This window comes from Colias croceus, chromosome 10 (assembly GCF_905220415.1).
Source record: "Colias croceus chromosome 10, ilColCroc2.1".
NCBI lineage: Eukaryota > Metazoa > Arthropoda > Insecta > Lepidoptera > Pieridae > Colias > Colias croceus.
In genome coordinates, this window is record NC_059546.1 from 9,806,909 (window position 1) to 9,935,736 (window position 128,828).

A 128,828-nucleotide genomic window follows, 5' to 3' on the forward strand; every position below is an offset into this window, starting at 1 on the left:
AGTTAGACTTCTTCTATACGTCTTTGAAGCGGTTCGGAAAATAGTTTTTACAGAGAAGAGCCGACAGAAACTTTTACTTTTAACATATTTGCTTTTTAAATAAAAATATAGAAGACTGAAGATGTAATTAGTTTCTAAATGAATCTTTTTGCTAAAACGCCAAAAATTTTTGAATTCGTAGCGTATAAGATTATTTCATGGGCCTTATTCCCTTAAAATTTTGTTTAGTTCTACGAAAGTTTTAGCTTATTTACACCAGAAAATTCTGCTAAATTATTGGTTATAACCGTAACATTTTACAAATTACGATGTACTCCGTATTAATTAATGAAGCCGGTATTTGGTGTATGAAAATCGACATGTACGTACTTATACCTACCGAAGTAGTACGCCCTTAAATATGAATTTATAAACCAATGCACCAATTAATTCTAGCATTGCTTCTATTAATTAAAGTCGAATCGGCTTATTTTGATTATAAAGTTTTAATTAAATTAGAGTTATAGAGTCTGGTATTTATTTATTTGAAGTTTGTTATTTTTAATTGAAAGGGCATTGGCCCTTCAAACTGATTATTGAGAAAGAAATAGTTTGCGAACTCATAGCTTAAAAATATTCATACTTATTCTTAAGTATTGTATTTATTGAAAAAAAAATCTAAAATATTCCTAAGTTATTCCGACTGTTAACTTTTCTTCTTTAAATTATTTATAAAACACTAGCGGTCTGCCCCGGCTTCGCCCGTGGTACATATTTAGGTTCTCTCTACATAAGAACCATCCTTGGACTTCCACAAACATTAAAAAAAAAGAATTATCGAAATCGGTTCAGCCGTTCACGTTGTTGGTTGGACAGTTATACCTGTATTTAGATTAAGTTTTATTGTACAATTAACCACTGTTCTGCTGTTTATTATCCCTAATAAAGAAAAAAAAATACCTTAACTGCATTAGCAACTAGCACTAATTGTATACATAGTGTAATTTGTACATCTATATGTAACCCCAAAATGAAGCCTTTCAGCTTATTCGGTACCTCGTTATCACCGAAAAAACGGGCAAAGAGGTTTCTTTATGTGGATAATGAATGCAAGACTGAAAATGCAGTAACTTCCATAACGCTATAGAAGTATAGAGTAGGTAATGTATGTGTAATTCTGATATTTTGAGAAATTTTCTAAGATAATATGACTTGGTAGTGATTAAAAAGTAGAAGCAGGATTTAACACTGTGTTTTTGCAAAGTATAAGTTCATTAAATGCAACTTAATAGCAAAATGGGGAAGCATACGATCACGGGTTACGTCACGATATAATATTATATACTTGGATAAAAATTTAGTTTATTTTCTTGGACTTTTGACATCTAGTATTGCGTATTAACTTAAAACATTTTCAAATATTTTATTTTAACTTTGAACATACTTAATATGAACAATTGAAATATAAGAGATTTACATAAAACTTTTATTGTTCTAAGAACTTGTGAATAAATAATCATTTATAATAATATGTACATTTGAACTTCTGAAATGTTAGCAAATAAATACATATTTCATTATTTAAAATTTACGAGTATTATCCTATATTATTACAGTATCATAAATAAATATATTTTGAAAACAGCTAATAAGAAGGTCGCCAAACTCAATCAAACCATCAAAATAACAAAAAGGACGGCGTTGTTTGTTTAAGTGGAGTTTTTGTTGTAAACGAGCGTTTATCACTACATAGTACGTATAAAACAAAGTCGCTTTCTCTGTCCCTATGTCCCTTTGTATGCTTAAATCTTTAAAACTACGCAACGGGTGTTGATGTGGTTTTTTTAACAGATAGAGTGATTCAAGAGGAAGGTTTTAGTATATAATTTATTAGGTTTTAAACAAAGCGGGCGAAACCGCGGGCGGTAAGCTAGTTTTAAATAATTTATAATAATTTTCATTTAATATATTATGCTAGTTTTTATAGGCACGGGTTAGCCTTCACGCGAAACGGGAACGTATGAAACGCGTGTGTGTGGTGGTGAGTTTGATTCTTGGTAGAGTCGAATGAAAAATACTGTCTGGAGGGATATGAAATGCTTTATCATCTATTTAAGTCTAATGAAAATTTAAATAATTTTGAATAATGTGTTTAACTTTTTTGAACGAAAAAAATATACAGATTAAATACAGTACATAGTTTGATAGTGCGCAGATATATAGATAAGTGTATTTAGTACATATTATACCGAAGCAATATTATACTGAAAACAATCATGTTCGTGCAGTTTATAATGTTACTGGTTTTATGTCTCTAATAATATTTCAAACAAAACATTTAACAGACGGAACTTTTTAAAGAAAAAAAAAATAACTTTATGAAACTAGTGCCATACGAATGAATTAAGAATTTGGAATTATATCAAGAAAAACGCCGCGTTCAAAGCGCCCGTTTACTTTAAAAGAGTTGTCTAAGATATTGACGATGTTGTTAACGTTAGACGCTTCTATTACAAGGACAAACATTCAATAGTACAGAATAAAAATCCCGATAGATTTATTATTTATAACAAAGGATGGAAGTATATATACGTGAATTCACGTACCAACCTAAAGAAAAGTTAAATTGTTATAATATTTATGACAGCTTTGGTAGGGTAGGGTAGCTATTATTAGAATTTCGCAATGGCACTTGTATAAAAAGTATAATATTAATTTTTTTTTTAATGCCATAAAAACCAAAAAAAATATAAATTCAAGTATAATATTGGCAAAAAATTTAGAAATTAAAAAAAATGTGTGCGTGTACTCGTTAGTGTACACGAGTAAGAAGTGAAACTACTTTATGAACTTATTAAAAAAAAAAATAATTTACTATATGCAAATTTACAGAATTATACGTCGAATCATGCGTGGTAGGGATAAGAAAAAGATGGCACGTAACGGAAAAATGTCACGCGTAACGAAAAAATGTTACACCAAATTTTTTTCCAACCCCGATAAAGAAGTTTCACTTCAATACTTCGCAAAGGATTTAAAACGTGATTAATGTCTGTATTTAATCTGACATTTCAAGGGCATTACAGCAAAGGTACTTCGGACTTTAAATTCATCATAAATCTTTTATTTCTAAACCTTAATACTCGTAAAATCACAAGAAAGTAAGACGATAAAATTTTACACGCTGTAAGTATTTTTGAGACTGCTTTTCGCCGAGGTTATAAACATCTAAGCGAGGCCATGGACCAATAATTCATGTTTTGTAAACTTCATATGAGCTGCTTATAATAGAAATGGGCGTAGAACTTAGCAATAAATAACATGTTCACTACGTCCGTTGTGAGTGCCTACGTAATAGGGAATAAATCGCTGATATCTTTAGAATAAACTTATTGGTTTAAATAGACGTTCAGGTAAACGGTAGTAATCAATTTTTCAGTTTACATATTATATAATGAGTACATAATATTATCTTAACCGAAAAATCGATTCGATCACAGTTCACATGTGCATAATATTCACATAACATTCATACCTACATACATACATCAATACATGCTTACGAACTTTCGCATTTATAATATTACGTACTAGCTTACCGCCCGCGGCTTCGCCTGCTTTGTCTACAACCTAATAAATTATATACTAAGACCTTCCTCTTGGATCACTCCATCTATTAAAAAAACCGCATCAAAATCCGTTACGTAGTTTTAAAGATTCAGCATACAAAGGGACATAGCGATAGAGAAAGCGACTTTGTTTTATACTATGTTGTGATAATGAGTAGGATTTTCTATTTCACATGTTAAAATCGGTTTAGTAAATCGACTTTAAATCGACATGATTAAAAGTCAGACGACATAATATTTTGACGTTGCCAACCCACACTTTACTTAAACCCCATATAATTGGCAGTTGTCTGTAGAGATAGAACAGAAAATAAGCTCATGATGAAAAATAAATAAATAATAACGCTCGTTAAGAAGTTATGTCTATTAGAAACGTATATAAGCTCATAATTATGAATATATAAAGAAAAAATCGATAGATCAAATCTGATCCTAAATTTTTTGCAAATGTTAGTTCTATAACGAAGTAGTTTGAAAATAATAAATATCTACTGTTAACTAAAAAATATTGTTATCGATAAAGCAATTTATATAATACTAGCTTTCCACCCGCAGCTTCGCCCGCGCAGTCAAAGAAAAACCCGCATAGTTTCCGTTCCCGTGGGATTTCCGGGATAAAACCTATCCTATTTCCCGGGATAAAAAGTAGCCTATGTCCTTTCTCGGGTATCAAAATATCTCTACACCAAATTTCATTCAAATTGGTTCAGTAGTTAAGGCGTGATTGAGTAACAGACAGACAGACAGAGTTACTTTCGCATTAATAATATTAGTATGGATGTCATATTGTATAACCTAGAGCTTTTCGCGTCACGATTTTTGTAAAATTTCATACGAATAGTTCCAAATTTAGGATTGCCAATTCTCTTTGTCGGTTCCCAATAAAAATCAATCAACCGACATGCCTACCTCAATTTACGATGTTCGTAAAAATATGTTTCCTAACATGGTCTAAATATTTTATGGAGATTTTTTTCAAATATAACCTTTGGGCTTATAATGATAAAAAGGAATCTATTGTTTTTATTATATACAAGAAGATACGAATAGTGTAGATAAATAAGAAATACAAGCCCCGGATAAAGTATTATTTTTAAATTTCAAAATATAGCTTACATAGCGGTTTTATTTTTAAACAATTTAAATAAGTGAGACTCTACATCAGTTGAAAGATCCATCCTTTGAGAATATTTAATAGGAAATTTCAATCACTCGAATAATACATTAGTTTCATATAGGACTAGATTTCCGCCCGCGGCTTCGCCCGCGTTTGCAAAGGAAAACCCGCATAGTTCCCGTTCCCGTGGGATTTCCGTGATAAAAACTATCCTATGTGTTAATCCAAGTTACCCTCCATATGTGTGCTAAATTTCATTGTAATCGGTTCAGTAGTTTTTACGTGAAAGAGTAACATCCATACATCCATACATCCAAATAATATAATCCATACTTACAAACTTTCGCCTTCATAATAGTAGTAGGATGTATAATATCTGCTCACATTATGTTAGTAAATTATAGCTTCAAACCATCTTCAAACCCTACTGCTGTAATATATAATATATATATATATACAAAACTTTATAGTCGTGTGTATGTTGGTCGATTAATGTATTGGATATGGCAATTGCACTTCTCCAATCATTTTGTTTTGTAGGCATAACGTTTCGGTTAAATGGAATTCTTAGTTTAAGTACTTTAGCCTCGCTAAAGATACTCTATAACAAACATAGAACCTATTTTTAAGTCAGTAGTTAGAAGAATGATGGTCCATAATTTCACAATGTAAAACAATTAATTTTATATAGGTTTAATTATCGTCATACCCTTATCACTGTCACATCTGAATATTAAAAAGAAACGGAACGTACGGCGTCTACAATAATTATGCATGAAATTCAGTCAGGTTTTACGTAAAAAGTGGTTAAAGTGAAATATTACAATATTATTTGCTGCCGAAGTTAGGCATGGTCAAATATGTTGATCTTTAGAAAGAAACAAAATATTAATTAAGTCGCATTGTCCAAAACAGGTTCACTTTTTGTCAAAGCATAGCAAAGCATATAAAAGCAGTTTTATAATATTTAAACAAATCATAATAGTATTAGTTTATTCACAGGTATACATGGAATTTTATATAGGTCAATAACACTTTATTTCATTGAGATAATATTACTACGTATGGAGGAGACACCACGAACAAAATCTGTGCACCATTTTTTTGCTCTAACTAAGTTTTAAAAATTATTATCTAGTTATAGGTACTTACCGATGAAAGTTATTCCTTTGCACTTTTCCGTATTATTTGTGCAATATCGTAACACACACGAAGGCATATTTGATGCGTTTCACTTTAAAACAAATAAAAATGAGCGTGCAGTTACGCCATATGGCGTATGTTGAGCGGAACATAAGTGATGTAGGCGGTGTCGTCTCCATATGTATATCTCAATGCTTTATTTGCGTTTTGTATATTCAAAACGCAAAGCTTAAATTCAAATATTTATCAATTATTAAACTACGCTCATTTTGAAAGCACTTTTGAATCAAATCATATTTATTTAGAAACCTAAATACATCATGTTTAAATAATGTGCAGTATAATAGTATTATAATATAAGTTTAGATTGTAATAATACTAAAAAACGGTTCTAATGTGTATAATTGAAATATTTAATTATGAATTCATTTTAACACTGCAATAGAAAGCTTTTTGATTGACAACACAAAAGTACGACGTTTTGACAATACAAACTTGATTTTTCAACAATAACCCTTTGTATAAACTCATTTAAATGTATTTTGAAAACAACTGTAACAAATTAACACCATTCAATGAACTGAATATTGAAAAATCTTCTGACTTTTAAATTGACTCGATATTCATTTTGAATTCGTAACGAAGGAAAGCGGACCACAGAGTACAGAAGTTACTATTACCGCGATCAAAATTAGACAGTTCACTCAGTTATTACCATACCGGTTTGCAGGGAAAGAAAATCTGATGCTGTACACTTCAGTTTTCAGCAAACAGCCGTAGAGGACGGACGTCTGTTCCATTTCAAATAATCACGCAATACGATGTTTTGTAAATGAAGCGATTTTTTATTTTATTTAGTGTGTAGTGTGTGTTAAAGATGCAAGAAATGTTCACAGTTTTTATTCAACTTTTGTTTATATTTCAAGGTGAGTTTTTTGTTATTTATTCCCATTTGAATATAGTGGGTGTATCGGTAGTATTGTTTACATAAATTATTATTGATACGAATCTTTTCAATATACATTGTGTGTATTTTAATTGATGTTTACTGATAGCGAGCGCTTCGTTATGAAGCATTATAATTATTTTAAACAATTATTTACTATTAATATGTGTATAATTTATGCTTTATTTTAACGCTCTGTATTAATTTATATGATTATTACCTATCTATTATTCAATTATTTTTATATCATAGTATGAATAAGTTCAACGTAAGGGAAGTAACATTTATTTATAAATTCTTTACCTACTTTATATACTCTTTATATATTTTAGGAATAAAGTAGGTAAGTATAGTTAATAGATTACATCTATTTAAAATTATTTAGGGACTACATTTTTTTTCAAATTATTAAAGAAATCGGATTGATTATTATTAGGTATACCTATATGTAAATAATCCATACTAATATTATAAATGCGAAAGTATCTCTGTCTGTCTGTTACTCAATCACGCCTAAACTACTGAACCAATTTGCATGAAATTTGGTATGGGGATATTTTGATACCCGAGAAAGGACATAGGCTACCTTTTATTGCGAAATATGTACCACGGGCGAAGCCGGGGCGGACCGCTAGTATGTAAATAAACCTATTAATTAATGCAATGTATAAGTATTGAACTATAATATTGATAGCATTCTTAGTTAATTTTGTCCTTTTTAATATTAAAAAGTATGTGAAAGCCTGATTTTTAGAACATTTATATCTTTGCAGATATGAAATTTAATTCAATTGGAAGTACTTAACTGTGAATTTTTCACGTTACGAACAAAATAGTAAAAATATTTTTTCATATAATTTTTATTATATCAAAAGTTATTAGTGTCGGAAAGCTTATTGATATAATTACTTATTGTTGAAGAAACGTGTTAGTTTTCTTCTAGCTTTAGCCTCAAAATTGCTTGCGAGGTTTTTAGGACTAAAAGCTCAGCAGTCAGCAATTCGTTTTGATTAATGAAAAGAAACCTAAGCAAACTTAGTAATTTTGCTGGTATTCTAGATAAGATAAACCTTTTCTGAATTAAGGCCTACATGGCAAAACATTGTATTGTTTAGGAAGTGACTTGAGGAGGTATAGAGCGATAGTAAATATAGTTTAAAAAACAAAAACACATCACACATGCATGAGATAAAGTAAATTATTGTATTCTCACGAGTCCCTGATAAGTGTGTAAAGTTTGATTTAAATCTGTCCATTTAAAGTGGAACAAAATCGAGTCTTAAGGAGTCGGTTATGTACAAACATACAGGAGAAGTACATAGAGTAGCTATTTTAATAAATTTTATTTAAGAAACAATGTAGAGTCTTGTCTCTAGCTTACAACCAATAGTTGAAATATATATCTATACATATAATAAAATCGTAGGAAAGTCAAAACTGTACATTGAATATTTTTTTAAAAGAATACATAATCCATGATCTATAATCGATATAGAAGCCAAAAACATAGTTTTTAGAATTTTTGTCTGTTTGTCTGTTTGTCTGTTTATCTGTTTGTCTGTTTGTCTGTATGTTTGACCGAGCTAATCTCAGAAAGTACTGCATAGATTTACTTCAAATTTTGCATGAATATTCCTTAGAGGTCGGGTGAGGATAGTTTAAACATATTATCATGATATCACCTTCGGGGGAGGAGCTGTGAACCTTTATTTTTCTTACATATTCCGTGTACTACGACAGCGTACAATCTAAAGACTCATATTTAAATGTTGGTTTCGAGTAAGCCATGCTATTATCTAGCTTTACAAAATAAAAACAATGTCATTTACGTAATTTGGGCAGAGAAACAGTTTAATGAATTTAGTAGTATAAAGACAAATTTGAAACAGCGCCATCTATGAGATTTCGTAAAAATCAAATCAATTTACATGTTATCACTACTGAACATACTGTTGAAAATTAATAATTTAAATATAATCATGTTATTTATTTATCTCTTTAACCCATATCTTCCATTCCCTATAAGGTGCGCTTATATTTCGTGTGAATATACTACATTTTTAAAAGTGAGGGTAGGTAGATGTTTATTATTTTAAGTCAAACTAGACACCATTACAATTAATCTAACATTGATTGTGTTCATTGGTTACATTTTTAAAATCTTCGTGTTTTATAAATTTATAAAGAATAGAAAAAATTCGATCACGAGGCGGGACTCGAACCCGCATAATTTCGTGATCGAATGTTTCTATTCTTTATAAATTTATTATTTATAAATTTATATTTATAAAGCATTTGAATGTCATAAAACCAAAAATATCAAATTCAATCTTCGTGTTTTGTGAATTTTCAGCATACCTACAAAAGGTAAGTTGTTACTTTTATAGGTATTTATTTTTTATAATGATAGCAATTCATGTTTTTTATTAGTTTTATAAAGTATTTTATTACACTTTTAGAATGAAATAATAAAATGATGAATTCTTTTTGACTTTTACAAGATTTTGAGGTGCGTTGGGAACAGTAGTTTGTTGATAAAACTTTATTTGTAAGTAGCTTTTTTTATAGATTTACAATTAACTTTTGATTTTTTTATTTACAGATTCAATGTTCATAAAATTATATCGCCTTTGGAAGACTATTTCTGCTGACAATTTTACAACACCACTTGAAAATTGATGATTTGATGATGAAGATAGTGGCAGCGAGGATAAGTGGAAATTAGTTATCATCCGCTTCGTCAATTTTTGACTGAAGTTAATGTCCAACGTATGGTTCAATCATTGGAAGTATCTCGGGTAATTTTGGAGGATATTTTTCAGGAAGGAGAGAAGGGGCGGCCAACCATATATCAAACTACTACGTTTTAGTACCGAAAAAAATGTTATTGCCAAATGAAACATAAATTTTGCACTCACAACTGTACAAGTTATGATTTTTATTCTGACTTTGCTGTTATCTGATTATAATATTTATCGTTATGGCTATCGAGGTACCGACCGTACTGGGATGAGAGTACATGATTATACTCATCATCCAGGATTACTTAGAGCATTTTCACACTGAAAAAGATGTTTTCTTTGAATCGTAGTTGCTTCATTTATTTATTTTTAATCATTTTACATAATATGTTTTATATTTGTCCATTTTCATTATATTTTATAAATAAAATGGAACCAACATAACTTTGTTGTGTATCATTTCTCTATTAATAACCCTTAGGCATATTTTCCGAGGCCCCATTTAAGGTGCGGTCCTGAAATTATAAAAAGTTAATGTATACTTTTGCCTAATATAAGCTCAAGCTCATTTTTAGATAAAAAGAACTTAGTTATAAATTTATTAAAATTTAGTAGATAAAAGAAATTATGTTACGATTTTATAAGAAAACACAGTATATTTATTAGGCGGCGGCTTGGCGGCGGTGATCTCTTCCAGGCAAAAGATATTCATCAGCTCAATAAAATTGAATAGTATGTTGTTAGTTATTCTTTAAATTTACTGATTGTAATGAGCATTTCCGCATGCAAGTTGTATCGTAGTTTAGATATATCATAGTTTTGACACATTAAAGTTTCAACAAAACCCTCAAATTTTTGAGCAGAGTTGAGCAAGATAATTTAAAAAATGTGCTGTGTTAAGTATTATAGAAAAGGTTAGTTGGTAGATAATTATTATTTCTTCATCATTTACATGTTGTTAAATGTTAGTAAAAATAAACTTTGACTGTTAATACTTTTCTTCAGTATTTACCTGTATGATTATTGCTTGGTAATTAATATGTATATTTTCATGTTGTATAGCTAATTATAAACATAAGTGTGATGTGAAACTAGCTGGATTTATTTTTACACACTCACAGCCATATATTTTAAATACTAGCTTCCGCCCGCGACTCCGTCCGCGCGGAAAAATTAAGATTTAGTTTTTTTTCTACGTATTTTTCCGGGATAAAAAGTATCCTATTTTATGCCCAGGATAATAAGGTATATCTAATTATACCAAGTTTCATCGAAATCGAACCGTTAGTTTTCACGTGATGCCTTCACATACAGACAGACAGACAGACAAAAATTTTTTTAATCACATATTTGGGTTTGGTATCGATCCAGTAACACCCCCTGCTATTTATTTTTTCAATATTTTCAATGTACATAATTAACCCTTCTACAGATTTATTATGTGTATAGATTAAAATAGTGTTAATAGTAAATCATAATATTTTTTCACAATTAAAAATATTTCCTTTTTTCTTATGGTGTTGGCATCGAATTAAACCGCGCTGTCGTTTCGTTCACTAAAAGTGATGTTATGAGGACCGAATATGTAGCCGCCTCAACTTATGGAAACGAGAGTAACCTGCGTTGTCTGTTAGTTATTCTATAGTCGAATTTAACGTTACATGGAAATTGGAATCTAAATATATTATGTATACTTATATTAAATCTGTACATGAAATATATTTCCTAAATAACTATCACGGGGTGATTAGGGATCGACACTGATGCCAAAGAAGCAAACAGTAAAATTTTTGTCCGTCTGTCTGTCCGTATAACCGTTTTAGAAACAAAAACTACTCGACGGATTTAAACGAAACTTGGTACAATTATTTTTCATATTCCTGAGCAGAGCAGTAAAAGTAGAGTTAAAGCTACACAGAAATCATATTGTATGAAAGAAATATTCTCCTTATTATATAAAAAATATCTCCCAACATCATAAATGTATATCTTTTATGGTTGACTCACAATAACACGTGTAACTTCCGATAGCTTAGGAGTTCGAAGCTTTCTGATTATATTTGTCTATAACACTCTCAGTCCGTTTTAACTCAATTTTTATTTACATGCATCAGTGGCACCTAAAAAATCCTTATCTCGAAAATAAGAGTTCTCAAGAATCGTTAGAGGCTTACTATTATAGGCCGAAAACAACATATTGTGTTATGCCGAGAACCTGAAACCGCTTCACAACGAGAATTGCGGCTCACAGCTGACCGCGAACGGCATGTAGGTACTATCCCGTGAGACCGAAACCTTCACTGAGAGGGTAAAACGTCTCACAGCTGATCACGGCCGTCATATCTTAGAATCTGAAACTTTTACTCAATATGAAGACCGTTTGACAAATGATAGGGTGCATAGATAGACGGACGTCGATAGACGTCCGTCTATCTACTCGTGTTCTACTCAGGAACTCCCTGGGCGTGTTATAACGCCCAGGCCACAGTATTACAATTTTTCCTACAGCAGGGCGACGAATGTATTTTCGCATAGCAACGGAGGGGAACTCGCGGGGGGTCAAGTGACGCGGGCCACGTACCATTAACATGCTTAGTTTGTGGTACCGAGCGCGAAAGAAAGTCATCGTGTTTTTGTTTTGTTACTATGTAAACTAACGTAATTTAATACTTAGGTACATATTCTATAACGGTGCGCTCAAACTGTTAATCTACATTTAATTTAGATTATTATTTGAAATACTAAGTAATGTTAGAATTTAAATCACATTCATTCATGTTTTCCTCAGATTTTCGATTATCTCCGATTTTAAGATTTTCTTATCAGAGTTTTCAATTTTAATGTAGTTAAATTTTATAAGAGACAATTAAGAACATTCAAAAATAAAGTGTCACGTATTTTTTTTAAACGACGAATGACCTAAAACGACGTAATCGCGGACGAAGTCGCGGGCAACAGCTAGTATATATATATATATATATATATATATATATATATATATATATATATATATATAGACTCTTGTGAGTTTCGACTTGTTACAACAAAATAAAATAAAAATGGAATGAATGAATGAAAAATTCTTTATTGCACACAAAAATACAAGATTACAAAATAAGAGTGATACATTAAGTTATAATATTATGTACAGAAGGCGGTCTTATCGCTGTAAGCGATTTCGCCAGACAACCCGAAAACCATAAGGATTACATATTTTATGGTGGTGGTGCATTACATTTAGGTTACATATTATTCTTTAAAATTCAATAAAATTAATAGTAGTAAAAATTACTCTATGAATAAAAAAAAAAACAAAATTATATGACGCTTAGGACCAATACGGATAAGCGGCGATTCGGTAAATCGACGTTTGGATACTCGGAGTTTTACTGTAAAAGCGTGTTAAAAACCAAGCAATGCCACAGGAAAAACATAGTATACCGGCTCAGCTGTAGTTAAATAGCGGCAATGAATTAGGAACTGAATGCCGTACTGTCTTAATAAAAACACTTGGCCGCTCTCAGTTAAATTTATGAACTTTTTCGAGGTTCCTCGAATAACTTGAAAGTTTAAAATATTTAATTACGTTTGCGTCGTTTATTTTGCTAAGTTATTACTATTGGTTACCTGTGGTAACAAATTTAAATTTATGATCGTAATGATTCAAAAACGTATATTATGTAGTTTTATTAATTAATGGAAGTTGAATATATAAATACTTTGAACGTGAATATATTAAACAATTTAATGCCGTTTACATTATATACAGATATAGTTAAAACAAATACTTATTGATTTAATAATAATCTCTATCAATACGAACTCTATCATTTGAATTGAGTTGCAACACAACAATTCTGTATAATTTTTATAGTAAGGACCTGAGGACAGTTACGGGATATAGCTGGAGAGTTATATAGGGTACTTTTTACCGCTGTGAAATATCTCTTTCTTTTGACCATGTGGACAAAATCGCGGATACGGTCGTTAATTTTAAAACTATCGATATTTTTTATAAGAATAAAGTTTAAGTTACAACTTATACCTGCTGTTAATTGGATATTTGAAAAACACATAATAGAAGTACATTTATCTGAAGAATATGAAAGTGTCATATAGGTGCCATATTCTAGAAATAGAATGAGTCCCTAACGAATTTTTACTAAAAAAAAATAAAATCCTACGTGATATTCACTTCTAGATATTAAAGCAATGTCAGAGTCAAGGAGATTAAATTTTTACTAAAATAAATTAAGATTTTCACAGAGCTATTAGGTGACGATTTTTGAGTTATACGTCTATGTTTATTGAGTCAGTGGTTCAAATTAAATTTGAATCTTAATTCTTTTGATAATAGTGTTCATTTTACAAAAATTACCTACTTAAGAGTGTGAAGTCTGTAAAAAAAGATCTTATTAAGCTACTAAATCGATTTTCTTGAAACTTGCGTCGTTTTTTAAACATTGAAAACATACCTGTAAGTACTTAACCTCCTGGGGCCTGCGGTCATATATATATTACATAGACAATAAAAAAATATTTCAACGCCATCTTTTGCGTATATGCGGGAATAATACCTCAAATCGATGTAGTGGTATGTCATCCGCTATACTAAACGGTTTTTGGTTTTATAAGTGACAGTGATTTGAAGTATTCTCATTTCGAAGTTGACGGTGGCTGTGCGACGGCAAACACGTGGTCGGTAATCTTACATTTCTAGTGGAACCATTAGTATATTGCAGTATATCTTTGTATATCTAATTATAATAGATATTATTTCTGCAACCACAATAGTTATTTTGTAAGATAAATCTAAAACTTGTGAAAAATATGAATTTTTTCTTTTATGTCATACTGGTAAGACATTCGGTCTCAATTCTTGCCAAATTGGTATTGGTTACAAGGGCCCCATGTATTACCTATATGACATTCTTTAGTTTATGTTACAGATTTTATTATAATTTTCAAGGATTATAAGATACTGAGATCTACCAACACCTGGATGAGTCAAATATTGACCTATATGATGGACCTATGGAGTTTCTTGCCGGTTTTTCTCCATAGATACTGCTTTCCGAATCGGTGGTAAATGTTATTACTGTTATGACGATTCAAAAGTGCTTTTGAAAGAAGTCTAATTGAATAAATAAATATTTGAGATGAAGATAATCCCCCAAATGATACCGATGAAGCCGCCCAAATAACAAAAAATGATTCTTCTTCCATTCGTCCAATGAGTATGAGTCATGTCAGAATAGAATCGTCACTATGTATGTCATCTTCAGTTGTTGGCAGACCATCTCGGGGACGCACATGACGTGGACCAAGCATTAGAGGAGGCTGACCGAGAGGATGGATTAGAAATAAGACCTAGGGGTGGACGTGACAATATAAATACACCGACGCGCCGGTGCAAAATACTTGTACTGGTCGTTTCTCACCCTTAAAAATACCTATCTTTGAACCTAGGTACATAAAATAGACACAGAACAATGGATAGAATAATAAATATTTAGATTCAAGTTTAAAAATATATAATAACTAAAAAACCATGTAGTTTTTCTTCATTTTCATAAACTTATTACACTCGGAACTGGGACCCCTTGTAATATATATATGACATAGAGAAAACCCAAGTTTTCCACGAAAGATTTTTTTTTCCATTTTTTTTAATATCTATAATTGCATTAGAACAGATACAGCTAATTTTTATTAAAAAAGAAAGAAAAAAAAATCCTGGGTCTCAGGAGGTTAAATAATATATAGTAAATACGAACGCATTTACACACATATGAATTTAGATATCACATTCATAGCATTTTAATATGAATACTATACACAATTCTAAACATTGTTTTCGATTATTCAATGCTTTGGGTGGGTTTATATTATTGATATAAACTAAATTAAACTTGTTTTTACCTATTATATACCTACCTATTAAATATTTTGATGTCAAGTATTGACGACAAGCCACTCGTATCAACCACAATATTAACTTACCTTTGAACTTTTGAAATTGTCTTACTCACTAAGGAAAAGTGAAACTTCCTAAAGTTAAGATGATTTAAATGTGTTTTTAATCGATCACAATCTTATTACCTTTAAAAATGTGTGCGTGTACCTACTAGTGTACACACGTAAGAAGTGAAACTTCTTTATGACCTTATTTTTCAAAAAATAATTTACTATATGCAACTTTACAGAAATACGTCGGTCGAAGCACGCGTGGTAGGGATAAGGAAAAGATGGCGCGTAACGGAAAAATGTCACGCGTAACGAAAAAACATTACACTAAATTTTTTTCCAACCCCGATAAAGAACTTTCACTTCAAAAACAAATCCTTTTCCTTCATATGACGAGTATTACTAGTACATTAGATTTCACAACTAAACTTCCAAACTTATCACAAGTAAAAATATAATTGTTTATCATAACTGCAAGTAACACAGGTCACGGTACGTTTAAAAACATGATAAATGCGTTGTCATTTGAGCTCGTATATTTGTTTTTTTTCTGTACCAAATTGCCGTTCGGAAATTGGTTCGGGCTTAGAATTTTTTTTAGATTAATTGAAATAGAGATGAAATAAAGTGGCCGTATGGGATATGTCATAATTTTTATAGGTTTAACGGATTATTTTGAATGTTTTATAGCTTTTGGCAATTGCGATATTGCGGGGCTTAGTTTGGGAGCGTTTTTAAATCCCGGATTAATATGATGAGTGATAGCTGCTAACTTAGAAAATTTTAGTATGTTTATTGTGTTAGTAGTCGTCATGTTTTTTTACTATAAGTCCCAAACAGATACGTTATTGGATAATTATTATCGAGCGTTCTAATGGCTCTTAGTTAGGTAGAGTCTGATAGACGCCTATAATATAAGGTAGTAATGAAATCCCTGCACTCGAAAGTATGTTTGTATTATGACATATTTATGTATTCATTTATTATCAAAATGGTTTATAAATGATGTAGACGAATTATTAAAGAAGTTCACTTTACTTTCAGTTCAAAAGATAGATAGTGAATATCTTTTTCTTCGTTAAGTGTAAATAGATAGAAGATATTTAAAAAGATAAAAAACTAGTTTAGTTTTTTATACAATGAGATGTTCTAAGATGCTTTGAAATATGCTTTAACTGAAAAGTATTAGACGTTACGTACCTGTAGAAAAATTTATTCAGAGTAGGAATTAAGCGATGACGTCGCAGAAAAATTGTAAAGGTATTGGAAAGGTTTCTTTCACTGAAAACATCGTATCGAGATTTCACTGTTTTATCGAATTTCTAGAAGAGTGATATTTTACAGGCGAAACTTTTCAAATTTGCACTTAAACAAACTATATTTAAATGAGCTGAACTCTTGAGTTGAACTCAATGATTGATGGACGTTCGCTCTTTTGCTTTCTTCTGTGTACCTTATCTTATTGAATGTGTATCGAGGAAATTTGGTCGAACTACATTTTTATCGGGATCATGGCGCTAGTTCAACACAAGTTTCTATCTCCTGTTTCACTTTGTTAGGATTTTTCGGTGAAAATTTTTCAATCTTTAATCTGCTTTTTTATATTTTATTGAATTTTATTTTAGTAAAAAGGTACATTTAAATGATGGACTTTCAATTATAATTATAGCAAGAGCAGAATATTATGTTTTCAAGCAATGAAATGTTCTTTTTATCATAAAGATGAGACTATGGATGTTTTTACCGCATCTATATGCGAATTTAATATCTAAGGCATGCTCTAGATACCTTGAGCCTATATACCTGTAATTTAAAATATTCTGTTTACCTTACATTGTTCGTGTTGGTGTTATGCTGTAAGTACGATGTCATGAATAGTAATAATCACAACATAAAAGAAACACAATGAAGCAATTACGATACAGTCAATATTATTATAAAAATACATAACAAAACTAACCACTACGAACTTTTACGAAAACACAATCCCTATAACAGCTCGAGCTAATTCCCAAAATATTATATTATGTTCTCTCTGGAGCATACCTGTTCTGGACCAGTTTTAAATATTCCTTTTTGTAACTTGCGGTTTTATGTTAACGAGCTTTTTCGCTTAAAATTGGCTTGAGAACGCTGTTTGCTATTTTGTTTAGTGATCCGGAAATAGTTTATTTTCACGGAATTTGGGAATTTAATCGACGCGAATCTATAGTTCGGTTATTTGGTATGGTATTTTAAATATTGTGTATGGAGGCATGTGCTCGGCGTGTTATAATGTCTTGTGGTGGTTTCTATTTGATGAATATAGGTATTACAAGTTATTAACACCGTAGAGAAATATATAACACAAGATACATTTTTGTAAAACTTCTCAGATACTTAATTGATTGTTGAAGCGGTTTATTGACTTCATTTGAAGACAAAGTCGAAGGTGTAACGTCATCACATAAATATCTATTATTTTTTATAACATCAAAGTTACACCTTGTTGCAAAAAGCTCAAAATAAGTAAACTTAAGAAGCACTCTTTCTGGTTTGATAAAAGTACCGAATTGAGTATCTATCTCTTATCGTTTCTGGGAATGGTTAGAAAATTGTGTGTGTCTTTTGTATATATCTGGAATATTACCCTGAAGTCTTAAAGCAGTATTGTTTCCAATGTGGGAAAGTGATGGCGCTAAACGACTTATATAGCTCTATCTTTCTTTCACACTGGAAGTAATACTGATATAAGACATCATAACCTCTCTGTCCTCTGATACCAGGAAAATTGGTAACGTTAAAACTTATAATATAATTGGGAAATAACAATTAGTGCTTAACTATTATTCAATAGTTATATAACACTGAGTCTATGTCGCAAACTCGAAACACAGTAATGGGGAAAGTTCTCTAATGACGTACATAGTTGTAAGATATTATGATATTGTTCATACAAGTGGATGAATTCTGTATTAATGATCGTGTGTATGTAACCTTAGAATCCTACTAATATTATAAATGCGAAAGTTTGTGAGGATGTGTATGTGTGTTTGTTACTCTTTCACGCAAATACTACTGTACCGATTAAAATTAAATTTAGCACACGTATAGAGGGTAACTTGGATAAACTTTGATTATCCCGGAAATCCTACGGGAAAGGGAACTGTACGCGGTTTTCTTTCAAAACGCGGGTGAAGCCGCGGGCGGAAAGCTAGTAATATAAACTGACGTAGAACAGACGTTTTGTTTGTTTGACGTAGATACAGACACACAAACAAAAATTACAAAAATTGTATTTTTGGCTTCGATATCTGTTGTAGAGGTAGATCACGCCCCATGTATTCTTTAAAAAAATATTCAGTTTTGACTTTTCTACCATTTTATTATATGTATAAATTCTAAGTATGTAACTAGCCGCTCTATAAGGTTGACCTGGAACTAAAATATACGCTATCATAGTCAAGAATAATACAGCTTACAGCTGGTATATTTTTGAGGTTCAGAAGTTTTCGTACTAAATTGTTACAAAAAAATATTAATGTAAACTAACTGACCCGAAAATTTCTGCTTTCAAAATGTACTTTTACAGCATTGTTACTTTGATACTATTAATCGTAGCATGATGTTATAATGCAGCCATCAGTAAGATTAAAAAAAGTCAAAATTACAAAAAATAAAAAGTATCTATTATATAAGTAACAGCTAATAAGCACATCAGTAAAAATGCGGGCTTGTGAAACGAAACAAACTTGATCGAATCATCACTACATAGTATAAAACAAAGTCGCTTTTCTGTCCCTATTTCCCTTTGTATGCTTAAATCTTTAATACTACGCAACTGATTTTGATGCGGTTTTTTAGAGAATAGATAGAATGATTCAAGAGGAAGGTTTTAGTATATAATTTATTAGGTTTAAGACAAAGCGGGTGAAGCCGCGGGCGGTAAGCTAGTACATTCTAAATTATAACATAACCTATACATAAAACAACAACAAATGTATTAATTTAATATTGTTCTAAATGGCAAAAATGATCCTAAATACATAATTATTAAATAGTAGATATTAGAATAAATTTATCACAATTCTTGGAAACAGAGAAACCCGGAAGCCCACATAGCTAATCCGTTCTAAAGAACATAATTTAAAGATCAAACCCGGATCAAGAGTAAACCAAATTACGGGTTTAGTGACATAATATATTTATTTTATACAAGCTAAGTCTCTCACTTCGTTCGAGAAATGATAATATTATAAATGCGAAAGTAACTCTGTCTGTCTGTCTGTCTGTTACTCAATCACGCCTAAACTACTGAACCAATTTGCATGAAATTTGGTATAGAGATATTTTGATACCCGAGAAAGGACATAGGATAGGTTTTATCCCGGAAATTCTACGGGAACGGGTTTTCTTTGAAAACGCGGGCGAAGCCGCGGGCGGGAAGCTAGTGTTGATATATTTGATCAAACCATCTCTGAAAAAATTCCATTGATAGCAGTTCAGCTATACAAGAGATTAGTTTTAAATAGCAGAAAAACTGAAATCGTAAAACCTTAAACAAAACTGTAGAGAAGCAATAAGAAAAAGTTTTATTCGTTCCCATCAAACTTAAACAACAAACAACAACATTTTTTATCATACAACACAAAACTAAAACTTTAATTTTTCATGGTATTTGCCTCTTACAAAGTTAGAAAAATACCATTTTATGAAAACTAATAAAACGACTCTACGCTTTAGATCAAAGCGAAATTGCATGGAAAATGAATGAAACTCGATCTTTAATTAACTTGTCGCTGAAAAATATTTCTCGTCGAATTTGAAAACCGGACTGATATTGCGCTGAACTATCGAAATGTAACAAGGAGATGTAGTCTAAGAGCCTTGTAGTTTAAATGTATTGTAAAATATTTTAACAAATAAATGAAATTCATTGTTTCGTTTATATTTTGCTACGGTACGGAAAATAATATAACTTAAAAATGTGATAAATTTTTTTTTTTCTTTTGGAAAAATGAGCTCTGTATCATTAATTGATATTTATAGCAAATAACTTTATAAATTCCGTCAATAATGCGTAACACATACTCTCTTGTAGATAGTATTTACAATGAAACTTAAACATCAAAAATCATGTTATAAACCCTCACTCACACTTATTGTATTCCATTTTACTCATATTTATACCCTGAATATATTAAATAGTCATATTATATTGCGTTTATACTTATGTTTAATCAGGTCAAGGCCTACCCGCAACAGCCTTTAGGTTAGTGCCCGTGTTGATACAATATTTTATGTTTAATATAGAAACAGACCTCACTATTTTCTGCCATGCATTATGCCAAATTATTATTCTTATTATTACTTATACATTTTTAACATGACATTATTTTAACCCATTGAGCCCCCAGCGGCCCGATCGGTCCACGACACAATAGATTTTCTATTGTGTCTGTGATTCCGGGAGCTGAGTTATGAAATAAATAGCTTTTATTTCACCTTGCTGTAATTCAGTAAACTAGCAAAAAGATCCTACTGGTACATACCAGTATTTATTATTAATTAAGTCATCATATTATGAACATTCATAATATCATGACTTAAAATCATAATAAAAATGTACAATATCTTTGTGTATAATATAGCCTAAGAGCTAAACACTTATTCTACAATCTACAGTCAAAATCAACTTTAGAACTCTACATTAAGAGTTAGTCACAGTAACATCAGCCTTTTATCAGAAACAAATTAATAAGACTAAAACTCCTCACCATCTCTTAAGCTATCTTGGCGAAGTATTGGCGTAACAGACGCAGCGAAGCATAGAACCGAGTCCGCTTTGTTTAAACAACTTCTATTGGCATCATACTTACGCTTTGTAGATAGGTCAGTTCTTGTAATGTCTATTGTACCCCGTTCTGTTTGTGGACCAACTTTGTGAACCGTTTTTGTTTGGTTTTATGGTGTCACAGTTCATTGTGTGGAGGATTTATATTATGTCTGTGTATGGTTAAAAGGGTTGTATACTGTATAGTATAAGACTGTATGCATAGTATTTAATTATTTTTGTGGAATTTTGATTTGATCGGATTTAGCTGAAATTTTATATGCAGATAGATTTTTTCAGTAAAAAAATAAGCTGTGTAGGAACTACCTACATAAAGGCCATGGCCTTATGTAAGTAATATCACAGTTACCATATGTTCGTGTCTTTTTAGTAAATTACACAAGAATAGCAAGATAGATTTTGCTAAAATTGGTTTTGAATTTTTTAGATGTAAACTTTTACATTAGATTTAATGATTAAGCCTGACCCAGCGTAGATTACAGCCTAAATCCTCAAAGGCCTGTGTCCCTGCAGTGTATACAAACAAGGGTCAATGGTAAATATTGTCGTAATTAAAATGAGAATAAATGATAATTAATCCTTATAATAAGGATATGGCGAGTCTGTGTTCCCGACGAGTATAATATGGGGGTCTTCAAGTGTAGAGTGAACGGGTACTATGGAAGCTCGTACAATCTTTTACCACATCTTAGCTTAATATCAGGCGAGATGGCGCTCAAGCGCTTCTTTATCGACAAAAAAAATATGCTACAACAACTGTCAAGTATGAATGATTCCAGAGTTGTTTTTAATGGCCTTGTATGAGTTATAAAATATATTTTTGCATTGTTCCACTCGTTACAGCTGTAAACCGGTGAAGTGCGACACTAGTATGGAATACAGTAAATCTATTTCATTTTTAACTAATATTTTAGGAGCGTTTTTGTTTAAAATGTTATGAAAAAAATATTTTAAAGTTAGATTTTGCGTAACTTTTATCATTCATAAAAATCATTCATAAAATGAATTTATGGTATAGTATTTATTTAGACTTAGAATTGGTATTAGGTACTTAATATATCTTCGAATAATGAACCCGACAGAGGACGTAGAGTTCAAATCAATATTTTAATTTGCTATGACGAAATCCGTGTTGAAAATAATATTTTTATTTCTTATATTAAACCAGTGAACTTTAAATCACCGTTGAACGCACGCCATGTTTGAATTTCATTTTTATTTTTCAGTTTGCTAACCCTTAATAGGGCAAAGGCCAATTGGTTACCACCTCAGTTTATTGACCATAAACCAAGGATTGTTTTATGCATGATTTCATAAATTCATCTTTTGGAAGGTGTAAATAGCGTATAAACTTTTATTAGACCTGACAATAATGTAACTGAAAAAGTTTACAAACTACCAACAATTAAAAAAAAAGTATCGAAAAAATTTGGAAATTGGCGGTATGTGGTTGCGTTAGTTATAATTTTGTTCTAATAAGATTCCGGTAAGTGGTTTTGTGATATTTGGTAGCATTATTGAATATGTTTAGCTGCATGACTGTTATAGTAATTTTTGAAATGAAGTTTGTACTATTCAGAAAATCATTGTAAACTCGGTGGTAAAACTTATACCATTGCCTGGTTACACCGACATAATATAGTGTTTGGTGGTTATATAGTTACCATTACCCTTCTCGCAATTGCTATTTCAGAAAATGTCGAATACTAACATCAAGAAAAAGAAGCTTTCGGACACTGCAATTGAGAGAATTTTAGAAGGAAATCTCTCCGATATTGAAAGCAGTGACGAAAGTATCTCGGAAGAACTACTTTGGGGCACTAACAAAATTGGTCAGATAAGATTCCAAGGCATAGCATACCAAAGTGCTAACTGTAAATATGCGCGTTTGGCTCGGAGTCTAATAGATGGATTAACATGCAAAAAAATAACAACAAGTATTATTTTCAAGATTAAAAAAAGTGGGAATTTCGGAGTACCCGCTGAAATCAGACGCTCTTCTGTACCACACTACCCGGAAAACCAGGAAAAATTTACTAGATGTCGATTATGTAGCACGAAAAGCATTCAAAAACGATTGAGAATTATTTGTAACATCTGCAAAGTAGCTTTATGTGCTACACCATGCTTCAAAAGCTTTCATATTGCTCCAGAATAAGGAGAAACTAGGGACTGTAGCAGCTCTAGCTCTTGTACCTTGACGGGCTAAGGTCAAATAATTACCACCCAATTTTCGCGTACTTATGATAATATATTCTTAGATTTTCTTGAATACGATTAAAATAGGTCCTAATATACGAATAAATAATAACACAAAAGCTGTTTTTTTAATATTTTTTACCTCCGCCCTATTAAGGGCTAATAAGCCGCGTTTTAAAAGCGTTTATTTTTTAATTTTAATTCGATGGCCATGTTAAACTTATTTAATTTACGCAAAATTTATATTAGGTCCATTTTTTGCAATATTAGTTCCACTAGTAGTTAATAAAATTAAATCAGCAAATATTTTATGGTAGCTTTTATTCAAACATAACAAATAATTATATTCGTAAGACTATTGTAAAAAAAACTATTTCATAAGACCATCCTTTCTGCAACCAAACACCAAAGACTAACCACATACATAGTTAAAACTTACAATTTATATCACTCCATTGTCTGGGTAATAAAAATCGTAAAAATTGACCTCAAAGAATATAACTTCTATAGACGTGCAATTCTGTAAAAAGTTGCAAATCTTTAAGTGGAAACGTTTCTGGAATTCAATAGATCATTTCTAACAAACTTGAGCAAACCCCAGCGCAAAGGCGTCTGCCATTGTTAACTGCGATCGTTTTTATGAAATTTTCCGATTTCGACATCCATTTTTTAATTGACGTGACTGTTTTATACACTTATTATTTTAAGGGCCGATTCTTCAATTTACAAGACGTAGATGTCAGGGATTAAAGATTTACTTGACGATTGATAGAAAAATTGTTCATTAATTTCTACTAAAAATAAGTATGTTTTCTTTTCATATTATAGCGACTGAAATAATGAATTTATCATAAGAATTGAAGCTACTTGTAGCTTATTATAAGCTAAATACTACAATGAATAACTCGGTAAGGTTTAATTGTAAGTCACAATCAATTACCCGCTCATCTGATTACGCACTAGGATTAAAATAATTCATGCTATTCTATGCAGTATTGAATGATGAATGATGAAGCCTTATCTCACCAAAGATTGACCGGCTTGGAATTAGTTTCCCATGCATCAATTAGATTGACTTCAAGCACTTTAGGTCATAGTTATTTAATACATAGACTATTAACAGAATAACGCTTCTTTTTATTCTACGTTTTATTTACAATCCCGTAGTTTTAAAACAACTGTTTTAACGTCGCGTAAAACTAGATTAACCTGATTTTTGCACTGTTAAAAAATATGGAGCACTTTACACCTGCCATATTCGTTTTAATGGCGTATCGTGTTGCGTCGTTATTTCGCAGGATATATAATATCTGAGTAATAATTATAAAAATGTCAGTTTTTGATCTTCTATAACTAGCAGAGGTAAGATTTTCACCAGGTTGCTTCAAATCAAAGATTTTTATACGGCACTAATTGCGTCAAAAACTTTTACTATACCTTCCGCCCGCGGCTTCGCCCGCTCTGACTTAAACCTAATAAATTCTATACTGGAACCTTCCCCTTAAATCGCTCTATCTTTAACAAAAACTGCATCAAAATCCGTTGCGTAATTTTAGGCATACATAGGGATACTTATAGGGACAGAGAAAGCGACTTTGTTTTATATTATGTAGTTAAAGTGATGTTCATTAGCAACTTAAAAGATACGTTCATATAGTAAAGTAATGCAAGAATTAAAAATGACAATATTCCGATGGTAATTGAAACGCATTACCTATTTATCGTCATATTAATTTACGCACGAGCGAATTTAAAATGAAAATTGTTAATAGAATACGTACCTATTGAAGTTGTACGCATATTTTATCGTGAAATATATAAATTTGTATTCAGGTGGTGTTCGGGCTCGGCCTTTATCACGGGTACAAGTGATTCGAAATTATAATTTTGTTTAATATTACGGTCAGCGCGGTTGTCAACGTCATGAAATTGGAGGGAATTAAATTAGTTGAATTGTAAAATCTTATTGATGTGGGGAGGACTGTTATTTTCAAAATGTAAATGGATAGAAGTGAGTTGAAATATTGAAAGTTTTGCAGGAGGTGTTTATCGTACGTAGTGGACATTGGCGTTTTATACTACTACTAGCTTTCGCCCGCGACTCCGTCCGCGCGGATGTCGGTCTTCGCGTGGATGGTTTATTTCTTCATTTTGAGTAACTCTGACAATGATATCTTATAAATATATATTGGACCCAAATACGGCTAGGCCTATAATAATACGCAACGTGTGTTCGCGGTTCTACAGAACAACGTCTATGGATAAAACTGAAAAATTAAGATTAATTTTTTTCTACGTATTTTTCCAGGATAAAAAGTATCCTATTTTACGCCCAGGATAATAAGGTATAATTATACCAAGTTTCATCGAAATCGAACCGTTAGTTTTCACGTGATGCCTGAACATACAGACAGACAGACAGACAAAAAATTTTTTAAACACATATTTGGGTTTGGTATCGATCCAGTAACACCCCCTGCTATTTATTTTTTCAATATTTTCAATGTACAGAATTGACCCTTCTACAGATTTATTATATACTAGCGGTCCGCCCCGGCTTCGCCCGTGGTACATATTAACGTTTTCTCTACATAAGAACCATCCTCGTACTTCAAGGAATATAATAAAAAAAGAATTATCGAAATCGGTTCAGCCGTTCTCGAGTTATGGAATTACAACGAAAAGTGGCATTGATTTTTATATATTAGAAGAGATGTATAGATGTATAGATAACGCCGTCAACCATATAAAATAAGTTACAAACAGTTTACATAATATTATGTTTTTTATGAAAATAATATTTTGTCTAAACATTAATACATATCCTTCATACATCCTTCGTGTCTTATGCTCTAGTATACACATAAACATGTACATACATGAAATATTAGGCGATTAACACACGGTGCCGCGTGCCGCCGCGGTTGGCGGTGAAGCGGTTCTCAAGTTGCATTGGCTTCTATTAAATCCGTTGATACCAAACACACATACACCGCCCGACCGCGCGGTCGAACAGTCCGTTCCTCGTAGGGATTCACTGCCAACCGCCGCGGTGCGCGGTGCCGTGTGTTAATCGCCTAACGCTCCTTTTTTGACAGTTGCGTGATTGATTTGATGATATTTTCGCTTATAATGAATTTTATCACGTGGTAATAAAGAGAAAAGTTAATTATACTAAAGTAGCGTTCCGCCTGCGGCTTAGTCCGCGTTTTCAAAGAAATCCCGCATAGTGGATTCCCTTGGTATTTCCGAGATAAAACCTATCCTATGTGTTAATCCAAGTTACCCTCTATATGTGTGCTTAATTTTATTGTAATCAGTTCAGTAGTATTTGCGTGAAAGAGTAACAAACACACACATACACATTATCACTTATGTATATCAAAAATACTTTACAAATATCATGAAAGTCATTCAAGCCATTTCGGAGAACTACACAGACAGTGACACAATCTTACTATTATTATAAATGCAAAAGTTTGTGTGTATGTTCATTATTCTTTCACGTAAATACTACTAAACCGATAACAATGAAATTTGGTATAGGTAACTGAAGCTACTTTTTATCCTGAAAATCGCACAGGAACGGGAACTATGGTTTTCTTTGAAAACGTGGGCGAAGCCGCAGGCGGGTAGCTAGTCATTTCATACGAAGAAAGATGAGATATTTCCTCAGTTTTTCTGAAGCATAGCAAGTCTAACTTTCTCAAATAGCCTTTGTATTATGCAGTCACTTGTAGTTGACTTAAGATTTGCGTCAAAGCAGAGTAGCGTTGGAATTTGGAGTTAAATTCATACAATAAACAATGCGACAAACTTTCTTGCTTCTGAACTGTACAATTGTATTAAAGCTTTGACATTGTCGATCTGTGAATATTTTCTGAAGAATTAGATTAACTCCAATAGGAATGGAAATGTTGCCTGAAACATTATGTTTCAGTTAATACATGAATCTATACTAATATTATAAAGCTGAAGAGTTTGTTTGTTTGTTTGAACGCGCTAATCTCGGGAACTACTGGTCCGATTTGAAAAGTTCTTTCGGTGTTCGATAGCTCATTTATCGAGGAAGGCTATAGCGTGATATACCCTATATATCACGCTACGACCAACAGGGGGGTGAAACCGCGCGGAGCAGCTAGTAATTTTATAAGAACAATGTGGATTGTTATACATGAATATATTCTATTATATAAATATATAATGGTTTAGTCGTTTCAAATGTATCATATTAATATACAGCTTTCTTTCCACGTATCTCGTTGAAACAATTAATTATGGTACCTACGTTGTTGCTTTCATATTACAATGCAGATGTGTTTGATTGTTTTATTTCCTTTTACTGAAAGGGTTGCCTGGTAGAGATCGCATTCTAGCAAGGTGTTTGTCGTTTTATGTTAAGTTTTTGTAGCACAATAAAGAAAGCATACATTTACTCATTTGTTGAATATATTATGTTTCATCGTATATAGTAGAATACACGTGTGTCCTTATGTAAGAAGATCGAATCTCTATTATTAAACGATCCTAGTTTAAATAAATAGTAAGCATTCTTATTGCATTAATGCTTATTTAAATGAAAGAAAAGCTCTTGCCATTTAGTAGTGTAGAATAAAATCCTTTTTATAATGAGCATTGAGCATCGATACGTGCTCGTTTTATTTTCAATTTCAATATTAAAACATGATATTATAATTGGTTATTTTTTTCTAGAATAGGAACTTATAAAATATGTAGTTAATCTCGAAGAGTCATTTGTTAACTCATGTATAAAAATGTTAGTAACGCTTATTTAATTCAATTTTTCTTTGCGTTATAAGCATCATTATTATGTGTTATTATGTACAGAACATGGTACACATACATAGTTAAATCTGCAATATACAAGAAGAAGTTTAAACACATGTAAAACAAGCAACACCTTAACCCATTAGCCCCCAGCGGCCCGATCGGACCACGACACAATAGATTTTCTATTGTGTCTGTGATTCCGGGGGCTGAGTTATTACTATACTAGAAACTAATTTCATACTTGATGACTTCATACCCAGAAGCATATTCCAAAGCCTATTCACTAAAACTCCTCAATGCTCACAATACATTGATCGCCAATCATTACCACAGATTACAGCAAGCCGTAATAACAGTTCATTGTATGTTAATTGTTGAGTGTCCAATACGATGCCGTTAAGCTCTCCCGTATTGAATCCAGTTTGAACTGGATTATTGTAATGTTTGGTGATCATCTAAGGTTCTAATCTGAGATTATTCAATTATTTCATTTGCTATTGCAATGGTTGTATGGTCGAATTGTAATTAATTAGAGCTGTGCAAATGCGTGTAATTGGATGGTCTGGTTATAATCTATATACTAATATTATAAAGCTGAAGACTTTGTTTGTTTGAACGCGCTAATCTCAGGAACAACTGGTCCAATTTGGAAAACTCTTTCGGTGTTAGATAGCCCATTTATCGAGGAATGCTATAGGCTATATATCACGCTAAGACCAACAGGAGCGGAATAATGCGGGTAAAACCGCGGGGCACAGCTAGTGTTAATATAACAACAGTTTATTGAAGGCTTAAGCAGGTAAGTAGTAGTTGTTGTGTTTTTGTTTCAGAAACAGTGGTTCCCATTTTCATAACTAGGTATATAGTATATAACAAATCTGCTTCCTGCTGTATGTCTGTCTCTATGTATAGGTACTATGTTAGATCTTTAAAACTACGCAACACATAGGAATGCTGTTTTTAGAAATAGATAGTTTTCGAGGAAGGTTTAGTATAAGAGAAAGACAGTAATTAATACACTTTTTAAACTATTTATTGCAATAAATATGGATTTATTTATATCCAAGCATTTAATGTAATAAGCACACGCACGCACACATAAGAACAGTCATATACATTACACATACAACAATAAAATTAGTAGGGTTCGTATTTGATATTAATTTGGTTAAGGTGCCTGGGAAGCAAATTGCGAATTGAGGGTAATTTTGATATGTGGTTTTTGAATATTACATAAGGTGGTGATTCGCAGTATATAAATGCTATTATAGGCCTGTAGATTGGAATATAGAGTATATATCATTAGCTTTCTGTCTGCAATTTCGTTCACGTAAGAACTTACTTTGTGTTAGTTTATTTTAGTTTAAAAGTGACGATGTTTCGTACCTAAAAAAATTGTAATACATCAGTGAATTTCCAAAAAAATACTTTAATTTTCTCAACGTAACTAAGTAGTAATTATTTAGTAATCTTTAGTGATACTAAGAAAATATGCCAATTTTCAAGTACTAATCCTAAATATAGTTTTCTTAATATTTGTAGAGTTTGAAAACCTATGCTTTACCTATATCTGTTCATACTTTAAAATCTATACTAATATTATAAAGCTGAAGAGTTTGTTTGTTTGAACGCGGTCATCTCAGGAACTACTGATCCGATCTGAAAAATTATTTCGGTGTTAGATAGCCCATTTATCGAGGAAGGCTATAGGCATATAATATCATCACGCTAAGATCAACAGGAGCGGAGCAATGCGGGTGAAACCGCGGGGCACAGCTAGTAAGATATGTATAAGAGCATCTCTGATGTATGATTGTATAAGTAAATAGGTACTTCAGATACAGAAATAAAATATTGTTGAGTAAATTCCAACGCGTTTAATGCACTATTTTATTTGTCACTTGCAGACGACATTTAACACGCTGCCGTGTTATTTACGAAAAGTATTGTAAAGTTTTTTTTATTGCTGCTTCTAGGTGTTTTTATTCGCAATTTAAAAACAACTTTTACCTTACAATATTATTATAAAAAGTTATGGTTTTAAGAATGATTGTTTGGCTCTACTAATTGATTATTTTTAATATGATAGAGATCATAGGTGACCGGCTCAAGCCTTGTCTTGGTAGAAAGACGTCAAAAGTACACGTCACGTCGAGTAGACAATATTATTATGTTCTGAACCGGCCTATAGTAAATTATGTTTGTAAACATTTCAATGCTATAAACCTAAAAAATTTAAATTGTCTCTATTTTCCATTACACTATAATTAATAGAATAGTTTTTTTCTTTAAAAAACTAATTTATAAAGCACTAGCTTTCCACACGCGGCATCGCCCGCGCAGTCAAAGAGAAACCCGCATAGTTCCCGTTGCCGTGGGATTTCCGGGATAAAACCTAACCTATGTCCTTTCTCGGGTATCAAAATATATCTAGGTCTAGACCAAATTTCTTGCAAATTGGTTCAGTAGTTAAGGCGTGATTTAGTAACAGACTCCCGTCCGATTAGGGCCCTTCTGGCCTCCTCCACTCAAGCGACAGCTCAAGCCGAGGTTCGTGGTCCCCGTCAAGGGGGGACGCCCTTGTGCATGTCGCTACCAGGGTGAACCTTCAGTTCACCCCCGCGTCCGCGTTAAAATGTAATAGCCCTTCTGGCTAACATTGAGAAACACCTTACAAAAAAAAAAAAGTAACAGACAGTCAGACAGAGTTACTTTCGCATTTATAATATTATATATAGTATGGATTTAAGAATGCTATGTAGATATCAAATTATTATATCCTTGTTAACATTATACAAATAACAACTGATAGATATTATATTGTTTCCTTCTCATTAATAATTGTGGCATCACAAGCTAGTTTCTCTTTGTTAACTGGAACAAGCTATCTATAATTATCATAGCAATTTGCATTATATTTGTGTTATTATAAGCAACAGTACAATATATCGTACAATACTAAGTATTAAGGACTCGTGGTGTCCCCTGGCTTCGTCTGTGACACATATATAAACAATAGCACTCAAAGATCACAGACATATCCAACGGTGTAATCTTGTCGGCATTTGTTCAAGTAGTTCCTGATATTAGCGCGTTCATACATACAAACTCTTCGGGTTTATAATATAGTAGTCAAGAAATAAAGATAAACACTTCAAAACATTACCAAATATAAACAGTATGAAAATTCTTTTATTATTTAGATAAAGCTGTTGTTTGACATGCCCATAATTCTTATAGGTTTGAGGACAAGAAAATGTATGGTAATGTATTTTATTCATATTATACATAGTCTTAAAATATACAGTTTTAAAAGGTTTACACAGTTCACCTACTACATTTACGTATATATCATTTTTTTGTTGGTAGAACTTTCAATATGAAACTCTAGTATAAGGGGTATAACTTCTTTTCACCAGATTGCATAAAAGTGTATATTTTTAAGCTATTGCATAGCTTCTATCGCGGGCCTTGAGTGCGGGGACCGAATCGAGAAATTCCGTAACGAAAAAACTTCACGCTCCCCACTCCGACGGGCTCGGAGGTGTGGCTTGAAGGCATAGCAAGCAATAGCTTTACCGCGGCAGTCCCCGAGTGCCACACGTCGTTTTTTTTTACATGTCTTCTCTGACAAGAGATGTATAAATACTTAATAATTGACATAAAGTGAAGTCCCATGTCCCCGTAGTGGGGTAAGGGGCAGATGCATTATGCATACATCTGTTTCACTGATCGATTTTTCTTTAGGGACAAGTAGGTGATCAGCCTTTTGTGTCCTACCAGACCGAGACATTTTTTTTTTCTTCGTCTCCACCGGGAATCGAACCCAGGACCCCTCGGTTCTACGCTCGCTCGTCAACCACTGTACCAAGGAGGCGGTCATTAATATATAATTGACATAGCGTTATATTAATTACATTTTTTCTATAGATTAAAAATATAATTGCAACAAGGATATTTGCGTAACTCTTGCGTAAGAGTTGTAAATTTCCGCTCTACTAACCGTCTTCGAGTATTTATATTGTACCAAAGAACGAATTGCAGTAAAAGACGAGTAAAGCCGGAACTTTTTAATGTTAGTTGTAGCTTAAAGTTGTTCTACTCTTCGTCTTTCAATTTAAAACCTTAATAAAATTACATAAAAGTTCTTTTCGTGTGAACGCAATTTCGTATACATTGTAATTATAATGAAGCTTCTGTAGATATGCAAATATTATCTTATCTGTTCGGAAAATTGTTTTTGATAATAATATATTCATTATTCATTAAGTATATTATTATTTCGTTCCGTACGATGGGAAAACACACGGTTTTAATCCTTTGTTTTTTACTTATAAATAGATTTTAATATAAATATGAAATTCATTTGGTTTGTTGCACGTAAGCATTAATTATATTGATCAACCGGGCACCGTTGGTACCGGGCATTATCAATTATGTTTATAATAAACATCATAATCGATTAATATATAAAATAATTAAAATGATGTATTATATTATATTATTAATTATTTCAGTATAAAATAAGACGTGTGGCACTCGGGGACTGCTGCAGTAAGCTATTGCATAGCATGCCTTCAAGCCACACCTCCGAGCCCGTCAGAGTGGGGAGCGTGAGGTTTTTTCGTTACGGAATTTCTCGATTCGGTCCCCGTGCTCAAGGCCCGCGATAGAAACTATGCAATAGCTTAATAATGAAAATATGAACTACCGTTATTCAAATTCCAAGCTTATAAAAATAATTAATTTATCTCCATCTAACTATCACTGCACGATTGAAATAAAACATACCTACTTTACCAAAAAATAATTGTAGCATTAAGAAAGAAAAAAAATAATAAATATGTTTTTATTATAATAAGAATATTTAGTAAATAATGGCCATAATACGTTCGAGACATAATGAGACATAAATTGAAACTTTATTGAACTACAAGCCTGTTCAGTGTCACAATATTAATTATAAAAAATGCTAACGATTTTGTATGAAAACTTCCTGGCCATAAAATTTCAAAGGAAATATAAATTTGTCTCAAAGATTCCCCTGACTTAATTACTTGCTGAAGATCAGCGTTAACTAGTTTATTTTGAATTTTAAACGTGCAGATATTCATTGAAAAGACCAACATTCATTTACTCTAATAAGTAATAGTGTAACTTATTACCGGTGCTATTCATCTATACTAATATTATAAAGCTGAAGAGTTTATTTGTTTGTTTATTTGAACGCGTTAATCTCAGGAACTACTGGTCCGATTTGAAAAATTATTTCGGTGCTAGATATCGAGGAAGGCTATAGGCTATATATCTTCACGCTAAGACCAGCTAGTATAATAATATAAATTGTGAACTAATTTGATTGAAATGTGTTATTGTTCGTACAAATTACAATGATGTAGGTAACATAATTTATATACTTATTTAGTATATACTTTGTATCAACTTACAACACGATAAAGCTACATTTTGATGATAACCTTACTAATATATTAAATTTAATAACTAAAAAAAATCGTTAACTCAGTCTGTCCATCTCTTCTTCGCGCTTAAACCACGGTTTGAATGAAAATTGATACAAATATAGTTTGGAATCTGATAAAGGGCCTTAGGCCTAGGTTTTATCCCGGAAATCCCACAGGAACGGGAACTGTGTGGGTTTTCCTGTAAATACGCGGGCGAAGCCAATTACGGAAATAAACTATAATCTATATATATAAAACTCGAAGGTGACTGATATAGTGATCTATCAACGCACAGCCCGAACCACTGGACGTATCGGCCTGAAATTTGGCATGCAGGTAGATGTTAGGACGTAGGCATCCGCTAAGAAAGGATTTCCCGAAATTCTTGTGGGAACGGGGAAAAACGGGGATGCACGTACAAAGTCGTGGGCGGAAGCTAGTCATATTATAATGATAGTATTTACTAGATGGAAGATAGTTGCACAGTGTCACAAGATAAAGCAAATACAATTGCATTATATAGAAAAAACTTTCCCTCAACCCATGTGTGATGTGAAATTGTGAAGCTATCCTTACACAATCAAACAGAACCTTCTAGATTTAAAACAATCATATCCCAGTAAACGAACATTGGAAAGCGCCAAACTATAACTTATGCACGTTCATATTGGAAGCATTTGGCTCTATATTCACTTGGTTGTTCTGTAAAAGTTGCTTTCGGCCAGGAAATTGAGTGGTTTGGACATACACCAACCGGCCAAATCGATGATAGCGATTTCCGTACGTTGTTAAACATGGATATGTTGGGAGAATCGTTTGGAACGTGTTATGGATAGTAGAGTACAGTTTAGTGGCGATGTTCCATCTCTGAACGTAGTGAAAGGAGTTTCAATATCCATCTTATTATTACGGCTCGTACACACATGTAGATATCTATGGTACACACTGTTAGGATTAACTTCACGGTCATTACAGATCAAAATCGAAGGTCAACTCGAAGGTCAAACTTTCGAGTTGTTAAAAAATAATTAAAATTAATTTAACTTTATTCCGGATCTAAATATCTAGGTCATTACGATAATTAATATTCGTCAGGTTTACAAAATGAACGAAAACAAAATAATAAAATTTTGAAAACGTTTACGAACAAGCCCGTGATATAAGAGCATTAATTTAATCAATAACCTTAGGAGGGTTCAATATTGGAGATGTAAAAACGATAAGCTTACAAAAATTATAAATCTGTACTTAGAAGTAAAAGGCTGAAGAGTTTGTTTGTTTGCACGCGATAATCTCAGGAACTACGAGACCGATTAGAAAAAATATTTACAGTTAGATAGTCCATTTATCCAGGAAAGCTCTATGCTATATTATATCATCTCGTTAAGACTAATAGGAGAGGAGTTATCCAGGAAAAATACGGGGCACAGCTAGTTTAATACATAACCTTAAGAGGGTTCAATATTGGAGATGTAAAAACTTAACGACCTAAATTTGATAAGCTTACAAAGGTTAAATTGAGTAATAAAACAGTGTCCGAGATTGTGAGATAGGACACGATTTGATTCTTATGAGTTATAATTAACATTTTGCAACTAAGTTTCGAACCTTATTTTAATAATTGATACCTATTACATACTTACTTTTCTTTGGTAGATTTTTCAAATTGAAATTTGAAACACCAATTTGTTCTATGAGCATACCTTAAAACTAATAGTTAGTAATTTAAATTTAAATAACAGAATATTATTGCTATAACCGAAAATATGCGTTACATAATATTATTCTGTATTACATCAGAAATTTTTTCATGCATTCATCTCACGTACATTCAAAATAGCATTGATCGAAATTTTATTTTTACATTTATATATCGATAGAAATAAATAAAAATGAAATTGATATATGGATATTGATTTGAAGATATTTTACAAGGGTAAAAATACACAGAAACATCAAAATAATTAAGGTGTACGAAAGGATAAAGACATTGTAATTTGACCCACTTATCAACCAGACGTTTACATTAAAATGTCTAATTCACCAAGACCAAAACGCTTTCAAGCTGGTTTAATATGCGGTTAAGGTACCTACACAACAACTAACTGTAATTGTATTTATGACAATACATATCCTATTCCATAGAATCCTTGAGCCACAAGCTACGGATTTAGAGATCTTTGACGCTGCTATAATGTTTCAACATTGTTGTATTGTTACTTAAAACTGGGAACAATGACGACTAATTTGATATTTATCCTTTGAACTGCATTCTGGAGTACTTGAGACGTTACAGTAGTTAAGATGTTATGTTAGTCTGGTTGGGTTCAAAGTCCATATTCATAGCATATTAACTACCTATATATATACAATAAATCTGTGATACATACTAATATAATATACAACTTGTGTGTTGGTAAATTATCAGCTCTTATATGTTAATTGTAATTTGTAAGAGTAATGTTAAATGGAAGATGTGTATACTTATGTTGAATTAATATCATATTATTTTACAATGTTGATCCCAAGAAGTTGCATCCACGCATCAAAACTTTACACATAAAAAGTTTCAAGCTTGATTTTGTTACTACTTTACAGACACTCCGTGACTTTAAAACGCAAGATGGCCTTAAGGACAAATTAATTGCAATTTGAACGTTGAATTTGAACATGACATGTCCACGTTCAAGATCAACCTCCCGGACTGGGAAAAGCTCGCCCTAAACCGTACTTGGCGCAATCTTATTCATGAGGGTTGTAAGGCACATGACCGCAGTTGGTGTGATGCACTCCGTGATCGTCGGACTAGATTAAACAATTTATCACCATCCACATCATCATCGTATAAGTGTAATCCTTGTAGGCATTATTGTCGCTCAAGAATCGGGCTCTTTAGTCACGAACGACGCTGCCCTAAATCTTGACAGATTAGGAAAATTGCAACACTAATAAATTAAAATTTTGAAATTTAAATGTAACTGCATATATGATCTACTACAAATCAAATAGGCCAACGACATATAAATAATAAGATAAAACGAACTTAAATCCAACTGCATTATATTTCATCAACGTTTTTGTTTCTAAATTCGCTGAGTCAAAGTGAATAAGCTATAATGAGATTTCGCGTTGTAATAAATGCTCAATTAAAAATGTAGGTCACATAAATTCAATTCTGCGGTCATTAAAAATTAAGGTGTAAGTTTTCAATTTCGCTAACGAGTGTGTGAGAGTGCACATTCTTGTAGGACCAAATTGAGATGAAAGGGTCTTCAAACTACTACCTATGTGATCCAAGTAATAAGGATTATTATCATTCAGCTTTGTGTGTCATGTGAAAAATACGTCGTAGGATTTTTTTTTAATTAAGCTATAAATTGCATAGCTTTTATCGCGGGCCTTGAGCGCTGGGACCGAATAGAGAAATTCCGTAACGAAAAAACCTCACGCTCCCCACTCCGACGGGCTCGGAGGTGTGGCTTGAAGGCATGCTATGCAATAGCTTTACCTCGGCAGTCCCCGAGTGCCACACATATAAAATTAAACCGGTATATTTACGTAGTTTATAAACTGCACTTCAATAAATAAGCTAACTAAAGAACTAACCAACCGTATGGATGTCAAGGATAAACTAATATTTATCTTAAATTTACGTTTATGTTCATTTTATACATTGAACTTCACATTTTACAAATTTACTAGGTCAAATACATATTAACATTACACGAAAACTTAAAACTGTGTGTCAAAAAACCTTTTTTATGTAATGTGTCAGAAAACTAAACACATAATGCGTCGAGAAAATTCTTGGCATGAATAGATTTGTGAGGCGAGAAAGCTGTCAAAGAAATATGTTAACAGAAATTTACATTTAAATTTGTATTACTAGCTCTATTTTATATGGATTTGATGAAAGATTATATTTTTAAGAAAAATCTATGCGTTTAAGTGGCAGTTTGTTATTACTATTTGTAACAATCTATACTAATATTATAAAGCTGAAGAGTTTGTTTGTTTGATCGCGCTAATCTCAAGAACTACTCTGGTCCAATTTGAAAGATTATTTTGGTGTTTGATAGCCTATTTATCGAGGAAGGCTAAAGGCTATATTGTATCATCACGATCAGACCAACATAAGCGGAGCCACGGGGGTGAAACCGCGCGGAGCAGCTAGTTTAATAATAAATACCAATAATTTCTAGTGCTTAATAAATCCACATCGGAATATCTTATTTACCTCTCCACCTTTCCATTCAGACCAAATATAAAATCCAGATAAATTAGATTCTCGATCAAAAGAAAGAAATAAATTATATGAAATTTATTTTAAGCTTGAACTAACTTAGCTTCGAGATCGCTTCGGATGAAATATAGATATCGAAGTAGGGATGCCAAGTCATAGACAAATGGGGTATAATTAATAATCATCTTCCAATTTTTAAATTATGAAAGAATATTTATTTCTGAATGCGTTAAATAACAATTCACAAGATTTTTCAAACAGCTGCAGGGGCCGTATTTTGCTCTTATTTCCAGACAGTTTACGCCGTGAATTGAACTGACTGGCAAATCCATATTATGATCGCAATAACCAGTCATGGAATACTAAATACAGTCTGGAAATAAGAGGTACGGCCTATATACAGCCCCAGTGCAATTTTAACTTGAGATTTTAAAGCCATTGGCCAACCCTTCCACGATCTTAGCTGAGAAATATCCTGTTAATCTTTAATACTTACCCCTTCTTGTGACGTCATCGTTTTTCAATTGCTTAATGGATCTCTTATAAATGATTGATGGCATCGAAACAAAACACTTAAATAAAAGATAGGTTTGTCTGTCAATATATTTCGGAGGAGCAAAACAATCGAGTAGTTTTCAACGACTAGTGTTTTGGTTATTGTGAATCTTTTGAGGAAAACGAACAATGTGTTCCTGAATAACTAGAAGAGGTGCCTACTAGGAGCAGAGGTACTACCCAACCAACAAATCGTTGCTCTATAGAAGGGATAAGAACGTTTCAGAGGTGCTAATTGGTAGTCCTATAAGGGTGATATGAACGTTGTATAAACCCCAAAGTGGCGCATTTATAAAGCCATTTGATGGTATTGTGTTGCTGTAGCAGCAACTCAGATGCCATTTGGACCTATAGAAGAGTACACTTATAGAATCGCGATGCTGTTATAGAGCGAAGTAGTGATATAAAAGGAACCGCGATGCTGTTACAGCGCGAAGTTGTGTTTTAAGAGTAACCGCAAATCTTTTGTAGCACGAAGTTGCAATGTACGAGCCACCGCGACGCTACAATTATAGTACAAAATGGTAAATCGTGTACCAGTTGATAATACGAGTAAATGACTATAGGAACCATCATCGTGGTGTCGAGTATTAATTTTTGTTACGCTGTTAATTATGTTAGATATATAAACTGACTGGCGAATGAAATTTTACTGATAGATTATATGCATAATTACGATGTTTTTTTAATGCCCCCCTCGAATTATTGAGTTTTAAGTAATTAAAAACTAATTTTACACCAAATTGCTGTATAGGATGCCAAATAGCAACTCCGTGGCTATTATACAACCGCAAACGAACGTAGTTTTGACAACTGTCATGCCTTAAACTGGATTAAATTAGTAGGGTTCCCTGATGTAAATAGAAAACCCATAACATTTTTTTTTTGTATTTTCTAGTGTAAATTCCGATTTTTAGATTCCGATCCCGAAGTGTCAAGCAGAACACTAGAGTCTGAATGGTCTGCTTCTGAATTATCACAAACCACATGATGGCTGTTTAATTGGTTTTGTTCATAGGATGTAACAGATTGTACGGAATCATTGTCCGTATTCGAAGCCTCACCTTGAATTTGTCTGTCTTGTCTGTCAATCCTTACTTACTTGTCTTACATATGTTCTAAATCCATGATTTTATTAAATAGAACCCTTCAATTATTCACGATACGGTGCTGACAATATGGCAGGTTTTTGTTGTTTTAAAGAGAAAGAAACTCTCTTATAGGCCGTATATCTCTCGTAAGTGTCGCATTTTACTACATTAATACGCCGTTTTTGTTACATAACAGATTTATTAACTCTTTTATACAGTAAAACAGTCCTATAACTCTGACCACTCAGCTATTACACCACTGCGTTATAATGGGCAGAAAAACACTAATATAATTCAATTAGGTTACAAAGAAGTGATATAGAACTCGGATATATCACCTAATTGCTCTATTATGGAGTTTCAGCTACCATGAAGATTCACAGTGCTATAATAGCAATAAGGAAAACCATTACAACACTAAATTGTCCTATTGTAGATTTTTTTACGCCTCTATAGGCATGGGACTATAAAGGTTACCCTAGAATCGTTTATTGCACTAATTTGCTGTAATAAAGAGACCACCAGCGCTGTTATGTGATTATATCGCCCTGTTATTGCTGTATCAAAATCTGGATAAGAGCTGCTCTATAAACGCCGTATAAAATAGTGATATAAACGTTTACATCACCTTGTTATGGGACAAATCTGCTGTGTATGATTATAGAGCAAAATCATCTCATTAAACGCTATTATACAACAAGCTTGTCACCGCGACACTGTTATACGTCATTTAAAAAGCTTTTTAGTGTTGTAAGTTATTGTTATAGGACATCTTTGCTGGTTGGGTAGGTCTTCATGAGTGTATTATTGTCATTAAGAGCCCATTATAGCGCTGGCCAGGTAGCCCACGTGAACAAAATAATATTAATAACAGGGTCCACGAAAAATAATTTGGACGATACCAACTAATTTAGAAAATACCCATAAAATAATTTGTACAGTTCAAATATTTTTAACCGACTTTAAAAAAAGGAGGAGGTTATCAATTCGGCCCGTATGTTTTTTTATGTATGTACACCGATTACGCCGAGGTTCCTGAACCGATTTACGTGATTCTTTTTTTGTTCGATGCGGGATGGTGTTGAATTGGTCCCATCAAAATTTTATTTGGATAGGCCCAGTAGTTTTTATTTTATGAGCATTTTTGTCTGTATTTGTAAATGTTGCAAGTGCAAGTTTGAAGTCGGTTGTTTTTAACGCAGTTATCACTTGTTCAAACTTTAAACAGGTAAATTACTAACTATTACACTACCTACTAAATTATAGTCCCCCTTGCCTTCAGTAAAATTAATTATAATATTATAGAACATTTTTATCCTCTCCATGTTTACGTTATGTTGCCAGGAATAAAATTAGTGTTAACGTTGGAATTGAATTAAAAACTCCTTTGAGTTCAGTTTGAGAAGCAACTGTGTCAATAAGTACTTCGTAGCCATCTTGGAGTTTCATAATTAATTGCGAATATTTTTAATGATACTTCCTAACATAATAATTATGATACAGGAGTTGCCTACTAATTCTATTCATATTTAAACGAAAAGTGTGTGATGGGTAAATGGTTATAGTTGTTTCGTTGTTCGATGTTTGCTCTGGGTAGCTAGCTACTGTTAGTAATTATTCTGTGTCAAGGTGTTAATTCACTACATAGTATAAAACAAAGTCGCTTTCTCTGTCCCTATGTCCCTTTGTATGCTTAAATCTTTAAAACTACGCAACAGATTTTGATGCGGTTTTTTTTAATAGATAGAGTGATTCAAGAGGAAGGTTTTAGTATATAATTTATTAGGTTTTAGACAAAGCCGCGAAGCCGCGGGCGGTAAGCTAGTTATCTATATAAGTATTTAAAATTATATAATATGTATGTTTAACAGCCAATTTGTTTCCATAACATAATATGCGAAAGCTGGGATCAGGTCGGGCTGAGTGTGAAAAATGTCCTGAAATACCTAGTTATTTATTTTAGTTTTATTACTCATACACGAAAAATAGCTGATCATGTTTCCATGGAATTAAGCATCTTATATGCTGGTTATATTAATTCAATCTAACATATATGTATCCATAGTATATAGCATGAATTAGAACCTCAACTATGTTTTATTCAGTATAAGTAGGTGAAGCCGCGGGCTCTAGCTAGCTTCTGATATAAATATTACCATATTCACCCAAACTTTAAGCCGACAAGGGTAACTTCTTTCATTTAAATAGCCGTGAAAGTACTTTGTCAACGAAATATTATTAATAGGGATTAATTTGTACTGCGACAGACCACAGCAAAGTTACGGGTCTGTTTCGTAAAGGTAAAAAGGGACGTATTATAAAACTTTTCGATAGTTACCATACTTCATGTTCAATATGAAAATAATTCTATTCATCGGCTATTATTTTTATGGCCAAACTTTTTTTTTACTTTTTATTAGATGCTTTTGTTATTTTGTTATTCTCTGACATGAATTTTAGTTAAATGTCCATTTAAATCCACCCATTTTAATATATTATGAATTACTCTTGAATTACTAAAGTTTTATGATTTACGAGTTTCTCTTTACGACTCCTGGTTTATAGAGGAATGACCTATCTAATGTACCAATGTAGGTTACACCTTCATTTTACTAATTTGTATTTTTTGTTCGTAGTCAGATGTTGTGTATGTTTTGTGATATGTTTTGCAATGACTAAAATAATACCTACTTACGTCAGCTGAGTCATTTCTTTCAAATTAAAACTATAGTTTTACTCCATATTCATATGTAGAGTTATGTTTAAATAACCTCTATATGTGTGCTAAATTTCATTGTAATCGGTTCAGTAGTATTTGCGTGAAAGAGTAACAAACACACACATACACATCCTCACAAACTTTCGCATTTATAATATTAGTAGGATAGGATAAGAACATTCTAGATTAAACCTTTGTACAAACCTGCAGCCTTTAACAAAATGTGTTTGACTCCGCAATTTTAATACAATCGTTTGAATGTATTCTAAAATGAATTGTAAATGCTGTTACGATAGCTATTAGAAGCTGACTGGAAGGAAACCTCTATCTACATGAGCGCTGAATCGATTTAATAAAGTAACGTCGTCTAACAAAGATATCAAAAAGGAAGCGCTTAAGCGCTTTAGCGATTCAATTTTGTTTTACTGATAATGTTAACTTACCATCGTTAATACCATCCGATAGGTACATTGAAAAGCACTAATATGTGCATCGCTTTTCAATGTATTGGATGGTATTCTGTATTTTGCATGCGTTTTTAATTGATTTAATTGTCGAGTTGCTTGAAAGTTTGATGAGGTATTTTATACGCAAACACTTATTGGTAATTAATTAGCAGTTCTCTTTTTCTTAATTCTACAACATGACAAGATCGATGTCTCACTATTGAACTCATCAATATAATGTAAATATTATAAAGTTTAATGTAAGAATATACAAATAAGTTGAACTAAAATACGAAATAATGTTATTTCTACTCACGTAAAGCTTATAAAGAATTCATTTAGCGAATAAAATATACATAAATAATATCCGGATTATTCAATTACACGTGAAATAGGACCTGGCTTAATTTTATATTCTCAGTTTTTGGGAAAACTAAAATGTTTTATATCTCAACTTTGAAACATGAAACACCTATTGTATTACGAAATAAGGTTGAGTACTTTTGAAGCGGACAACTTTATTCATTTATATTACCTATACATATTATATTCAACATTCAATATATTACAGTACTAGCTTTCCGCCCGCGGCTTCGCCCGCGTTTTCAGAGAAAACCCCGCATAGTTCCCTTTCCCGTGGGATTTCCGGGACAAAACCTATCCTATCTCTCAAGTTGGATCGAACTGCACATGGTGTGCGAATTTTATTATAATCGGTTAAGTGGTTTAGGAGTCCATTGAGGACAAACATTGTGACACGAGATTTATATATATTAAGAAGATGTTCAGTATATAATAGATTAGTATAATTGTATTCTCAGAATAAAGATAGAGTACTTTAGATTACGTCAAACTAAAAATATTTCAAAGCTTTTATTATAGTAAAAAGTACGCTTAACCACGAACACTAAGCATCAGGCATGTTTGCGCTTTCTGTTAAATGAAAACTCTACAATCATAACAAACTTAACTCAATGAGTTAACCACGTTAGGAGATTTCCGTATCAGCTCTAAAAAAATATTTGAAAACAAGACGTGCATTCATTACTATAAAACGTACTGAAAAATATTTTAATTGCGTCTACCGTTCACTTGTATACAAACATATTTTATGAGAACTTTCGAGTCCGCCATTGCAGTCTATACAAATTGAATTACATTCATACCGATGTTTTTGTTTTCACGCTGTTTTGAAAGTTCAAAATCTAATACGCTTGCCTATTGCGAATATGATGAGCCGTGTTCATATGGTTTGTTGTTAATTTATATTAAAAAATTAAAAAATTTAATCCTACTAAGTAATATTATAAACGCGAAAGTTTGTGAGGATGTGTGTGTGTGTACGTGTTTGTTACTCTTTCACGCAAATTCTACTGAATCGATTACAATGAGATTTAGCACACATATAGAGGGTAACTTGGATAGGATAGGTTTTATCCTGGAAATCCCACGGGAACGGGAACTATGCGGGGTTTCCTTTGAAAACGCGGGCGAAGCCGCGGGCGGAAATTTAGTTAATAATATTATCATCATCATCATCATCATAAACAGCCCATGTTTGTCCACTGCTGGACATAGGCCTCAGTCATGGCACGCCATTGAGCATTTTAATTTTACATAGATGAAAAACAAAGAATACAAAACAGATGGCGCCAAGACTAATACAGTAGTTCGATTTTAGAATATTAAAACTTATAGTAGTTAGTACCTTAGTTACCACCTATATACCGTTTTTCGTAGTAATATAAATTCGCTTTCTCTGTCGCTATGTCCCTGTGCATGCTTAAATCTTAAAAACATACCTGCCGAATTGATAACCTCCTCCTTTTTTTGAAGTCGGTTAAAAACTACAGTGATTCAAGAGGATGGTTATAAGTACCTATATAATTTATTACTAAGATTTATTAGGTTTTATATAAAGCGGGCGAAGCCGCGGGCGGAAAGCTAGTAGTTTATAAAAATTTGAAATACACTGTTTATCTGCTGTTTTAAGATCTGGAATAATATGATTTTTATACTGTGGGCGTACAAATACAATATATTATGTACACTCTGTTGTTACGAGTCTTGCTTGTTCTTTGTCTTTTAGAAATAATATGAAATATTTATTTTATTTCAACATTATCACAATGTAGTGCAAAAAGCTGATAAAAAAGAAGATATAACTTGCGGTGGAGATTTTATAAGCTCGTAAACTTCTGAGATAACCTAGTTCTATTGATACTAAGATATTTCATAAGAAACTAGCGAACCGCCCGACTTCGTCTGTGGTATATATTCACGTTTTCTCTACATAAGAACCATCCTCGTACTTCAAGGAATATAATAAAAAAAAGAATTAAAGAAATCGGTTCAGCTGTTCTAAAGTTATGCGCTTACCCAACCTTTTGGGATTCATTTTTATATTATAAGATATATAGATATTGCTTAATGATTAATCCTCTTACATTTATTTATCAATTGTTTATTTATCGATTAACAAGGCGGGATTATATTGAAGATTATATAAGCCGTAGGTGTTAATCCAAATGCTTAGTCTTAATAGGTAGAAAAAAAATGAAATATCCTCTATATTTCAATAATTTTTCATTTAATTTAATCTTAGTTCAGTATAATGTATACCTGTTATCACATTTAGTTGATGCAATTTTTATCTCTGACCAACCAGGGCAAAACAGGGAAGCTAGTTCCAATTTAAACGTTGAAAATATCTTTCAATAAGACTCGACTCTATGTAAAAATATCGCTACATTTATTTAAACCGCAATTAATTCCAATGTCACTATAATATGTAAAATATAAAAGAGAATTTTATAAGAGTGTCTCTTGAGTAAGCGGCCTTAATTTCAAACCCTAAGTCGAACTGCGGGATTGGCTGAGTAGATTGAATAGCTTGGAAATAAAAAGCGAAGCTTTTCGATTTTAGTCTCAATAGAGTTGAGTTAATGAGGAACTTTCTAGAACTAGATATTCGTGTTCCTTTGAAACGTGTCCTTTGATAGCATTAGTTTTTGGAATTCATTTTTGAAGTATTTGTTATTTAGAAAATTGTGATTTTGTGATATTTTGATATAAACGTCTCGAAGGACCTAATCTCAAGAACAACGACAGAAACAACTTTTTAAATTTTTTCTTAATTGTTTACTCAATATTTTTAATCTAATACCTGTAAGGAAAATTGAGGTGTTTTCTTAGACACTCTGTATGCGGCTAAAGTCATGGTGAAATATAATTCAGGAAATTAATTGTTTCAAACCGGAACGTGTTCGTATGTTTCTAATTTGAACAATTTAAGAACAAACATGTTTACTCATATGGAAACTCTTGCTGAGGTTACATATTTCATTCGTTTGGTTACAATTTCCGCGAAAAGTTTTTAACATGAACAAGAGAACTTTTAAAGTTTTTTTATTAATTTAATAATTTTTATACAATAAAATCAATAATAATTTTTATACAATAAAATCAATAAGTCTATTTCAATATACTATCTTAGCACATCAAGGTGTAAGACGTCGGTATGTAAATGGCTGAAAGACTTAGACTATCAAACTTCAGAAAATTTTATACATAATATTCGGTAAAGTAGAGAAACTGAATCGTGCATACTCTATCGCAAAAACGCATCTACACCTACCCTCAATCACACATATATACGCTCTCACACACGCATACACACACGCACACACACACACACACACTCACCTACATACGCATACACTAACACACATACACAAACACTCACATTATACACTAACTATATTAATTCATTTTAACCTTTCATCTCATCTATAAAATAATTTATAATATATCCATCTTTAATTATGATTAATTCTTTCTCATTTAATGTTCACGTTCATTGTTTATCGGATAGATTGTGATTGTTAATGCTTGGGGGCCTGGTGACCCGTAACACAAGTATTTTGTACTTATCGCGGGCACCAGTCTCTCACAAATGTTAGTATTAAGATATATAGATTAACAATGTATGTGTTGATTGTACATTTGTGATGAGAAAAATAAATAAAATATTTAATTTTAATTTAATTAATTTAATTAATATATGTGAAAGATGTAAGGCTATTTTGGCAATTACTCGGGAATTGCGTGAATGATTTTATTAGAACTATAATTGTGATTCATCTTTGTAATAGTATTCATTGTTTATTTCATAGAGCGATGCGCGTGGGTAGTGCTTACATTTGGCTTCAATAATAACTCGAAGTCGGTAAAACATTCCTCCAACTATTCAATGATCGATGCAGCAAAAAAAATGTGAAACTTATAGCGATTCTTTCGAGTCTATTATAAGATTAATGAATTGGCAAATAATAATCTTTATTCTGAATAGGTACATAGATACCCCGCTGTATAGAGATTTGATTCCAACATAATAAATATCCAACATACAATACTAATATTATTATAACATATATATAACTTATGGAAGAGTAAGAAAATTCTCGGAAGATACATTGCCAGTATTAAAAACATTGACTTCAGAACCAAGAGCTAAAATAACACCTAAATGTAACTTAATTTCTGTTCCGTTTTCATTTACTGTATAAACAGCCCTTACATGTCAGGAACACGTTATAAGAGGCCCTTTATACAATAGGATGGTTAGGGTCTTGGAACGTAAACAATAAATAGCTAACGAGGTCCCTTTAGGGCTTTTAGGCACGGCGCTGTTAAAAGTTTAATCCTACAACGCGTGGTGAAAAATTGTGTTATAATCTGTAAGCAGAAGCCTTCAGCTTTGTGTGCATTTTGCTAGCAACATCTCATCTGTTTATATTTTTAACTGATTCCATAGTATAAGTTGCCTCAATTACGCCCTATAGCTTTAAATCAAATTGAAAGTTGCGTATAATTAGACCCAGTGTTCTTGCTGTAATATTAACAAACTTACCTAAACTTTCCTGTTTACTAGTATTATACGTTATACGTTATTATTTTAAAATAACTTAGATGTAGGTACCCCGATTAGTTTTTTTTAAATGGTAGTACAATCAATACACCCGCGTGCATACTTATCTGCTAAGTTTACGCACTTCGTATATAATATTATGTTTTATTACTCACAGTGTATAGACACTTGCTACAAATTGCTGTATTTAATGTCCTAAAAAATTAAAAAGAGATATAAGGAACCTTACACAACCCACTAAATAAATAAAACCGCCTCACGTATAAACAGCCTTACTTGACGAGCTCGTCAAATTGGTCCCATGCTTTGTATGCGGCTCGCGTGGGTTGACTTCACTAGGCATTGATTTTGGCTCCAGTGGTGTCAAATTGTATTAGTGTAAGCACTATAAGCATGTGTATAATGTATGGTTGATTTAGTCAAGCGTGACAAGTGTGTTACGGCCATAACACAGCAAACTGCTGAAGACGCCGTTCGCACGAGACGGAGTGTGAGAGTGGTTTAGCTGCGTTAGTAGGTATTTAAGTTTTCGTAAGAAATAATCCCAATATATACTTAGAATTAGTTACCTTGTAGGTGCTGTGCTGACGCAGGATTTTCGGTCGCGTCGCACATTCACATAGCGTCGCCCACACAGCTACACTAAAACCTGATGAATTTGTTAGTATAAACGCACAATAAACATCGTAGAAGAGAACAAGTATGACTTGTTAATCAAAAAAATATAACATAAATTAAAATATAATATATATGAAGAAGAAACACATATTTTATATTTGAGACAAGGCGTTTTGTGAAATATCTAATACTTATTTATTTATCCTAATCATTGATCAGACCATTGAACAGTATCTATATAACTCCCAGTGGAGCAACTTTCTTTGTTCATAATTGCGCATACCGGATCAAATATAAAATATAATAATCAGCACACTTCGTGTTGTTTTTCCAAGGTAATAAATTATCGTGGAAATCTCTGGAGAGAAATGTGATAAGGAATAGTTCTACACACTATAATAAAAAGGAAAACACGCAAGCGGTACTCTAGTTTACTTAACAAATATCGAAGTACTTGTTCATTTGAGCGTAAAATTTTATATTTTACTCGTAGTTTTTATTTGTAAACTAGCTTACCGCCCGCTTTATCTAAAACCTGATAAATTATATACTAAAACCTTCCTCTTGAATCACTCTATCTATTAAAAAGAACCGCTTCAAAATCCGTTGCGTAGTTTTAAAGATTTAAGCATACAAAGGGACAGGGACAGAGAAAGCGACTTTGTTCTATGTAGTGAAGTCGTTGATATTTAAGAAAAGTGGAGAACTAAAGTTTGAGCTTGTTCTATATTCGAATAAATATTTTTATTACAAGTGTTAAAGTTAGTGTGGCAAAAATTATATTGCATTGTATACTTAGAAATAATGCTGTCGTCTCTATAAAAAATAATGTTAATCTAGATAATAATAATATTACGAATGGAGCTGAATATTGTAAAATGAAACAATTAAAATTTAAATCGGGTTGTAACATTTTAGGTTTATTTATTTATTTAACGCTTTATTAGTTATACAAACAGAAACCTTAGAATTACTTACAGCTAAAAACAGAGTACAACTAACTTGGCGGCCTTATCACTAAGTAGTGATCTCTACCAGGCAACCACGGTAAAAGGTAGGTTTCTTGAGGCACAAAACGAAGCCAGGAAAAAGCTAGTTTATACACTTGACATTATTCAATACTAGATTTCCGCCCGCGGATTCGTCCGCGTTTTCAAAGGAAAACCCGCATAGTTCCCGTTCCCGTGGGATTTCCAGGATAAAACATATCCTATGTGTTATCCTCTCTATGTATGCTAAATTTCATTGTAATCTGTTCAGTAGTATTTGCGTGAAAGAGTTACAAACACACACACATCCTCAAACTTTCGCATTTATAATATAAGTAGGATTGGCGTAAAATTTAACCATTATCTAACATAATTTTATAGTTTCAAGGTTTAATTCCCTTTCGAATATTAAAATAATATAATTAAGATTCCGCTGTCAATATTTCTAGGATCAAATTACCCCAAATGCTCTCAAGTTGAGATCAGAAGGAATTAATAATCAAAGGTTTTAATATGATTAACTTGATGTTATACTCGGTATTTTGTACTTTAAGTTTGAATTAGCTTAAAGAAATTACAAAAACGCTAGCGGGATTAATTAGTTTTTCTTAGAAAGATGCCACTGAATTTTGGATGTGATTTTTTTTGTTTAATTTAAAACTTATTTTAATTAGACATCTCTCGAATAATATAATACATACTTAATACTAATATTATAAAGCTGAAGAGTGTTTGTTTGTTTGTTTGAACACGCTAATCTCGGGGACTACTGGTCCGATTTGAAAAATTCTTTCGGTGTTAGTAGTCTCATTTATCGAGGAAGGCTATAGACTATATATCATCACGCTACGGCCAAAAGATGAGGAGCCACGGGGGTGAAACTGTGCGGAGCAGCTAGTGACCAAAAAGAGCGGAGTAGCAATGAAAACATTGCCAGTAACTCTTACTGTATGTTAAAAGTTAAAATAATTATTGATCAATATTATGCGTGACATATTTGACATTACTTTTACAATAATATTTTATTGAAGTGAAACTTCTTTAGACGTGTTGAGAGTAAAATTTCATGCGTCATGGTAATCCCGTCACGTCATGAAGTAAGACGACGATTTTGTTATCTTTGAATCTTGACAAAGAAGTTTCATTTGTGACACGTGTGCTCGGCACACACGCTCTTTTTTGCTAGTGATTTTTATTCTAATCACTAAGTAAATCTATTTGAAGTATAAAATGAAATATTTGTTATTCAAATATGCATACCTGGAGTGCAGTGCACTTTCTGAGACCTTTTTACATGTATTATGCATATTACAAAGTGCAAGGAATTTAAATAGCAGGCTTTTAAAGTTTGTTTGTATGTTTTTAATATTACTAAAACTAGGTACCTATTATGATGCAATCAATATTATACTCTGAAGGTATTTAACTGTGTTACTATCTCTTTATTATGTCAAAATTTGAAAATTAACAATTTAACGAAATATTTTCAATGTATTTTATTTTTCACTATCTGACCGGTGGTTTAAACAGAACATAATATGTAATCTAGAAGTAATGAAACGTGCGAAACTACAAAATCAATCATAGTATACCTTATATCATATTTACTCGTAAAAGAAATATAATTAATATATTGCTTAGCCGCCACGTAATTTCTAACAAGAATTAAATATGACCATTGACCATGATTTAGGCAGCTCGCCTTATCACTACATAGTGTAAAAAGGTCGTTTTCTCTGTCCCTATGCCCCTTTGTCCTTATCTTTAAAATTACGCAACGAATTTTGATGCGGCTTTTTTTAATAGATAGAGTGATTCAAGAGGAATATTTTAGTATATAATTTATTAGGTTATAGACACAGGGCTCCTTATCACCACATAGTATAAAAAAGTCGTTTTCTCTGTCCCTATGCCCCTTTGTCCCTATCTTTAAAACTACGCAACGAATTTTGATGCGGCTTTTTTTAATAGATAGAGTGATTCAAGAGGAATATTTTACTACATAATTTATTAGGTTATAGACACAGCGGGCAAAGCCGCAGACGGTAAGCTAGTCCATAATAAAGAATATTAAAGTCGATAAGCTAATTCAAAAAACACAGGTTTGATTGTTACTGCGCTAAAAGCGTGGCACCAAACCACATCCTGTTATAACCTGTTATAACACAAAGCATTTACTTGGGTTTCAACAATAAAGAATAGGGTTTCACGAACACAATAAGGAGTTCTTGAATAATAGATTCATGTATGCGGTGTGTGAAGGTAACCTTTATTATTTACTAGCTGCGCTCTAGCGCCCCGATCGACTTATAATTTATAACGTAGTAATAGAATTTTAAAACTTTAACAGTTATTAAACTAAATCAAGTATCAATCCAGCCTTTGCTCTTTACTGTACATGATAACGAAACCGAAAAGGCTCGATAGATGTTCTAAGTAATGCCCAAAAAAGGGGTAATTCTGATATCTAGACACGCGGCAGCGTGTCAAGCGAAGAGAACTCAAGTGTCAAGTCAAGCGAAGAGAACTGGCGAGCAGCAGCCGTGTGTAATATTACACGAACCATTTGGATAATAATATATTGAAAATTGTAATACATACAACTAGTAAATTCAAGTAGGAAAATGTTAAAAAGTAAGTCATAGTGATGGATGTAATATAACAGAAGGTCCCATTGTAAAACAACATCAAATATCAAAAGCTTCTGGATAATAATGAAAACGTTACTATATAGAGTGATTTTTTTTTCTTTATTAATTATTCTAGCAACTAACTGAAATTGAATATTGGTGACTTTCTTGGAATTTAAATTAATAACGCGTAAAACAGAAGCATTTTATTTGAAACGTCGACATTTCGAGTGCCAAGAAACTTCTAAACGACTTTGAAATTGGTCAAGCTTGTCTTTGTTACGAAAGAGTTTAACGACGGATACCTACAGACAGTAGTTTGTATGTATTTTTATATTGTACTAATACATTGTATATATAACTTTATATATAGGGTGTCCCACTATTGGTATACTAAGCTCAAAGATTATAGTTTTGGGACACCCTGTATAAAAGTATTAAAACCATATAATATAATATAGTAGTAAATTGATGTAATTAATATTATAATCAAATCACTTTAATTTTAAATAATAATAAAAATTACTCTACAATATTTTATTAATTTTTAGTTTAAATAATTATATTTGAATTTAATCTGATTTTTGTTTATGTACTTAAATAGTAGTAAATGATAATATTATTTTATAATTAACGTTTCTTTCTTTAATAAGTAGAAAATGGCAATTTATACCTACCTATCTAATATATAAAAATCAATGCCACTTTTCGTTGTAATTCCATAACTCGAGAACGGCTGAACCGATTTCGATAATTCTTTTTTTATTATATTCCTTGAAGTACGAGGATGGTTCTTATGTAGAGAAAACGTTAATATGTACCACGGGCGAAGCCGGGGCGGACCGCTAGTATTTCCATATAAATACCGCGTTAATAACTGTCTTTATAAATAATTAAAATTTGAATTAATATTAAAATAGTTTAAGTTTAAATTATTCAAATAACTAATAAGTATGATGAAATACGTGATTGTTTTTAAACTTGACTCCACAAAGCCCTCATGGGAAATCACGTAGGCCAAGTCTCTTTAAAATATTAAAATATGTTTGAAAATAGTTAGAGCGTATATTTCTTGCATTTTTAAAATTCGACACATTTTAGGTCACTTTTAAAATGTAGCGTATCTGCGTTTATAGAATGAAATATCCTGTACATGAAATATTTTTTCCATCATACTGTTTTTAATAAATTGTATTTTCTTGTATAAATATTTTAGGTTTGTAGATAAAATTAGATTTCTAAGTAACAACAATGTAAAAGAGATCAAAACAAGCTGAAAATAAAATTGGTGTTTTTCTGTCTTGTTACATAACAATGTCTTGATAGAAATTAATCTGTATCTATGTTTACGGACCGCCTCCTTGGTACAGTGGTTGACGCGTGAGCGTAGCACCGAGGGGTCCTGTGTTCAATTCCCGGTGGAGACAATGAACAAAAAATGTCTTGGTCTGGTAGGACAGAAGGCTGTACCTACTTGTCCCTAAAGAAAATCGATCAGTGAAACAGATGTATAGGTAATGCATCTGCCGCTTACCCCACTAGGGGACATGGGACTTCGCTTTTATGTTTACGGTATACCAATTTGTTCTAAAAACAAATATGTATTTACATTTTTAGGTATTGTCTCAAAGGGCTTGTTCTACTGATTGTATCTTTAAATAAATTAAACCCCAGCCAAGGTCCTTGAAATGATTAACATTATATTTACTTGAGGCAGTAAATATAATAAAATTGAGTTACTTTTTTACTCTATTTATGAAAAGAAACGAGTCACCTTTGAAACCGTATGAAGTCGAATAAGGCTTTTCATACAAACGCGTTTTTAACTCTCACCGAATTAACAATGATATTATTATATCTTTATGGATATTTGTAGCATCGTAGACCGTAGAGCCTCTGTAACGAAGGGACTGGATTGAATTCAGTTTTTTTTAATTGTTTAATCTTGAACATCGAAGTGATGAAAAAAAAAATGACGTGTAGCACTCGGTGACTGCTGCGGTAAAGCTATTGCACACTATGCCTTCAAGCCACACCTTCGCCCGTCGGAGTGGGGAGCGTGAGGTTTTTCGTTACGGAATTTCTCAATTCGGTCCCCGCGGCTATGCAATAGCTTAAAACAATTGTTTTGAAAGCATTATTAACTGTTATGCTGATAATACCGTATATTGAGGTCTTGAGTAAGCTACGATAATTGCTATTTTTTTAATAATTTTCATTTTCTTAAAGTCCTTTGAATAATAAACGTTACAAGTTTTCAATATGTCAATCGAAGAAAATTACCTCGTACATAAAAAGTTATCTATTTGTATGAAAATGCTTTACGCTATGAATTTATAAAGTCGCATTATGAAAATCCGTTCGTGTGTTAACAGCCTTTGACCGTTGTAACGTACAGCCTCCATCTTTCTATAATGTCATATTAGAATATCAGTGACAAGATTCACAAATATCCAAACCAAGGATATTACTTACAAGAAAATATGAACCCTTCTTTATATGCTTTCAGTCTGGTTATCAATTTAGTTTCTATAGTTTCTTACTTCTTAGTATTTATTGGTGATTGAAAATTGTGTGCAAAGACGAAGTAATTTATTTATGTATTATGTTCAGAAATTTATATATTTTTTTTAGGTAACTACTGTTGTTACTCGTTTGTGTTTTTATAAAATGTCGAAGATGATAAAATCCTATATAATGAAACGAAATTATTGTCGTGTTTAAACATTGTGTATTCATAAAACGAATAAAATAATATTTTATTTCGTTTTATTTTAATATTTTAATTTTAAGAAATCTTATTATTGTTTTTAGTATTCTCCTTACATGTAAACTAATAAATCATAGATCCAATTTCAATTTATTAATCTTCTTATTAATTCTTATTAATCTCTGAATTTATGTCCAAAATATCATATTATTCTATTTGAAAACGCAGCAAATAAGATGTGCAATGTGCATATTAATTACTAGCTACCCGCATTGCTCCGCTCCTGTTGGTCTTTGCGTGATGATACCTATCATAGCCTGTAAGCTTTCCTCGATAAACGGGCTATCTAACACAGACATATTTTTTTTTAATCGGACCAGTAGTTCCTGAGATAAGCGGTTTCAAAGAGAAAAGCTCTTAAGCTTTATAATATTACTAGCGACCCGCCCGCGGCTTTGCCCTGCTAGGTTGAATTTAAAATCCCTAAGAATAACGTTATGATTAAGGATTTGGTAACATTATCCAATGATCCTGCTTGATGCTAAGGATAAATCAATTATTCTAAAACAATTTTCAAAACTCAATGTTTGTTGATAACAAAGGCTCAATTCGCGTTTCTGCGAAAATTCTATATTATTAAAATATGTGCTTCACAAAGGGCCTGTTTGATAGGTAAATATCCTCGTATATTTTTATATTGAAAATAATATCAATAGATACAAATTTCATTTTATTAGTGTTTATAAAAGCTAGACGTACAACATATAGGTTAGAAGGTCGAATATAACGCTCGGCATATTGTTGAACTAACGGTGACATCTACATATTAAATTTTGGTCTTAACAAAAATCCCAAATAAGAATGATCTTTTAAGACTGTCTGCGACAAAATCTTATATATAAAAATGAATCGCAAAATGTGTTGGTAAGCGCATAACTCGAGAACTTGGCGACGCCAATCTTGTCCAATTCAACGCTAATAAAACTGGCGACGCCAATCTCGTCCAATTCAACGCTAATAAAACTCAGGCCTGCCTTTTCACTGCAAAAAAGAGTAGTTTTGACCTGACGCCTTCTTTCCAGAATGTAGCGATTACAGTAGCTGACCACCTCGAGATACTAGGTGTAACTCTCTCATCTAATCTTAACTTCGGTGCTTTCATCGAATCCAAAGCTCGAATGGCTGCCAAAAAACTTGGCATATTATCGAAGGTTAGGCAGTACTTCACACCGAAACAGCTTCTAAATATATATCAAGCACAAATTCGTTCGTGTGTGGAGTACTGCAGTCATTTATGGGCTGGAGCTGCAAAAACACATCTAGGAGCATTGGATTCGATTGAAAGACGTGCTGTAAGGATTATAGATGACCAGAATCTGACCAAGAGTAACCTGCTTAGTCTTGAACATAGACGTAAAGTCGCATGCCTATCAGTTTTTTACCGCTTGCACTTCGGGGAATGTGCATCGGAGCTGCATAATCTCATTCCACCCTCCCCTTTCCACCACAGAACATCTCGACGCGCGCTTGGCTACCATCCTTTCGTAGTTGATGTACCTTTTTTGCGCACGAAACGGTTTCAGAACTCTTTTATAAACCGAACTGCGAGGGACTGGAACGCCTTGCCCGCGTCTGTCTTTCCAGAAACCTATAATCCGGATCTGTTCAGGGTAAAAGTGAATAGGCTTTTTCTAGGCAGGCATTCATAGACTGCATCACTACTTACCATCAGGTGGGATGCAGTCAAATGCCTGGCTATCTTCAATAAAAAAAATAAAAAAAAAGAACGGGTGGACCGATTTCGATAGTTCTTTTTTTATTATATTCCTGAAGTATGAGGATGGTTTTTATGTAGAGAAAACGTATACATGTACCACGGGCGAAGCCGGGGCGGACCGCTAGTATTTCATAAATTCAACATTGTAAGTCATTACGTTTTTATGATCAATTGTCACTTCAATTTATTCTATATCAGATAACAATTTGCCTACGTTTCTAAGAATCGAAAATGAACTGAACACTTTTATTGAAGCCATGAATTAAATAAAGCTAGTGTATAATGTACTCGGAATACATTAGATTCAATTTTCCTGTTTATCTTTCTTATATTGAAGCATCAATTTCCATAATATCAATGAAGCATAGTCTTGGAAGGAAATTAAAATTTTCAATATATATATATAAGTTATATACAGTTATTTGCTTTTCCCGATTGAATCTCAGTTTGTAGAATAGGGATCGCCCTATTCTACCCATCGGGGTATCGAATTAATGTATGGAAATTATTTTAATTTATTGGATGTATGAATAATTGCAGAGCGTAGGAATAATATGTTATTTTTATTTTATTCATTTATTATGACCATGTGTATTGTTAACACATTATTATAATAACTAATGCTCGCTAGTTTATTAGCTAATGCGGTTTTATTATTTTCCCGTATCAACGAGGCTCTACACAATATTCATTTGAATTTTAAACTTCATTCTAAAAAACAAACGAAGCTCCGATAAGAGGAACAGTAGAACCTACCGTATGTGTGTGTGTGTGCGTGTGTGTGTGAATCTAGGTGTGATAATTACTACGGAGAAGTTTTAAGAGAAAGGAAATTAATTATCATACGTAAGAAGAGGACTTACATTTTTATTAATTTAAATTTCATTTTAACGAAACTCACACAGTGGATTAGCGTTTTACAGTCTATGCGGAAATATAACACAAAAGCTAAAAAAAATAGAATTTACAAAATCGTTCACAAACCTAGTACACAATAGAAAATATGTATGTTGGCGGTTTCAGTAGGATTCAGTCATGTTGACAGTTAAAACTAAAACGGATAATAAACATTAATCGTTTTTCTGTAAATACTGGAATAAACTGGAATATAAAATGTCACCGTATCCCAGAGATAGACGGCTATTCGAAATCTATTTAAAAGTAATAGTATTTATTCCAGGATTTATTTTAAATACGCATCCGGATGGAATCAAAACAAAAATAAAATGTTAAGAATTTTGCATCTTTATGTAATAAATCTTGAAATCAGATGGGTACATTATAAAGTTTAAAAATATGATATATGAAAATGAAAAAATGAAAAATTTTCTTTATTAGTTTCCAAAAATACATAAATAATATAGTTGCATGCTGCATTGAACCCCACACTAGGATCCCCTGTGTTGTGGGGCTCAATCTCAGACTAGTATATCTAGACTAATATATCTCAGACTAGCTGCTCCGCGCGGTTTCACCCCCGTAGCTCCACTCATGGAGGTCGATACTCATGGAGGATGGAAATATGATAAATATATTTTAGGTAGGTACAAGCTTTAATTTAATATTAGGATACAGGAAAGTGTGAAGTCAGAGATGAATTTCATGCAATAAAATGAATTTACACAAATTTTTAATGAATTCCACTCCTTGCTCGTAGTTATTCGAACTTGTTCAAACATTTTAATTGACAAAATCTTTGAATTCCTCTGCATTTCTTAATGCTAAAATTCGCCCAAATGAATCAACAAAACTTTAACAAAAGACGCTTTCAACTTTCAAACATCTACAGAATTCAAGTCAACTCGAATACAATTTATTTTATAAGCACTTTTGTTTGTATTTTAAATAAATTTATATTTATTATGGTTATTCTATTCACATTAATAATTATAATGTATATTCATATTAATGAATATACTTTAAGTGATTTTACATTGTATTAATTGTGACTATTTAAAAAAAATAGCATAGTCGGCTAACAAACTGTTTCTTTAATTTTCGAATTTCCATGATTTAAAACAGCAACCTTCATGTCGTAGAAAATAACCACCATAATATTATAATACTAGCGGTCCGCCCCGGCTTCGCCCGTGGTACATATTTCGCAATAAAAAGTAGCCTATGTCCTTTCTCGGGTATCAAAATATCTCCATACCAAATTTCATGCAAATTGCTTCAGTAGTTTAGGCGTGATTGAGTAACAGACAGACAGACAGACAGAGTTACTTTCGCATTTATAATATTAGTATGGATTCAAGACTATAACGGTAAATACCAAGTGTTTATAAATGAGACTGTGAAACAATTAACAAATATTAAGTATATCAAATTATACCTTGAAATTAAGCTGTTATTAGTGATGGAATTTTTTCTAACATCTATTATAATATGAGCATGTTAGGCAGAATATTCATCTATGAGATAAATATTCAAATATAAATTACTGACTAGGACATTAAAATTTGTTGAACATGTTCTGCTAATCTGTACTAATATTATAAAGCTGAAGAGTTTATTTGTTTGTCTGATTGAACGCGCTAATCTCAGGAACTACTGGTCTGATTTGAAAAATTCTTTCAGTGTTTGATAGCCCATTCATCGAGGAAGGCTGTTAGGCTATAATATATCATCACGCTAAGACCAACAGGAGCGGAGCACTGCGGGTAAAACCGCGGAGCACAGGTAGTTATGTAGTTGAAAACTATACTCTATTATACTTATAGGTTTTTTATTTTCAGTTATATAAACAGTAGTAGTTAAATGCAAACTCAAATAGTAAAGTTGCCGTATGTTTTCTATTGAAATGTTAAACAGAAACTTCTTAAATGTACGCGAGTACACTTTAAATACGGCGATTTATATTTTATATCGTTAGCGTTTATATATGAATTAGATATTTGATTTTGTTAATATTTTTAAATTTACCTAATATATATTATGTATTGAACCAATACTCGAAAGGCCAGTCATCTTTCGTACTAAATTACGCTATAACAGCTGGAAGACTGATGAAATTTTTAAATGGATAGTGTATAAAAAGTCTTGATAAAAATTATGTTTACTTCATCCGGTTTTACCATTATTTGTAATAAGTTTTAAACCATGACGTTATATAATAGATAAGTAATTATTAGATAAATAAGTTAGGTGACCCGTCACAGTACAATCCATGCACTTATAAACCTAAGTAAAAACTTTAAAATTCTATTAAAAAAAGCTTTCTTAACCCTAGATTACTACCCTTCGTCGATTCGACGACGCGTCACCAAAAAAATCGCTGTAACTTTTACGCGCGCGACCATATGATTTTCTGACTTCAGCTAATCTCAACCAACCCGTTGCGCTTGCGATGGACGGTAGTGCTTTGTGCGTGGAAGGTCCACACGCGCTGTTCCAGCAACCATGGCTCGTCACATCGACGAAGGTTAGTATTAACGTAACTTTTCGTACTATTTAGTTAAGTTAAAATTACGTTATTTTATCTTTTATAATGGTGCCTATTATTTTATTTTTTAGATACGATTCATATGTTAGTTTTAGAAGTTGAAAGCGATAAGGAAGATTCATCTCCGAGAGAGCCTGAAGACCACATTGAGGCTGAAGAAGCATGAAACGGAGGGTGATGATGAAGTTTCTACTGTAAATAAAGAGCAATTTCCAGATCAAAATTATGAGGCAAGTAGTAATACATCTCCCCACGTTCTATTGAAGACGAGACACCTATAGCACTTCAGCTGACCCTAGCGATTACAAGACCATCGCGTACCATTCTTCTTGGGAGAGACAAACACATATTATGGTCATCACAACAGTCAAGATCACAAAGCAGAAGACCTTCAAAGAACATAGATACATAGCACGTGGTCATGTACGCTTTTTTCAAGATATTTTAGATCCTCTTCAATGTTTTTCAGGTATCATTATTGGTGACATTACTGATACTCTGTGGGACTCAATTACATAAATTTTAAACATGCCAGGAAGAAATAATGTGAAAGTTATAAATGAGACTGAGCAAAGTAATGCTGCTGATGTGCCTCCATAGCAAACTAAAATAAACATATATGCTATATGTCCCTCCGTAAAGCAAAGGTAGACCTAAAAATAGGTGCACAAAGTGCATAAATCGTTGTGTGGGGAACACAAACTTGATGTGTGTCACAAATGTTTTAGATCCTAAGCTATTATCAAAATTATATTTTTAATTAATTTTCCAGATATTATTTTTGTAATTAATAGTTTATTTCGAGCAATTTAGAGGTATATATTATATGTACGGAATTTTTCAAAAAATTTAAGAATGTTCATAAATCGTGTAAACTGTGATCTCATTTTGATGACTGTTTGAATTAAAACTATGTTAAAATAAATATTTTAATATTGTTATATGTAGATTAATATCTTGTCCTTAAAATAAAAACATAACTACAAATATATTTTTTTAATTAAACCCCTAAATCCCCTCCAATAAACAGCGTAGACGAAACGACGAAGGTTAGTATTAAACGTCGAAAAATAAGGTTAGTGTTCTAGGGTTAATAAGAGCAGTATTCGCTAAATTAGTGCGAAGAAAACTGGGCTAAGTAATTAAAGTTTATATTAATTTATTTTCAGATGTATGTAGCACATACATACACATTGGGCATAATTATGCTGTTCATTGAAACTTAGATAGCTTACGTTTCCGAACTAAAATTGTTAAGAATTAGTGAATCTTTTACTACACATGAATGTAAATTTTAGTGAAAGTTTTTGAAGTGAAACTTCTTTAGGCGCGTTGAGAGTAAAATTTCAAGATCGCGTCATGGCAATACCGTCACGTCATGGAGTAAGGCGACGATTTTGGATTCTCGGAATTTTGCTCAAGAAGTTTCACTTCTGACACGTGTGCTCGGCACACACGCTCTTTTTTTAGGGATTCGATTCTACTTTTCTTACTCAAATAGAATTTACATTTATCAAATGAAAAATTACCGTTTCCTTTCGTCCTTATGAATTTGGAATATACATTAAAGTTTTTAGCTATTTTGAGCATGAAGCAATGAAGCAATCTATAGACCTAATCCTGCATTTTTCAGTAGATACTCTACAAGACATACAATTTACAAAATCCATACAAATATTATAAATGCGAAAGTAACTCTGTCTGTCTGCCTGTTACTCAATCACGCCTAAACTACTGAACCAATTTGCAGGAAATTTTGGTATGGAGATATTTTGATACCCAAGAAAGGACATAGGCTACTTTTTAGTGCGAAATATGTACCACGGGTGAAGCCGGGGCGGACCGCTAATATAATATATCTACATCTTAAACTTCCCAATTCTGAAATTTGAATTGAGCAGAAATTTCGTTAAAATACATGGCTTCTGAATGCACGCTGACGCCAAACGTTTGACATGTAAATTTATAGCAAACTGCAACTCCCTCTGGTATATTTAATTGTTAAATCGTTGTGCCTTACAAATTAAAATATATAAATAAGACTATACTCGCTAACCTGTTGTCGTTAAGTAATTTTTTATTGGTTTAATTTCAGAAAAAAAAAGTTCGATAATTAATAACGCAGACAATTCCAACAAACCAAAGTATATCTTCAGTTTTATTTAGTGGCTTATCTAATACCACTTTATTTTATTAACTCCTATCATTAATTATAACATAACGATCATTTAGAATACAAGCCATAACATAATCTTCTATTAATAAATCCCCAAAAACGAAGTACTCAAACAACGACAATTAATTGCACATACATAATACATAGCACTTCTATTAAGCCCCGATCCGATTAGCGCGTCTTTAATAAACCACATACACCACAATAGCAAGAAATAGCGTTATATAAGTATCATAAACACACAATTGGCCCTTATTCCCAGCTGAATGAAGTACGGGCACAGTAAATAGAACACGAACAGTACGGAAACAACCTACAAAACGTTCGAAACAGCTAACTCAAACATGCACATCGTCGAGACTCGTAAGCAGTGGTTACGGTGTTGTTATTAGCGAATGCCCTTTTCGAAGAGCGCACGAAACAATGTAATGGCAAATTACAGATTAGAAATTTTTAAGGAATAGAAAATATTAATTGATTATGAGGCGGGATTTGAACATCTTTCGCCTTACCCGGGTGACGCCTGACCTCACTAGCACCCGTGATGCCACATCCTCTATTTTTTTTCTATTCTTTAAAAATATCATATTACGTACTTATAATTATTTGATTTTGAAGATAACAACCCTATTGCTTGTACGGTGACATTATTCTATCGAACGGCCTTAGTTGCCTTACTGCTTGTATTCTATACTGTGGTTCGGGTAATAATTAACATCGTTTGCGTAATACTCCCGTTCTGACGACGTAACAGAAGAGTTGATGTGAAAATATGCACGCGTCAAGAACCATTTCATTGTAATAATTCTTGATGGAGCGGTGGTGGATTATCTTGTTTTATTATACTTCTGTTTTTTGGTTTGAATGTGAATTTATTTACTTGATACTGGTGACTTTTCTTGTACCTAATATAATAAGCTAATATTTTTACAAGATAATAGATTATCTTATTGATGTATTTTAAAATAAACATTGCAAATTAACATTGGAAAAGTTAACTGTAATAAATTCGTTTTATATTGTAACTACTAACTACACACGGCTTTATTAAGCCATTATTTGCATATTAAAAAGATTCGCTTATATTTGTCGCAGGCAAATCGTATTATTTTGCCGTTTACAAATGCTCGGTATTTTGTAAAATGCTGAGGATTTACTTTTCCCAAAATTCTACAAAAAGACGGTCGGAGCCCACTTCGCGGGGCTCCTATTTCTGTGTAGTTAAAAAAACACAAACCTAACTTAACCCACCATATCCAAACCAAAAACTTCAGATTACGAATTCTCGACATATTACAAAATGCCAAGCGTAAACGGCGAAATAATACAATTTGACTGCGACATATTCATTGCAATTCTATAAATGTAGAGTATAAAAAACCATTCTTTATCAATCGGGGTGTCCGTAGCTGTACCTACTCTTTGATCGTAAATTTGGACTTAACTCTTTGTATAGTAACTCTTTGATTTCTTTATATAAATACTAGTGGTCCGCCCCGGCTTCGCCCGTGGTACCTACATGTTTAAACTATCCTATCTCTCAAGTTGGATCGAACTGCACATGGTGTGCGAATTTTATTATAATCGTTTAAGTGGTTTAGGAGTCCATTGAGGACAAACATTGTGACACGAGATTTATATATATTAAGATAGACTGGGGTTAATACAAAAGTACTCAACGACTCAACGTAACAATGATGAAGGGGATTAGAAAAATCAAGTATTTGTTACAATGAGCTTTGTAACAAAGGTTAGTAGATCGGTAAGCAATCTTATTTATTAGTCTTGACAACCCTATTATTATTAACTAACTATTGTTTTTGTATATCAATATAAATATATTTTGTATACATGATTTGTTAGGTATACATTGTGTTATATGAACTGTTAGATAAATACATTTAAAATAATAAAACATTTTTCCTAATGCATGTTCATTTATGTAATTCCAATAAAAATATTGACAAAGTCTATTAGGATACTGTTCCCGTTCCCGTGGGATTTCCGGGATGAAACCTATCCTATGTGTTAATCCAAGTTACCCTCTATATGTGCGCTAAATTTCATCATTCACTAACTAATATACTTTGTTAGAGGTAAAATATTTTTGTGTATACAAAATTTTATAACAGAGATAATGAGAAAAGATAATAAAAGATGTGTGTAGTTTAGTATGCAATGTATTATATAATCTACTAGCTTTCCGCCTGCGGCTTCGCCCGCGTTTTCAAATAAAAACCCACATAGTTCCCGTTCCCGTAGGATTTCCGGGATAAAACCTAGCCTATGTTACTCATGGATAATGTAGCTTTCGAATGGTGAAAGAATTTTTAAAATCGGTCCAGTAGTTTATGAGCCTATTCGTTACAATCAAACAAACAAAGTATTCCTCTTTATAATATTAGTGTAGATTACATAAATATCCTTACATAAACCGAAGCTGTCTACGTTAAAGCGCGGGAATTCGAATGATTTAATTTCCCACCTTTAACGTTTGATACAGTTACTGTCAAAGCATATTTGACTCCCATCTTCCAAATGTACAATAGGTAAGAGCTATTTTATTCAATCTAGAACTGAAATATTTATTCCTTGAAAATAATCGCTATATTGTTAAAATTATGAAAAGCTTTTATTAACATCTACAATATAGAATAGCTAGTGGCAATTTCACGAATAACGGCTCATCATTTTTGAAGTTTTACAATATAGTTGTAGAATTAGTCTTATTGATCATACAACTTGGATCTAAACTCATGCTGGAGCTTGAAATTACCAGATTTTTCTAATCCTCTTTATCGTTTTTAACCGACTTCAATAAAAGGAGGAGATTATCAATTCGGCCGGTATGTTTTTTTTTATGTATGTACACCGATTACTCCGAGGTTTTTGAACCGATTTACGTGATTCTTTTTTTGTTCGATGCGGGATGGTGTCGAATTGGTCCCATAAAAATTTTATTCGGATAGGCCCAGTCGTTTTTATTTTATGAGCATTTTTGTCTGTATTTGTAAATGTTTCAAGTGCAAGTTTGAAGTCGGTTGTTTTTAACGCAGTTATCACTTGTAATGTTATACTTTTGTATACACTTCTAAGTCTTTCAGTTATGCCACTGGTACCACCAGTTCAAAAATTAGTCGTAGTAAGTACGTACTAAGAACTTCGCCCGCTTTGTCTAAAACCAAATAAATTATATACTTACTAAAATCTTCCTCTTGAATCATCCTATTACTAACATACAGACAGACGCGGGAAGCGACTTTGCTAATTATAGGCTAGAATAGGTTATCTTTTGTTCTCCACACGACCAAAAATAAACGTCCATTATGACTTTTTGAAGTGAAACTTCTTTATCGGGGTTGGAAAAAAATTTAGTGTAACATTTTTTCGTTACGTGTGACATTTTTCCGTTACGCGCCATCTTTTTCTTATCCCTACCACGCGTGATTCAACGTATTTCTGTAAAGTTGCATATAATAAATTATTTTTTGAAAAATAAGGTCATAAAGAAGTTTCACTCCTTACGTGTGTACATTACGTGTACTAGTACACGCACACATTTTTTTATCATAAGTCATTGTGTATTTTCTTTTTGTAAAGCAAGAAACTGTCAACTTTAGATATCCACCTGTGATGGTGTAATTTTCTGGACGATCGGTTTTACGAGCCATTCCAAGATTGTCGATACATTGTGCAGTCTGAGTGGACACGTTTGGTATTGTAGATAGCAGATAATAGCTTTCGTGAAATAGAACGCAATGGTGTTGTTTATCAGTTATAATTGGTATGACTTCGGAAGGTTGCAGTAAAAATAAATACTGTACAGGGGTTTATTTTATATCTAGGTAATGTTTTATTCGTTTGATAATTCTAATAAACTTCATATACTTTGTTGGTATTTAACATGAGTTGGTAAATAAGAATGCAATAAAATACAACAACTTATTGTTTCAAAAACACATATCATAAAATTCATACCATTATTAAACCATTAAGGGCTGATTTTTCAATCCTTGGTTAAAACTTATTCATCGAATAACGTATTAAACTACCATTTCAAAAATGTATCTGGGGGCACGGTAGTGCCCCCGCCAAGACGAGCCAAGCGAACAAGCGAAGCGCTCGAGCACTACCTACCTTTTCTCGAAGCGCTTCGACGTTTTTTTGAACCCTCATAACTTGGGTTTGGATTATGCTAGATCTATAAAATTTTCGGGATATATTGTCAATAGCGAACTTATTGAACATATTAAGTTTTAATTACATTAGCTTTTTTACTTCAGATTTTATTTTTATCTAAAAAACGCTAATTTCGTCACTGACTCACTGATGATCATCAAAATTCTTAAGGTATTTCCTAATGTCCTAGAAAGCTGAAATTTTGTATGTAAGCTAGTATTAGCATACAAACAACAAAAAAAATTATAAAACTTGTAACTTTCATCCCCCAACTCCTTAAACTAGGGGATGGGAGTTTGTATGAGACCTGTAATTTTAAATTAAATTTTGATGACGCTAGAGGTCTAATCTAATAATCTAAAACTTGGTTCCCCTAGATATATATATTTATAGGTACTCCTTCTTAAAAAAAAAATTAATCGACATATAAAATTTTGTTACAAACAATAGTTTAAATATTTACTATCAAAATGCACGCGGACTACGCACAAAGTTACCAATCTTCTTTAAAAATGTTGAAAAAAATAATTACGATTTAATTATTGTTACTGAAAGCTGGTTATGTAACGGAATATTGGATACGGAACTATGTGATAGGCGTTACGATGTATTTAGATGCGACAGAATAACGAAAAAGAAGGGCGGGGGTGTTATGATTTGCATTAAAAAAACATTTTTGAGTCATAACTTGCATAACGTTCCTGATGACCTTGAAAGTGTTTGGTTGACGATACCAGGGAATGTTTTTAAATTTAAGACACAGGATATAAAGAATTTGCACGTTCTTGCGCTTTATCTACCCCCTAATTCAGACGCACATAATACCCTAAAAATATTTAATCAAGCTTTACGTAATCTTTATGATCGGCACCCGAATGACCTATTTCTTATTACGGGCGATTTTAACTTACCTTTTATTTTATGGTCGACTGACAACACGTATAAAATAAGCAAATACTGTAATTCTAATTTACTTGATTCTGCATTAGAACTGCTCGATATTACAAACTTAATGGGAGCTCGACAGTTTAACGTCACCCAGAACCACTGTGGAAATACTCTCGATCTTGTCTTCTCGAATTTTTCTGTCGATTGCACGGCATGTTCCGATGCACTCGTAAATATAGATAAATTTCATAGCCCATTGTTAATTTGTGTACACGATATTTGTTTTAAAAAATTGCGACCTGTATTTTCTAAGCTGAGGAAATTTTATAGAGCAGACTATGATGCCATAAATTCTGAATTGAATAAAATAAACTGGTACGAACTTCTAACAACAGGTTCTTTGGACGAATGCGTAGACATATTTTACAGCAAGATTAATACCCTCATCGATACGTTTGTCCCATGTATAAAGATATCTTCTCGACGCCATTACCCTAAGTGGTACACGCCGGCTCTTATTAATGCAATTAAAGAGAAATCTAAATTTCATAATCGATGGAAAATTTTCAAAAACCCTAATGACTACGCATCCTTCTCTCTACTTAGAAAGAGAGTTAAAAACTTACAGGATGAATGTCATTCCAACTATTTATCTCGTTGTCAAGACAGCATCATTAAAGACCCAAAGCAGTTTTGGACTTACATTAACAGCAAGCGTAATAACTCAAATTTACCATGCAATATGAATTATAGTGGACGTGTTCTCACAAATGGTAGCGATATTTGTAATGCTTTTAACGAATATTTTCATAGCGTGTTTCAAAGGACTATCTCCTCCAGCGTAACGCCTAATGCCTATGAATCTGATGTAACTGACTGCTTACACACTATATCTTGTAATGAAGGAGAAATATTAAAACTACTTAAGGACTTAGATGTTAAGAAAGGCGCTGGTTCTGATGGTATACCGGCTATATTCGTCAAAAAATGTCAGTCTGGTCTTCTTTTGCCTTTAAAAATATTATTTAATCGTTCAGTCACCGAAGGAGTCTTTCCGAAACGTTGGAAAGAAGCCTTAATTGTACCGATCCATAAAAAGAATTCTAAAAAAGAAATAACTAACTATAGGGGTATTTCATTGCTTAACATATTCTCAAAATTGCTTGAAAAACTAGTATATAAAAGTATTTACAAACATGCTCTGAATTATATTCCACATAATCAACACGGTTTTATAAAATCACGAAATGTCTTAACAAACTTATTGGATCTTACCCACTATCTCAACATCAATATGAGTGACAACGTGCAGGTTGATGTAATATATACAGACTTTGAGAAGGCATTTGACAGAGTAAATTACGATGTTCTAATAGGCAAGCTTTCAGACGTTAATATTAAAGGTAACCTACTAAGATGGATAGATTCTTACATAAGAAATCGTTGTCAAGCCGTTGTAGTTGGTGGTTATAGGTCTAACTTTGTAGATATCCCTTCAGGTGTGCCCCAGGGTTCGCACATGGGGCCTTTGCTGTACAATATCTATCTTTATGATATAGATAAATGCTTTAATAGTTCTAAATTTCTTTTATATGCGGACGATAAAAAGATATTTACTAAAATAGCTAGCTTAGATGATTGTCTATCACTTCAAAACGACCTTAACAGATTAACAAACTACTATAACATGAATAAGATATCCGTTAATATTAATAAATGCCAAAAAATAACTTTCTCTAGAAATAAAAAAAATATTATAAATTTTGAATATTCAATCTGCAACGAAAAAATTCCATCCACAAATACAGTAAGGGATTTGGGCGTGATACTGGATGAGAAACTCATGTACAGCGATCACATTGACTACGTCACAAAAAAGGCTTTTGCTAATTTAGGGTTTGTTTTGCGCACAGCTGAACCTTTTGATGATATACGATGCTTAAAGGTCTTATACTTCGCATATGTTCGGAGTATCCTTGAGTTCGCATGTGTAATATGGCGACCAATCTACAAATGCTATATCCATAGGCTAGAAAAGATACAAAAAATATTTTTTAAGAAATTAAATTTTAAATCTAAACATTTCCCTGCAAGCTACGAGCAAGCTTGCCTACATTACAATATTAACGCTCTATCGGACAGAAGAGATCTAATCGACGTAATGTTCTTGTTTGATATTTTAAATAATAAATTTGACTGTATCTCTATTTTGAATCCTTTAAATTTTCGGGTTCCAAGTCAAGGCACTCGTCAAAAAAATTTGTTCTTAGTGCCCTCAACATCTACAAACTATCTTAAAAATTCTCCATATTTCAGACTCCCCGAAGTATACAATAATAAATTTTGCTCAGCTGATATATTTAGTTTGTCACGTCCTAGATTTAAAAGTGCAATTCTTCAGATTATCAATAATTTGAATAAGTAACACACACACACACACAAACACACACACTCACTCGCACATCCTCTCATTCACTCACACAGTCATATTATTAGGCTCATTTTTATTTTTGTTTTTTTCTCAACATTAATGTTATTTTGTTGATATTGCTTGTTTACTAGAAGTCACATTTATTTTTTATGTACGTTTTATGTTTCATCAAGAACAATTGTACTTTTGTTAAAGAAAAAGAAAACAAGTATTGTTCCCAACAAGAAAACAATTAATTAGTTTACCTCTTGTTGTCACACAATTGGACTATTACTGGTGTGCCTTGTAATTGGCGTTTTTATATGTAATTTGTATAATTTATCTTAATAACAGCTGTAAGGTGCCTTTTAAAAAAAAAAAAAAAAAAAAAAAAAAAAAAAACAACTTACAAAAAGAAATGAAATCCCACCAAAACATTTTCATGTAAAATGTTACCAAGACGAGCCCATATGACTCGCACAGTCAAAAAGTTATCAGATCTCATGTAGAGCCAAGCTTCTAACACTACACGCCCTAACAAATAATAGGCGTATACATTTATGTTTATGTTACTTACCACCAGATTTAACTTTACCCTATATCAAAAGTTTTTATCAATCTATTCATAATATAGTTCTTCAATCTGATAATACTGACGAATTTATATGCCTTGGTGACTTTAATACTACCAATATTGATTGGCTGAAAAGCTCCGATAATTTCTCACTATTACCTTCTAATCCACGGGATCAAAAAGCTAACCTTCTCTTAGAAACTATTAATCTTTGCAATTTTTACCAATTTAATCATATTAAGAACATTAATAATCGTTATCTTGACTTAGTCTTATCAACAATAACTAGTGTTTCAGTAAATAATGCAGACCCCATAAGCCGAGTTGACCGCCACCATCCTGCATTGTCAGTTACTGTAAATTATACAGTTAATCACTGCCCATTACCCCGCTTCAAACAACCTAAGCGTCCCAATTTTAATAAGTGTAATTTCTCGCGTGCTCGGTATGAAGTTTCTCAAATTGAATGGAACAACGTGCTTTGTTCCAAGGATATTGACGTCAACGTCGATATATTTTACGGCATAATAAATAAAATTATTCACGATACATGCCCTTTAACATCCAAAAGTACCGATGAATTTCCCTTATGGTTTACGCCTGCATTGAAACGATGTTGAACGACGAAAAATTAAAGTTTCACAAAAAATTTAAAAAGTTTAAAAATCCACGCGATTACGATACATACTCTCTATTACGTCGTCGCAGTAAATTGCTTATTTCTAAATCTTATAATAACTTTATCTCCTCAATTGAAAGTGCCTTGCAGGATAATATTAAATGTTTTTGGCGGTACGTTAATGATAAGAAATCTTCCAAGTCCTCAATTCCTAAGACGATGAAGTATGGTGATCTGGCATGTTCTGATAGTAGGGGGATATGTGAGTTGTTTTCTAATTATTTTAATTCTGTTTATCAAGGCGCGCAATCCTCCACTTCATCATTTACCGATAATACAATCTCTGCATCTTTAAGCAACTCTGTACTCAACAACATCGCAGTCAGTAAGCAGAAGATTATTACAACAATTCGAAAACTTGATGTGCGTAAGGGAGCAGGACCAGATGGAATACCACCCCTCTTTATAAAAAATTGTTGCAAGGAATTGGCGATTCCATTAACGATCATGTTTAATCAATCCCTGAAGACTGGTACATTTCCTAGGGTATGGAAAACGGCTCACATAATACCCATTTTGAAGTCTGGTGACAAATCGAGCTGTGAGAATTACCGACCGATTAGCATACTATCTTGCCTGGCTAAATTATTTGAAGCAGTAGTCTACGATACACTGTATTTTCATCTCCTTCCCTTGATTTCTCCGAATCAACACGGATTTATAAGACAACGCTCGACAACTACAAATCTCCTGACTTACCACTCATATTTATGCTCTGCCTTTGAAAAAAGACAACAAGTGGACGCTATCTATACCGATTTTTCCAAGGCTTTCGATAGAGTAAACCACATTATACTTTGTAATAAACTAAGTGCTTGGGGAATACATGGTAATTTACTCCGATGGATTACTTCTTACCTATCCAACCGTAGTCAGCTTGTTGCTCTTAATGGCTCATTATCCTCACCTGTTCTAATACCTTCTGGCGTCCCGCAAGGGTCCCATCTCGGACCCTTACTCTTTATCGTATTTATCAATGACCTCATCGACAACTTAAAATGCCAATCTCTTATGTATGCTGACGACTTAAAGGTATTCTCCACTGTGGCCAATATTCAAGATGCTTATATACTACAAAATGACCTAGATTCTATAGCGAAATGGTGTGAACTTAACCAAATGACCCTGAACGTTAATAAATGTGATGTTATAAGCTTTACGCGAAAGTTTAACAAATTAAATTTTAATTACAGTTTTAACAGTCAGGTTCTTCCTCGTGTTTCCGTTATTAAAGATCTCGGTGTTTACTTTGACGATAAATTGTCTTTTAGAAGTCATTTCGATGATATTATCAATAGAAGCTCTCGTCTCCTTGGGTTTATCTCAAGGATCACGAAGGGTTTTAAAACACCATCTAGTCTTTTACATTTATTTGAAACCCTGATTCGTTCAATCCTAGAATTTAACTGTGTCATATGGTCACCGCACTATACAATTCACATCAAACGCATTGAACGACTTCAGAAGCGTTGCTTAAGGCTGGTTTCTCTTCGTTACCACATCGGTCGAAGTGGATCTAGCTACGAAAGTCTTCTTGAGAAATTTAATATTGTCTCGTTGGAAAAGCGTCGACAGAGGCTAGAACTCATAACACTCCATAAAATCGTTCACTCATCTATCCACTCTCCGTCACTGCTGTCTACTGTTAATTTTAATGCTTCATTTCGCTTCCGGACTAACAAAACTTTTTCTTTACCTTTAACCAGGAATAATACCTCTTTTTATAACCCTATATCTCGTTTCTGCCGTTTGTACAATGATTTATCCACAAGATTCCCCGATTTTGATATATTTGATCATCGAATAAACATATTCAAAGAACATGTCTGTCGAATCTTGAAATGATGTCCTAGTTTTGTTGTTAATGTATTGTGTAATGTAACCATTATTTTTATTGTCTTTCTTTTATATGTAATATTGAATTATTGGATTTTTAAATATGAAATTATTGTAATACGCTTTAGATAACTTTAAGCTGTATCCCATTGTAGTATTGTAATTGTACACATTTTGTTGGGTTGCGATCTGCTCGTAAAATTGATGTGGCGCCTATGGACCCGGCAAGATCGTGGCCTGTTGTGTGTATTTAATTTGAATAAATAAATAAATAAATAAATAAATAACAAGGCCTAACTTCACAAACTCTACACCTTAGTCAAAATATTATGTGGCTTGGCCGTTCGTTACTACAAGAACTATTGTTTAACACAAAAGTAATGAACAGTGAATTAATTTTTCACCTTACGCCGCGCCGATGTGAATGTAGCGAAATGGCCAAGCCACATATTTTGACTAAGGTGTAGAGTTTGTGAAGTTAGGCCTTGTTAGGGCGTGTAGGGTTAGAAGCTTGGCTCTACATGAGATCTGATAACTTTTTGACAGTGCGAGTCATATGGGCTCGTCTTGGCAACATTTTACATGAAAATGTTTTTGGTGGGATTCTAATTGTCCGTTTATGACAGTTTACAGGTGACATTTAAAATGTTCGTGTAATACTTTATTGGACGGATAAATTTTAACCAAGAATTGAAAAATCGGCCTGATATATAGTCTATAGCCTTCCTCGATAAATGGGCTATGTAACTCTGAAAGAATTTTTCAAATCGGACCAGTAGTTCCTGAGATTAGCGCGTTCGAACAAACAAATAAACTCATCAGCTTTATAATATTAGTATAGATTTTAAGAAGATAAACTTTCTGATGCTGTGCTCCTAATCTGATTTAATATCAAATATTAGACGACACAGAATCACAGCCCACACCTTCATGTGGATTTATCAATAACAACAAACATAACCTATTCCTTTTTATGCTTGTATTAATCAATATATTCATTATTCAATCACAAATTGTATTAAATAAAATAATAATGATATATTATTATACTTATACGTGATTCGAGTATAATTGGCTTCATTTAGCTAGATAGGTTAGCGCATTTGTATTAATGCTTATTTGACAGTGTAACCACTGCATTACACTGTAATTATCTGGAATTTGAATCAGACTGAATAAAATAATTACTACTGTACATTGTGCCATATACGTATACACATAATATATGGGATATGTGACGGTAGTAGCTAAATTATATTGTCATAAGCCGGGTCTACACAGAGCGAGCAGCTTAACAAAGAAATTGCTGCGAGGAAGAAGTGTGGCCTGGCCACTCGCCTTAAAAAAAATTCTTTATTCTTTTAGACACGTACATCAATCATACATACATACATTACATAGTGCTTAATACAGTTTCTTAAAGAAAGAACGTTAAAATACAGGAAATAAAATCATTGGTTCCCGCACTAGGCAATGCCTGTATGCCTGTATTGCCTTTACACTCTACTTCAAACAATAATATGTTCCTTTTAAAGTTTAGTGTATGGTACGAATTGACAGAAATTTATCCTTCTAGTACGAGATCCGAATAAAGTATTCGCATAATCTACCAATGAACGCACGAAGAAAACTAAAATTTTTATTTGAGTTTCCTCGTGCGTTGATTGCTAGATTGTGGTAGCTATTGTGTCAGTTTTTTTTTACATAAGTATTAAGAATGAATATTATGTTATCTACGCATAAGCATGGTGTTCAAACTTATACATTAAAGCTTAGAATAAATAAAAATGTTATTATAAAAAATCTTAAACTTGTAAAGAACATCGAATCAAATAAATGGAACCGTATAAATACTACATCTATACTAATATTATAAAGCTGAAGAGTTTGTTTGTTTGAACGCGCTAATCTCAGGAACTGCTGGTCCGATTTGAAAAATTCTTTCGGTGTTAGATAGCCCATTTATCGAGGAAGGCTATAGGCTCTATCACAGGCTCTATATCATCACGCTAAGACCAACAGGAGCGGAGCAATGCGGGTGAAACCGCGGGGAACAGCTAGTAATATTATAATATCCTAATACCTATTATTTTTGAATACACACAAACTGACCGAAATATTGGTAGAGTAGAATATTATGATAATGTTATATCATGTAATTCATTCAAATTAGACATAACAATGTTATTTATTTGGTGTGATGCCAACACATTAGCATGAGCTTAGTTTACTTGATAGAAAATAGCGTACAGACAAAAAGTTATAGTGCTATATAACAATATATATATTCTATATTATATAATAGTATACAGATATATAATAGAGATATATAGGTTCTATTTATCTCTATTATATATCTGTATACTAATAATATAAAGCTGGAGAGTTTGGTTATTATACAATTAACAGGCTAATTTCACCATAGTTCATTTATTTAGGAAGGCTTTAGGCTCTATATCATCCCGATAGGAGCGGAGCAATGCGAGTAAAACCGCGGGGCATGGTTAGTCTCTTAGTCCTGATTAGCGTGAAACTGAGTAAAAGGTACAAAACAAAATATGCCTAATGATTTTTTTTTATTGAACAATTTAATGTACACATATTACAAATAATAAATACGAGTACACAATGAAGGAATTTATATTATTATACAGATAATACGTATGACGACCTTATTGCACATCAGCGATTTCTTTCAGGCTGCCTTAGATAAGGCTAAAGAAAATGTTACGCAGGATATTTTACTCTAAAGGAAATGTCAACATTTATCTTAAGAAAAAACTTACATTATAATTATAAAAGCCGCGGAGAGTATGCTCCATATCTCTTAAATAATAAGCACATGTGAACTTAACGTCTGTACATTTTTTAATCTGAAAAAGTATAATATCTAGGTTAAATACAGTCTTGTAAATGTCTTATTTCGAATTATAAACAATTTATCGGACTCATTTAGCAAATATAATAATTATCTGTCCCGGCAAACGTTGTTCTACTTTTCTCTCTCGGGTGTATGAAAAATAAATTTAATTATAAAATTTCATGAGAATCGGTTAAGCCGTTTCGGTGGAGTTTAATTTCAAATGCCACGACACGAGAATTTTGTATATTAGAAGATATAAAAACAAATTAAATACGAAAACGTGCTCTTTGAAAAAAAAAAAACACCGTATCAAAGGGAATACGCAATGAAATTAGCGTAACAATAGATTTAAACGTGTTAAAGCTTTTGCAAGATTTATTATGCACGAGAAAACTGCGCCATGTGAGAGGGAAGTACTCACTCTGTCCTTATCTTACATTTGTGGTGGAATTTTTCATTAAAACTTAATTGCACACCATTATGAAAAAAAAAGAATTATGACATTATGACTCACCTCTAAAGGAAAATACATCTCTATGTAGGTAGGTATTTTTTATTTTATTAATTTACATATTGATAGATATTTTATTAACATTAAAATATCTATCTATATGGAAAGAAGCTGGATAGTTTTAGCTGCAGCTGTGAATTTGGCGCCAATTGTACAATAGTCAATTGTACAATAATTATTGTACAATTGGCGCCAAATTCACTAGTATGGTCAATTTTGTGGGGCAAAGGTCACGAACCCATACACAGCCAAGTTTTTATTTTTAATTTCTTATTTATTCAGACTGTAAATATCATGTTATTATAAATTTTTAAATGTAATGTGCTATTAATATCTCACAGCTCACTATTTCTCATTTTTATATTACCATAATATATAATTGACATAATGTCATACAGCCATGTTATTTTTTCTTATTAGACATTTTCATCAACCAGAAATTTTGCAACTTTATTAACGTAACGAAGTATTTTCTTGTAGGAAGCAATCTAGGTTAGTTAAACTAGAAGATTAACGGAAGCTTCGAGAAGCAAAATGAAAGAAGATGGTAATTGCGCCTTACTACGTTATAAATTATAATTTTAACGAATACATAATTAATTTAATCTAGTTTTTAAATAAGTTTTAAATATAATTAATGGTCAATATTGCCAGACCAATAATTAAACAAAAATATATTTCATTCAAATGAGGTCATATTTTTTTAATCTGTCATTTTATATCTAAAATCTATACTAATATTATAAATGCGAAAGTAACTCTGTCTGTCTGTCTGTCTGTCTGTTACACAATCACGCCTTAACTACTGAACCAATTTGCATGAAATTTGGTATAGAGATATTTTGATAACCGAGAAGGGACATAGGATAGGTTTTATCCCGGAAATTACACGGGAACGGGAACTATGCGGGTTTTTCTTTGACTGCGCGGGCGATGCCGCGGGTGGAAAGCTAGTAATTTTATAAATTTATTATAATTATTTTAAATGTGGTGTGTATTAATTATTAAGTGTCACTTGAATAATTTAATAAATACAGTAAATGTGATTCCTTCACAATAATGACTGACGATGGATTGGTGTCGAAGGGTGAGAATTAAAATATGTTCCTACATATTATTATTTATAGCAAGTTTGTTTATTCGTAGACTAGCTTACTGAAACCTTCTTCTTGAATCACTCTATCTTAAAAAAAACCGCATTGAAATCCGTTGCCTAGTTTTAAAGATTTAAGCATACAAATGGACATAGGGACAGAGAAAGTGACTTTGTTTTATACTATGTAGTGATTATGAATGGATAGACATTTTTCAATAAAATCCATACGATAACGATATTTTTATAATAACATCCAAATAAATATTTCATTTGATTTATTCATCTCCGCACATACATAGAAACATAGAAAATATACATACATAGAAAAAGTAGTAGGTACCTACTAAAGTTAGTTGTGTACTGTTTTTATGTTATTATTCATGAAAATAAAAGTTGAATACTACCTACGAGTAAACATGTCCATAGTCGAACGTATTTACGATTAGTATTTTCTATTTGTAAATTTCAAAAAAATCATTAAATCAATACCTAGGTACTTCATTCAAGTTAGTTCAATGTCTGTATTTTATGAATCAAATTACAAAACCACATATATAAATTCATCATTTTTTACCAGACCTGCCTTCCATTTATCTCTGATGACAAAAACATATCGCTTCGGTATTATGTACTAAAGGCAGATAAATCTCTGTTTTTACCTTCAACTTATTTGCACTAACCCTAAATGTATTTGTAAAATAAATAGCTCCATTTAGACCTAAAGATATTCAGCATTTCGCAAAAAGTTCCATCCATGACAGTAAAAGGATTTGAGCATATTCTTCACGGCCTTAAACCAGCCTTCCTTTTAGTGTTTTTAGGGCAGGAGTATAAAGAATCCCACAAAGCATTAATCTCCTGAATAGATTGTTAACCTTTTTCAGTTTAACTAGGCTCGTCTGAAAATGTATTCTTTACAACACTAGCTTAAAGTAAGTTTCTCATTAAAAACGTTTGGTTTTGTTAGCGTTTTCATAATTTATTTAGGGCGAGAAACGGTGTGTAAATCTTGCTTTTGCTAACTCGTCGTTGTTGGCAATATTAATTTTAGTTCGTAAATTGCGATTTGTTATTAAATTTAACAGGCTCTTTGGTATTGTATTCGTAACAAGTTACTTTCAGTGTTTTGCTGGTTATTTTTGAGGGACAATATGATGATTATTTAATCAAATGTTTTACAGAAATTACCTACTTATCTTGATTTTTATTTTCTAACTAGCTGTCCCGGCGAACTTTGTACCGCCCTGTCAATGAATGTTGTGTTACCTTTTAGCTGAACTAATTAAGGCTTTGATGAACGTAATACAATGATACAAAATAAATATATATATGGGTTGATAGGGAATAGTATTTTATTTTATTACTTCAAACACGTCTCAGAGAAAAATGATTGAATTTTAATAAGTTGTGCAGCATGGATTAACTCTTTTCATTAATAAACTGTTATCGACCACGCCAACGTTTCGTTTCACTTTAGTTGTGGTAATTATACCATTATCATTGGGCGATCGACGCTGATACAGTGGGTAACCATCGTTGCCTGTGATGGTCTCTGCCATCAATTTTCGTGGATACCTTTTGGTACACTCGCTGTCAACCATGCATGGTGTTTGGTGGTTGATTGTTTCACACGGTCCATGATAACAACGTCATGTCGGTCTGGATCGGTTTCAGGATTAGCAATCCCCGCACACTCATATATTTTATCTGCCCGAATCCTTTCGATTAACCAAATTAAAATGTGTGCATGCTGCAAGCCAGATTGTTGTCATTCAGTTGAAAACATCCATCATTGAATAATCCCAAAGATGTGTTCCATTAATGTAACTCATCAGTGATCGGATTTTTTGCTTGAAAACACGTGTGGTGATGTCGTGCCGATCACTTGATATTTGTCCGGGAAGCAACAGTTGAACAATTTCCATCCATTTCATGTAATCCACGTATAAATGTAATGAATAAATCTGACCGACTATAATGACGAACATAATAATATTATTATGTCATTGCATCTTGTGCATATTCACTTGGGCTACCTGTGTATGTCGCCGGTAAAATAATCAATAGACCAACATTTTCTGCATCTTCTTCTGTGCTAATTGCATTGCATAAATGGATGCAATGATGCAATCTTCAAAACGCAATTTAGCTTGTTTATATTGTTGACGCATTCGACGAAATCGCAACAAATAATTGTCAGAATTTTTACATTTTTATAGAATTTTTTCAATAATTAATTGAACTAACCTTCTTGGTTAGTTTCCCCACCAAAAATACCTTATTAATTTCTGAAAACACGCGTAAACACAAACATTTAAGGAATTTTTATGTATCTGCTTTTATTGCACTTTTTAATAATTGATTTTAAAATAAATACAAACAATATTAATTATTCACCCTTTTTACTTTTTAATTATTTTACACATACCCAAGAAGCTTATATCTAATACACTGGAGATTGCACTATGACCATTGACTTGTCACAAGAAAATGTAACCTTGAATGACGTCAGTGTTGTTTTTTGTCTCTTTCTGTGGGTGACCACACTGGTTTGTATATTCAGGATTTTTCGAAATAGAAAAAACTAAAAATCATGGTCTATAAATAATAACGACATAATATATTTTTAACAGTATTAATTATATTATAATATTACTGGCCATACTTTATAGGTACATACAATTTTAATTGGTATAGAATGATAGTTTTAAATAACTCTTGGCTACAAAGCCTGGATATGAACCGATATATAGCATTAACATCCTTTGTAAATAGAGGAAAGTTGTGTTTTGCATCAGATGCTGTTTACCAAATTGTAAGCTACTCAGATCTTCTTTTTACACGCGTTGCTTCGACGGGTCAATTTCAAGCCAAAATCATCAAAGAAAAACTGTTTATAATAAACGCCTTGCACAATTCACAAATTTCAGCTAACTTTACAAAGTTTATTTTTCAAAAGGTATTTTTTTCTGGGTCGTAATTCTCAGTAATTTTACCCTTGATGGGCACATATATTTCTTTTTATTTTACTTTTTAGAAAGCTGAAATACCTAAAAAAAAAAAATATGAGGTAAGTTAAAAAAGTATAAATTTCAATGTAAAAACGAACAATCTTATGTTGTTGTGTACTACATGTGAGTGCAATACCGATGTCGAGTGTTGTTTCATTACGAGTAAAAATCTTGAAAATGGTGTTCTAAATTTCATCATAATATTGTTATTACAATATATTCTCTTCACTATCCATAAAAACTCGTCATCATGGTTACCTTACTTGTTAATTTTGTTTATTGAAAACTTGTTGAAAAATGATAAAGTATTAGGAAAATAACAAATTTAACATGACTGCTTTCTAAAATGATGCAAAATTTTACAATTTTTGCCATTGAAATGATTCTAAACAGGTAAATGCAGGAGTATTGAGGAATATTGTAAATATACACTTGCCTGTGAAATTCTATGCCAGAATTTGGTGTCCAAACACTTCTGCAATTTTTCACAATGCAATACATTATTTATATTCGGAAAATATTTATTAAATACGCAACAATATTAACTTAAATATTCGAAGCGACGCAATTTTTTTGACACTTATGCCATATTGTCAAAGTGAGAGTTGCTACAATTTTATTATGGTAACTACCCATAATCAGGGAGTATCGCTTTTTATAGTAGAGCCATTTTAATAGGCAACATTTGACAGTTCAACAAAATTCAACAACGTAATCTAGTAACGACGACATAGAATAACATGATATTTCGTTTTGTTAGAACTGCACATTTGCTTAACTTTTTTAAATTATGATTACATATTTATAATAATAATAACCAATACAAGTAATTTTAAGATTTCATTTTACTGATAAACCATTCTAAACATAATAAACAATTTCTGAATTGAAGAACTGACGTCGCTACAATTTTGTGTCAATAAACCTTTTTTCTTTTTAAATACCAGAGATGTTACTCTAAAAATCGAAATCTGACATCTAGAATCGAATGCATTGATTACTTGTGAATAAAAATCATCATAAATTAATAAATTCGATTGACAAATGTTTCAAATCCGTATCGATTAATTCACTTTAATCGATGTTTTTATACAAGTTCCATCTCTTCGAAGATAAAATTGATAGACGTCAAATGTTGCCTATTAAATTGGCTCGACTATAATAATTGGTCCAGATACTTATTTTATTTATCATAAATAATAATTGTCTCATCCAACAATGCTTCTGAATGACGTTGTTGGCAATTTATCAACAAACTCATGTACAAAAACTAACCTTTTGCACAGAATATTACGGCATACATAGTAGCCTTGGGAAAACTTCGTATTAACAGTGGCAATACCAAGTTAGGTGTGAAAGTGATAAAACATAACAATTTTCTTGTTACACGTCAAATGTTCATACCGAAATCTCCAGTGTATAAGATTTATGCTTCTTGCACATACCTAATACATTTTTGAACGCATGAATGTCAAGCATTATTTTCCGTATTTGACAGGATTGACAACTAATGATTGACATGTACGAAAATCAAAATTTTGGGAAAATATTTATTCGTCTAGTTTTTGTTGTTTTTATGATTTATTCTTCTATTCTGGGCGGTGACAAATCCAACGAATCCAAAACCATGAAAATTGGTTCAGCAGATCTCGAGTTATAAGTGTTGGAACATACAGACTTTCTTTTATATATATAGATATTATTTCGATATACCTATCTGTGAGATAATTATTCAAGATAAGAATGGCTATCTATATCTATCTATATCTTACATATAAAATGAATCGCAAAATGTGTTGGTAAGCGCATAACTCGAGAACGGGTGGACTGATTTCGATAATTATTTTTTTATTATATTCCTTTAAGTACGAGGATGGTTCTTATGTAGAAAAAACCCGTAAATATGTACCACGGGCGAAGCTGGGGCGGACCGCTAGTCTTTAATATAAAAATGAATCCCAAAATGTGTTGGTAAGCGCATGACTATAGAACAGCTGAACCGATTTCTTTAATTCTTTTTTTATTATATTCCTTCAAGTACGAGGATGGTTCTTATGTAGAGAAAACGTGAATATGTACCACGGGCGAAGCCGGGGCGGACAGCTAGTAATATATAAAAATGAAACCCGTTTTCCGTTGTCACGGCATCACGCGTGAACGGGTGGACCGATTTCGATAATTCATTTTTTAATATATTCCTTGAAGTACGAGGATGGGTCTTATGTAGAGAAAACGTAAATATGTACCACGGGCGAAGTCGGGCGGACCGCTAGTATAACATAAAGATGTAACATTGTGTATTTACGTATTAGTAGGTACCTAGCATTTTTATACGCGATACATAATATCTTACCCTGAACATACTTAATTAGATAGCTTTAAGATGAAATCATTTTAACACTTATATCTGAATCTAAATAACATATTCTTAATAAACCCACCCAAATTCACTGCTTTATCATCAACCGCGAAGCCGTTAAAATTATTCAAGAAAACATGAATATGTTCGCTAAATGAGTCAACGAAAATCTCGCGGCATTCACAAACTGAATAAGCAGAAATATAGAAATGGGGATATAAGCAGAAACAAATTTCAGTGACAGGGTAAAGTTGCAGTTAGAGATGCTTAACGAATCTCTCCTCTATTGCAATGAAAGAGAGATTAGGGTCCCTCTTCACAATGGACAGCGTTGGCCTAACAAATAATCGTCGATTCTTGTCGCCACTACGGCGATTATGAATTAACATCTACATTGACAGTCCATCATAATATATTAAGAGCTAGCGCGCAAGAACAACTTTTGTCTCCGCAACTATTTTGTCTCTCCCATCAACTCTATGGGCTAATAAAAAAGTCTCCCGGGAGTTGCGTCGCTACGTGCACGCATTTTTTTTCAATTAAAGGGATTTGATTAATTTCTTAATTTTTATTTTCTTACTAGCCCATAGAGTTGATGGGAGAGACAAAATAGTTGCGGAGACAAAAGTTGCTCTTGCGCGCTAGCTCTTAGGCCATCTATACTATCGTGATTGCCTCTACTCGCCCAACGTTGCCCATTGTGAAGAGGGCCCATAATAAAGCCGTGTCAAAGATCTAATGAATCCCCAGATCTTTGGAGTTTGATTTTTAACAAAAGCCCCGGTGATATTGAAAATGTTTGTTGTTTTGTACACGAAACAATTTGTACGTGAAATTCGTAAAGCTTAATAATATTTTACAGAACTTTGTTAATAATTTATTGTTAGTACGAATTGAAATGTCTTTTAGAACATATTTGTATGAATTAATTGTTTTGTATTTCCAAGCATCTTTCTAAATGAGAGATTTATTGGATCGTAATTCTGAAAATATATTCAAGAAAATACGTTTAATATTTAACTTGGCCTCATTCATTTTGCAGTGAAACTAAAGGCCTAGGATAGGCTAAGAAAAATATGCCGCGATCCTTTCCCTGTCACAGACAAAGAACTTAATTCTTATGAAAAATGTTTAATTTTCTTGAGATTTAGGAAAGTAATGGAGCTATCCGTAATATCAGGATTAAATTTATAAGATTCTTATTATCTTTTACTACAAATATTAAGGTGTGTAATAAAAATAAATGGAGTTGTAATCTCTTCGCCTGAGGCTAGTGGCTTTTGAATTAGTGTTAGAAATTTCGATATAAATTTTGCTTATTTACGTTTTTTCTTTTAAATTATGTCATTATTGTCTTCATATTCTGTTAAAATATATTCTTGTAAATAGGTATTCAGATTCCGAACACCCATTGATTATATTCAAATTATCTATAACTAGCTGGTGCTCCGCGGTTTCACCCACATTGCTCCGCTCCTTCCTAGATAAATAGGCTATCTAACATCGAAAATTTTTCAAATCAGACCAGTAGTAACAAACAAACAAACAAACTCTTCAGTTTTATAATATTAGTACCTATAGATTTGAACTATTACCTTAGTGTAGGTAATTATTGTATTTCATTCTTTATTATTTTTATTTATTTAAACGGTAAAATATGTAATGAAGTTAGTTATAAATAATATAACACTGGCTTTTGCTTTACAAGAGATGAACGAATATAATTTACGCTGCAATAATATTGTAGTTTATACTTTACCGTACTTACTGTTTCTTATAACAATGAATTTTAATGACCTTTTATATCAGTAAACATTTTACTGCATAATATTTTCTACTAACTTACCACCCGCGGCTTCGCCCGAATTTATAATATTATTAAGCTATTGCATAGCTTCTATCGCGGGCCTTGAGCGCGGGGACCGAATCGAGAAATTCCGTAACGAAAATCCTCACGCTCCCCACTCCGACGGGCGGAGGTGTGGCTTGAAGGCATAGCATGCAATAGCTTTACCGCGGCAGTCCCCGAGTGCCACACGTCTTTTTAACCGACTTCAAAAAAAGGAGGAGGTTATCAATTCGGCCGGTATATATTTTTTTTTTATGTATGTACACCGATTACTCCGAGGTTTCTGAACCGATTTACGTGATTCTTTTTTTGTTCGATGCGGGATGGTGTCGAATTGGTCCCATAAAAATTTTATTCGGATAGGCCCAGTAGTTTTTATTTTATGAGCATTTTTGTGTGTAGGTATTTGTAAATTTTGCAAGTGCAAGTTTGAAGTCGGTTGTTTTTAACGCAGTTATCACTTGTTATTTAAACTAAACTGTTATTATTGGAACATTGATTGGAAAAACTTATACCTAATCAACTAAAAAAAATACTTAACTAATACATACCAAAATTATCTTTTAAACTCGTTGATTAACTATTTACTTTATAGTTCTTTTGATATAAAACATAAATTTATTAAACATAATAACTTAAACTAATACAATAAGGATAAATTTTATTCTGGCTAGTTTTCAGAATATAAAAGGTACTCATTTACTGTAATATAAGATTAAAGTATTGATCACACTCACAAACATAAACACACTCACTACCACTCTCACACACTACCACACACACACACTTCCACACACACACACACTTCCACACACACACAATACTCACCCTCACACACAACCCTATTACTCCTAACTCCACATTTGTTAAATAAATACGTTTTTTCCTATTCTAATGACGATGTGTTCCTATGTAATTCAACATAAATGTATACCGTTTCTGAGATCCAAGACACAGGCAACAGCCTAGTTTGGATCTCCAGTAACACTGTATGTTCTACACTTTTGGTTAATAAAGATTTTTATTATTTATTTATTTATATAATTTGCTCTGAAGCAATAAATATTTGAATTTAAATTTACACGGTAATTGGACGTAATGGAGGAAAAGACTGCGAAATACCTGAAGCTAAGTCACAAGGGAATTTCAATTTAAAATCAGTTGATGCCTTCTCCCTTACTCTAGCTAGGGAATAATAAAATAAACCTAATATAAGAAAACTAGTATATAGTTAATAATAATTTATATATTATTATGTTATTATTTCAAGCGAAAACCTTTTGATGTTTAAACTTTCGATGTAGCTTAAGGCCGTGTACGCGGTCCGTGCGCTGTTTGGCTCAAATATGTGATTTTTCAAACCAGATTGTCCATCAACCACTTATCTTACAAACATACGAATTACTAATAATTTTAGGAAATTTTATTGTCCATATAGTTAGTTAAGAGTTTTTTTCAATTAATACAGTATTTGTGAATACCATCAAGATAACTGAGCCGATGATTACTTGATTTCGCTTTTAGTGTCAATTTCGAAGCTAAAAATATCTGAAATCGCTGACAGATCTAACACACAATTTTTTTTAACTAACTGCAAAAATCCTTATTAAAATAGTTAGTTAAAAGATTTTTTTATTTTGGACTCCTAACTTACGAAATTAAAATCCGAACAATGTGAATTTTTTTAGAAATTATAGTCGACAAAATGATTATTTTCACCAAGATATTTGACTTAGTTCAATATTATTTTTACATATTGCAATAAAAGAACGTCTTACTTATAAGATAAAATTTAAAAAATCAACTAAGGTACCTCTATTATTTTTCTACAATTTTTTTTAAAGTACTATAAAACACTGCGCGCGACCCGATTAAAATCAGTCGGCAGCGAGCCTTTCCAGAGAGAGGACATGTTGCTCGGCGCTCTCCTGTGGACTTATGCTGTTCATAGTAAAAGTATAGCGCAAGCCGCGATCTATCGTAATAGATCGCGGAGATTTTGACTTGCGTTAAATTGAATAAGCCCTCTTAAGTAGTAATAACACGTAAGCTATAGAGATTATTTTAATAAATAATATTTTTAAATAATTGAAGACTCTTATGCTATAAAACTAACAATTTTATAGTATACTAGCTTTCCACCCGCAGCTTTGCCCGCGCAGTATAAGAAAAACCCGCATAGTTCCCGTTCCCGTGGGATTTCCGGGATGAAATCTATCCTATTTTCTGGGGTAAAAAGTAGCCAATGTCCTTTCTCGGGTATCATACTATCTCTATACCAAATTTCATGCAAATTGGTTCAGTAGTTACAGCGTGATTGAGTAACAGACACACAGACAGAGTTACTTTCGCATTTATAATATTAGTATGGATGTAATGCTTTTCCGGACGGGTTCGTCCGAACATAGGTTATTCTATTGCATAGCTACTATAACTATTACAAACTAGGTATGCAATTTAAGGTACAAGTCCGAGACGGGCCGCAGACCGCAAACTGCAACAGCAAACTGCAAGCGACACCACTTGTTTCTATGAACATCTTTAAGAAATTGATTCTAAGCGCGGCGACACTGCTGCCTGCAGACGCAACGCGCAGCGATTCATAGATGTTCATAGAAACAAGTGGTGTCGCTTGCAGTTTGCTGTTGCAGTTTGCGGTCTGCGGCCCGTCTCGGACTTGTACCTTTAGAGGGATTAGCATCATGTTACTCTTAGTGTGACATGTTTCTTGGTGTTTTAGAGCATCGTTGTTTGTAATGTTGGTTCTGTGGTAACATACGTATGAGGGCTCAGCTCAAATGCAAGTCTAGTATGTTACGTGGCGTTGTAATAATCTTGTGTCTTAGGCGTCGCATAATATCTTCTTGCTGTGGTTGTTGAGGTTTTGTGTTTCTTCTCTTTGGATTGTTTACTTTACAATATGAAATATGCAATGTATGCAATAAATAATTATCTATATTTAGATGCATAGATAGAAGTGATACTGCTGCTGTTTTATAGCCAGCAAGATGTATCAGATTATTTGTTTTAAAAGAAGAGTAGGAATATAAAAAGTTATGGTGCATCGAAAGCTTTACGAATTTGCGACACGTGGTACCATAAATGCCTTTTCTTACACAGATATTTGTGGTAGTAGATAAGAAAATAGTATAGCCATCTTGACGGTACAAGAAATCATGGAGTGTTGTATGAAATAAGCACTTCATTTATAGAAGCACAGTATAAATAACCTAAATTTCAGAGATGATAAACATTTGCAATCGCTATTGTTATGGAAACATAGCTAAAATATGCAACTCACGTTTCCTTCAGTTTAATTGAACGGAGTTATCTAGCTAGTTATACACTAATCCCGCGGAATCGCTTGCACGCCTCGCGAAATTGACTTGCACCGAAATTACTGAAATTACGGCTAAATACGCTCATAAGCTGGAAGCGAGTAAGGCATGAGCTGTAGCGGGATTTGAAATAACTTAGAGACTGTTTTGTTGTTGAGAGAAGTTTTGTTCAAATGTTTTGTCAACATTGTTGTTTTCTACTCTTATACGTAACTAGCTTACCGCCCGCGGCTTCTCCCGCTTTGTCTAAAACCTAATAAATTATATTATACTAAAACCTTCCTCTTGAATCACTATATTATCTATTAAAAAAGGGACATAGGGGCAGAGAAAGCGACTTTGTATAATACTATGTAGTGATAACGCACATATTGTGATTAATTAGAAAAGTTCCACAAAATTTTGTAATCTTTAATCATTTTCTCATATGTCTGACGTATATTTGGATGTAGGTACGGATTAGCATAATAATAATTATCGCGGTTCTTTACGTGGTAGGTATATGGTTAAACAACAGTGAAATTAATACACAAATAAATCACCAATACTGACCAAGCTGCTTCGAGCTGTGATTGCTTCACAAGGTTGCTTGTTTGATAGTTCTGCTTGCTTAGTTAGTTTACTGTACCCACCTATTACAGTAAACTAACATAGAAAGTCATTTATTAAGTCAGCATGCTCAATCCTAGACCACGCCCGTCGTTTTGTCGCGAAGCGATGGTCAAATGCCTGCCTAATCCCGAATTAAAAAAAAAGAAACATGTACCATTCCACCACTCTATTCCACAATACATTTATTAACTACTAGCGGTCCGCCCCGGCTTCGCTCGTGGTACATATTTCGCAATAAAAAGTAGCCTATGTCCTTTCTCGGGTATCAAAATATATCCATACCAAATTTCATGCAAATAACAAATTGGTTCAGTAGTTTAGGCGTGATTAAGTAACAGACAGACAGAGTTATTTTCGCATTTATAATATTAGTATGGATTTACCAGTCATAAAGCGATATACGCTTAAAGTTTATACCTTGTCGCAATAATAAAAAGGAAATATACGGGCGTTTAACTAACCTTTACTGCAACTACTGAGACAGTTTTAAACTTAAATTGCAAGCAACATTCACGATGGAAGCCGTGCTGTGAAACTTTTAATGTATTTCGAATTAGATACTGTGAACGTTCAATAACAACGGTTGATTGCTGATAAATGCTTTATTAACGCGTGTGGATATTTAAACAATATTAGAATTATAAATTAAAATAAACAATATTTCAATAATGTTAACAAACAAAACTACCTGTATTTAGAATTAAAATTACCATAGATTAAATACGTGTTTTCGATATGTACTTAATATGTAATTATTTATTTCTCTCACAATATTATGTTCTTTAATATAAATAGTTAAATAACATAAATAAAAGAGCCACCTTACGAGATGGTAGGTAAACTATTAGATGCACATAGATGTTTTAGACGCATAACGTTAAAAAGTTTTTTTTATTTGGGTTGAATAAATAAATTGGTCTTTATAATTTGGAATATAATATCACGATAATATGGGAAGAATAATATAAAAATGTAATACTATAACATAATATTTCTTACGCAATTGCGAATATTTTATCTGTGGAAATTAAAACGATTTTAAAAATTATTTTACAAAATTATAACAATATTTTATTAAAGAGAAGTTTCGAGTACTTTACAGCGAAAGTTTGGCAAATATTCAGTGGCTTTCAAAAATTATAAAACAAAAATTCGTTTTTAAAATGGTACATATATTTTTTTGCATAAAACGGGCATTGCCAAAAGTAAAGCTATTTATTGATAAGTTCGGTTAACAGATTAATTATCTTTGGTCCAATTTTTATTAAAGAATGGATCTGATAGTTAAAAAACCTTTAACGATTATATAAGTATATATTTTTGAAATACAAATATAGATATTTATGTGCATATAAAGAGTTGTGTTAGTTACAGTATCTATAACTCAACAAAGACTGAACCGATTTTAATAATTTTTGGTTCGTTGGATTCGTCTCCACTATGTTACCATGATAACTGTAAAAAATAACTACTTGGGCGAAGCCGGGGCGACCAGCTGATATAAGGTATCTACTTGCTAATATTTTAAAATCATAATTTATTATTGCATCAACAAAGCATAAAGCGTATACAGGTCTCTCTTGGCATATTCTAGAAAAATCCACATCTTATTTGGCAGCTATTATAATATAGAAATATTACACTTTTTATGATCGACTCCCGACTGGCGATCGTAAATCTTGTTCGAGCAGATGTAGTCGGTTTTTAGAGCAGCCTCGTGATGGACAACCGTTGACCGAAGGTATTATAGATGTTACGACTGCTATATTGGTAAATCGGATAGGAATGGGAATACTTTGTGTTTTTGTATACCAAATGGTTAAATGAAGGTTTGTCTCTTGGTTTAGGTTATATTGTTTCTGAATAACAATACTATTTAAATAATAATAAATGTTATGATATGATAGAAAAAATTCGATCACGAGGCGGGACTCGAACCCGCATCCTTCGCGTCATTCCGGGGCGGATGCCTCACCAACTCAGCCACTCGTGACTCGTGACCCGGAATGGCGCGAAGGATGCGGGTTCGAGTCCCGCCTCGTGATCGAATTTTTTCTATTCTTTATAAATTTATATTTATAAAGCATTTGAATGCCATAAAACCAAAAATATAAATGTTTAGCATTTCTTCAAAATGAATAGGTATGTTATGTCCTTGTGGATAAATAATAATTAATTAAACAATATCCTGCACTATAAAGAAAGGCACCCATGTGCCTTCCTTATAGTTACCACGACGTGAATTAAGCCCCCGCCCAATCTTTTCATCATAATGATTTTTCGCTGCCCAAAATATACTGTGTTTAATACCTATATTTATGCGTATCAATTAATAATAAGTTATAGTATCAGCAGCACTAAGGAAATGCAACTGTATTCATTGAACTATTCCGTCCAATGATACCAGCTCGTTAATCCCCATTATTGCTCAACCATAAATCAAGAGTAGCATCAAATTGACATCATCGTATTTACGATGTTGACAGTACACAGTACAAGCAATGTCTATGCATTTAGATTTAGTGCGCTAACAAAACTTTGGCCGCACACATTTGGCAAAAAACCCTCAGCAACAAACTTTCAGACCATTTTTTACAAACTGTCGAGTCGCGTTCGTTTATTTCGAATCTGCTGGATTTGAGCAAATGCAGGAACACAAATAATCTCAAAATTTTGCGGTACACGCAATAAAAATATTATGTCTCCGTTCGAAATTAGCTCTGTAGCTCTGTTTTGAATAAATAAAAAACGACGCTTATAAAATGAAAAATATTGAAGTAGGCTTTTAAAAGCACCTTTGAGCCGACGCATTTGGCAAACTGTAGCAAGGCAAATGGATGGACCATTTTAAAAGCAACGGCAATGTTCATAAAAATTTGTCCATTTCAGTGCTAACTTTGTTTTGTAAAGGTTTCGAGTGTTCTAGAATTTATATTATGTGGATATAATGAGATGGTTGAATCTAATTAATATTTTTATTAAAAATAAAAGGAGCTACATAAATTACCTTCGTCACTGCACAAATTATAATGTTATATTTATTAAAACATAGTTTTTATTTTTCCTTTTACCTGATATTTATACATTGGAAAACATAATGAATCTCGAAAGACAAAAGCCTGTAGTGGTATATTTTTCTAATTAATAATAATGAGCAATAGATATTCATAGCTATATAAAACGATTATAATAAAAGTTATTGATTCAATTTTTTTAACAACATACTTATTTATTATCGTTCCGTTTCTGTGCAATTGTCGTGGATAGAATTGCTATGCATTTTACAATTTAAATGTTATCAAATTAATGTTTAAATAACCCTATGAAGCTTACTTCTAATTCAACCAATTTTTTCGGTTACATGAACAAACGAGAAACCACACTAAAATTACAAGGTCCATTCTAGATAAATCACATGACCATGGGCTATATTATCAGTTCATAATTTACAATACCGAGATACATTCCTATCGCTAACCACTCTCAGGCCGGGCTAATGTAGTAGAAAATGGAATTTTCTTCGTGTGTTCCTGATAATGCCGATATGTTCTCGCTGAAATTCAATAACGCGTTAAAACGAAGGTATTCCGATTTACGTAACACGCATTGGGATTTGGCCTTGTAACAGTGGATTGTTTTTGAATTAGACTTGTGGCTTAAACGAGGAATGTTATCTACGTGGTTGATATGTTGATACTTATATACATAAGAGTGTTTGCGTGTAAACTATCAAGTGACAATAATTTCAAATAGGTAGACGGGATAAATAAAAATTGTAATTACACAGTTCAAACCATTTACTTGTTTTTTGGTTGCTTGGAAGAAATTTCTATTCAGTAATAAAGCCGCCACTAATTGCTTTTGTAAAAATAAAAATTGTGTAAAATAAAAAATATATTAATAAATATACAATTTCCATTAAGGATTCTAATACAAATATTTTATTGATTTCAGAGAAACTGTAATTCTTGTTACTACTTATGTAGGTAGTTACTTTCATATTTTAATTCACCGTTTAATTATAACTCAAATTAATTCAAGCTCACGATTTATTTGTGTTTTCAGGCTTAACAACGATAACTTTTACGTCTATTACCGTTAAATTGGTCACAAAGGAAATAATGTTGTAATATAAGCTGTTTTAACCGCGATTCGTAGGATTCATTGCCGGTAAAAAATCTTAATGGCACATTTAGAGACACTTCTCTTTCGTAATGAAGAGAACGAAAATTGAATAAAATGCGCTACTTTAATGTATTTTACTTCAATTATTTTATTGGGGTAAAATTGTTTATTATTAAGGTTTAAAATAAGTTATTTAAAAATAATATTATAATTTAAGGTATTAAAAGTAAAAGAAACTCAATAATCGCCTTTGAAGTTGATAAATATTTATATAAAGGATTCGGTTGTTTCTTTCTTAGACTATGCACGCTTTTATCGTAGAAAATGCAAGGACTCTATGAAATAAATCTAAAGCCTGACACTATAATTTATAGATAGTTTCCCTCTTTTTATTTGAGTTTATTTTCAAAAAAGGTTATAAATAGAACTGCATTCATAGAGTTCATCTTTTATGCAGGAAAAGTATGGTTCATTCTGTGAGAAATTATAAACAATATTAGGTATATTTTTTGTTATTATATAGTTACTTAGATACGTATATTATTATATCTGCTTTTATATAAGTTTATTATAACGAAAAGAACATTATCTGCAGGTAATGGATAAACAATTATTTAATAACTTATTAGGTACCGGAGACCCACAGTTTTAGATGCATTTTTGTTACTTCTTTATTTTTACTATACTAAAATTCATCTAGTAATTATTAATTGTTGGATTCATACCAATCGATAAGTTAGTGTTTACCAACGTGCGTCTGTGCTCAAATTAACACATTTTAAGACCGTCAAATACTTTAAAAGGTACACCAACAAATTCTGCTTCCACCTATATCACAATTTATCTACTATAAAATATCTCCAGCAGTCTCTCCTTTGAAACCATATTATTGGAAAGACGCGTCAATATTTTCTGAATATAAACGACGCACTCAAACACAGCGATCGGTCTATCTTGATTCAATTTCAATGTGCCATTTCATGTTTTGGATGTATGATTGTATGCTGGCCTTGAGACAGTGGAATGTAGCATGAATTTAATAGGTAGTGGGTATAGACTACAGAGGTAGACACGTAGAGATTTGTCGTTGGATCTGGTGCCTCTTTTTGACGTATGTATCTTAATGTTTATACTCTATTATAGGATACTACAGTACTCCAAAGGTAATAATGCGCATAGAAATCTTCGTCACTGTTCGGCAACTGTCATATTCTCGGAGCGTCCGAAGATGATATCTATATAGAGCGGTTAAATGCGTTTTCTTCGTGCATAATTTAGTCAAATTATATGTTTTGTGCTAAAAGAGATTAATATGTATTTGTAGGTAAGTAACGATTTTGTTTCGATAATTCCTTGTAAGTAAATAGCGAGTATAACCCCACGATTGCGAATATATTATCTTTGTTGGATTGATTTACTTGGAAAATTTTATAGTACTTTTAAAGTGTCTTACTGAAGCTGGTGTAATGATGGAAGAAAAGAAGGTTAAAATAAGTATGGTTTTCAATAAAATAAGTAGATATGGTTTGGTAGAAAGTATGGTTTTCAAACACAGGTTTATATTATTTAAACCATAATATATGTAAATCTTATCATTAAAATCTCAGTTCAAAAGTATTTACAGTACTGATCATTCTTCAATATTATGACAATTACAAAAAAAAATAAAAACAATCAAAATCAGGGATTATCTTTATTTATGACATTGTAGATACATCGAAACTCTTCTTCATTTTCACTTTCCCTACTGCCATCACCTGTGTAAATCATTTCATCGATTAATTCAATTCACCTTTAAAAACAAAACCAAACGTAATAGCAGCTCTATATAATTCCACACAGAGAGAACACGTGCAGTCACCACCAATATTTAAAGACAACTGACGGATTTTTGAGTTTTTTTGACTGACAGGCTACCGTCACCTACCGCCCGATTTGTTTTTGATTGTGTATGACCGTGAATTGACTTCTATTTCTTTTGAACAAGGTGTAAAATGCAAGTTCGTTGTTTAGGGCTTTTACGATTCAATGATTCGAGTGTCTTCGGAAATACGACAATTAGCGAAGATTTGCATGCGCATTATTAATTTTGGATTACTGTACATATTTATTTTAATATTCTTCTCTTTATATAAAATAAGCGATCCGCCCCGGCTTTACTCGTGGTTCATACACAGCACTCCAAAATGATTAACAAATCAAAAGGTGATTTTTTTTTAATTGGTTGAGTTAACAATAACTCAAGCATTAATAATAATTAATTAATTAGGTATCTGAAGAACAACTCAACTCAAACAATACATAATAGACTTTTATATGATACTAATTTACCTAATCAAAATCATCTCTGTTTCGAAAATATTTCATGCTGACTAGAGCTGATTCTGATTGCCTCGTATAAGTTTAAAATGTATTCACTTATCTAATTTTTATTGGCATTTTCTTTTACTACTACTACTTTTTCTTTTATTTGAATATGTATGTATATAGAGAATAATATATCGATTTCGTCTCTACGTAAAGTAACCTAGCTGTTACGAAGACTGATTTGAAACTAAAAAATCTTTAAAGATAATACGTATCCTTTGGGATCTTTAACCCGCCATTGGTGACGTGAATTTGACTTACACCGTTGGTGACCCCGGTCTCACGCACCGGGGTTTTTGACTACGAGTTTTTCTGTAATTTACTGCTATGCTACTGTATGCTGTATGCTACTTTTTATTGGGATAGATATAAAATTTGATGTTTTGTTGTCAATAAAACATAGGTATTTCATAAATCAAATATCTTTTATTAGCATAAGACAATATCTTTGAAGTAACTAAAATTTTCAAGTAGGTATTTTAACAAAGGTTTTTTAAAACTCAAAAATAAAGCAACAATCTTAATTATTTAACAATAAAATTAGGCTTAGTCAGTCTTATTACATTGAAAACATAAAATGAAGTAACATAAATGGTAATACTTCGACCAAAAAAATAAATATACAATACTAAAATCACTCATCTTCAACAGCCAAACAACTAGAGCAAGTTGGTACCTACTACGTGCGATCGGGTTCGAAATTATCTGGTTCGAAGTCACTTCCAGATTCAATTTCCAATGACGTTTATTAATCTATCCTCATCAGATACTGCTTCTTGCAAAAGAGCCTCGAGACGACGCTGATTTCTTTCGTAAGACATGCTGAGACAATGTTCACAATTTGAACAAAAAACACAGAATTTCTTGTAAAATATCGATCAAATCTAGCAAAACGTTTACTAATAATAGAATTATACTTATGATTAAACTATAAATTACAACAACAGCTTTAACAAAATGAGTAAAATAAAAAAATACACAATAACCATTTGACTTACTTACTTGGTGACGCCGGTCTCACGCACCGGGTTGGGGCCAAAACTCTGTAACCTGCGCCTGCGTCGCTCTCGCGGGATAGACTAGCGGTAGGGGGCGCGAAATTAGGCAGCTACTCGAAACCGCAGTGTAATTCGATAAACGGTGACAAAAATATTTGGGTTTCTTTAACTGCCCGGTCTCACAGACATATAAGGTCACCAATGGCGGGTTAAAGGGCACATAAAAAGCATCAAACGTACATACTATTAAGGTCCAGGTTGAGAAAGTTTATTATTATAAATAGTCTCTATTAGAATAACATAAGTGTATGTTTTCTTGCTGTATTTCAATACTTATTATATTATTGCACGTTTCAAATAAACAACTATAAATTAATACGCTTTTATTTCATTAACTTCACCGTATGTATCTAACTGACTCCTTTAAACTCGATTTTGGTTCACTTTAAGCGGACAGATTTCATTAAAACTTTTTACAGCGTGTTTTTGGGTTTTTAAACCATATTAAATTATTTTTAAATATAACAATGACTACATTATTTCATAAAATGAAGCGTTATTATATAATAATGCTTTATTATTATATCTAGTCAATGTTCAAGAGAACATAAGCTTTTATTTTATTTTATTAATTTATACTTCTACGAACGAAACTATAAAAATGTACTACTATTTTCACATCAGATCTATTATGAAATTTCAATACGAAGCACACCAATTTTATAATAAAATATATTTTATAATAATCCAATGATGTTAATAGTTATATAAATATTAATAAAATATTTATTATAAAAATAATACGCCAAGGGCATATTTATCCTGCTACTATTCCTGTAGTTAAAAATACAATGAATCTAACCCAACCCACCCTCTTCTCCAAACCAACTATGCGAAATGACATTCAGTCAAGGCGTAAAACGTTACATTAACTTGACGAGTTCTCCTCATGTCATTCAATTAAATGTAGCCATATTGTAATGAACGCGCTAGTCATTCAATCAAATAGCAAATTCAACCAGATGACTGCGACATGTATACAGGTAAAAAAATAAACATCGTAGCGAGGAAAGGTTCGTTGATTTGGATTCAAAAATGTTATCTACTACGTATCCATTTTAACAAACATTGGAAACCTGAGTTGGAGATCCCCCGAGGCACTAAGCTCGTTACAGATAGGTCTGCGTCCTTTCTATAAAGGATTTGTCGGAGATCCTGAATCTGAATTATAGAGCATTATTCTTGCTAAGGCCAAGTGATAAAGCTGACTGATTCGAGAATTAATATGTAGGTTATGGTCGGGATAGCGTGGCGATATCTAGTGTGAGTAATCTGTATTTTATATCAGTGAGCTGAAGTTATGATTTGAAAGGTTGGCTTTATGTAGTTTATATTATTCATGTTGTTGATAGTCTATTTTGTTGAGGTATAATATCACGCTATAACGTTATGATTGAGAGTTATAAAGCACATAATATTTAGTATAATATCTATGAGTATAAAATACAGTATGTGTGTTATTTCGTTCAGGTAGTCGGAACGGGGTAGTTAAAAAATTGTGTTTGTATGAAATGTTATGTAGTCAGGTTGCTGAACCTACAATACAAACTACATATTAAAAAGAGTACTTAAGCTAAATTTTGTTTACCATACATGTTGTACCTACTTTATGTAAAAATGTATCATCTAAAAATACCATGTTTAACGTAAATAAAGAATTATGAATTATGAATATTAAAACAAATTGTCCAATGTCTATATTATGATAGTTTCAAAGGCTTTTCAAAACACTGTTAAAAGTAAGTTAGTGATGTCGAAACTCAAGTGTCGTATATTTAAAAATAAACGAGTTCCTTTGACAGTGCAATTCCAGTTTTTTTTAATACGTGAGGACAAAAGTAAACAAAGACAAAGGACAGTCACGTATATTTTATGTAGAGCATAACGTTTTCTAAATTTATTCTAACAAAGACACTTTAAAACTTCATGTCTCTGTTCTAAAAATATAATTTTCCGAACCGTTGTATATTTTGAATGAAGGTTAGGTATTTCTGATATTGTTTAAAATCAATAAAAAAACTCTTTTATTGTTCATAGTAGCTACATTTTTTTTATTTAAGTTTAGAAGCGAAAATAAAATATATTAAAAATAGGTACATAATTAATATTATATAGAGTTAAAATTTGCTTTACATAATAATATCTACGTAGTTATAAAATAATGGAAAAATGACACATTATATTATATATAAGGTAAACGCAGGTATTAACGACCCCTCTAAGGCAATTTCAAAATCAACCATATTTTTTAAGTATACTGGTTCTTCTAAAGATTTATAATTTCATTTTATATGCTAGTGTTATGTATAAAAAATGTATTTATTGAAGCAAATACATTCTAATAAAGGATTTTCTTGTAAAAAATAATTTACAATGTGACTTAGTCGATTGTTGCTATTACCGACCCATAAAAACGGCTGTGAAGCTATTAACGATTTTTATGCAGCTATTCCCGATCGTATGTGAGAGGAAGCCTTTTTCCAGCAATGGAATGTATAGAAGCTAGTGATGATGATGATTACCGATCTTAATAAAATGAAATAAAAATGCAAATATATTCGTATTTTTTAATTGTAGTTATTTTTAATAAAACAAATGAGTACTTTTTAGTAATGAACTAAATAATTATAAACTTTTAAATTAATCAACATAATACTATTAATATATGTACATATATTAAATTAAGGATTTCAAACTCTAGGATATTTCGTTATGCTATTTGATTGATTGCTTCGGCGAGTTGTGTTTTACTGAATACTTTTCGCCGCTTTCGTGGCTCCATATTTCTGGAAAAAATATACCTAATTATATGTTTTATGTTAGTTTAACCTAAAAACCTAAAAATATAATTTTTAATAGGCACCTATTATGTCATAAAAGTAATAAAAATATATTTGCACGCTCAATTACGAGCAGAATGTTTAAGGATCAATATTATCTGTATATACAAACATCTTTATTCTACATTCTGCAATTTGAATTTGAATTTGTAGATGAGAAACTAAACAATCTATATTCGATCGGTAATAGCTTCCTATAGTTGCTATTGCCGACCCACATGGGTCGGTATTAAAGTATGTAAGTATAAACCTAAATTGTATTACCGACCCATAAAAAAATGGTTATTTTAATTCATTTGATCATCAGACTATAAAATAGATTATAATTGATTAATGTCATACAAAATATGAACAAATGCATATTGTTTAAACAAAAAAAAAACAATGATTTACTTCTGTAACTATTCGATAGGGATCCTCGAAAATATCATAACTTTGTATAAATTGACAACGCTAAAAGACACAACACTAGACAAAAAAGTTTAGTCGCTAATAGATTTTTATGAAGACTCATAGGTTAGATTTAAACTGGTCCATAAAACCACTTGTGTTAGTGTGATATAATAACATAAAAGAAAATAAAACAAAAAGTTACGTTGCTGCCATTGCCGACTTACGGGTCGTTGATACCTGCCGCGGCTTAAACTGGTGAAGCTAACACCGTCCCATTTTAATTTTAAGTTTTATCGTTTCAAATTACTTTTTATTAATAAAATGTTGTAAGAAATGAAAAGTTGACACTTAAATGCATTGACATTTAGTAATATAAATTAAAGTATAGATGTCATTTGTTTGTAAATGTCTTAAAAAGATACTCACAGTACTTACCCGAAGGAACAACGGAACAGTACGACACGTCCTGCTTCCACGCTACTCCGCAGCAACTTACGCATTTTAACTCTTTTTTGCTCAGTTACTCACTCTAACGTTAAAGTATACGATGCTCAAGTAATACATTCGTGTATAACTTTGCCTACCTATAACTAGAATAGTTCTGGAAACGTTTAAATTTCGAATTACTTTTATAGGTCGGTAATACCTTCAGATTTTCGATGGGTCGTTGATAGCTGCGTTTACCCTACAATAGTTCAACTTGTAATAGTCGATGTTCATGATAATAGAAGGTTTACTCTTACAAAAGTATATTAGCACAAGATAGAAATAACTTTGAGGTCTCATCTATTTTAACACAAAAAAAAATCATAAAGTATTCACAATAAATATACAACGAACTGCTCCATTAAAAATTAAAAAGATCTTAAAATGTATTACCGTGAAACTTCGCAGTTGTTTTAAATTTCAAGTCAATTTGAATGTTTGGAGACCGAATCGATTGATCGCGTTCAATGTACTATAGTATTACTTTAAAAGCTAAAGTGAGAATATATTATAATGAAACGCCTCAAATGTGACTTCAATGAAGGGCTTCACGTCAAAGTCAAAGATTTTATGGATGGACAATCAAATAGCAGTATTCATTAGGTTAATGGCGAAGTTTATCAATTGGTAATTAGTAACTTTGTAAGGGGTAAGATAACTTTAATTTTGACATTAAAAGTAACTGATTTATGACGATTTTAAAGTCCATTAAATTACACATTTTAGACAGCTTAATTGCTGAAAAATGTTGAATTGTTGGAGGAATTAATTACGTGGTTAGATAATTAATTTGCTAGACTTTTAGTCATTTACTTTTTATTTCAAAGAGTTAATTATTGAGTTACTAAATTACCCGTACACCATAAAGAAACATTGAGAATTAAACTTGTTCTTAAATGACAAATTTTCACGAAAGTTAGGGAAAAAAGTTTCTTCATAGAGTCATTCTAGAAGGAATACCTCCTTATGTATATAACAAGCATAATATTATTGCACTCGAGCGAAGCAGTACAGTTCGCTAGTAAATAAAATATTATATAAAATAGTACTTAATAAAAAAGAAGCTTGGAAATAAAAGAAATAATAATAACACCATATTTCTATAATTATTGTCTTCAATTGGAAGCTTCAACAAAAACTAGGCACGTAACGTCGATTTCCAAAAACACGTATAGGTATACACTATACAGTATACACGTATAGGTTCTCTGAATTAAACGTTGCATTCATTCCAGGTGTAACCAGCCTTCGTGACGTCAAACTCCTAGTGGAGCCAACCACCGTGGTACGGGGTGGTACAGCTGCTCTCATCTGCTCCCGGGACATGCAGGGTGCACCGCTGTACTCCGTCAAGTGGTATAGAGGCAACCATGAGTTCTACAGATTCACACCCATGGAGACACCGTCTACGAGGGTGTTTGGTCTACCCGGGATTTATGTGGACGTAAGTTTGTTTAAAAATTAACATGTATTTATATTTAGAAAAGCCAGCAATTGTTAACACCAATAAATAGACTTAAAAAGCAATCGTGCAATAATCTCTTATGCCTGAAAAACGGTTTATCTATAATATAGATAAACCGTTTTTATACTAGTATATTATACTAGCTTTCCACCCGCGGCATCGCCCGCGCAGTCAAAGAAACCGTCCCGTTCCCGTGGGATTTCCGGAATAAAACCTATCCGATGTCCTTTTTCGGGTATCAAAATATCTCTATACATAATTTCATGCAAATTGGTTCAGTAGGTAGTTAAGGCGTGATTGAGTAACAGACAGACAGACAGAAAGATATACTTTCGCATTTATAATATTAGTATGGATTATGTTAACTATAGCGAAAGGCTTACGTTTACGTGTTTTAACAGTAATGAGATGCTTTTTTGTTACTGTTAGCTAATTGGTTTTGTCAAAAAATTATTAATAAGATTTTTGTCAGTATAAGAAGGCGATCTGACAGGCTGGCTCTGTTGTATAAAAAATCATCGAGAGAACTTTAATAATGAGTTTAGACTACATTACGTTGAGATACCATTAAACTAAAAAGTGGTTAAATAAGCTTGTGAAATATATTATGATGATGAAAAATGTTCACTGGTAACAACCATAAACATAATAATATGTACACACTCGGGTCAATGACACTGCACTATTTAATAAAAAATAACACCGATCGTACTAATTCAAACCCATGCCTGATAAACATTGCAAAACATAAATTCAAATTAGTTGAAATTCTTCCATTAATTAATTTTTCCTCTTAAAAGCGTAGGTAAGCTCGCCCGATCCTTTTTTCCAAAAATCATTTTCTACGTCTATAAAATTCCCGTTTTAAATTTCATGAAAAGCACTCAGCGTGATTTTGGAATTCGCGGCAAAAAAATTAAAATGGCGGCGAACGAATAGGAAAAAGCAGTTAGTTGCTAATTAAAATTATGAGACGCGATGTCTGGGTCTCTTGTTGAAATGTAAAAAACCTCACAAAGTTTACAGCATCAATAAATTTAATAATAGTAAAACTGTTGCCTTATTCTGAAGGATTTCGGCGACGGCCAGGCCAAGGCTTAGGCTGGTTGCAGAGCTTGACCGACCATCAGTGCGTACGTGCGTCGGTCGCGCTTGTCATATGTATGGAAATTCATAAAACCTTTCATAGCTAGACCGACCATACGCACGCGTATTGTCATGCACATTAGTGTCATAGTCATACAATTGTTAATGCGTATCGTCAGGACCGACGTTACGCACTGATCAAGCGGTCGGTCAAGCTCTGCAACCAGCCTTAGACCCACAGCAAAGGATATACCAATTTTATTAAGAACGAGCTTTCCGACCTTGGCTTCCAAAGTAAACCCCTATAATTCCCGTTCCCGTGGGATTTCCACGATAAAACATAACATATTATAGCTTAACATACCATATCCTTTCTTAGGTTTCAAACTATAATTGTACAAATTTCGTATAAAATAAGGAACTGTTTGTATATTTTAATGACAGTAAATGTTTTTTTTTAAATTTATTTCATGAAAGGAAAAAAAATCAAAACATTTTTGATCCCAACACACGCTATAAAGGTTTTGTTTTCATATTTTCAACAAACATATTTATTGTTATTTTGTTGTGAGAAGGGGCTCCTGTAAAGGTTTAGGCGGTAATCCACTACGCTGGCCAATTTGTGTGGATTAGAACATGTCACGTGTCTTCGAACTTGTACTTGGACAAGTTGATTTAGTCACCGTAATATTTTCCTGTTGATAAATTGAAAACTCATTAGTGGTGAGTGGTAATAATAGGTAACACTTCAACGTTTGCGTTAGTATATTATACTAGCTGTTCCCCGCGTTTTCACCCGCATTGTTCCGCTCCTGTTGATCTTAGCGTAATGATATATAGCCCATAGCCTTCCTCGTTAAATGGGCTATCTACCACCGAAAGAATTTTTCAAATCGGACCAGTAAATCCTGAGATTAGCGCGTTCAAACAAACAAACTCTTCAGCTTTATTATATTAGTAGGTATAGATTAAAAAACTAGCTGTGCACCGCGGTTTTACCCGCGTTGCTTCGCTTCTATTAATCTTTGTGTGATGCCTGTAGCTTTCCTCGATAAATGGACTATCTAACGGTGATTTTTTTTTTCAAATAGGATCCGGAGTTCCTGAAATTAGAACGATGCAGAAAACAAACAATCTATTCAGTTTTATAATATTATTAGTAATAGATTACTGAATTTTGCTTTTTGCTTCCTTATTACCTATAATACAATGTTTCGTATACATTACGTAATTATTATGATTTATGTCTGTATTGACCATTGCATTTGATTTGCTAGACGTCATGTTAAACACGAGTCCTACGCTTGTCAAAACCATACATATCTCGTATTGTACAAATATAACAATAATAATTATTAGTTAAATATAATAAATTATAATTAGCTTATTTTTCAAAAAAAAATGAGAAGATTCAAAACTTAAACAAAACGTAATCGTCCATTCTCGAGAAATACAATCAGTAGATGACACAATAATATTATACAGTAAAATGTCGATTTTATTACGATGTTTTACAAATACATTTAATTAATAATGTGGATAAAACGTAAAATACCTATGTTATTTATAATATTTCGGGAATCATTTTAAATTAACCAGTTCGTGTGTAACAATGAATGTTATAAATGTACATATTAAAATTAATTTTGAATAATGTCCTCTGAAATGTCCGTAATTGTTGGCTTATTTTGTTGGATGTTAAATATTTATGTAGATAATTTAGTCAAAACTTTTTCATTAAATAAAAAGCTGTTATTTTGACTTTATAAACATACTTTTCAATTTATTCGTTTTTAAAGATACTGAATATGAAATAACGTCTGGACCTTTCTAGAATTTAATTATAATTTTATGCTCACAATTATTTAGATACAACTATTATTCCATAAATGGTAAACAATGGACTTAACCATACTATGAAAGTTTCCGAACTTACAAGGTCTGTACATTACATCCTCATAATTATTTTCATTGTTATCCATAAAAACCTGATGACATTCATAACATTACTCCACATTTGGCCTACCTTTAAAAGTTGTTAGCTCCCAAAGATATTCATAACATTACGCCTACCGGCCTATTGGCCTACCTTTAAAAGTTGTAAGTTCCTAATATAGATAATTGGAAAGGAACTGGCCTTTTCTACCGTCTCCATAATCTATCCGAATTCAGAACTTTACACCAGAACAGATACATAATTCCCACTTATAAAGTGTGAAATATCTGTTAAAAACAAAACTCATTACACTCAAACAAACACTAGGTTATTTATCTTAACAGATAACATATAAAATATAGTTGATCGTTTACAATGTCTGAAGATAATATCGTCGCTACAGGCGAAACCCCGCTCTATTCCAACGCTGGGATCTCGACATAAATGTCAGACACAGAGATCACGCTTTACTAGTTTTATTTCGCTTTTAAACCTTCACAAAACGTACAAAGTTGATAACGTTAAGGGTCAATTAATTGCGATAATGCCGGCTTTTTTACGAGGTTTTGCCGGCTTGAAATTATATTGGGGATTGTTGGAACAGCTGTTTGTTTAATGTATTTAGGGTAAGGGTTATTGCAAGTATTGTTGGTATGTGTGCGATATACGTCACGCTCATGTGGGTTATAAGGCAGATCTATTATAGGTACATTAGCTACACTGATCGATTCTTATGGGCCTATAGGTGATCAACCTTCTGTATCCTGCCAGACGTTTCTTTTTTGTTTGTCTCCTCCAGAAATCAAACTCATGACCCTCCATGCGTTAACCATGACCTACCTAGTAAGCAGATTGGATTGGATTGGAAAAATTATAAGAGTATATTGATTACTGTTATCTAGTACATACTAATGAAAGAAATTTTATGTAGGTCAGGGTATAGACGGCTGAACACCTAGTAATTGCAATGATAATTAATAGTAAAATCGATCGGTGTAACAGATATTAAACGCTCTATATTCAACGAGTTTATTATTTTTTGCGCCAATATCATGTTTTCCAATCAATAGCCATATGCGATCTAATTAAATTCCCGTTAAAATCGATATAGTCAAGATACACCTACACGACAGACAGTACTGTTAATTTAAATCCATTATAGGGTAAACCTAAATACTTTTTAGGCGTTTCATGAAAAAGTTACATGTTGCTACAAGTAGGAACTTCAATTTAATTTATATAAAGTTTCAAATAGACACATTTTTATTTACCTAATGAAAAATTTCCGGAAGAAATTTCTGTAATTTAACACAACAAGGCCATTTTTGTTTGCATTTTTCTATTTACCATGTAACAATTCTGGGAAGCGCTTTGCTAATAAAAATATCAGCATACATTCGAAACACAACTAGCGGTAGTTCCCTTCTGAATCCCTACAGTTTGCTCAGTCCCTTCGGATTGGTTTATGATTATGTACCTTTTGAAGTCCGACAACGTACAATCGGCCCTCCATTTTTATTTATAGAATAACTAGATGTTGCCCGCAGCTTCGCCTGCGTGGAAAAGATAAATAATTTACATGATACAAATTTTCATCGCCTATTTTACCCCTTTAGGTGGCGAATTTTCTAAAATCCTTTCTTAGGGAATGCCTACGTTATGACATCTACCTGCATGCCAAATTTCAGCCCGATACGTGCGTACGTACAGTGGTTTGGGTTGTGCGTTGATAGATCACTATATCAGTCACCTTTGAGTTTTATATATATTATGTATATAGATGTTTTTATCACAAATCCCTCCAGCCATTCCCCTTATTTGGTGGTTTGTATTAAATTTCTGTTTTGATCAAAGTGTTTCAATGTGGGGAGAAATTGACATTTCTGTAGCGGGTGCCGGGAAATAAGATCATGTTGAAGTTACGAGTATTGCCACTGTGGCTCAGAATTTTGTTAGTGTATTTTATAATGATGTTCTGTGGATTTATCTTTTGATGTTGTTGTTTATTTTTTATGCTAGGTGAGTGACGTGATGTTATGCTATTAGTATAGATAAAAAAATGTGAACATATCTATTAAATAAACTATTTTGAATCGAATTGATTACTATAGATGTACTTACACTGATGTAAGCGTAAATACCAAATAGTATTAGTAATGCATCTAAATTAGTGGATGATTAGCTAAAACAATGTTTAGCTATGTTTTTAATAGAAATTGCCCTACTAAACGTGAAAAGTGCATTTTTCATAGAAATATGTATATTATTAGATTAGTGAAAGTAAGTATGTATTACTGTTAGGAGCTTTTAGCAAATAATATAAAAATAATCTGGCTAAAAGTAACATTTAAACACTACTTTTTTGTACCAGCAAATTGCTAATTTATTGCAGTAATAAACGCGAAAACATAATTGTTTGAGATAATCCACATACCGTGGAGGAAAACTATAAAATGTACCTAATCGTTATAAGTATGCACAGGCGATTATTAAATTTATTTTGCAGATATGAAAAACCTTAAATTAATACCTAATGAGTAAAATGACAATATTTTATTTATTTACAAATAATTGTCAATACACCTTTAATTAATCCTGTACAACAAACACGCTACGACCAATAAAAGCGTATAGCGTAGGACGTAGCAGCAATGATAAATGTAGCAAACATGACGAAAAATACTCCTTATTTATTGCAAAATACAATACAATAATAAAACAATAAAACTGATTTTCAGATGAACCGCTCAAACGGTTCTCAAGTGCTCCTCCGGCGCATGGATCTAGGTCTCGCTGGTAACTTCAGCTGCGAAGTCACAGCCGAGTCGCCGTCGTTCGCCACACAGATTGCTACCAAGTTTATTGATGTTATTGGTAAGTCAAATTATGCTCTAATTAATAATTATACAGGGTTACTTGTAAAACACCAGCAACCTCGCAGGACAAGATAGCTAACATCTTAAGTAACAACATTTGTTCTACGACTTTTGGCATAACGCAATAAATTATTTTTAAATGATTTTTAAGCCTTTATGGTACCATAAATATGTCCTAACATTTGTAAGTCTATGTTCTATTAATTATCGAAAGGACAACGCGACGCCCCCTTCTCCCTCTCCTTCGCTTCTTGTTTATGTTATTTTTGGGATGCGTGTAGAGTTTATAATATTCAAACGGAAAATTAAATTAATATTTATTTTTGTATGAAAATAAAATCTAACAAATTATCAAAAGTCGTAGAACAAATATTGTTACTTATGATGTAAGCTATCTTGTCCTGCAAGGTTGCTGGTGTTTTACAAGTAACTCTGTATATGATGGAGTTGGTAAAGGAGCTGGATGTCCTGATGCTAAGCAACAACCACCGCAGGTAACATTTGTATTAGTTGAATGCCTCTTTAAATAGTTAGTATAATACTTTAAAGGATAAGGAACAAGAAAAAGAATGAGGAAATAAAGGTACAGTAAATTATATTGGCTTATAATATTTATAAACCTGTTTAGAGATCAACATAGACATAGACATAATTTTATTTGGCATCAAGGGATGTTACAGTTTAAAATAAATAATGAAAGAGAAATAAGTGATAACTGCGTTAATAAACAACCGACTTCAAACTTGCACTTGCAACATTTACAAATACAGACAAAAATGCTCATAAAATAAAAACTACTGGGCCTATCCGAATAAAAATTTTTATGGGACCAATTCGACACCATCTCGCGTCGAACAAAAAAAGAATCACGTAAATCGGTTCAGAAACCTCGGAGTAATCGGTGTACATACATAAAAAAAAAACATACTGGCCGAATTGATAACCTCCTCCTTTTTTTGGAAGTCGGTTAACAAAAACATAATATGATGAAAAACGTCCTCACATCGGTATGTATTGTAATGTAAGGCTCTTTGTCTGAATCGATTAGAAATGTGTCCTGATTCGAACAGTATAGCCCAAAAAATAGAGGATGCATAAATTCCCGTAACGGTGAAAATGAATACGAACGTTCGTCATTATAAAGAGTGGTGTGCGCAGAGTAAAATTATGATGATGAACACATCTTTATTTATTTATTTATTTATTAATTCTTTATTGCTTGCTATTGAAAGTTACAATAAAACTTAACCTAGGAATACATTCAAACAAATGGCGGTCTTATCGCTATGCAGCGATTTCTTCCAGACAACCAGACGTACGGAGAGAAATTAAATTAAAGGAAAGGAGTAGGGCAGAGCATAAATATATAATATAAAAATTTACATAATAAATAAATACAATATAAGACATTAAATACATATATATTTACAATCGAATAAGAGAAAAAAAATACATAATAATAAACATAACGGAGTATATAATATTAAGTACAGCAAGAGAGGTGATAATTGCGTAACATTACTTTAAAACTATCAACATCTTTTTAAATGATAAATGATTATAACTACGTGTTTTTGGAAGATTTGCGCTAAATTTCAGTTTTATAGGAATTTGTGAAGCCTTGAATGTTTATTTTGTCGCGACCGTCATGCGCGTGTTATACAATATTACGAAACGAACTATATTTTAATAGATGAATAGCGTTTTAAATAGGTAAAAAAATGTTATTTATCTCAAAATAATTTACCTTCTTTCCATAATTATCTGTCGTGGAATCAACTGATTTATGTATATAAATATTAATAACTTACAACCTCTTTTTAATCTTCCAAAAAATGTTCTATCACCCATAAGCCTGTAATTTATCAAAATTGTACCGCAAACAAAATGTGAATAAAAATATCACTTTTGTACCTTCTATTACTTATCTTATATAAAAGAAATACCATTTTGACAGCATCAAAATCATCTATCTTTCTTGTTTATCGTTGGAGAGAAATTAAATGATTAATTAGGTCACTGTCAAGAGCTTCGAGAACGGAATATAGCTTTTATAAAAGAAACGATCTTTACTGACCCAATATTTAATTTTATGCCTTTTTTATTAGAAAAATTGAAACGTATTATGAAATATTGTTTCAAGCGATAGCGATACAATTTACTTCTGCTTGATATAATTCGATTTCAATTTGTTTTAATTAACAATACGAAAATGTTATTTTCATCGTTAAACTGATAAATAATTAATTTTACTTCTAAAATATCGGATAACAAAATATTCGAAACGCTGTCTATTAATCTCTAAATCAAAATTAAACTCTTTAGAAACAATAAATTTAACAAAGCATTGTATTTATAATATGCAATGTCTAAAATAACTTATTTAGCACACTTTGACTAAACTCAAGCGTAGTTTAGAACATCGAAATACAAGAACCACTCGCACAATTAATGACAATGCACATAAACCAAGGAATATATTACCGTTTGCACTACGAATCAAACTGCTCCAGCAATTTGTCCGTCTGTACATCATTGTCTGAGTTAGAAGCTTAATTCACTTGTTCTGATGCTAACGATGTTACTAGTTAGTTTTGTTATCAAGAGAGCGATCTTGTATCCGATAGATTGTAATACTGGTTTGAGCATTTTGTAGCCCCCGTACCATGATGTCTTGAAGCAGTATTAATTCCATTCCATTATACGGGTCGTCTAGTGCTATCTCTTTCCCACACTAGCATAAATACTGCTATGATATCAACCCCCATGTCCTGATTTGGGATACGGAAAGTTATAGTGCTCATGATTTAAAGACTAATCTGAAAATGCCTACTCTGTACATTAGGACATGAATGTTGTAAATTAGTTGGAGACCTTTTTAAGCGTTTTATTCTAAGTCTAGTAACTACGTTTAATCTGTGCCCTTTTATACAATTTATTTTAGACCCAAAAGCTATAGGATTTTTATAAAATATCTATTATATTATATAAAATAGCTTCTTAATAGACAATAATATTTTTCGTCAACTTCCCATTTGTAATGCTACCAAAAGCGTCATCACAATCCAATATATTCAATTTATCATACTTATTTCTTTTACACGTGGATTCGTGTAATAGTGGTGAACGGTTTCTGTAGTTTTATATTATTTCACTTCATTCCAGTTTAGTTTACCTTGTTCAATAATTTCTAAGAAAATTTCTCAAAATAGCTCCGATTATAAGCAATGAATGGATAAACAATTCACCTTTAGATAGTTTTTTTACTACAGTCTGGAAGAAATTATTGCTATCGCTTCATTAAGATTTAAGGCATTTTATTTAGTAGCTGGAAGAGATAGCTTCCTATATTCGTTTCTAGTTAACTATTTGCTGTATCCATACTAATATTATAAATGCGAAAGTAACTCGGCCATAACTACTGAACCAATTTGCATGAAATTTGGTATAGAGATATTTTGATACCCGAGAAAGGACATAGGCTACTTTTTACCCCGGGAGATAGGATAGGTTTCATCCCGGAAATCCCAGGGGAACGGGAACTATGCGGGTTCTTTGACTGCGAGGGCGAAGCTGCGGGTAGAAAGCTAGTTATAAAATATAATATTACTGTTGATAATTAATAGAAGAGTAGGTACTTTTAATAATTATTATGAATATTTTCAACGATTTGGACGTGCTAGTTCAATATTATGCTCATCGGCAAATTAAATTTTAATTACAATTATATCAATCACTCATGCGAAGGTTATTCGTTTTGAAGTTGTGTACGGTCAGCAAAAACAACTTTTAACTGCGGCATAAAATCAATTACCTACGAATGTCACTTTAGTGTTAAAAATGATTTAATTTTATGGAAACATGTAATGGTCCATTTCTATCATATGTTGATAGAAATGGACCATTACATGCTATGCTATTGCTATTATATGCTATATGCTATTTAGCTATATGTTTTTAATTACATACAATATACCAATGGATATATTATATTACTAGCTTCCGCCCGCGACTCCGTCCGCGCGGAAAAATTAAGATTTATTTTTTTCTACGTATTTTTCCGGGATAAAAAGTATCCTATTTTATGCCCAGGATAATAAGGTATAATTATACCAAGTTTCATCGAAATCGAACCGTTAGTTTTTACGTGATGCCTTCACATACAGACAGACAGACAGAAAGACAGACAGACAGACAGACAAAAATTTATTTAATCACATATTTGGGTTTGGTATCGATCCAGTTACACCCCCTGCTATTTATTTTTTCAATATTTTCAATGTACAGAATTGACCCTTCTACAGATTTATTATATGTATAGATGTGTAATACACAGTTCCCTTCCTGATAAGTACATTAGGAATATCTCTGAACAAATGAACTGATATTAACATTTTCTTATCTATCATAATATTATGAAATGTAAAATTAAAGGGAGCATAATTCTTTGCTATATTTCTTAAGCTCAATGGAATTCAAGACCCAGAAGGAAATAAAACGCAAAATCTGCCTCGAACAAAAGGCGATGTTATATGTTTTGCATTTCAGTTAAGCGTAAATTAAAAAAAGGACATTATATATCACAGAGCACGCGAGGATCTGAACAAAGATTTGTAAAGGACATTGTGCATAGAGCCGAGAATATTGTGTTGAAAAAACATATTCTTGGAATATGAAGCATTGTTATGATTTATGAATCTAACGCTGAAATTTAAATGTAACAATGTGCTTTTTGGATTTAGAATTCATATTATGGAAGTTAGTATGTATTGTTTAGGATGACTAGACTAACTCTAGTCTAGTCTATCAGACTCAAGTTAATTGTTAGTGTCACAATGATAAAAAAGGATCCTTGCTTTTGGTGATGAGTGATTTGATAGAGTTATAGTTTTGGACGGACGGATGGACGCATAATTTTTTTTTTATGATAATAATTTACCAAAAGTAACAAAAGCGCAAGATATCAAATTGATACTTATAGTATTAGGATCTTTAGTCACGGGAGTTCATATTTTAAACAAACTAAGTATAGTATGTAAATAATTGGCATATTTTGTATTAATTGGAGCACATAGATTGAGGATAATTTTGAGATGACCTTTTTTGAATGGGAATCAGAAAGGTGACAATAAACACGAACAGAAAGTGCTGGGAGAAAACTAGTATTATAGTACCTACATACTATAATTGATTACTGCCTTCTGAATAAACAATATCCATCAAATATGTTAAAAAGTAAAACAGTAAACTTTCCTACCAAGAACTTAACTGTAAAGAAAACGAACGAACGAAACAATTTATAACGAACTATATGCTATAAACGACATTTATAAACTGTTCAAGATAAAATAATAAAGTAACAGTTTATTTGCTCGAATAAACCATTTGAGCTAACAGGAGCATAAAATGTCAGAGTTCTAGAAATGAAGCTTGCGTCTCTGGATAATTACTATCAAATGCTATTCCAGGTAATATTGGATCAAAGATAAACTGGTGTAACCTGTTCGTATATTAAGTTACTCAAATTCTATGAATAAACTCTTAAAGTGAGGGCACCTGAATTTTCTTAGATTAAAGTGAGGTTAGTGAAATTCTATGAAATGTTGTTAAGGAATAATAATTTGTGTATTATTGCATGTTTTAGCATGAATGTTTTGAAATAATTCTCGATTTTTGGATTCTTTTTAATAATAATAATCTAAGGAAATTACGTGAAATACATTTTCCCCGTGGGCCGTGACTAGGAACTTTTTTTAATAAAAGAGTAGGCAAACGAGCATGTGGATCACCTGGTGATAAGCAATTCCTTAGTCTATGGGCATCTCTGTAGAGATGTCGGGCACGTCTGTACATGTCCGAAGATGTGTTGCCGAATTTTAGAACTAACATTAATTTTATTATTCTGTTTAAGCTTGGTCTTTAACATAATATTATATTATGTCCATTGTCCAGTGTACAATAATAGAGTCCAATGTAAATGTCCCTTTATTCAAATAATGAACTATTCATAAAATATTCATAAAATACCGATGGCATATCTCATGTTCTGAAAATGATAATTCAATTCTGTTAATTTCATCAAAAACATTTATATTCGAATTACTCACAATCGTGAAATTACTGTGGCAATAAAATGAGAAATTGGCTGCTCTATAAATTGATTATCGAATTATTTCGATACAAAATTGCGTTATACAGATGTTTTTGTATAAAAATTTAATACTTTAATAGTGGAAAAAATGTATGCTAAATTCGATAGATATCGAATAAACTGAAAACTAAAAAAGTACCTGTGTTAAATTTAACAAAAACAGAAATATATTTCGAAGAATATCTAATTATTTGTTTTGATGTGTGTGATTCATACATAGTTTAATCGATTCTTAGAAATTTTCACTTTATTTACTTATACCTAGTGAGCTTTTAAATCGACATCACTCTGAACAATTTTCATTACCTATTAATTTTTATATTCCAAGAAATACAAAATATCTAAATAAAATTTTTAATCATTAGAATGAATTAATATAGTAATAAAGAGCGTGTGTCCCGAACACACGTGTCAGAAGTGAAACTTCTTTTGCAAAATTCAAAGATCCAAGATTCCAATATCGTCGCCATACTCCATGACGTGACAGTATTTTCATGACGCGACTTTAAAATTTTACTCTCAATTCAAAAGAAGTTTCATCAATAATAATATTAAAATAGCACATTAATTTTCTAACCCTTTTTACCATAATATTTCAGCATTACCAACATCGATACCAGTTCTCAGCGCTGACAAGGATCGCTACCAACCTGGAGAGATTCTCCGAGCGAACTGCACGTCACCACCGGCCAGACCATCAGCCAACCTCACTATTTTTGTTAATGAGGAACCGGTATGTTCTATTCATAAATTAATAGTAAAAGTTCCTTTATTTGTACAGAAATTGATTTCTCAGGTACAGTTAAAAACTTTTGTTAATATAAATTTATAAAGGATAGAAAAAATTCGATCACGAGGCGGGACTTGAACCCGCATCCTTCGCGCCATTCCGGGGCGGATGCCTAACCAACTCAGCCACTCGTGACCCGCCTGAGCAATCGAATTTATTCTATCCTTTCAGTTTTATGTGTCTTAAGGGACACACCGCGCGCCATCTATTGAGATGATTTAACAACCATTTCAACCAATATGAAGCACTTTTCAGTGAATACAATATTGTAACGATGGAACACGACCTTTTCTTGAATTTATATTTTTTTGTTTTTATGGCATTCAAATGCTTTATAAATATAAATTTATAAAGGATAGAAAAAATTCGATCACGAGGTGGGACTTGAACCCGCATCCTTCGCGCCATTCCGGGGCGGATGCCTAACCAACTCAGCCACTCGTGACCCGCCTGAGCAATCGAATTTATTCTATCCTTTCAGTTTTATGTGTCTTAAGGGACACACCGCGCGCCATCTATTGAGATGATTTAACAACCATTTCAACCAATATGAAGCACTTTTCAGTGAATACAATATTGTAACGATGGAACACGACCTTTTCTTGAATTTATATTTTTTTTGTTTTTATGGCATTCAAATGCTTTATAAATATAAATTTATAAAGGATAGAAAAAATTCGATCACGAGGCGGGACTTGAACCCGCATCCTTCGCGCCATTCCGGGGCGGATGCCTAACCAACTCAGCCACTCGTGACCCGCCTGAGCAATCGAATTTATTCTATCCTTTCAGTTTTATGTGTCTTAAGGGACACACCGCGCGCCATCTATTGAGATGATTTAACAACCATTTCAACCAATATGAAGCACTTTTCAGTGAATACAATATTGTAACGATGGAACACGACCTTTTCTTGAATTTATATTTTTTTGTTTTTATGGCATTCAAATGCTTTATAAATATAAATTTATAAAGGATAGAAAAAATTCGATCACGAGGCGGGACTTGAACCCGCATCCTTCGCGCCATTCCGGGGCGGATGCCTAACCAACTCAGCCACTCGTGACCCGCCTGAGCAATCGAATTTATTCTATCCTTTCAGTTTTATGTGTCTTAAGGGACACACCGCGCGCCATCTATTGAGATGATTTAACAACCATTTCAACAAACAACAAAAAAATATAAATTCAAGAAAAGGTCGTGTTCCATCGTTACAATATTGTATTCACTGAAAAGTGCTTCATATTGGTTGAAATGGTTGTTAAATCATCTCAATAGATGGCGCGCGGTGTGTCCCTTAAGACACATAAAACTGAAAGGATAGAATAAATTCGATTGCTCAGGCGGGTCACGAGTGGCTGAGTTGGTTAGGCATCCGCCCCGGAATGGCGCGAGGATGCGGGTTCAAGTCCCGCCTCGTGATCGAATTTTTTCTATCCTTTATAAATTTATATTTATAAAGCATTTGAATGCCATAAAAACAAAAAAATATAAATTCAAGAAAAGGTCGTGTTCCATCGTTACAATATTGTATTCACTGAAAAGTGCTTCATATTGGTTGAAATGGTTGTTAAATCATCTCAATAGATGGCGCGCGGTGTGTCCCTTAAGACACATAAAACTGAAAGGATAGAATAAATTCGATTGCTCAGGCGGGTCACGAGTGGCTGAGTTGGTTAGGCATCCGCCCCGGAATGGCGCGAAGGATGCGGGTTCAAGTCCCGCCTCGTGATCGAATTTTTTCTATCCTTTATAAATTTATATTTATAAAGCATTTGAATGCCATAAAAACAAAAAAATATAAATTCAAGAAAAGGTCGTGTTCCATCGTTACAATATTGTATTCACTGAAAAGTGCTTCATATTGGTTGAAATGGTTGTTAAATCATCTCAATAGATGGCGCGCGGTGTGTCCCTTAAGACACATAAAACTGAAAGGATAGAATAAATTCGATTGCTCAGGCGGGTCACGAGTGGCTGAGTTGGTTAGGCATCCGCCCCGGAATGGCGCGAAGGATGCGGGTTCAAGTCCCGCCTCGTGATCGAATTTTTTCTATCCTTTATAAATTTATATTTATAAAGCATTTGAATGCCATAAAAACAAAAAAATATAAACTTTTGTTAAAACAAAGTCAGGGACGTGATCTGAATCTTTGTATGTATTTGTTACTAACTATACTTTTGTATTTAACAAAACAAATTCATTCGAATAAAAGTGTTAATTACAGATTTGTTAAATGTATATTCATGCTATGCATAATATTGTTATGTATCCCATAATACTTATCTTTTATCAATTAAAGTATTGATTAGTTATTGAAGCTTTTTATAAACACAATTCCAGGTACGAGCATCAGAAACAAGCCTCCACCCATCTGAAAGTGGCTTACTCACTACAAAAGTGAACATAGATATAAAAGTGACCCCAGCACTGTTCCCTGGGGGACGCCTGCGGGTGGCGTGCTATGCTACCATGTACAACGTCTACAATAAGTCTGCTAAGCTAGACTTCTTGACGCCGGAGACTGATCCACGGCCGGAGAGAAGTAAGTATTTATAAAAGAAAAACTTAATAATAAAAAATGATAGTGGATAGAGAGACTAAAATTTAATTTATAGAGCCGTGAATAATGAAAATTTCTATTGAAGGATAAAATATAAATAATAAAAATAAAATAAAAAAATTTATTTATTGCACACACAAAACAAAACAAAATCAAACAAAAATAATACACAAACAATGAAGCGGTACAAATAGGCGGCCTTATCGCTAAGAAGCGATATCTTCCAGGCAACCTTAGGATATAGGAAAAGTATGAAGAAAAATGAATAATTGGATAGTAGAAGGAGCATAGCGAGGCATTATAGAAGGTGCAAATAAAAGTAGGAAATAGATAAATAAATACAAATATTAATAGCAAATAAAGAAAAATAAAGAATAACAGGAAGAAAGTAAGTAGTTAAGATAAATAAGAACGGATGAAACATTTAAACGTTAGTTGTGAAGATAATGCTGTTTGACCAAATACTTGAAAGAGCTGATAGATTGAGCTTTCCTGATGTTTAAAATATCTATAGGATGAGGATAATATATGAATAGTTACCGTGTTTTGAAAATTATAATGAAATGGCTGAAATGATCGTGTACAAAGCCTGCCTTGTAAAGATTACTTACCAAATATTTGACAAAATAGAAATAATTGCGAGTCTAATTATCCACTTAAAGTAAAAAACGCTTACGATTTTCGTATAAATTATACATCTACAACTCAACAAAACCAAGATGTAAAATAAATTCGCAATCCTTCAGAGTCTAATTCACATCTAGAAACTGTATATAAAGTAAATACAATCAAATTATCGACTTTGAAAGTTAGGAATAAATATGATCCCAGTGTTGTACCCTGGGGCACGACTTTGGGACTCGCTGCACAATGCGTAAGTACAATAAGTTAGCAAAGTTGAAAGATACACAAAGTTATAGCAGTAAAAATGCTTCGTGATATTCGAGACATATTTATTTGGTTTATTTAGTGTGTACATTATTTAATTATGTTAAATAGTGTGACCTAATGACAAACAAACACAGTTTATTATTTTTCGTTTTATTGTTTGTACACTACTATTTTATGTTTTCAATTTATTACTTTGTAAACAAAAATCTACTATAATAGTATTTTTATATCTAACACCTTTTTGTCAAGTAACTTTTGCTCGGCTTAAATGTTGAGTTAAAACAAGTCTTGACAATTCTATCAATTTAAATTCTTTTGGCAAGAACCTATACCTATGTTATTCAACAGTCTCTAAAGTACTTATTAAATATAATCAAATCAATAGATACTATTATTCAAACAAGTGATAACTGCGTTAAAAACAACCGACTTCAAACTTGCACTTGAAACATTTACAAATACAGACAAAAATGCTCATAAAATAAAAACTACTGGGCCTATCCAAATAAAATATTTTTATGGGACCAATTCGACACCACCCCTCATCGAACAAAAAAAGAATCACGTAAATCGGTTCAGAAACCTCGGAGTAATCGGTGTACATACATAAAAAAAACATACCGGCCGAATTGATAACCTCCTCCTTTTTTTTGAAGTCGGTTAATAAGTTTGTTCTTCTATCGATTCATGAATATTTCAAATGAGCAAAACATAAGCTCATCATAAATCATTAATACGTAAGAGTGTTACTTCACCGTTCCACTGAAAGGCTTCACTTGTAAAGTTTCGAAACGTATAAAAGTTTGACTTCACACTCTCGGAACAGTTTCGTGTGAACACGAGCCTTGTTAAAATTAAACATGACGTTTTCGTGTTTGGAGATGAGTCGATTGAATTTTCAAAGCCTTATGCCGAAATGACAAAAAATTTTGAGGACAAAGAAATTGTCGTATCGAATGTTCAAGCGTTTTGCTTATCTATAACTTGTTATTTATATCATACTAGCTTTCCACCTGCGGCTTCGCCTGCTTTGTCTAAAACCTAATAAATTATATACTAAAACCTTCCTCTTGAATCACTCTATCAATTAAAAAAAACCGCATCAAAATCCGTTGCGTAGTTTTAAAGATTTAAGCATACAAAGGGACATAGGGACAGAGAAAGCGACTTTGTTTTATACTATGTAGTGATATTCATTATTAATGATATTTTTTTTAATAGATCAAAAAATTCTCTGTTGTTTATTATTATTATGTTGTTTTCATTTGAACATTTGAAATGCTTATTAAAAGATGAAACTTTGAAACATTGGACTGTTTCACATTTTTATCTATTCTAGCAAAATATACATCTATCTCAATCTACAATTTCAAAGGATTTCAATTTTACCATATTCATATGTAAGAAATTTATAGCAAAATTTATCAAGAGTTAAAAACTATATATTTTTCTATAAAATCTGCGAATACGTGGCATTTCTCAATTCCTATCTGATTCAATTTATACCGAAGTTTGTTGAACGTACTTAGTTGTAAAATTGTTGCTTCTATATTTTCTACGACTGCAGCAACTTTAGTTACTTTCTGCTTATCTTCACTAACATTAAAAAGTGGAAATATTTCTATTTTGTGTTTAAATAAACACGGTAAAACTATGCGAATGTATATAAAAAAATCATCAAAAATGATATTTCTGAGTGATAATATAATACCAATGCCAAAATATCTAAATTTAATTCCAAATTATCCCGGTTGGAACTTAGTAATTTATTACTCACTAGGTGAATGTTGTTGACCAAGTGAATGTTGTTCACATATTTACCTAAAAACTGTGAAAAACATTTTACATTTGTTTCTTACCGTTTAAACCTTTCCGTATTTTCCACAAATATATTTAGACTAAAAGTGACTAAAATGACTAAATGAAACTCTGGAGATTAATTATTGATCCAAATTGTTTTAGTATGCATAATATAATGTATTTAGATCTTAAAGAACCTGGTAAACTTTTTTTAATGCAAACTTTTCTTTTTCCAGTAACCCTCAACGGAGGAGCTTCTAGAACATTCCTCAGTTGGCTTCCACTGTTTCTTCTCTTCTTTCTACCTTTAGTATCAGGACAGGACTTTGGTTTCGAAGAATTTGGTTACTATAGTTACGACGATGAAAGTGAAAAAAACCTTATTTTGTCTTTGGTCTGATGTTTTTGTTACTTTTTAATACATTTTTATTGAAATGCAATGTTGTATAGTTAAGCTTTCTATCGTTTTTGTACGCAAATGTTAGTGTTAGCTCAATTTCACATGATTTTTCATATTTTTAATTTATATTCAATGAAATAAGGATGTTTTTCTTCACCCGTAAGGATAAGTTATAATGTTAGTTTTAATTTGAATTTGTTTTGTTGTAATGTTAAAAGAGTCTATCTTTTGCACTTGATGTGGAAATGCATAAAATTTAAAATATGTATTTTAAAAAGCATTATGATTATAAGTTGTTTTATCCAAAATTATATATTCCCAAAAAAGAAGAAAAAATATAATCTTTGGTACAATTTTATTGTATTTTTTTATTATTTTGGCTTTCTGTGTGATTCCATTTTATGGTAATTAGGAAAATGAATAGAGAAATTGATGAAAAATAATACTGTTATTAGAATTTCATGTAATTTTCGATGAAACAGAATTTTAAGATGTTGTGACAACATACTCGGCCTAGATAAAAAAATATAACGTTTTATTTTCTTCATAAGAATCAGGTAATATTAAGTTTTTAATGTTAGAATCAGCTAACATATTTAGATAAATTGTAAATTTGTAAATAAAGTCAGTAGTACGCAGTTAATGATGTTAGACCAGTCTGGTTAATTCAACTAGTCTTGATACGCATGATTATTTTAAAAATGTGTGTAGTCATCATTTTAATTACCTTTTTTTTTTCTTTTGACAAAATTGTGACTTGTATTAAATTATGCACAATTTTGACTCTACAAGAAGAAGAAGAAATAAATTTTTACACTTTTTATTGTCCATCAAGTGGACATCAAGGTTTTTTTTTCAAGGTTTCTGCGTATATAAGACTCCAAAATTGCGTAGTTCAATTTGGATGCTTTAATATACCTAATAATAAAATTAACATAGATAAGTTGATGTCATCCAAAGAATTAAAAGAATAAACTACTAAAAACCATAATCTTAATGTTAGTATGTCCTCTTTGAATTTAATTAATATTTTATTATTGAATGATTTAAAAAGAAAAATATTTTTTTCGTGTTGTGAGACATCAACCAAAGAAATACCTAATTGTTGAAATTGAAGATTTCATAAGTAGTTAGTAAATTCCAAACAAGATTTACATTATAAGTGTACCATATTTTTAGTTGTTTTTTTCTCTTCAAAAATAAATTAAACACAAATACTTGATTCTATAATTTATATTAATTATAAGTTTATTTACCTTTCGACTCATTAAGTTTTTATTCCATAAGTTTTTTAATATTTTTAATACCTTGTTTATACGTAAATAGTTTATAAGCAAACATATTATTGTCAACAGTTTTTAACTGTTTGAGAATTTTATTTAAAGTTTTAAAGTGATATTATAGTTTATAAATTAAATTGTAATAAAATGAAAAATTTAGCGGAATTAGTGTTGTGATATTACTGTTAATTTAAGCATTTTTTTTAAATTACCGACTTATTAAATATTTTTCGGTATAAGTTGAAATGAATCATTCAATTTATTTGTATTTTACATAAACTTTTGCAAGAAGCAGCAATTTTTTAATTACTTTTTTATATTATTTCAAATTATTTTTTCATACGTTATGATACTATTGAGCATTGTGTACGAAGACAACAAACTTTTTTTATGTAATTGCCTTTAATCAACGGCCTATTAAAATTGTTTTTTAATCTAGTTTTAGCATTTGTTTAAGTTTTTTTTACGATTTTAATGCTTCTGTATACCATTAAAAGTCTTGTAAACAACATGGTATATATGAGAAAAAGATTATAGTTTTTTTTACGGTTTCTAAATAATATTACTACTTTTACACCGTGGTTAATAAGCGGTTCAAATTTTTATTTATTTACAGAGACTCAATTACTGTTAAAAATAATTATTATGATTTTTTATTTCATCATTCTATCTCTAAACCTGACTGATAATTTTAACAATTTAAATACTTCATACAATATTGTCTTGTTTAATTTTACATAATATTTGTAAACTTATTGAACTAACCAATGTAGTTTACAAGTTTTAATTATGTTACTATGGCATATGAAGACAATTCCAATAAGGACCTCACTCATGCTTACGTCACTGCCCGACACCTCAACGAGTATTGGTTGATAAAAATTACTTGTTTTTATGAGTAAAAAGGTTGTTTTTTATTTAAATATAATAATTAATATTTATTATGTAGTAAATACCTATGATATTATTTATCTAATGAGATAAAATTACACAGCTGTATCTTAAAGTAGGCATAAACATAATATAGGTATTAAATTACCTCTTAATTTTACTATCTACATTTATTTTAAGAAAATTTTTGATTCATCATCATCATCATCATCATCAGCCCATATACGTTCCCACTGCTGGGACACGGGCCTCCTATGAGGGTACAGGCCATAATCCACCGCGCTGGCCAAGTGCGTGTTGGCGGATGACACATGTCGTCGAACTTTTTAATTCTTCGACATGTCGGTTTCCTCACGATGTTTTTCTTCACCGTTCGAGCAGTGGTGATACTACTTACAACATGCGCAGATAAATTGAAAAATCAATTTAATTCCTGAGCGCGCTCGCCTGGTCTCGAACCCCGGACTTATCGATTCGAAGTCCGAGGTCTCACCACTGAGCCACCACTGCTAAATTTTTGATTAATCAATTGAAATAACATTTAAAGCAAGATGAATTCGGTAGTACCTACGTAATTAAAATAATTTTATTAACGAAAGCACTTCAATAATCTTTTTTATTTAGGTATTTTATTTATAAGAAATACGCAAAACTAGATTTTTATCAACCAATATTCAATCTTATATCTATTAGCTGTATAATTTGCACTATCTTTTACAAATGGCATTTTTTATAACAATTTTTTATTAAGTCTAAGCATTTTACGTAACATATTGACAATGAAAATGTAAATACAATAATTAAGAGCAAATAAAACTGAAATAATTGATATAATGTGTTTCATTGTTACTTTTTAAGTATGAGTAAGTCTGTATGTAAAGTAGATATTGAAATTAAAGATTATGTAGGTATGAAAACATTGACTTTTTCATTGAATATGGTTATGATTGAATGAATAAATCGTTGAAAAGAAGTTATAAGGATTTAATTTATATATGTTGGATCTATACCTAAATTATATTAGCGTAGATTAAAACACAACACAAGACAATAAAGTGATGTTTAAAAATATCAGCAGCAATCAGAATATTATTTTATCCTAAATGTAACAGCGAAATAGAAAAGCGTTGGAATACGGTATCATAACAACGAGCTACATTTAACATTGTTTTAATCAAAACTGTGACTCATATTTATTCATATAACTCATATTTTGCACAAAAAAATGTGTGCGTGTACTAGAGTACACACGTAAGAAGTGAAACTTAGGGATAAGAAAAAGTTGGCGCGTAACGCAAAAATGTCACGCCTACGGCGTAACGCAAAAATGTCACGCTTACGGCGTAACGCAAAAATGTCACTCCTACAGCGTAACGCAAAAATGTTACACTAAATTTTTGTCCAACCCCGATAAAGAAGTTTCACTTCAATAAAATATATATTCCTACTAAACCACAGCCTGTAAAAAAGCGGTAAGAGACCACATTAATAAAACTTGCTAACGTAAAACTGAAACAAGCTTGTAACAAAATAACAGTTGTTCTTAACTATTACACTAGATGGCGCTTTTATAAATTTATGCGTTTTAAAGCCGGGAACAGCAGCTTCTTATAATATTTAGGCTCTATTCTATACTTTGATAGCTAAGGGTTAGTAGAAATCACATAAATCAAACTTTTTTTTTTAATAATTGATCTGTGTTCTCCGATGAGTATGATATGGAGGTCTTCAAGAGGAGAGTGAACAGGTACATTCTAGACGAGATTGTGGCCAAGCGCTCCCCTGTACTGTTAAAAAAAATTGAACATGCCAATCACCGCACGGGGTTTGCCTTTACTGATTGTAGGGATTATCTTGAATAGATATCTACTTTTTAAAAAGGAAGGATTTTATTGCCAAAGCTTTTGTTACATTACCTTGTATCCTCCGCGTCATGGCAATCACTTAGGCAATACGAATGCCTTCTACTGCACGTTGCTTATGGTAAGGAATTTCATAATGAAACTTTGCATGAGTACCTGGCTCTCTCTCTTATCCTCTTTAATAGGTACTAGCTGTCTAAGGGCACCCTTACTACAGATCTACTGAATATAAAAAAAAAATCGTTATGGTATGGATACAGGGATTTTGGTAACAGTACTGTACAATTTTTGAAGTAAGACATACCTTTTCAAAATATTTATGTACTTAATCAAAGCACTCCTACTTATATACTAAAACATATTCCCTCCATAAAATAACAATCAATCCTTTTCCATACTTTCAACGTCACATGAAACGTAGAAAAATAAAAACGGCTCTCACAAAACAAATAGCACAAACTAATTGTATGCCGCGTCTTCGCATAAATGAGCTGCGAATTATAAAGGCAATGCAATTAGGGGCGCGCTAGAAAAATCAAATTAAACCCCTAATGAACAAACATCGTCCATGAGTTCCCTGTAGGGCACACAGAGTAGCTAGCACAGAGACCACTGTGCTTCAGGACGAAGGACTTATAATATCTACAGTAGAATATTGTCATACAACCACTATTGTCCATGACTTCAGTCTTGTGTTAGCAGGATAAAAAGTATGAAAGCTTACGAAACAATAATCTATACTTGTTCCTCAATATATCTATATCGATTTAACTTGAAAAAAGTACTAAAATAATGAAAGTTACATACTTAGCGCAAAATATAACTTACACTTTTATACTTTAACCGAAATGTAAATCATACTCGCCTAAAATCAAACACAAGAAAATACTATTACGAATAAATAAAAATAAACCCAGCCTCTGTTGTCAGCCTACTCTATGTACTCATAGAGCGCTCCTTCCCGTCGCATAGTTTGTCGCCACGGCTTCCGCTGAAGCGGTATGCCACAAGTTTAGCTAAGAATTTTATTCTAGGTTAGCTTTAGGTCAATGCATAGCTTTTCCAACCGTTGAGATTCGAGTTGAACGTTTTTAAATCGCTATTTACAAGAAATAAATGCTAACATTTGATAAAGAGTTGCGAATAGGAAATGTGAATAGAAAAGTAAAGAATTTGTTGTGTATTATGGTAAAAAGGTAAAGTTAAGTTATGGTTATTATAGACTGTAGTATAATGGTATACATATAGACATGAAATTGAAAACAAGGCAATACCGCATACCATTTTATATTATTTTATTTAGTAAAAGTATTGTAGTTAAGTCTTCTTTCATTAAATTGGAAGGGATAAGAACTGATAAACTTAAAATAAGTTGTATAAGATGATATTTCAAACATCGATTCTTTTTCTTTGTACAGTGAACATGATTTGTGTACTACGCCTTTTGGAAGACGTTGTATTTTTCAATTACCTTTATGAAATAGATTTTAACTTGATTGTATGGTAAGATGAGTATTTTAAAAATTATTTATATAATGGTAAATTCACACTCACTTCTTACTCGTTTTTTTTTCACCTCTGATTTATAAATTAGAAAATGATAGAGCAACAATATAATTATTTTAATGTAATAGATTTATAAAAAATACAAATTTATTAGTTTTAGTATTTCGTTATTAGTGTATTATTACACGTTAAAAAATTACTATACATACACTAAAAATCTTCCGTATTGAGCCTCCCAGTTGACTCTAAGGATTAGACATAACCCAAACGTAATTCCAAGCAAAGTCTATATTCAATAAAGGAGACTTTAAATAAATCCGTATTTTCCGAACGAAACAATTCAAACGCCAATAAGGAAATCTAGGTGTCAACCCAGTTTTCGCAAATACCTGGAAAATTTCAACATAGACGTCTTTTCTGGATAAATCTCTTATTTTAACATAAAAATAAAACGCGGGAAAATTTCACGTGGAGGTGCCAAGAAATTTACTTTATGTCAAGTGCATTCATGTGAAGAACGAAGACTAATGTAAGTCAATAAAGGCTGGTCTGTATGGATTTAAATACTTACTATTATTTCCGTAGAATTGACAGAGTAACTTTTGTTGGATTATACCTAAATGGTACAATAATGTTTCCTAATAAAAGAACGTTTTTTAAGCTATTGCTTATTATATTATAACTTCTATCACGGTCCATGAGCGCGGGGACCGAATCGAGAAATTCCGTAACGAAAAAACCTCACGCTCCCCACTCCGATGGGTGGAGATGTGGCTTGAAGGCATAGCATGCAATAGCTTTACCGCGGCAGTCCCCGAGTGACACACGTCGTTTTTTTATTATTACAGTATTATTCATTTGCTCTCGGTATGTTTTTCGTGTAAATATACACATACACACACAGGCAAATTTTACTAACCCAGGTAAATAAAGTAATTTCCTTTACATGAGATACCAACACGTTATTAATTTTTAAATACACATTATTTTACAAATTAAAGGCTTATTTATTTATTCAAAGCTTAGCAATATACTTATTAGTTTTGGATCGCACACTTTTTTTAACTGTAAATACACAGCCCATATGACTTTATTTTTACACTTATCCCTCCAACTAATGAATACCAAACCAACTCAAACCCAAAAACACATATAGCCGACCTTCACGAATTATACACGCAAAATTATTCAACATATTCATGTAACACAAAACACTGCCCTTACTAACCTAAACTTCTGTAACTCGGGAAGCCTCTATTAACAATGCAAATGTACTACTGTTCTGCATTTCATGCCAAATACATATGCTAATTGAGTTTTACCAAAAACGCCGTGCTATCAAAGTTCAAGGAAGATGCTCTCTGATGTAAGGATAGTTTTCTTTAGCATATTTATAAGTATCGTAGTGTTGGGGATTTGAATGAAGTGTTTATCTATCAGCTTCTTAAAGGATATGAATCCATACTAATATTATAAATGCGAAAGTAACTCTGTCTGTCTGTCTGTTACTCAATCACGCCATAACTACTGAACCAATTTGCATGAAATTTGGTATAGAGATATTTTGATACCCGAGAAAGGACATAGGCTACTTTTACCCCTGGAAATAGGATAGGTTTTATCCCGGAAATCCCACGGGAACGGGAACTATGCGGGTTTTTCTTTACTGCGCGGGCGAAGCTGCGGGTGGAAAGCTAGTTTGTTTATATTTTAGGTCTATTTATATGAAAAGTCTGAACTAGGAAGGAATCTCAATGTGGTCTGAATACATACACTGCACGAAGAAGTCCTGTGTTATTGTAATATTATAAAACAATAGTAGGAAAGCTTATTTAAAACACGCTTTTTTATATGAAAGGTCTGAACTTTAAAGAAAGCTAAATATGGTCTAAATACATTCACCACATGACGCTTGAAGTGTGTTCTTGGAATATAAATACAACATGCAGAAAACTTAACTTTGGAAGAAATAATGTTAAATCTTGTTCATGTAGGTCAAAAATTGAAATAGAATCTGCTAGTTAAGGGCCCTTAGTAGGTGAAAATGGCAAATTGGACTGTTATCTATGAGCTATAATTGAAAATATTGTTTTTTCGCACTAATAGATATTATGTACGTGTGATGGGATGACTATTTCCAAAACACGATTGGAAAAATTTTGCTCGATAAAAAAAAATTCCTGAAGTTACCTCTAAAATATCATACAACCGTATTTTACGATAATAATTCGTATAAAATCACAAATAGGTATTTACCTTCTCGATTTCGTGACTGTTTTATTATGATTTAGAAAATACTAAATATTTTCATTCACTTTTTGATAAAATTGTGAATGGCGCTTACGATTTTTAGTTTCGAGCACGTTGTTCCATACTAAACGCGAACCCCCTTACCTCAGGCCCGAATAGCTGAATTTTCGCTGACCATCTAACACCCCTTAAGTTTTACATGTAAGTGGTTATCATGCTTTTCATTTGTTTTGGTATCAAAACATAGAAGCAAGGACTGTATTAAAAATTAAGAGACCAAAAAACCAATCTCATATTCCAGCTCATCCACAATACATAACCTAAACTAAAACTGTTTAAAAAAGCCTATCTACAAAATAATCACACACACGATAATCTACATATTAAGTTGAACCGTACCCTATTCCGTCTTCACCGTTAATTTATGAGTGTACGAAGTGAAGTTCGCTTTGTTTTAAACTTTTCCAAAGTTGGATTTTACATGTCGGAGTCGGTCTGACTGAATTCTCGACATGACTATATTATGAGATTTGCTCAAGATGGGGAACTCTTGTGTGCGGAACACTGCTTTCTAATTACAATCGTATGAATTAAATGCTAGGTTCTACATAAAGCATGTGGTGGAAGTGGAGTCTCGGAGTTAAAAGGATACAGTATAGCGTGTGAAAGACCTCTTTATGATCCCGAGGAAATGTTTACAATCTAATTGAATTAATTTAGTCTATACACAAACATAGGCGGTCTAGACACAATGTTATTTAAAAAAAAATATATAAAATGCCTACATTTTTAACGGTTTTATTAATTGTTTTTATTAACTTAAAACGTAATAAGTTATGTATTAAAAAATACCTTTTGAATCTATTAAAAAAACCGCATCAAAATCCGCTGCGTAGTTTTAATTAATATTTAAGCAAAGGCTCATAGGGACAGAGAAAGCGACTTTGTTTTATATTATGTATAGTTCAGGATACATCGCCCATTTTTGCAAGTGACTACTATCAAGCTGATTTTCCGTTTGTAGCTTTATTTTGATGAGACACCGAATAATTTCGTGTACGAAACTCTCGATTGTGGTAGCTAACAGAGATAACAATTTTTTGATTTGATGGTTCTCAAATATTTATTACGCAATTTGTAGGACAATATGTCTGTTGAATTATATAAACAGTAACTAAGTGAAAACAAAAAAATCAGCTTGTTGTAATCATTTATGTTGACCTCGTTATCGATACACTTTGGAAAGGGGGACTCTTTGAACCAACCATAGATTTTGTAGGACAAATATTTTTTCGAATAATTTAGGTAATTATCTTGAGATTGAACAAAAAAAAATTCAGTTAGTAATAAATATGGTTCTCAACCATCAAATCAAAAATTTTTATCCTTGTTATCTCTGTTAGCTACCACAATCGAGAGTTTCGTACACGAAATTATTGGGCGTCTCATCAAAATAAAGCTACAAACGGA

General features: G+C 32.2%; 1 protein-coding gene and 1 long non-coding RNA gene across 2 annotated transcripts; both read left to right on the forward strand.

The window, feature by feature from the left end:
- Positions 1-6,647: 6,647 nt before the first annotated feature.
- LOC123694960 lies at positions 6,648-119,852 on the forward strand. Its single transcript, XM_045640606.1, has 6 exons — positions 6,648-6,794; positions 100,846-101,054; positions 106,836-106,971; positions 113,724-113,857; positions 116,259-116,460; positions 119,406-119,852. The coding sequence occupies exons 1-6, from the start codon at positions 6,746-6,748 to the stop codon at positions 119,567-119,569; spliced, it is 894 nt and encodes a 297-aa protein (XP_045496562.1). The 5' UTR covers positions 6,648-6,745; the 3' UTR covers positions 119,570-119,852.
- Positions 14,056-14,899, forward strand: LOC123694961. Its single transcript, XR_006751886.1, has 2 exons — positions 14,056-14,253; positions 14,841-14,899. It is a non-coding gene; the product is annotated as an uncharacterized LOC123694961 (long non-coding RNA).
- Positions 119,853-128,828: the final 8,976 nt, after the last annotated feature.

Bases quoted from the DNA above. Each gene is read 5' to 3' on its own strand.
- LOC123694960 (XM_045640606.1), top strand. From the start codon at position 6,746: ATGCAAGAAATGTTCACAGTTTTTATTCAACTTTTGTTTATATTTCAA. The intron at 101,055-106,835 runs GTAAGTTTGTTT...ACTGATTTTCAG, and splicing joins TACCCGGGATTTATGTGGAC to ATGAACCGCTCAAACGGTTC. The intron at 116,461-119,405 runs GTAAGTATTTAT...TTCTTTTTCCAG, and splicing joins TGATCCACGGCCGGAGAGAA to TAACCCTCAACGGAGGAGCT.